The sequence below is a fragment of the Rattus norvegicus genome, chromosome 15 (assembly GCF_036323735.1).
Source record: "Rattus norvegicus strain BN/NHsdMcwi chromosome 15, GRCr8, whole genome shotgun sequence".
Classification (NCBI taxonomy): domain Eukaryota; kingdom Metazoa; phylum Chordata; class Mammalia; order Rodentia; family Muridae; genus Rattus; species Rattus norvegicus.
The window spans coordinates 24,768,612-24,912,790 of NC_086033.1; the positions used below are offsets into that span (position 1 = coordinate 24,768,612).

Below are 144,179 nucleotides of genomic sequence, written 5' to 3' on the forward strand. Positions count from 1 at the left end.
TGGAAGCTCTGGTTTGTTGGCATTGTTGTTCATATGGGGTGGTAGGCCCCTTCAGCTCCTTCAAGAACTTTTTCTAATTCCTCCAACTGGGGTCCCATTCTCAGTTCAGTGGTTTGCTGCTGGCATTCGCCTATGTATTTGACATGCTCTGGCTGTGTCTCTCAGGAGAGATCTATCTCTGCTTCCTGTCAGTCTGCACTTCTTAGCTTCATCCATCTTATCTAGTTTTGGTGGATATATATATATATATATATATATATATATATATATATATATATATATATATATATATATGCATGCCATATGTGGGGCAGGCTTTGAATAAACATACTCTTAAGAAATACACTAATTCCTTGGGAAGCCAGGCTGGCCAGGGAAGCACCTAGGCTGACGGCAGATCCTCACCTTCTCTTCTGTCTCCAATCCAATCTCCCAGTCTCACTCCCAGCTCTGTAGCAGACCACCAGCTGTGGTCTCCCTCTTCATCTCTGCTTCTCCTCCAACCTTCTCTGGACTCATCCTGCTGTTCCAGCCCTAATTCCAGCAGGCATCCCTTGGAAAACCACCAGCACAGCCTGCCAGAGAAGTTAAGTAGGCTGGGGAAGCAGGTAAGAGAGAGAGCTTCAGATCCTCAGTCTCCTCCTTTCCTCCACAGCCAATGCCCACTCTCATCCTCAGCTCCAGAACAGTCTACCTGCCATTGCCTCTCCTCATGGTCTACCTTGTTTCCACAGGAGCTAAGAAGATCCTGATGGCACACCTTGCTTTCCTTCTTCCTGTGGAAGGCCCCTTTCAGTGTCTCCCCCTTGTAGCCCACCCCTATTCCCAAGTGTCAGCTGCCAATACCTAGAAACATATTCACAGAACTCCCAGTGGTATCACCCACAGACTGATTCTCTACAAGGCAACACACAGCCATCCACAGCCTGCTAAGAACCAGAGAGGGCAACAAAAACCAAGGAATAACACAGCCACCCAAGAAGGACAAGAACAGACATCAGTACCTAGAACTATAATGATCCCAAACTCACATGCCTTGATGCCAGTGTAAAAACACGCTAACAGCTGGGACAATATGTCCTTACTAGACAGAGCCCAGCAGCTCTACTACACACAGTAGTCGGTCCTGATAAGTATAATGTGCTGAAGCACAAGGCAAAGACTTTAAGCAGCCCTAATGGATAAGATAGAGAGCCTTAAAGAGAAAATGAACAAAAATCCCTGAGAGAAATCTATAGGAACACAAATAATCAGTGAAAGAGGAGAGGAATAAAAGAGTCCACGTCAAGAGGAAATAGAATCAATAAAAAAAAAAAAAAAACCCAAAGTGAGCAAAATCTGGAAATCAAAACTGCAGAAACTCGAAGAGGAACCTCAGAGGCCTCAACAACAGAAAACAAGAGAAGGAAGAGAGAGCTTCAGATCCTCAGTCTCCTCAGGCACTGAAGACAAGGTAGAAGAAATGGATACTTCAGTGGAAACAAAATGTTAAATCTAAAAAAAAATTAGGCAAAGAACATCAAGGAAATCTGGGATACCGTGAAAGACCAAATTGAGGAATAGTAGGAACAGAGAAAGGAGAAAAAACGAACGAACAAATGACAACAACAAAAGTAGGTCGAAGGCACAGAAAATATTTTCAAAAAAAATAATGGAAAAAAATTATAACCCAAAGAAGGAGGTGTGTACAAGAAGCATAAAGAACACAAAATAGACTGGACCAGGAAAGAAATTCTCCTAGTACATAATAATCAAAACACCAAACATACAGAACAAAGAAGGAATATTAAAAGGCATCAAGGGGAAATACCACGTAATATAAAAAAGATCTACTAGAATAACACCTGGCTTCTCAATGGAGACTAAAAGGCAAAAGAGTCTGGAAAGATGTTCTACAGACGCTAGAAGACCATGAATACCAGCTCAGACTACTATACCCATCAATAAAACTGCACAATAAAACTAAATTTCAGCGGTTTCTATCTACAAATCCAGTCCTACAGAAGTTAATAGAAGGAAAACTTCAACCTTAAGAGGTTAACCACGGGGTTGGGGATTTAGCTCAGTGGTAGAGCGCTTGCCTAGGAAGCGCAAGGCCCTGGGTTCATCCCCAGCTCTGAAAAAAAGAACCAAAAAAAAAAAAAAAAAAAGGGATTGCAGACTGGTACAACCATTCTGGAAATCAGTCTGGAGGTTCCTCAGAAAATTGGACATTGAACTGCCTGAGGATCCAGCTATACCTCTCTTGGGCATATACCCAAAAGATGCCCCAACATATAAAAAAGACACGTGCTCCACTATGTTCATCGCAGCCTTATTTATAATGGCCAGAAGCTGGAAAGAACCCAGATGCCCTTCAACAGAGGAATGGATACAGAAAATGTGGTACATCTACACAATGGAATATTACTCAGCTATCAAAAACAATGACTTTATGAAATTCGTAGGCAAATGGTCGGAACTGGAAAATATCATCCTGAGTGAGGTAGCCCAATCACAGAAAAACATACATGGTATGCACTCATTGATAAGTGATTAGCCCAAATGCTTGAATTATCCTAGATGCCTAGAACAAATGAAACTCAAGACGGATGATCAAAATGTGAATGCTTCACTCCTTCTTTAAAAGGGGAACAAGAATACCCTTGGCAGGGAATAGAGGCAAAGATTAAAACAGACACAGAAGGAACACCCATTCAGAGCCTGCCCCACATGTGGCCCATGCATATACAGCCATCCAATTAGACAAGATGGATGAAGCAAAGAAGTGCAGGCCGACAGGAGCCGGATGTAGATCTCTCCCAAGAGACACAGCCAGAATACAGCAAATACAGAGGCGAATGCCAGCAGCAAACCACTGAATTGAGAATAGGACCCCCGCTGAAGGAATCAGAGAAAGAACTGGAAGAGCTTGAAGGTGCTTGAGACCCCATATGTACAACAATGCCAAGCAACCAGAGCTTCCAGGGACTAAGCCACTACCTAAAGACTATACATGGACTGACCCTGGACTCTGACCTCATAGGTAGCAATGAATATCCTAGTATGAGCACCAGTGGAAGGGGAAGCCTTGGGTCCTGCTAAGACTGAACCCCCAGTGAACTAGATTGTTGGGGGGAGGGCAGCAAGGGGGGGAGGATGGGGAGGGGAACACCCATAAAGAAGGGGAGGGGGGAGGGGGGAGGGGGATGTTTGCCCGGAAACCGGGAAAGGGAATAACACTCGAAATGTATATAAGAAATACTCAAGTTAATAAAAAAAAAAAAAAAAAAGAGGTTAACCACGCCAAAAAAAAAAAAAAAAAAATCCACAAGATAGAAACAATCCCAGATCAGCAAATCAAGAGAGGGGAAAAAGAAAACCACACAACAAAATATCAGGAATCATCAAACACTGCTCACTGATAACCATAACCATAAACAGTCTTAATTCCCCAATGAAAAGACCCAGACTAACAGAATGAATACCCAAAACAGAATCCATCTTTCTGCTACATTCAAGAAGCACACCTTAACATCAAAGATAATATTACCTCAGAGTAAAAGGATGAAAAGTATATTGCAAGCAAATAGAGCTAAGAGGCAAGCTGGTGTGGCTATATTAATATCTGACAAAATAGCCTTCAAAACATATTGCAAGAAATTGGGAAAGACACTACATACTCATCAAAGGAAACAAAATCAACCAAAAGGACATTATCATCTCTACACTGAACACAGCACTGTCTCAGTTTATAAAAGAATCACTGACGTGGGAGACTTCAATGCCCTACTCTCACCAATAGACAGGTCATCCAGACAAACAACTACACAGAAATGTAACTAAAGCAAGTGAACCTGACAAATATTTACAGAACATCTCACTCAAAATATCTTTTTTTTTCTCAGTAGCTCATGGAACCTTCTCCAAAATTGATCACATTCCCAACACAAAGCCAGTCTGAACAGATGCAAGAAAATTGGAACAACATCCTGCATGCTATCTGACCACCTCAGAATGACAGTGAAAACGACCGAAACCTTGCAAAGCCACAGAACTGAACATATCAAAACTGAACGGAAAGTGGGTTGAAACAGAAATTAAGGAAGAAATCAATGACTTTCTAGAATTGAATGAAAACAAAAAGGCAACATGCCCAAACTTATGGAACACAGTGAAGGCTGTTCTAAGAGGCAAATTCATAGTACCAAGTGACTACATAAAAAAATTGGAGAGAGCTCATATTAATGACTTAATTGCACATCTGAAAGCTCTAGAACAAAAAGAAGAAACCCTACCCCAAAAGAGTAGATGGCAAAAAACAATCAAATTTGGGGCTGAAATCAATAAATATTTTAAAAAGTCAATGAAAGAAAGAGGTAGTTCTTTGAAAAAAAAATCATTACAATTGACTCCCTTAGCCAAATTAACTAAAAGGCAGGGAGGAAAGATCCAACTAACCTTAGAGATGAACAGGTGCATAACAGCAGACACCAAGGAAATCCAATGAATCTTAAGAATATACTTTGAAATCCTGCACTCTACCAAATAAGAAAATCTGAAAGAAATGGATCATTTTTCTTGATATATAACATCTATCAAAATCAAATCAAGACCAGATAAGCAACTTAAGCAGACTTATAGCCCCTAGTGAAACAGAAGCAGTAACTAAAAGTCTATCAAAAAATATACTCCTCAAATTATTTCACAAAACATAAAGAACATTGCTCAATTTGTTTTATGATGCCACAGTTACCCTGATACCCAAATCACATAAAGACCCGAGAAAGAAAGAGAATTAAGGACAAACTTTCCTTATGAACATAGATGCAAACATTCTCAATAAAATATTGGCCAACCAATCTAAGAGCATATCAAAAAGACCATATAACATGATGAAATAAGCTTCTTTCCAGAGATCTAGGAATATTCAACATTTGTAAATCATTAAGTCAGTAGTCCATCATATAAATAAACTGAAAGATAAAAATCACATGATCATCTTATTAGATGCAGAAAAGCCTTCAAAAAGAAAAAAAATATCAAACACCCTTTCATGATAAAAGTCGTGGAGAGATTAGAGATACAAGGGACATACCTCAACATAATAAAGGTGATATACACTGAGCCCACAGCCAACATCACCTAATCAGAAATTCAACCCATTTCCTCTAAAATCAGGAATAAGACAATGTTGTGTACTCTTTGCATACCTATTCAATATGGAAATTGATGTCTTAGCAATAAGACAGCTGAAGGAGAGCAAGGGGACACAAATTGGAAAGGGAGAAGTCAAAGTAGTCAAAGTATATTTATTTGAAGATGATATAATAGTATATATAAGTGGACCCAAAACTTCTATGGCGATAAAAACTTGCAGCAAAGTAGCTGGATACAAAGTTAACTCATAAAACAGTAGCCTTCCTATATAAAAGTAACAGACCAAGAAAGAAGTCATGGTAATGACACTTCATAATAGCCTCAAGTAATATATCTTGGGCTAACTCTAACCAAGCAAGTGAATGACATGTATAAAAAAAATTTAAGATGTTGAAGAAAGAAACTGAAGAAGATATCAGAAGATGGAAAGATCTCTCATGCTCATGGATCAGTAGGAATAACACAGTAAAAATGGCCATCCTACCAAAAGCAATCTACAGATTCAACACAATCCCCCAACAAAATTCCAACACAATTCTTCACAAGATCTTTAAAGGACAACTCTCGGGGTTGGGGATTTAGCTCAGTGGTAGAGCGCTTGCCTAGCAAGTGCAAGGCCCTGGGTTCGGTCCCCAGCTCCGAAAAAAAGAAAAAAGAAGAAAAAGAAAAAAAAAAAAAGGACAACTCTCAGCTTCATATGGAAACACAAAAATACCAAGGATAACTAAAACAATGTTGAGGAGTAAAAGAAATGCTGGAGGTATCACCATTTCCAACTTCAAACTATACTAAAGAGCTATCGTCATACAAACAGCATGGTATGGCACAAAGACAGACATGTGATCAATGGAACTAATTGAAGACCCTGACATATATCCCCATACCTATAGATACTTGGCTTTTGATAAAGGGGCCAGGTATACACATTTGGGAAAAAAGACTGCATCTTCAAGTTGTGCTAGTCAAACTGGATGGCTGTCTATAGAAGAATCTAAATAGATTTGTACAGATCACCCTGCACAAAACACAACTCCAAATGAATCAAAGACCTTAACATGGAATCAGATACACTCAGCCTGATAGAAGAGAGAATGAAAGACAGCCTTGAACTCATTGGTCCAGGAAAAGAACACCACTGGCACAGGCACTAAGGTCAACAACTTGTAGTTGGACCTCATGAAACTGAAAAGCTTCTGTAAGGCAAAGGACACCATTATTCAGACAAAGCAGGCATCTACAGAATGGGAGAAGTTTTTCCCCCAAAACTACACATCTGACAGAGGACTAACATTGAAAATTTATAAAGAACCAAAAAAAAAAAAAAAAAAAAAAAAAACCCAACAACAACAAAATGAAAACTGGATACTAAGAGAACAAATAACCCAATTTAAAAAAAATGGGGTATAGATCTATGTAAAGATTCTCAGAGGAGGAAACTCAAATGGCTGAGAAAACACTTAAAAATGCTAAACATTTTAACATATCTCTCTTGGTTTTTTTTTTTTTTTTTGAGACAGGGTTTCTCTGTGTAACTATGGTGGCTGTCCTAAAATTCACTATGTGGAACAGGCTGGCCTTGAACTCAGAGATGCTCCTGCTTCTGCCTCTTGAGTGCTGGGATAAAGGTGTGGGCCACCACTGCCTGGCTTAACACCCTTAGTCATCAAAAGTCCTTTGAGATATTTATCACATAACTGTCAGAATGGCTAAATTCAATAACACAGGTGATAGCTCATGCTGGCAAGGATGTGGACCAAAAGGAACACTCACCCATTGATGGAGAGAGTGCAAACTGGTACAGCTAGTATGGAAATCAGTGTATCGGTTCCTCAGGAAGATGGGAATTGCTCTACCTCAAGATCCAGCTCTACCACTCTTAGACATATGCCCAAAGGACAGGATGCTTCATCCTACCACAGAGACACTTGCTCAACCATGTTCACTGATGCTTTAGTCATCGTAGCCAGAAATTGGAAGTAACCTAGGTGTCCCTCAATAGATGAATGGATAAAGAAAATGTGGTACATTTACAAATGGACTATTGCTCAGCTGCAAAAAGAAAAAAAGTCATGAACTTTGGAGGTAAAAATGAACGGAACTAGAAAAAAAACCTGCCCTTTAGTGACCCAGAAAGAAAACTATGGTATGTATTCATTTATATGTGGGTATTTACTAAATTTTTGATGACCAAGCTATGACCTATACAACCACAGGTGTTCTACTGGGGGTGGAAGCAGATTGATCTTCCTAGGGGAGAGAAATAGGGTAGTTATGAACTGATGAGGCAGGTGGGGACTGGAATGGGAGATCAAGAGGAAGGTGAAGAGAATACAGGGAGAGACAGCTGAAATGAATGGACCATTTTAGGGGTAGTTATTGTAATACAGTAATACAGTAGAAGCTTCCTAAAATACACTATATGTATGTTAGTGATCTAGATGAAATCAGCAAATAGCGAGGGAGACAGAGCCCCAACTGGCTATCTCTTGTCACCAAATGAACCTTCCAAGACTGGGTTTGGCCAAAGGGGTTCCACAGGAACCCCCAAACAACCCACGCTGTTGCTAAGGCTGCAGATTGCTCTCCGCAAACTGACAGCAACGCCCACATAACTCATTGAACACAGAGAAGTGGAGTTGGTGTCTGTGGAGTTTCACCCCTGTGGATTAGTGTTCTTGGTACTGGAAGATACTCTGCACACTACCAAAAGAGAAATATAAACAGCAAGCCAGACGCAAACCCTTTGTCTACAGTGATGTCCTGACTTAAGATATGCTAATGCAATGGTGGCACAAAACTGGGAGCAGCCAAGCAATAAGTGATTTGCCTTAAGGCCCATTCTAGGAGATGGAACCCACACCCAGTGCTTCTCGGGTGACCTAGCCCAGGGACCTAGGGTTAAAACCAAATACTACTGTTCTAATAATGGAATGTAGCCATAAGATGACTCCTAATGACAGTCTGCCATTCTCATAGGCCAGTGCCTTGTTCAGACACCATCTGAGAAGCTTCCTCCTGCAGTGGATGGGACCAGTGAGACCCACACGGAGCAGTAAATATTAAAAAAAAAAAAAAAGAAAGAAATCACCAACCCATGCTATTGCCTGCTCCGGCGGGCCACATGTTCTCTGTGGAGTATTTTCACCTTAATCAACAAAGTGTCTCAACCCGACTCGCTAAGTTTCCAATTTCCATACCCCGTTTGCTGCAGGCTACTCTCTGGGCCCTGCAGCCATCTCGCCGCTATGGCTAGCCCCACCAGCAGCCGCCGCGCTCTTATGACTCTCTGTTGTGAACTCTGTTCATGGTCCTAGCCATCTGCCCCCTGTGGTTATAGTCACAACTCCCAGTAACCCGTTAAAATCAAAATTCAATAAGCTTGTGATTTGTCAATCAGATTTATATCAGTAAATCCACACCCCACAAAATGTCCACACAATAAACTCTGAAGCAATTAATAATATAAACTGCCCACTTGGATAAGACAAATTGTCCTATAAAAATCCATCCTTACGAAATATTCATAACTACCGGTGGCCCTTGAAGGCCACACAGATCTGGGTCTCCATCTTGGTTCTTCCTCTTCCCTCCTCTCTCTCCCCTCTACAAAACTCTGTGCCCGCCTTACTTTTTCACTGCCCAATCACAGGCCTTGTCTTATCTTGTGGCTGCCTTCATCTGCATATAGACCACAATCCACAGCCACAGAAGAACAATATGCTGAGAGAGCTTGGGACACTCGTCTTAAATGGGATGTGTCCATCAAATACTGTTCCCTAAGAGCCATGAGGACACCGAGGAAGAGGGGCCAGAAAGAGTGTATGAGCCAGAGGGGATGGGTGGAAGATGTCAAGAAAACAAGGCCGAAACACAACAGGATTGGCTCACACATGAACTCACAGAGACTGAAGTGGTATATACAGTCCCTGTGTGGGTTTGCACCAATTGGAGTCCTGGAACGCCAAGAAGAGGACACATTCCCCCATCTCTAATTCAGAAGTTATCTCCAATTGACCAAATGAAAATTTAGTTTCCTTTCAGGGAATCTCACTGAGGAAACGAATTATTCTTGGTGGGCTATGTGCCCACAGAAAACTAATTTAATGTCTTTGGAGGTTCCTGGTCAGAACTTTCTATTTTTTTTTTTAAAAATTAACGTTTTTAAATTTATTTCTCATTTTTTACCCTATCTGTCCTTTGTGTATGTGCGTGCGTGCGTGCGTGCGTGCATGCGTACATGCGTGCGTGCGTGCGTACTCACACAGCTTTTGGTTTTGTGTTTTTATGAGGATTCTTGATTGTGCCGGAGTGTCCGAGTCTGTGTCTGTTTTTTTTGTCTTGGGCTCCTTTCCTTCTGTGTTTGTTTTGTCCCTTTCCAATAGTTTTCTTATTTTATTATTAGTCCTGAATTGCCTGTTTGTTTTGTTTCGTTGTTTTCGTTTTTCATGGGGGTGTTGCGGGGGTCAGAACATCTGGGCTGCAATGGATAAGCGACACCCTGGGAAAACCACCTTCACGATCCTGGTTATCTCTCTTGCCCTGTAAGTATGCTTGTTTGTTTTCTAATGAGGTGGGAAGGACTTGGAAGGAGCAGAGGGAGGGGAAACCGTAAGTAGTATATATTGTATGAAAAAAAAACCTATTTTCTATAAAGGAAAAGATAAAGTAAAATGTAAAAGGAAGAAATGCATTCATTTTACTGTGCTCAGCGCTCCTTTTCATTCTTGGACACTAATCTGCCTATTTAGAGGCAAAAATGGAAGTTTTACGTATGCATATGAAGCTGAAAAATTAACCTAAATCATGATATACCCATCCCCATCAGAGAGGTGTGCCCTCCACTTGCTTCATATTGCTATAGCTCGTATAGGATAAGTCTCTAGTGAGCAGTACGTTTGAGGACTTTTTTGTTACTTGTTATTAAATCTCTTCATTGGCAGCGGTTTCAAAAATTTTTCACCAGTTTTCCTATTTGAGTCTTTCTTAAAGATATGTTGATGTTTGTCATGTTTTGCATATATAACTTTTATTAACTATTGCATGTATTTTTTTTCCTATTCATCATCTGCACAGAAAATGAATAGATTTTGGTCTTCAGAGTGGTGACGGGAGAGGCTCACTCTTGGAGGCCAAGTAGTTGGAAGACTGGATTTAGATATGAAGGTTCTTGGAAAGTTCTTTTAGGATTTGAGGTAATGAAAAAGAACAATGAATTCAGAAATGGTTCCTTCCTTCCAGATAAAAGGCTCTGTATTAACTGCCTAAGGAGCTTATTCCCACATTCCAAAAGGCGAAATTCCAGAATTTTAACACAGGAAACTGGATGGTTCAAAGCACAAGCATCTTGGTTAAGATTCTGATAAATGTAGAGGCCACTTTAAAATACAGAGCCTCCTGGTCTATGATGGCCCCGTATTCTACTTTCCCTCAAAGTTTTAAAGTCTTAGGCACAGATTTCCTCTCTACAATTCCTCTTAGATATCAGTGCTTTGTAACTGGTACTGTCTTAAAATCTTTATCTTCAAATTGCTATTGCTGGTATAAAGGAAAAATTCATTTCTCATGTATTGATTTTATGCCCAGCAATCTTGTTAGATTCTTAGATTTTCTATGTACACAATCACATTCCCAAACAGTGCAATTTTGTTTCTTGTCTTATTACATTGGCAAAGATCTCCAGTATATTAAAGAGAAATGATAGCCTACTTCCTTGTCTCGTTATTGATTCCAGAAAGTAAGTTTTCTACATTTATCACTATTATAATTCTTACTACTTTTTGTAACTACTGTAAGAAATTTTTATTCCTAATTTGCTTAAAAAATTACACCCTCTCCCACCAACCCCTCGCCACCTCTGACAGGCAGGATTGCTGGCTCCAAGGTCAGGAGAAGGAAGAGATGACTCTGCCCCTCTTGAGCTGCAGGTCCTGAACCTTTCCTGGGCAACACAGCAGAGCTGGCTCTGGTGGTGTGGACACTGGTGAGCTGGCCCCAAGGACAGGAAAGCTGGTTTGCCGCTTGTTGGCTGCAGCACTTAAGTGAATTAGCTGGGGAAGTGATGGAAAGCTAGCCTGGTGGTTTGGGTGTGGGAGAGTTAGTGAACTGAGCAACTGAGCTATCTAGGCCCAGATACAGGGATTTGAGTTGGCCCAACCCAACGTCTACCCCATCTATGAACTACTGTAGTGTGAAGGGCCGGCCCTACAGATCCAAAGCCACTGTATCTCCATGATAAAGGGCAGCGACAGGATAGCTGAGAGGAGTCCCAGTGAGGATCCAGTATTGCTAGTGTAGCAGAAACCAGAAGCCTCAAACCAGACCAACGGCTCACTGCAATGAGCATTTCCAAGTAAGCATGTATGGGAAAAGGGGACGCACTACAGTTTCCATGATGAGATGCTTAGTATTTAGTTTTATTTTTTGACTGAGATTGGATTGCATGATGTGAAATTCACAAAGGACCAATAAAAAAGTTTAAAAAAGGGGGGGGGGAGTAACTAAAAAAAAAATACTGGATTTCACTAACCTTTTTTGGTTGTGATTTCTTTTGGGATGATGTCAACCCTACTTCAATAAACATAGTAGATTTTGAGTTTTTAAATAGTCTGATGTAGCTATCATGCAGTTTCCTTTTTAGCTGACTGGGGTTAAATTGCTAGTACTTTGGGATTTGTTTTTTTCCACATGCATGCCCTCATTCTGTATTTCTCTTCTGTTGTCAGCAGAAAAAGGTTATATTGGCTATATATTTTCTCTACCACTTGCAAAGTCTGTACAAAATTGGTATCATTACTCCTTTTAATACTTGTAGGAACTTCTCAAGGATGTCATTGGGAGTCTAAATTCTTTTTTTTTTTAAATTAATTTAATTATTATATATTAGTACACTGTAGCTGTCTTCAGACACACCAGAAGAGGGCATCAGATCTCATTACAGATGGCTATAAGCCACCATGTGGTGGCTGGGATTTGAACTCAGGACCTCTGGAAGAGCAGTCAGTGCTCTTAACCACTGAGCCATCTCTCCAGCCCAAGGGAGTGTATGTTCTTGTTGGATTTCTTTGTTTGTTTAGACAGTGTCTCACATTTAACCCAGGCTGGCTATTTTGAATCTGGTTACTTTTGGTATGTAATGGTTCTTACTTGCAAATTCCTTAATTTATTCTTAATTTTATTCTTATTTTAATAAAAAATTCATTTGTAGGTGTGCATGGGTGTGTGTGTGGGGGTACACATGCCACTGTACACATGTGGAGGTCAGTCCTCTCCTTACAGCACATGGGATCTGAGGACTGAGCCTTTCTACAAGCTGAGTCTACCTGCAGGTGTCCCCCATTTAGGAGAGACGCGTGTTTAACATTTAGTTAAGATATTTTCTTTCACAGTAACCTTCTTGACCCTTGGATCAGACAGAACCTCACTATTTCTCAAAAGCGTAAATTACTTTTGTAATTATTCCACTTAGAGCTACTGTAGTCACAAAGCACACTTTCAAATTTTTGAAAACATTGGGTCATAGTTTATTTAGCACATGTAGTTTTGTTAGTTTCCATGTGCACTTGAAACAAACATTTAGTTGTTACGTTTGACTTTAGTGCTTTACAATATCCTCCATGGGAAAAAAAAATCAAAATTTAGAATGTCTTCAAGTCACAAGTGAAAGCTATATATACTAAGTTACTTACTAAATGAAATTTCATGTTATTAAAAAGGTATTTATTATTATTAAATTATTGAAATTATATAAATTATTAAAATACTCACTATTCTGCTAATGAGCTTTTGAGCCAAGCTTTTACTGGAAATCTGAATGAAACCTATTTCATTTCATTGTGTTAATAAAATTCTCACAGCAGATTAGAGTGTATCTGCACTGTACGGAAGATAACTAGCGATCCAACTGAAATAACTCAGCATGTCAAATTTGCAACTCACAAAATGTGCTTTCACAACATTGACTGGAAACACTGAGGACACGGAGTTGTGTAATTACTTTGCTTATCCTGGTGCCCAGGACTCATCTCACTGGCCTGACTCAGATGCAACCACTGGGATCAGAGCTAAAGTACAGTGGGTCGGGTTTGTGCTACACATCTGGAGTGTCCGTCCCGAGTGGACTACCTGAGACCTCGGGGAAACTGGAAGAGCTGGGCTTAGAATTAGGCATCAGGATGTCAAACACACCAAGGGTATGAGAAGTGACTTCAACACCGTGATACAATCCCATCAGCCCCCACGACAGCCAGCAGTCAAATATGAAGAGACTACAGCACTTATTCTCCTTCTTAAGTACAGGAAATCTCAAACACATATACAGCTATCAAATGAAATGTCAAAATTCATTCCCTTATCAAGGCAACAAAAGCAATACATAAATTTGTTTTGAACTCTGTTGTTCTGAAAAGTGAAAATTAAAAAGTTTAAATTCTTCACAAAATCGGAACCAGGGTCTGGTGAAAGGTCTGATCTCAGCACATGCGAATGCTTCTCCTCAGCCCACGTTTCCCAATATCCATAAACGAGCCATAGTTTGCTGTTTATCAAGATATGGAAGCAGGGGCTGGAGAGATGGCTCAGTGGTTAAGAGCACCCGACTGCTCTTCCAGAGGTCCTGAGTTCAATTCCCAGCAACCACATGGTGGTTCACAACCATCTGTAAAGAGATCCGATGCCCTCTTCTGGTGTATCTGAAGACAGCTACAGTGTACTCATATATAATAAATAAAAAAAAAAAAAAAAAAAAGATATGGAAGCAGGCATCACTTCTGATGTCCTTTCTTACACATTCCCCACATCCAGGACGTCAACACACAGGTCCTACCAGTTCAGTCTTTCATTGGCTTCTGGACCCCAGACCCCCTTCACTCCTGCATCACAGCCCAAGTTGAGGCCTTTACCACCACATTAATGTAGAAGCCTGGCTTCTGCTCTTCTTTCCCTGTATATATTTTATATTGCAGTGCTTAAAACCAGGTCCTCTACTTCATCTTTAATGATTTCTTGTTCATGTAATAAATCAACTGACCCATTGCCAAAGACTTAATAAGCTAAGCCAAACCATTCCAGCTGCGCCTTAAAGCACACACCCACCCAGGCGCCATGAACTCTACGCTCAAGGTGTCCTTCCTTCCATTTGATAAACACAGCAGTGGCTCAGGTTCTACACATCTAAACAGTTGCTCTGCTTCTTCCCCTGCCTCAGTTTGTAAAATGCTGCTTGCATTTTAAAAGCCCAGGCTAACAAGGGCACCTCAGCAAACTCTCTCTATGTGTAACACAACCAAGTACTTAAAATGCTGGTCTCAGAGCTGGAGGACGAATCTGAACTGTTGTCTGTTAGAAATAGAACGTGGTCACCGTGCTTCAGCCTATCACTTAACGTGAAGTTGACTTCAGGTGATCTCAGTACATATGAGATCCAGCATCAACAGACTCCTGTCTCACAGGAAGTTCATCTGAGCATGTACTTTTTAAGGGCCTACAAAAACAACAATTTTATAGTCATTTTCCTTTGAAATTTATTAGCAAAATTCTAATTCAGTATTTAACAGCTAAATGTTCACTCACAGTAGCAGAGAGATAGAAACACGCTATGTGTTTCAGGTTTAAACCCCTTTGGTGTGTGTGACACTTTACAGGCATTTCAGCTTTACTGTTTCCTGCTACACGGAACCCTCTCTCCCTGTGTACTTGTTTGAGTGATAAAGCTATGAGTAATTTATTTAGAATTTGAAAATCTTTACATGGTTTGTTTTGAGACAGGGTTTCTCTGGCTGCCTTTGAACTCAGAAATCCACCCGTTCTCTGCCTCCCAGGTGCTGGGATTAAAGGTAGCCACCGACAATGCTCAATTTACATAATTTCTAAAATGACCATTCTCGGTCCTCCATTTTGGTCCTGAAGTCAAAACTGTAGCTAAGTAGGATGAGGATGCCCTCTGCATAGGAATGGGGAATCCAGTAAGGGGCATTAAAGCTCCCAGGGGCTGTGTATATATATATTTTCACATGAAATCCCAAGCACCACACACTAGGAGCAGCAGCATCTCCATTATAAGTACAACAGATGCACAAACCCTGGATACTGATTCTATAGCCACGCCAGCCTGAGATGCCTAATCACATCTCATCTTGGAAGTGAAGCATGTTTGGGCCTGGTTAGGAAGTACTTGGATGGGAGAGCTAGGGTGGAGGGGTACAAAATGAATTTGGAAAATTCTGTTGCATTGAGTTCAAGATGGTGCTTTTAAAATGAAGGGAATGGAGTGCCAAAGTGCACATGAGCAAACCTGAAAAGGCTCCCACGGACCCGGCCAGAGACAATCCTCACAAACCTTGAATAGAAAATTGGCGATGGATTGAAGTTATGATTAGGACTAAGATACACACAAAGCAACTTCCTACAATATAATTTTATCGAGGAAGATGGTAGTAGCCTTCTACAGTGGAGAGGCTTGACCCCTTAACAAGCAGCTAAACAAGCACTTCAGAAGTGGGTGAAGTAGAGCTATACATGTATGTATACATACATACATACACACATACATGCATGCATACACATACATACATGCATAGACATGCATATACACATACATACACGCACACACATACCTGCATGCACATACATGCATACACACATACATGCACACACATAAATGCATACACATACATACATGCAAACACACATACATGCATACACATACATACATGCACACACATACATGCATACATACATACATACACACACACACGAGCACTAAGAAGTATGATGGGATCTAGCCACGAACAAATAGGAATCCAAACTCAGACACACTGCTAGCCTGCAGTGCACACAGTATGGAGGGTTTGGAAAGCCAGGCTGTAATGTTCAAGCAAATGAACTGCAGACAGCTTGTGGCTGCGGGATTTTCGTCTGGATCCCAGAGTAAGACATTACTGAGACAAACCAGTAAACCTAAAGTGTCCTCTGAGGGTGAGAATCAGTTACAGGTCAAAGTTCACTCCTGCCTGGCCAGAAGTCACCTGGAAAAAGCAAAAGAACCGCAAGACAACAGCATCATGGGAGCAACTTACCCGTAAGGGGCGGGTGTTTTTGTCAGGTTGTTAACGCCCTCTTCACACTTGAGCTGGTTCAAGTCTCCCACGAAAGGGTAAATGCAGACAATGAGTCAATGTCCTTATTTTTAAAAAGGGTGACAAGAGAACTTGACGTAACATACAAAACTCTAAAACACAATTTTAGTTGTGAATTTGGTTCATGTTCTCCATCTCCTGTGTACAAACGTGTGTTGGGTTTTGTGTTAATCTCCTCATGGATGACTTTCTGATTCGTGTGCATATATGCATGGCAGCAGTGTTCACAGATGTTGTCAGTAACACTATATGAATTGTATTTTCCAAATAAAAATGTTATCACTATAAAAATACCATCACCCCCTTGTGGTAAAAATCTGAAAATACATTCTACTGGAGAATCCTAATAGGCACTTAGAAAAACAGTTATAAAGTATTTTCACACAGTTCCCTGTGTGAGCCTACGGTGTTCACACACAGTATATGCAGAGGCAGCCCCAGTCCTCTTGAGGTCAGTACTGTGTCTGGACTCCTAGTTGGATATCTCTCTCTGTTGTAAAAAGCCACGCATTTGACACAACTGCTACAACAAAAGGCCGGCCGGAGTTCAAAGAAACTGAGATCGCCCATGGAACCAAGATAGAAAACGAGAGGCGGGCACGAAGGACGGCCTCACTCAAGGGCAGCCACTGCGTAAGAGGACAGGGGCATCAAGCTTCACACTTCCTACAGTACGGAAGTCCACCATAGGAGGTCAGCTCTTTGGAACAGGTTCTACCCAACCTTTGCCTGGCTCGCTAATATAAAGATATGCATTTCCTCCTAGTAGGTAGCAGGCTCTGATTGGCCTGTTTTCCTGACCTTTTGATTATAAAGTAAGTCAAGTGCTTTCTGGAATGTAAACACAAATCTGGTCTCAGACTTTTACACTAAAAGTGGCTCAGTTGGATACTGCCTTTTAAGCACAGTAATATAAATATTAGTATCCTGACTGAAATGAGTTATTGACAGCTTTAACACAAGCTGCACAGTACAAATTAACAGAAGAATACATGTCAGCAGAATAATGTTGACCATATTCTAATCCACTCCATCTGCTCAAATATTAGTGCAAACAATTATTCATTTGTAATGCCTCATTGCTGTCCAGCACAAACCTAGGCCTTCCTAATAATGTAGCCATGCCTTCCTTCTGAGGTTGTTTGCTTTTTGGAGTACGATGCAATATGTCCCTATTTAAATTGGCTTTGTATGGTAAGGCAAATGACAGCCTTCTAAGCCACTGAGAAAACGAGCAACTGTGTTTAATTGCTTGTCCTTTTTGCCCTCAATGAATATTTAATCATAAGACTGAAAGTTCATTGATACTTACACCAAATAACATTATCAAACAGCAGCGGTAAAATACGTGGTGCCTAGTTTAAAACTATAAACTCAGTTAAGCCCAGCGGCACTAGCTCCACTCATTAATGAAAATCTTAATGATTATAAATTATCAATAAACTACTTTTTGCCCCACACTTACATTCTAAACATAGCCATTTCAAGACTATTGGTGTATTACACAGCTAAAAGAACCAGCAAGCCTGTGGCATTTAAAGCATTCTATTTTTCAATGTGAAAATACTGATTTCTTTGTACCTTCTAAGGGGGAGTTATTTTCTCTTCTTATAATAATATGAGCATATGCATGTGTATATATGTGCATGTGTATATATGCATGTGTATTATAAATACGCAATTATAATCTATTCAGTCTATGTAATGTTACTTGTACATAGGTTTTCAGGGCTGACCAGAATTTGAAAGAGAGCAAGAAGAGGCATATGAGAAGGTTCAGAGGGAAGGAAGGGAAGTGGAAATTATATAATATCAAAAAATTTAAAAATTATATGAAATACCTATTCTTTCTATTGTGAAAATTACTAAGCAAAAATTATCATGATTGTCTAATATATTCACTATGGGAAATCTGTGATGGGCAGGTTTCCATTAAACACAAACTTAATATTCAATTAAAATTTCATGACTACTTACATAACTTTAAACACCCACTGAGAAAGTATGATTGCCTACTGAACACATTTAAGGAAAAAAACAGATCTAACAGTAGCTAGCTTGAGCCAGATCTTATACTCCAACCTCATATCTACATTTCACAATGAGGACCAAACACTGGGAAAAAGGAAACTGGGTAAACTAGCAAGGTTATTGAAATAAAAAATATACTTAATATTGCACAGATAGGAAAAATACAACCTATATTGTAAAAAAAAGACATCATTCACTCCCATTATACTAGATTTAGGTCTGAGACCATGTCAACTACAGGCCTTGAAGGGCTCCTTACCTGTTCTGTGCCTGGGGTTTTTTCCCTTCCAAACGGAAACAGTAGCACTAAAATGATAGTTACTCCAGGATCAATGATCTATGCGGACTTGGCACAGTATGTGAGACTTAAGTTCAATACATGTAGCATTAACATTTTAAACTGCTGCTTTTACGTCATGCACAATTATTTGGCATGATATGCACTGGTCTTTTCCCCAAAATATGTAGTAAGTTGGAGGATGAGCCTTCTCAAGTAGAGTAGTAAAGAAACTGAAGGTCATTAAATCAACTTGATAAGTCAGAGTGCTTTGTATACCCAAGTCTCCACCAGCAGTTAAGAGAGTCCAAGCGGCTTCAGAAAAACATTTCACACTCCTTAAAAATCAGTAGGCAATGACAGAATATTTTTGTATGAGAAACCTGTTAATCAGGAGATATAAGATTTTTCTGGTCATGGACCAGGCATGTATGAGTGACCCTTACTCTTGCACCAACAATTCAAGCGTGCCTTAGCCTCCTCTGACTACTCTGAGGTGCAGTGGCATTTTCGATGCCGAGACCTCTTCATCTGGATGTGTACTAACATAGACACGGGCATCTCAAGGAATCAGGAAATCCTCCTCTACTTTGAATCAATGCATTGGCTGGTAATTATTTCACTGTGTATCAGTAAGATAATATTCAGGAAGTAAATTTTTATAAGGAGAGAAAAATGGAAAGATTAAAGAAAATAACACAAATTGCCTGCTTTAAATCTTAATTTAACCTCCTTTAACTTACATTAGCAGCACTTTTTAAAACAAGGAAGACCCTGGGCCCTCACAGCAATGGCACTCCTATACGAGGCCAGTAACTGTCTTGGAATAGTTACATGGTCATATTCTAAAAATCCACCCACTCCACTACTACCCAATAATTCTTGATAAGGGTTCATTATATACTCTATCATCTTCAGTGGTGGAGGGGCCAATCTTTCTGCTTAGCCTATGTATAAAGACATGTCATGTGCTCTTATCACTTTAACGTAAAGGCTAGGCTTCCTTCTGAGTCAATCAGCAGTCACTAAAGACATTCAAGTTTAAGCACACAATTTTCAGTGTTTTGGGGCACTTTTTAAACTAAATATTGATTCTTAAATATTACATGCAGTTCACACAGAACTGTGGAACATTGTATTCTTATTTAAGTTTTGGTGAAAGTTACTATTAAGCTCTATTATGTCCATTATGTCTAGCTAAAAATTCCCATGTATATATAAAAACATTTTATCTACTAACCACATTTTTGAGTTATATATTTTGAACTAAATTTTATGTCCATATATGCAAATACTTTAAATGTAAAATGCAAAGAATCAATACTGGTTTACACAATGCAACATTTTTATTTCTTTAGAGAAATACCTCATCTATTCTAGCTAGATTTCTAAATCTTGATTACACAGTCATGTTCTTTTCTGCTAAAAAAAGGGGACGACCTAAGCTATGAAAAATAAGGAATATTTTAAGAAAAAATTTTATAGAATTCATTATAGATATCCTTAAAATATAAAAATAGGGTGAAACAAAAAAAAAAAAAACCAACTGCAGGGAATTTGTTTATTGAGCATGAAAGTTAACACTTCTAAATAAGGTATTCACTTTGAATTTTCTTTGTCCTGTCAGTGGACATAATGGAAAATATTGCACAGAACTCAAGCATGGAAATAATAATTAACAAAATATCTAAGCAACAAGGATCTGCTTTACATTTAAAAATTAATCCAAACAAAATAACTGGAATAATAATAATCTCTGATTTGGAAGTCTTAAAATGTTATTTCATGTTTTATTTGATATTTTTCTTTTTCTTTTTTTACAAATTGACACTGTACAAAGAATTCAAATGGCCAGTAAAACTACTGCCTTAACCTGTTGGCTTTAGGTAACAGAGGTATAATTTGAGTCCGCATCAGTCCTTTCTAGGTGGCAACAGTACAAACAAGAGCTTCTCTGTATGAGGCTCTGTTCTGGCTCTCTTGTCTCAGGACAGCCATCTGGAAGGCCTCTAAAACTGCCACCAAGTGCTGTGAAGGTGACAAAAGTTGGCATGCTTATTGCCCCCACTTACCATTGTAACACTGGGCTAAACAGAACGTGGAAACTCAGTCAACAGTAAGCTGTGGAGTGGTTAGCTCTGGACCTAGGCAGTTTGATAATGATGGTAACTGTTCAGAGTCAGGTTCTCAGAGAAAAAACAGTTCTTCCAAATTAGACCAAAATCCTACCTTAAAAGAAAAAAGATGCTCTGAATGAACTGAAGATTACGGTTTACCTGGTTCCTAGAAGGCTATGAACTACACATAACTTAGAATAATGGACGACAGATAATCTAGTTTGTATTCTCACAGAGTAAGTTGACAGGTTTATGAGCAATGGCCTTTCTAAAGTTTTATTTGATATTTAAAATTTTGTGAGTGATTTATTATGTTGCCATATTATGCCAATTCGATTATAATCTCTAAGGAGTACTAACGCCAGCAATGCCTGGAGACTGGAGCTGAGAATGGAGGAGGGCAAACTCTACAGGTCTGAGCAGGCTTTTGGTGAAGGTTACCTCCATACTTGGAATATATACTATTACTCTTCTAAGATTCCCAGCTCCTGTTAAAATAGAAGACTCCTGCATGTTTAGCCATCCCACCTCAGTCAAGGCTGGTCTTGAGGGGCTAACTGCACTGCTGATATCATAGTGCTTTCTCTTATACACCGTTTACATCACACATCGACTTTTTACTCCTGTAAGAGTACTAAAATGACAAACATGGTCCTTTAAAGTCTTCCACCTTAAGTTAAATATAAAATAAGGTAGTTTCATTAATTTCTTGCTAAATAATTGGCTTAAAATCTATTTATCAAATAAAAAATAGTAAACTTTTAAGTTTCACCCAGAGAGCAGATACATCCTGATCTGTTCCTAATGTCTATTTAAAATGGTTCAACAGTTAGTGGAGCTCATGAGATTCTCCTTGGGCCATCACTGCTGCTGCACCTCAGGAAAAGCACATCACCACCTAGACAAACGGCGCTCAGCTGGGATCCTCTTGAGATGTAAAAAGTTCTTTAGGAAAACCTAATAGCTTAATTAATAATCACCAGTGCTGAAAATTTCACTGAGAAACTGATAAATACGAAATATAGTTTTACTGTACTTTGCCTATTTTTAATGCAAAACAGGAAGGTAAAATTTCCAAATAGAATACGTTAAAGACCAAGAACCAGAACACTGGTGAATTTCATTCATCTTCTGACACCAACATTTTTCAGGATTTTAACAGTCATGTAGGTTAATAGAATTTGAAATTTATAAATTAAAGTATGGAATTCAATATAACAGGGAAAAAATATAAAGCAAAACACAGCTAGAAGTGTCCAATTTTCAAATAAAATTCCTGGGTAAGTATGGCTGCTGTTTTCTTCCAGTCATTTTTTCCCTTCAAATATTGGCGGTGTCTGAAGGACTCTCCTGTGCTTTCTGTCACCCGAGGCCTTCTGAAGAGCAACCCATTGCCTCTGTAAACTAAGCTCAGCTGAAGTGCCGAGCCAGGCGGGCGGATCTATAGTCAGCTCGAAGCTGGACGAAGGAGTGGAGTATGTTCTTGTCCAGATTGGCCAGTTGTTCTCCTGAGCAGACTTGCTTTAAATTATCTGGAGCAACGACTAGGAGATTGCAAAGTGCATGCAGAGTATCAAAAAGATGTAATACCATTGGAATCTGAATTGAGAGAAGGGAAAAGAAAGCATTGAACCAGATTATTTTCCTAATACATTTAGTAAATTCTTGTCACATCTTGTTAATCAGAACTTAATAGTACGAGGGAGGTTCCATATGTTAGAAATTTTTGAAGTTTCTGAAGAGTTAAAACTCAAGTTTCCATAGTGTAAAATCTTTAAAAAGATTCATATTACTCAATTTTCTCAGTAATTTTTAACTTGGTACACTAGAACTAATTCTCATTAGTACAACACCTTTAAAAATAATTTAAACATTAGGGAAAACTGATTTCAGATAAACATACATAAAAAAAGAATATTATTTTCCTAATGTGTGACATAAACATCATTTACCCTGGATGTTAAACAGACCATCTCAATGGAATGTGCTGAAATATAACCTTATCTAAAATAAAGTCCCAAGGGGGAAACGTTCATCCTGAAGTGTAACTGACTAACATGCCTGTACTACATAGACTACATTAGACTACATTAGAGCCATCCTTAATGATGCCAGTGAAACCACATATTTCTTTTCTTTTTTTTTTTTGGTTCTATTTTTCGGAGCTGGGGACCGAACCCAGGGCCTTCCGCTTCCTAGTCAAGCGCTCTACCACTGAGCTAAATCCCCAACCCCCACATATTTCTTAATAAGTCAATACAGGCTTTTAATGGTCTGGCTTCTGCTTCTGATCTTACTTGCAAGCTTAATTCATATTTGTTTATATGTACCTTGAAGTCTTTGGCACATTTTCTATATTCAGCAACGTCGCAAATTGCAAGCATGCCGCCCATACAACTGTAGGAATATTGTTGAAGATGCTCATAAGTAAGCCGGTGGAAACGTACTCCGAGCTCCATCAGAACCGTGTCCACATTCTTCCCATCCATGGAATTCTTAATCTTCTCAACTTGTTTTCTTACATAAGCACAAACCTTTACACATGCCTGTAAAAGTTTTTTACAGTTATACATATATGTACATCATCTTCGGAAAGAAAAATACAGTTTTCAATTTCTAAGTATAAGAGAAAAAACTTAAAGCACAATTACGTTTAGGATATTTGATCACACTGTGAGCCCCAGTACTGTGAACTGGAAAAATGTTTCATACTGTGGTGTGTTTCAGCCTGGCACGCACCTTTAACCCAAGAGCCTTGTTTACTGGAACAAGTAGCTGTGGTGTGGCTCAGTCCTGAAAATCACCTTTAATCTAAGAATTTTTGTAAACAAGAGCTAAATGGATAAAGTTCAAGAGGGGTGAACAACTGGTTGATAGGGAGTGGACACAAGGAAGCAGCAAAGAGGGACACGGAGTTAAAGGCCGTTAGAAAGTAGAGAAGAAGAAGGAGCTTTTTCAGCCGAGGACGAAGGTCAGCCGGGCGCTTTCTCTGCCTCTCTGGGCTAGCAGGTCTTCGTTTGGTAAAACTGAACATTTGGTATTTTGTTTTTAAAACAACACAAGCAGGTGCACTAATGTGTGTATAAGTATTAAGGAAGAAGATAATATATTAGCACACTGAATAGTTCCACTCACATTAGTATACTGAATCAAAACATTGTTTTCATCTTCTGGCTTAAAATCTGTTTTCTTTTGTTCTGCAGCCAAGATGTGCTTCATCTGTCCAATCATACAATTTAACGTCCTGAAGGTTGAGAACATAATACACATGACTCATTTAACTTACTCACTTTACCTATGTATTAGACTGAATTAAGTCAAATTATTTAATTGCCTATCATCGCAAAACCACTTTGGAATTGACAAACTAGATTTTGGGGAAAAAAAGTCATTTTGTGATTTGATATCAACGAACTCTGGGTTTATCATCTTTCTCCTTTGAAAAGGTCTTCTAACTTAGCACTAATCATTTACTTCACAACCAAGGATCTTCTGAGGCAAAGCCATGCACGGGAATCCTTAGGAAGGCGGGATAATAAATGGCTCAAGAAGAACCGCTGTGGCAGCACGTACACTGCATCCCACAGTCAGCGGGCAGTCAGGAAGAAGTTCTCCAATTCCAGCTGACACACACAGGCACTGGTTATAAGGCACCAATAATATCTAACTTACGTGATGCTTCATAGTGAGCAACCACTCTGCTTGTGCAAATAAGAAGACCACTAACTTAGAGTTAAGGGGCTGCAAGGCAGAGTGGTCAAAAGTAAGATTAGAGACAGACCACAAAATTAAGCACAGCAACAATGAGGTCAAGTTACAAATGACAGTAGGCCAACAAAGGATGTGAGATGCACTGGGAGCTCTACTAATTCCCAATCAGTACAAAAACACCATGTTCTCAAAACAGAAACCTGGAGAGTAATTATCTTCAGTAAAAGATTTAACGTTCATTGAACAGAAGTTGCACTACAAAGCAGTACAATGACTACAATGCTTCTCCAATGGCTGGACCCACTCCACGGAAATGCAGTCCTAACCAGTGCAGACCTTTGTGCTTCCCGTGTGCTCAGCAACACCTGCCCTGGACTCCACCCCAGGCTGGCACCTCAGGGTTAAAGTAATCTGTAGCCTGTACTACATATGTATGAAGCAGATGAGTGGGGCTTAAAGTCTGAATTTGATTTGAAATGTATTTAAACATACTGATTTCCAGGAAAAAAAATCTCTTACAGATGTTAAAGTATCAACTTTACATCAAGAAAAGAAAAATAAACTTTCTTTTCAACAAACTCTGTTCATGCTGCTGTGTAAATGTGCCTCTACAGGTTTTATTGCAGGAGATAAAAGCAGTTAACTTGCCTATCGATGCCAGTGTCCAACTTCATCTCCATCTGCTCAATTATCTCCTTCTTCTTCTGGAGGCATTCAGACAACTTAGGAGAAGAGCTATCGTTTATTACAAAGGAAAAGAAACCTCCCATTAGTAGCCTATTAGACACGTTTCTAGTCTGTATACAGTGTATTCATATTTGTAAATAATCCTAACACCTATTTTCATTTGCTCATAAATTCAATAACTATAAAATAAATTACTTGCAATTATGTACATGAACATATCCAATTCGTTCAAACTAGAAAAATTAACCCATTAAATCCAGGACAACAGACTTGTTACTCTGATCTCTGAGGAAACAGCACTTCACATCGCCATGCAGCTTTGAGTTCAAGACCAGTCTCCTGTGTATCTAAATATCTGATGTAGTAGTAATAGGTCACGGTACCCCCAGACTCTTACAGATATAACAGATCCAACTAATAAAAATGTAAGTAAATCCAGTTATATTTAGCTTTTTAAAATAAAAAGACATAAAAGCTAATAATCATGGTTGCCTTCTGAATACTATTAAAATGTCCAAAAGGCTCGATATTAGAGAATAAACAACACTAAAACTCCTGTGACTCTCTGCTGTGGCATAACCGTTTTTTTTTAAAGTAAATTAATAAGAACACTTCCTAAGCTAGGCTTGGTGGCTCATGTCTGTAATACCCACCTGAGCTACACAGAGAAACAGTAAACTTCCTCGTTTGGGAATCACAAGAGATCTTTGAACTTGTTTCTGGTCTAGATATGACATAACACTGTTCAAAAAATTAAACATTTATCTCAACATTTCCTGCACAGATAACAGTGTAAGAGGACAATATTCGTGAAATATGTTCATATATATATAATTCTATTTAATTTTTAAATGCCTTAAAAGTCCATATAAATTGATATGAAGATATGATCCAAATCCTAATGCTTTATCAAAATATGTTCATTTATGTTTCCTGTACATGTTTACAAGCACATCATGGCTATTGGTGTACACGATTACAACATTTGTCCATTCCCTTTCTTCCCTGAAAACCCTATAGACCTCTCCTAGCCCCAGACCTTAAAATGAAGAAAGAAAGGGAGGAAGGAAAGAGAAGGAGGGAAGGAAGCTACTAACTTATTACTGGACTGTCTCAGACCTGCCAGCTCCTGAATAATGACATAGAGACTTTTTATTTTTTGAAGCTTAGGCCTTAGCTGACTACCTTGCATAACCTAATTAATTAACCCATTTATTCTAGTCCACGCTTGCCATGTGGCCCATTACCTTTCACTTGGTACCAGTACATCTCACTTTGTCTGTGTCTGGCTGGCCAAACTCCTGCCTCTCAATTTTTCCCCAGAGTTCCTACCTCTGTCTGAAATCGTGCCTTTCTTCTCCTGCCTCAGCTATAGGCCATCAGCTCTTTGTTAAACAAGTCAGAAGAATGCCTTAGGCAGGTGCAGAAGGACAGAGACAAACAAGCAAACATAAAACCTCCATGTGAGATTGGGTCTTACTGTCCAAGCTGACTTTGAAATCATTATATTGGCTAGACTGCCTCAAACCTGAGCTCCTCCTGCCTCAGCCTCCTGAGTGTACGTGATATGTATACATGTGCATGTGTGTGTGTATGTATGTATGTATATGTGTGTGTGTGTGTGTGTGTGTGTGTGTGTGTGTGTGTATGTATGTATGTATGGGCATGCCTAGTATCTGCTGTCTTCCAGAGGATGCAAACTGCTGAGTTGCTCTAAACTGGAAGGCCCTTTTCACATTAGGTTTCAGATTCTCATTCATGATAGTTAAAACTTCCAATATATTAAAATTAACAGCACAGTGGGAAGAGAAAACAAGAGTTCAAGGAAAAAGAATAGACTTTTATTTCAAACCTCCTGTTCTGCTTGATGCTTACATGAAGATGCATTCTTTAAAAAAATAAAAATAAAAACATAGTAGTAGTTGAATACCAATGAAAATATGACAATACAACTAACCTTATTAGTGGCATTAGGTGATCATTAAACTGTTTGTCAAAAAGATGAAAAATAGTATTGGCCTGTTGTACAACATCCAAAAAATAGAGATTTGCGTTCCTAGAATCTGATGATGGAATTCCTAAAATTGGAAGGATAGGTAAGTGAGAACAACCTTAAAAAAAAACTGAGCAAAAGAAAAAAAAGGATTTATATACCATATGAATAAAAATAACTGTCACATAATAAATCAGCAACAATTAATAGATTAAACAGTTTAACAAGATCCATCCAAAGTTACTTTTATACCCCAAAGTTATCTTCAAGATTTGTTTTGATAAAATGGAAAATGAATCAATTAACAAAGTGTCTGAGCTCTCCCACCTTCCCCTTCTGTCCTGAAAGTTCCTACCAATCCCATAAATACATTCCAACCATCCTCCTTAGAGCCAGGCTTTCCTCCCTGACAGTTAACATGGCTCTCCTTGTGGCCTTCTAGCAGTTTTACCCTCTGCCCTACAGACACCTGTCAATCACACACTGTGCTCATCATGGTCTCCACTCTTTCCTCAAAACTATCCAGAACCTCATCACCCAGAGATGTTTCCTCAGCATCTCCTAATACTCTATGGTTCTTAACAACGTTCTGACACCAAAAGATGGAGCTGAGACCCTCTCTGAGTCTGCTTCCTCCTTCCTTCCTTACAAGATCCTTCCTCTTTGGAGCTCTACATGCCAGTGTTTCTATCTAAAATTGAGAAGACTAGAAAACTACCCACAGCTAACGATAATATATAACCTTACTGCCTAGAGTTCTTACTACCTAGAGTAACTTTACAAATGGAAAACAAAGATGTTTTGTACAAAAGACACAATCATTGGTGAGAGAATTAAAGGTGCCAACACAAATACACAATAAAAAGGCTGAACCACACATAGAAAATACTAATCACCATAAAACATGGAAATTAAGACAGTATTAGTAGATATATTTAACTAATAAAATGTAAAAAAACCCCTATTTCCTAACATATATAAAAATCTGTATATACCTCCAGGCTGGAAGCAATTTAAGTTGTATGGAATAAGGTCCTTAGGAAAAAGGTATGTTAATGAGAATTATTTAAAATATATATGCATAGTGTGCTTTGACATGGGACTTTACCTAAAGACAATTCCGGTAAAGAGTAAGCACTACAATGCTACTCCAGCATGTCTCATCACCTGGTAGAATTTTATGTGGCCATTAGGAACAATGACCATGAACACTGACTGCACTGAACATGCTCTTGAATAGGAGGAATATTACCAGTCCAAATGAAATTTTCCTAAACATTTCAAATTCAGAATAAATAGGAAGGTTTTCATTCTAGATAAGCAATAAATTCTTCATGTCAGATTTAAATTTATGTTACTTCTTGTTATCTTGTTATTTCTAATGAATACCTTAATTTTATTTGTGTGTGTGTGTGCATGCGTGTTTGTCAGAGGACAACATTCAGCAGTCAGTTATCTCCTTCCACCATGGGATCTGGGTACTGAACTCAGGTTGTCAGACTTGGCAGCAGGTGCCTTTTACTGCTGAGCCATTTTGCTGGCCCTTAATCTTATTCATTATCTTATTCTGTAATCATATTTTAAAATATTTAAATTATCCCAATACAAATGACTACACTAAGTCATTTTCTAGCAGCACAGTTTAAGTACTTGATGTCACCAGTCTGCTCTAATTAAGTTAAAATTCCCTAACAGACATTGTTACTTATGAAGGAAACAGAGTTCCTAAGTTCGTGAAGGTGAGTCAAGGTGAGTCATCTATGGCTAGCTCTGGTTCATTATTAAAGGTTTCTAGGGTGGTGCTCTGCACAGTCAGGAGGCTTCTTGAGTTCTACATGCTTTCCACGTACTAGGGTACAATGCTGGAGGGTAGAAGGGACTAAACGACTGAGATTCCTGTCCTTTAGGATTTATATGCTGTTGTCTCGACTTAGAATATTCTTACTCCAAACATTCAGTTTACTCACCACTTTATTGAGTTCTCTGGTTCATGTGTCTTCTCAGAGGCCTTCTCTGACTACCCTTTCATAAAAAGCTTTTGGGGGGCTGGCGAGATGGCTCAGTGGGTAAAGGTGCTTGCTGCCAAGCCTGACCACCTGAGTTCGATCCCTGGAACAAACATGGTGGAAAGAGAGAACCAACTCCTGCAAGTTGTCCTCTGACCTCTACATGCGTGAACATACACAAAATAAATGATAAATAATGAAAAATAAAAAGAGATTCTGCCTGTAAGTCAGTCTTTACTCTGCCTCCCGGTTAGCATTCTCTATCCAGTTTCTAGTTTTGTTTTCCTTTACTATATTTCTATTATTTTTACAAGAACACGAACCCCATGACTAGGCATGTTAAAAAGTATGTGCTTAGTACTGAGAAGAGACAGACAGTAACAAATCAAATTAAATTCTGGGACAGTGGCTAACTGTACTGCAATGGGAGCACTACTGCACTAAGTGGTCAGCCCAAGTGTCTCTGAACAGGGGACATATTGGTTGAGGTCAGGTTGAGAAGACAAATATAAAGAGCTGAGGGAAAGTTTACGCAATGGACAAATCCAGGTACAAACAGCCTAACAGGAAAACAGTGAAGACCAGGGTTATTGAGACAATGCAGGCAAGCAGCACGGTGAGAACCCTGGAGATGGAGCACACTGTTCTAAGTCGTTTGCTTTTATCCCCTCCAAGAGTAATAATCCTGAGGAGTCGTCAGTAGGAAAATAACAATTAGAAGATGATAATGTTCAGAGTGGGATGGTGTCCGCAGAGATGAGACAAAGCAGGTAAATTATATCTGGATTATGCCTACAGTGTTTGCTAATGAACTGGCCGTCAGCAGTGAAAACAGGAAGGTTAAAGCAGTTTCTGGGTTTGGTATCTAACAACTGCCTTAAAGCCTTATGAGAAGAGCACTGTTGGAGGAAGACAGTTTCTTTGCTCTATTATTTTATGTTACTCAAAAGTCACTATATAGTCTAGGCCAGCCTCAAACTCATAGTGACCCCTGCCTTGGTGTCCTGCATGCTGGAATTACAGGCATGAACCACCATGCCTGGCTAAAGAATTTCATTTTTGAAATGTTAATTTTAAGATTACCCACTTAACAGGTTACAGGGTCAGGTTATCAACTAGGTTAAAAAGATGGAAAGTCGGGGAATATGTTGTTGTTATACCATAGATACAAAGTAGCAAACCCAAAAGAACAAGGCTGGGAACATTAATATAAATATATTCCTTTCCAGACTTATTTTTGAATACTTTTCCCTCTAAACTTACTCAATTCCTAAGCAGAATTATTCTTAGCTCTATTTATGCTCCTTGACATTTTATAGCACAGACAATTGTTATAAATCCTCCAATATATTGTGCTGAGTTACACAGTCTGTAGCCTTTCTTTACCGGATATCAGCAATAGAGAGAACTGTGCCGATGTTTAATTTTTAGCACCTCGCACACCCTATTATCAGAGAAGCTCAAAATACATTGTATTGAACTGAATTCACCACATAGAAGTCATAGATAGAACAGCAGTATGAATATTGTTCAACCAAACAGAAGTAAAAGAGTTTAACGAGAAGTGTAACAGAAGTATACTTACCAGCAAGCCCCGTTTCTAAAGCATAATCAATATGCTCAATACATAAAAATTCCACAAGAATGGTAAAAATTCTAAAGGCATTCCTTGGTAAATCAGAAGGATCAGAAAGCTTTAAAAATAAGCAAAAACAGTATTATTCTTCAAGCCTACATTTTAAAAAACCCAACTTTTAATAAAGTCATCTTTTTGTATAGAACACTATTTCAGGTAACTGAATGTCACTGTTCCTATCTCACTGTCCACACAATTATAATCCTCTTGACTGTAACTCTCCTGACTTAGGGCAGTGCCTTTTCAAATCTAGGTTGTAATCCTCAAGTAAAACCCAATTATAGGGTTAGGGATTTAGCTCAGTGGTAGAGCGCTTGCCTAGCAAGCACAAGGCCCTGGGTTCGGTCCCCAGCTCAAAAAAAAAAAAAAAAAAAAAAAAAAAAAAAAAAAAAAAGAAGCAAAGAAAAAAAAAACAATTATATTTTCAACACACATATGGGTGCACTCTGCTAACAATGTGGGGTATATTTTGAATTGCTGGGATCACAGTCAAAGAAATTTGAGAGTCTCTAACTTGGAGGGCTGTTCTAGAAAAACTCAAACCAAAAAAAGATACTTGTGGAATTAGGCTGTGAAATCAATTAATATACATAGTAATAAAAATGTAACAAGATCAAATTTTAACTCATCATATTCTCATGGAGTAAGTCTCTATAATGTTATTCAATCTGACCAAGTCATAGTACCCTCATTTATGAGATGACCTAAGATTAAGAGCATTTCTCCTTGGTCTTAAGGCTGGGATAGAATAGGAAAACTGCAAGCTTAATTTACACTAAGCTCACATGTTTACTTTGATGCTGCTACTACTAGACTATTTAAAGAACTATTAGCAATTATGTTGAGAAAAATGAACTCTTAAAAAGTAAATGACTCTCAACTTGTATTAACTGTTTCTCTATTATTTATGAATTGCTTTCCGCCTTTGCCAAAACTCTTTAGTATTACCCCAATTTCAGGATAATACTGTTTGGACTTCTTGGAGTATGAAATATTTACAAATATATAATGAGGTCAAGTTTAATAATAAAGTTTGTGTTTTATGAATATCTATGAAAGTAGCATAAAGATAACAATACAGTATTTTTTCACTAAGCTTTAAGGCCATAATTACAACTTTCCAATGTGCCACTATATTAGTGGCCAAGACTCTTTTATGCTAGAGCATGAAGATCCTGAAGTTGCAGACTAAGGACACTGAATCCTAACAAGCCTGATGTGTAAACTAACCAATGTGTAAAGAATCCATTGTACCATTTTAAAGCCCCAGTTGGTAAGGGCTTCTTAACCACTACTCCAATCTTTAATTCTCAGCAATCTCTACTCCTTTTCCTTTGTTTCTGATTTTAAACAGGTACCCTTACCTCCATCACAAATCATAAAAGCCAAGCCTAAGTTTTCACCTTTTTCCTGCTTATATCCCCAAATCCATACAAAACATAGAGAAGATAAACAGAAAACTGAAAAAAAAAAAAAAGTATAGACGACTTCCAAGAATTAAGAGCTGACATGCACAGAATACTCCAGCAAACAATGTGAATACACAGTCTATCAGGTATACGGGAAACCTTAATCATTATGGGCTGTATCTTGTAATATAAACCATCTCAATAAATTTAAAATGGATGACGCTATGATGCAAAGTTTTTTCACTGACTACCAATGGAATAAAACCCAAAATCATTAACAGAAAGGCATCTCGTATATCTCCAAATGTTTGGCAACCAAATAACACAATTTAATCATATAAGGGCCAAAAAAAAAAAAATCAAAGCAAAAATTAAAGAGTATTTTAAAATGAATTAAAATAAAACATATTTAAAAACTCAGTTTTCATCCAATGCAGTACTTAAGAGAGAAATGTAGTTAGATGCACACACCAGAGAGGGCACACACAGGAAAAGATCAGCACACTCACTCAGGTTTTACCTAAAAAGCAAACTAAAGCAAAAACAACCAGGAAAGGGGCAAATAACACCTAAGCAAGCTGAGGGAAGGAAACAATGAGGAACAAAATCAGAAAACCCAAGAGGCAAGGGGACTAATAAAACCAAAATGTTGGGGAAAATCAGTAAAATCAATACACCTTTGGGCTAGAGAGATGGCTCAGTGGTTAAGAGCACTGACTGCTCTTCCAGAGGTCCAGAGTTCAAATCCCAGCAACCACATGGTGGCTCACAACCATCTGTAATGGGATCTGATGCCCTCTTCTGGTGTGTCTGAAGACAGCTACAGTGTACTATCATACAATAATGGTGTACAAATAGATAATATCAGCTTCTTCAGCCACAAGTCTCAGGTACAGGTGAGCTTAGGATTAGTAATGGCAACCAAGGGTTTTTATCATCCTAAACAGACTTGAACAACATAATGTGTACAGATTTCATCTGCTAAAAGGAGGACAGGAAACTAAGCAGACAAATTTTCCTTGGAATTGAATGCCAGGCCTACCATGGTAAAACCTGAGACATAACCCGCAGGCCCTCTCTTGAGCCGGGCACCCACAGTTGGTGCCTTTACACTGTGCACACCAGGTGGAAATGACAGTTTGAGTGGGCCAGACACATGCACCGCCAGATCTACAGAGGTCAGAGGCTACTAACAGACCATATTACTGGCCATATTATTGTATACTTATACAATAGTATAAGCCTTTGTCTTATCCCTGTGCTGTATTCACTTTGATGGACTATGAACTCTGAGTAAGACCAAGTATTATGATTTCTACGACAGAAAGAGATAGTGATGAACACAAATTATTTGGAGGTATGGACCAGGCCTCCCAGAACAAGGCTGTGGAGTGCTGAAGAACCTTGCAGTGCTGAACACAGACAGTTAGTTAACTGTAGAAACAGCTTTGGAATCAGAAATGGTCCCATCCTGTCTCAGGAGAAAGATGCAGAAAATATGGCCTACCTTTCTAAGGAGTTCCTAATGTCTAGGTCTTTCCTGCTATCAGGCCAGTGTCAGCCTTAAAGAATGATTATGGATTTGTAACAGACTTGGACTTGAGGCGCTTTCTGCTGTTGAAATAATGACAGCTAGGAAACCAGAGATTTGGTTAAAAAAAAAAAAAATCTCTATTTAGGGTGCCATCTAGTGCTAAAACAGGGACTGTTGACCATGGTCTTTGTGACAATTAACAACAGATTATTCTGGATGAATGAGTATACATAGACAAGGATAGATTACTATGATGCTAATAAACACCCAATCTTTCAACATGGAGACACTGTTATAGGTCAACAAGCATGCAGGGTTTTCAGGGACCTGATAGTGAACAAAAGCAAGGCACCTGAACCACCCAAAGTGTGTGCTCTTTCAAGACAGAAAACTCAAAGTAGATGTTTTAAAGAAATTCTAGAAACCTGAAGAAAATATATGCAAATAATTCTGCAATTTGCCAAAGGATATTCAATAATTTTAAAAAACAAAAAGATTCTGAAGTTAAAAGAATAGTAAGTAGAATGAAAAAGTAATAGATACAAATAGCAGAGAGAATCAGGTGAAGAAAAGAAAACGGAGCCAGAATGCCGACAGTGCACTGACCTATAGGGAAGCAGTAAAAGAGTGAATATTTGGGCTACAGGGATTCAAGAAGGATAGGAAAGGAAGAAGAGTAGAGAGTTTATACTACAAAGAGACATACATAACCAAATTTCAAAGGTTAAAGAAAAGATTCTGAAAGCAACAAGAAAAAAAGGAACAAATATCAGGTAAATAAAGTGAGAGTGTAAGCCTGTCTTCAGAGGTGAAATGTGGCCTTTTCTGTTCCCTTCATTAGTAAGTATTTGAGTCTTTTTTTTTTTTAACTCTTTTCAGTCATTCAACTGCAGAGTGGCAGTAACTTGATACTCACACATTGAAGGAATAAAACAAAACAAAACAAAAACAACCCAACAACCAAAACCTGACAACCAGGAGTACTGTACTCAACAAAAACAGCTTTTAGAAATGAAGAGAGGTACGACATTTCCAGACAAACGCTGAGAATATTTGTCACGACTGCATCTTTCTTATAAACAAACAAAAAACAACCCCAAACAGATGCTTAAAGGGAGTTCTCCAAACTCCAACAATGAGATGCTAACAAGATGAGAAGAACTGATTCTACACATAAATTCCGAAAAGCTTTAATACTGTAAACATAGAACAAAAAATATATATATTTTTTTCATGAAATCTACAATGCCAGACTAATAACTACACTAAAAGTGAAGTGTGACATTAAAAAGTTGAAAATATGGAGAGAAATGGAGTGCAGTAGGAAGGTTTTTACTCTCTTTCTTGCTCCTATCTTTACAATCAACAGTTAAATTGCTATCTTGTTATAGTTGAAAGTCGTCCGTGCCGCCCCCCACCCGGAGCCAAGGACGGAACCCAGGGCCTTGCACTTGCTAGGCAAGCGTGAAAGGTTTTTAAGTACCATCCTAACTATAAAGCATAAACCTATTAAAAAATGTCAAAAATAATAAAGCATCAACATACACTAGTAGGTAAAAATCATTTAATCACAAAGAAAAACTCTAAAAAAGCAAATAAAACAAAAACAACAAACAAGCAAAAAAAAAAAAAACTGGCAATAGTAAACTCTTACCATGATTACACAAAATGTAAATAAACTAAATTCTCTGAGTGGCTGAGTGGAATTTAAAAAGGACTCAACTATATACTACGTATATAAACAAAACCCAACACATTTCACCTCTAAAGACAACTGTACATTATAGAAAGACGAAGAAAGGATATTACAGAGATGGACTCCGTATGAAAAGCAGGTATCATTTAAATCAGATGAAAGCTAAAAAGTGACAAGGATAAGTCATTATATAGTGATTGAACTAATTCAACAAAAGGAACTAACAACTGAAGATATCCAATATTAGAACAACTAAATATGCAAATATTAACAAGTTTAAAGGGAAAGATATGTTCCAATACAATAAAGTCCCTTACAGGGGCTTTAAAATTTCACTTTCAACAATGGATGGATTAACCACCAAAAGACAGGTTAGATAATAAAGAATCAGAATCAAGCTGACCGTAGACCAAAGGAACTTAAGCAGGCAGTTATTAAACATTCCAATCAAGGCCACTGCATGTATATTCTCAAAAACACATGGGACATTTTTCATTATACATGATAGGAGATACAAATTTGAATAAATTCTTAAAAGTTAAGTATATTCTAAATAAATTATAACAAGAAAAATCTTTGGAACTTATACAAATTCAAGGACATTAAACAACTAAATCATCAACAAGTCAATAAAGGAAATGAAATTTTTATCTTGACATGCATGATAATGGAAATAAACCACCAGTATCTTGTGGATGAAGCAATCCTGGCAAGAAGACAAACAACTGTGTTTTAGAGAGCAGACTCGAGTCTGAGCGATACTGCCACCACACAATTACTACACCTAGGCTCAGGGACGGTCATGGAAGAGGGCAAAAGAATCTAAGAGCGGGAAGAGCATGGACTTTTAAAAATGTACCACTTCACATTGAATTGTTGCTACTTTTGATTTCTAGATCTCATGTTTGCTATGCGCATGTCTCCGAGAAATGTCAGAAGCTACACTCATCAGGTCCACCAACAACACAAGAGCTGAGCAAGGATAACAACAGCTATGTTAACCGGGGTTGGGGAGAACTTGAGGCTTCAGCCCTATACAAGAGACTACAGGCAACTAAGGGACGCTGAGGATGAGAAAAAGCTTTCTCCAGGGAATGGCATGTCAATCACCAATAGAATGGTCAACCCGGAAAACATACATACAAGCAACATTATACAGACCGAGAAGGTTGTATTCATGAATTTAAGAATTTAACAATAATTAATTTAAAAAGAGGCCATAAATTTAAAAGAGAGTGAAGAAGGGTAAGTAAAGGGGATGGGAAATAATGCAATCTCAAACTAAATAGAAAAACGATTACAACAAAGACTAAGAGCTAGGTATGGTCATGAACAGTGCTAATCCCAACACTCAGGAGGCAGAGGGTCTGTGGGAACTCCAGGTCAGCTTGGTCAACATAGTGACATAATGGATTCCAGACCAACCAGGGCTACTGAGTAAGACTCTTTGAAGAAAAGGAAAAACAAATTTTCTATATCAGTAAATGAAAGATGAAAAAGTATACATTATAATGAAAGCTATAAAAATACAAAGGATTATAGATTATCATGAATAGAAGTACGTCAACAACTTTGACAGTGTGGAGAAATGGGCAAATTCCAGGACACACGCCTTAGCATAAAGGGGCAGACACCGAGGCTGATGAGATGAGTGACAAGCTGGTGTAGCTGGTGTGACTGGCTGTGAGGGGAGCAACCAACACGGTTCTGCTGGGATCTGACGTTTGCTCCGCGTGAGTAAGTTCAGACCTAGTGCTGTGGACTTGGTCAAATGCCCAAGACCCTAGTGGTGACCCTATTGCTTCTATCTAGCTAAATGGACAGGTTATTAAACTACGCCCTAAAGAGTTACATTTATATACAAAGATTAGTGTTGGCCCAGGCCTAGCCACAGGAAGTTTCTTTTTGATCTGATAAAAACGTTAATACAAATTAGAGAAAGACTGTCGATTTGGTGTGGGACTGTATGCAGGTACCTACTGTCTCTAATCATAGACACAAATTAACTCAGATTAGAGTAAAGCCTTAAATGTAAGCACTAAAATTATAAAACTACAAAATAAGGGTAGTGAAAATACTTCATAACATTGGAATGGATAGAAGCGTCTTGAATGAGACCCCCAAAGCAAAGGAAACAAAAGTAAAAACACACAAGATTACCTTCAACTATAAAGCTGCTACACAGTACAGGAAACAGCAAAGAATGAAAGAAAGCTTACAGAATAAGGAGAAAACAGGCAATTATACAATCTATTAATCATAGGTTCATATGGAGAACACATAAGGCACTAACACGGTGAAAACATGATCATTTTACTTCAGTTAGGAAGGCAAGACAAAAGGTAACATGCTGGTGAGGATATGGAGGAGAGAGAACATCCTACACTGTTGGTGGGAATGTAAACGGCTGTTATGAAAAGTGATGTAGAGGCTCCTCAAAAAGTTAAAAAGGGGGACGCAATAGTCCTGCTACTTAGTATACAAAAAAGGAAAAGAAATCTGCTTGTTTAGAGAGGGCTCTGCATTCCAATTTTATTGCAACAATATTCACTACATCCAAAGACAGAATCAATGTAAGTATCCGTTAAATAGTGGATAAAGATAAACGGTAGATTCACACATGCAGAACAAGCAGTCTCAGAACAACTACTAGTGCGTGACCCTGCGCGTATGCCTAATCTAAAGAAGGGACTCTCGTAGACAGTGGAATGTGGTGAGCAGCGGCTGAGGAGGGAGTGGGAAGAGGTGGGGAGAATGAGGGAAGACCGCTGAACAGAACTGTTGGTTAGGGAACAGAAATGATTTTGGTGTTTTACTGCACCAGTAGGATAACAACAGATTAACAATGTTCTATATACTTTTAAATACTACGAGTACTTTTAAATGTCAGAATAGATCTTAAATGTTTTTACCACAAAGAATAATGAATGTTTGAGAATACACATGCTCATTCTGATGAGAATATTACTCGATGTATAATTTTATCAAAACTTCATATGGTACCTATAAACATACACAATTTGTATAAACCATATTGATTAAGAATATTAAAAAATTAGTAGGTCCTAACCAGGAAGTACATTTTTTCCATAAATGAGATAAAACTTGAATTATACAACTATATCTTAAAAATTAATTTATTATTCTTACCCTATGACATCTTTCAAAGGCTTGTTTGGTTTCTTGTAAAAGATTAACTACCACTTCTTGAGATAGGAAAGTCTCCCCATGTGTGTCAATACTTGGCCCCAGTGGTAAGTTGGTACGTTGTCTAATCCTTTCTTTCAAATCTTGAATACTAGTACACCATAAAGACAAATAAAAAAAAGTTACTATACTTAGATTTATAACTGCAAATATTCTCAACCTTAGAATACATCAACAAAAAAGAAAAAAAAAGTCAAAAATGAACCAATAACCAAGAGACCCAAATTCTAATCACAAGTTTAGTTTTTAAATGACTTTCATCAAAAAAGGGTAAATTTGGAGTTCTTACTTTTGGTATATGCGCACAAGTGTGTCTGGGCACATGTGCCTGTTTGCTCCCAAGAAGCCAGATGATGATGTCAGGAATCTTGCTTGGTCACTCTTCACTCTAGTCCCCTGGGTCAGGGTCTCTCAATGCATCTGGAGCTAGGCTAGCAGCCAGTAAACCCTATGGATGCTTTTCCCTGCTCCCTGCTCCTAGTGCTCACATTGCAGGCGTGTGGGTGGGCGGGCAGGCGTGCATGCGTGCGTGCATGTGTGTCTATAGCCACACCTGGCTTTTTATACAGGTGCTAAGGATTTGGACTCAGGCTCTTATGATTGAATAGCACTCTTCCCACTGAACTATGTGTCCAGCCTCTAAAGTTATCTTCTTCAAAGTCTTTTGCAACTTAAGAATTTCAGCTCAAAAAGCTATTCTACATAACAAATAACTACAAGACTACTAAAAGTCTTGTATAAAAACTTAAGAATTTTAGTACTTTTAAAAACACAACCATTTAAACATTGCTCATGCCCTCACTCTATTAAACTAAATTTATTAAGTATACCTGAGCTTTTCTTAGTGACTAAGGATCACCTGGAACATTTATTATGTAGCTATCTCTTGGCTAAACTATTTTTGCTACTAGAACATATAACTCAGGCTACTATGAACTCCTTTTTTAAGTCTTATGACTATTCTTTAGGGTTTAGCTTTTTGAAATATTTTGATTTGGCATAAGAAAAACTCAAGAACTTTTTAAAATGTATTAGATACGTGTGTATGCATGCATGCAGGTGCATAAGGGTCAGAGGGCAACTTTCAGGAGACAATTCTCCTACCATGGATTCTGGGAATAGAACTTGGATTATCAAGCCTCACACAGGAAGTAGTTTTACCAGCGGAGCCATGTCACCAGTTTAAGATTTTCAATGGCATTAAATCTTTCCTTTATTTATTATTCTACCCTCTAATCATAACGAAGAAGGCCTGGGTGTGCAAGTGTGGACTCTACTGTCTGCGAGGCACCACAGAAGCTAGTCTTCCTCCTAGGACCTATCTGGTCTCATCAGGGGACAATCTGGACAACGAAATGTCACCAAGTTTACAGCAAACTCTTTTCTTCTCATAAGCAAATTATCCGAGACTTTAAAGTAAAAAATTTAATAGTTTTCTGTACAAATGACAAAACAAGCTCAATTCAGCGCTGCATAAATGTAAACTAGTTGCTCTTTTCCTCACAGTTTCCATACAAATGATACAAATCTTAGTTAATAATTCAGAACAATTTACGCTGGGGAGGAAGTGAAACTACAGAATCCTTTATATTACTAGTATTATCTGTACATTATTTAGATTGAGAAGTATTTGATTTACATTTTAATCATGGTTTTTAGGTCATTTCAGCATGTGATTTGTGAGAGGATTTGGTCAATAGCGCATGTAATATGAGGAGTTCATAGGAAATCTTAACGACAGCTAAAATGTACTAAGTTTGCCCAAACTTAATATGGTTAACATTTTTAACTTTAACTATATTTAATTTTTAGAGACCTACCCTCCTGTGCCAATGGATCTCTTTTGGTGGTTTTTTGAATCATAATAGCGCTGTAGGATCATAGCACTTCTGCTTTTCAAATATCCAATCTCCACTTCAATATAGTTCTCCAGATAGGAAACGAAAATGGATTTGATAAGCTTAGACAAGAAAGTCTGTTTATCAGTACCTAAGTTAAACTCCATCAATTTGCTGGAAAGACTGGTGGTTCTTTTCATGGAAAAGAGAGAGAAAAAGATGAATATATATTTTAGATACAGCAATAACATTAAAGATCGTATATATTTATAAAGGAACTTTAATGGTTTATATCAAAATCATTTCTTAAATAAATGTTGGGAGACTACTTAGGATATAGAGAACAGCTTAAAAAGCTATATATGAAACATATTACAAATAGAATATTACGAATAATATTATAGTCTACAAAATTGTCATTAAGTGGTAGAGATGATGTAGGAAAAGAGACTGTGAAGCAATCATCAGAAGAAACACAAGAATGGAGGGCAGCCTAATGCACGCTCTAAGCCTTCATCTACAAGGTACCAAGTGGTAGGACGGATTCTACTGTGCTCACCACTTCTGTCTTTGTCAGCTTTTACTTCACACTGCTGAAAACAGTGCTGATGCTGTTACTAAGATGAACTTCCTCCCAAGACAAAGTGGCTGCAGATCCATGTAACTGCCCTAATCCTTAAAGTAAACACCACCAGCAAAACCTTACAAAAACTAGCTCACAAATTAGAAACAAAACTGACTGAAGTGAGTTTAAGCAAGGTCTTTTTTGTCAGTTCAGTAAGAACTCTGCTTGTGTGCAACTCCAGTGGCATTAAAGGAAGCATTTAACGCTCAAAGAGGCACTGCTATCTGACAACTTGAATACTTCCCAAATTCTATTTTAATCAGAGAAGGAAATAGAAAAATCTGACATGTGTTGTTAGTGTTCAATAATTAAAAATGTACCTTCAGAAGGTATGGTCATCGTGCTGTGCAAACCCAGCAACCATGAGAAAGAGGCAGGGGAACCTCAAGTAGCCTGACCTACATTGTGCTTCAGGCTGGCTGGGTACAGTGAGACTCTGGGCTCCAAAGAGTAACGAGATGAAAACACTATACCTTGTGTACAGATCATACAGACTTTTAAGATACTGCTCAGCATCCGATTTCCTACATTCTTCTAACTGATCTTTCACAAAACTCTAAAGGAGAAAAGCGACATTTGGTTAAACAAATATTAAACTGTTTCTCAGCATCATTGTGATGAATGAATAAACCAAAGGTCAAAGCATAAGTAGCACAACCTCTCGTCTCTGAAGCCTAGAGTTAAGATTACACGAGACTGTGTGTCTGGAAAGAAGACAGAGGGGGACGAGATCTCAGGGAAGGTGGGAGGCTGAGAAGGTGGACTCATGTGGTGTGACAGCAGCAGGGCTTTTGTGGGGAGGAAGGGTACAGGCTGGTGCCTGGCAGAAGAACAAAGAAGTATAGGGCAGATACAATATGACGTTGCCATAACGCAACCCATTTCTTGATATGGTAACCTAAAAAGTGAATGAAAAAAAATCTTGTAGAGGGAGGGCTGCAGAGCTGGTTCAGCGGTGGGTCCCAAGGTCAAGTCCCAGTCTCCACATCAGATGCTCACAGGTGGCTCATTAGGGGATCTAATGCCTCTGGTTTCTGTGAGTGTCTGCACTCATCATGCATGAACACACACACAAAAACTGATTAAAAATAATAAAAATATCTCTTCTGCTCGCTCTCTCTCTCTCTCTCTCTCTCTCTCTCTCTCTCTCTTCCTCACCTGGCTTGACACGATAAAAAAAAATAATAAAATAAATTTTAAAAATCTTGTAGAAACACACACACACACACACACACACACACACACACACACAGAGAGAGAGAGAGAGAGAGAGAGAGAGAAAGAGAGAGAGAGAGAGAGAGAGAACTATTAAATTCATTAGTGTTAAAGTTACCTGTAGTTTGACTTCAAACACATTCTGAATAAGCTTAGCCAGTACTGCTTCTGGATTACTAAAGATATCTCCAACTTGCTTGTTCACTCGCTGACAGAGAATTGCTGCGTCTTCGAATATATCATTTCTCAAGTAAGCACCCTACACACAGGGTTATTTTACATTGTTAATGTTATTTTTAAATAGCTTCAAAATCCAAATTAGTATAAAATAAAATTTAATAGAGTATACTGAAAACTTACCTCCTGGCACTGCTTTATATAAACATCAATACAGTGGGAATAACCCTACAAAGAAGAAACAACGTTATCATCGTCTGGTTCTATTACAACAATCTCAACAAAAGTGCTATGTGTCATTAAACTATGTCTTATATCCACTGGATGATCAAAAACCATCAGACATAAGTTAAATTAACGGTAAAGAACAATCCAATAACTTAACATAGGTATCTTGTCCTATTTCCTATGATTAAGTTAATAGGAATTTTCAATAAGGTTTTTCTTTCCAGTTCAGATTCCGGGAAGACAGCTCCATAATCCACACGTTTGTCTTCCACACCCGAGAGCCCCCAGATTCCTAGTCAGAGTGCATCTAGTCTGCTTCTCATCTCCCACCAGATAGTTACAGCCAGGTTTTCTTTTCACTTACAAGTATTTTTGACTGAGAACGATGCATTAAAAACCAAGAAGCCTGGGTTAAAAAATGACATGTTTTTCTTTCTCTAACTATTTTCAATTCCTTAATATAACATTAAGATCACCATAAAATCTTTAAATATTAAATAACATTTAACAACATCAATAAAGTCGCTATTATATAGTTATACGACAATTAAGGGAAATTGAGGAACAGAGAATATGAAATCTTTAGAAACTTGAACCCGATCTTGAATTAAAAAATCTTCCCATTTACCTTAAAATGAAGCAGGACAGCTGCCACCTCCCTCATCCGGGAGACCTCACCTCTTCGTTGTGCACTGGTAAACTCCTGAATCAGCTGGCATTCTAAGTCGTGGTATTTACCTTAAAAAAAAAAAAAAGACAATCTAAAGATACAACTTATATAAATCTACAAAGATTACACAAATCTATAGTGATTATGGGTTTATCTTCTTTTGGAAGAATTATAAAAACGAGATTATAAACAGTAAGTCAAGCCCATACAATATACTAAGTAAGGTTCACAAATCTGTATTTCAAGACACACAAACTTATAAACTGACAAGAGGTGACAAACTCTTCATAGTATAACAGCCATATATAATTGTTACTTAAACCAAAAGGTGATTACATATTTAAATGAAAGAAAAGGGAGATGTCAATTCTGATGGCAAAATATAGGGAAAACATCTCTAATCTTGAATCTAAAGCTTTGGAAAGTGATGAGAACTAGAAAAGCTTTTACTAGAACGCAGGTATTCTACTGTAACAGTGGATTCACTATCAAATTTTATCCTACGATAGTAGTGGCCCTTGAGTTAATACCATACTCTCAAAGCTATTATAGTTCTTATTTATTAATATTTGAACCTTGCATAATTTAGAGTGATTAAAATATTCTTAGGGAATCCAATTATCTACACGTGTCCTTATTCTTAGACTTGAAAACACATAAGATTGGCTTTCTGTGAAATGGCTTGCCAAACACTTAAGACAGGTGAAGCCTAGTAAAACCAGTGATTCCCCCCCACCCCCAGAAGCATGGGTACAGCTTAAAGCACAACCCAAAGACTGACATAATCCCACCAGCACTCAGGAGGCAGAGGCAGACAGATCTCTGTGAGGTCCAGGCTAGCCTGTTTACATATGCATTCTAGGAGAGCAAGAGATATACCATGAAACCCTGTCTCAAGAAAACTAACCTGAAAATACAAATTATAAACACTTAAGTAGTTAAATATCTAAGAATTCAATGCTCCTGTCTCAACAATACAATAAAAAACCCTTTTCAGAGATAAGTAACTGACCATAATCTCTAAAAATACATAGTTAAGCTAAATACAGAAGATATAAAGCTATCTGTCCCTGATTATTTTAAAATATAGAAAAACTCCTCAAACACACAGAAGGCCCTAGAAGGAAACAGCAGAAGCTGGGTATCCTGAGGGGAAAGGCCATAACCTCTAGGAAGGGAAGAATTAATGGTAGCATCCCCACTTCCTCACTGGCTGCTAAAAAAAAAAAAAAAAAAAACCAAGTTTTTTCTTTTAAAAAAAAGTGCTAAATAAACAGACTGCACTTACTTGCAATTTTGGATTTTACTTCTGAAAACCTGAAAAACAGAAAGTCAATGATGAGGTTGTGACAAAGATAATGTAATGTGAGCCCATACAAAGGGGGTGGGGGAGAACTGGGTGCAGTGATGAATGGGGACTCCGTATTATCTTTCTAACTTTTCTCAAATATAGAGCTATCACAAGAGTAAAATGTCATTATAAAAGAAAAGATAAAGCTGTGGAGGAGAATACTGGAAGGGAAGTTTGCTAGGTACTGAATTTAGGCAGTTCAATGAAATTACTATTTCTTATTTAGGAAATTTACATAGAATAACAAATTCCTTTCTTAAAGGAATTGAATTCCACTTGAGGCACTGACAACCCAGCCAATCTCAAAGCTCGATTTTGTCCTTACTTGTTTTAAATTCACTTGGCTATTGTGAAGAACAATAGTAATATAAAGTTTTAAGTCATTTTAAAAATGATCATTTTTGATAATCCAGTAGTCACAAATGATTAAAATCAGAAACAAATTATTCTAAAATTAGGAAAATGAAAGAGACCATAAAAGAATTCAGTGGTGAGCTTAGGAGAATAACCATCAATTTTTATAAACTGAGAACCACAATATACACTAAAGACATTTCTAATACTAAGCATCAAAGGAACGTGATTTTGAAAGATCCCATGTAATTCATCATTTGAGGACAGAAGCTGCTAAAAGCAGGTGAGGAACAAAAAAAACCACCTTTATAGTGCTATATAAAAACATTATAACAAGAGTCAAGATAGACATCAGAAAGTCTACACTGATCTATGTGAATACATTAGATCTGATTAGGATACATATATACACATGAATACACACACACACGGAATAAAGACAATAAACAGAGTCATGAACAGAGAAACCAGAATGTATGGTAGGATAGAGAATACAGCCAATTACTAATCTTGACCTAGACACTTATCTATTTAAGTAATGGTCCAACTCTTGGGTGATTAAGAATATTATTACTGCTTATCTGTTATAGTACAGGGTTGAGAGTAAAATAAATATATGGGAGGTGGTTAACTGTATGCTAGGAAAATACAGTCGAGTTTCAGGTATTTACCCACAAATATCTGCATTGTGCTGTATCTGAAAACCTTTAAGTATCAACAGAAAACCATGCTCTCTGTTATGCAGAAAGCTGAGCTTCTTTCAGACGACCACCTGAAGGCACTGCTTCTCCTAAGACTTATTAAAAGAGTTCAGCATTCCACGACTAGATGATATCATGAGCATTTCTTTCTGAATGGACAGTTTTATTTTAGGGTAAAATCTAGTTAGTGATGGCCCCAGGACCTTGCATTTGAGAAAAGGGTGTTCTTAAATTCTCTTGGACAGATACTATGGGTAGTCTAAACTCCATACAGTTATATACAACAATCAGTACACATCTTAATTTTTTGACAAAACCATATAGATTTGACAAGCTTTTAAAAGATGATCAGAACCCCTTAATTTAACCCTGATCTAGTAATAGGAAAAACAAAAATGGAGTTGAACAGCCAAGTACAGCCAGGTTCTTAAAATTCCAAACAGGAAATCAAAATCTCACTGTTACTTTAAAAGATCAATTTTGTTTTCAAACACCAAAGAAACACAGTTGCATCAAGTTTTATCATTACATTGTATCTTATTATACAAATGAGGTGCTCAACAAATTCTTGTTGCCTCAATGAGCAGGAAAAATACAATTTTATCCTATAAATTCTATTTACAAGTAAGCTCTTGTGATATAAACTTGCCTATCGAAAGGTAACTCCTGGGCGATCAGATGCAGTTTCTGAATGACGTCTGCTGCTTCCTTGATCTATTAAAAATAAGTAAAAGGAACAATAAAAAATAACTTACATTTCAAAAATAGCATACCTGAAAAGATTAATACCTCCCTATAAACAGTAATAACACAAGGCCCAAATAATTTTCTTTAAGACTTTGTGGGTAATGTCATAACAACTCCAAACCTAGGCATGTAACTTTTGGTACTTAAAATATTGTGATTTATTTCATCCCAACAAAATCTGCAGTTCAATTTTACTCTGAACAAATTAAAAATCCTGTCTGTCCAAAGCAACGTATAAATTTCTACTAAGTTTGTGAGGCCAAACAGAATAGACCAACTTAAGAAGATTTAGACTGTGCTGCTGCATAGATTAAGCTGATGAATAAAATGATAACAAAATGGTTACCAACCACATACATTTATATAACACATGCACAGAAAAGCAAAGATGGCAGTTTAATTTAGCATCGAGTGAAATATAGCACAAAAATGTATTCATTTCCAACTTGAAAGGAGCCTCGTTAGCACAGTGGGTAGCTTGTCAGTCTCATTTCAACCTGAACAGAGGAACACAGGCAAGGTTTCTACAATTCGTTAAATGTAGGCATTTATGTTTATTTATGAGATAGTCCAGGGAAGTCATACAGGGGCTACTTCTTCCTTTAAATTGTAGTTTAGTACTTGTATTTTGGCACAGTTTAGTAACTGACACTGTGATGATTCATGCTCTTATACATTGAAAGAAGAGCTGCCTAACCGTGAAAGCAGGACTGGGAACATTAATTAGTATAGACGTCTCTAAGTGCGCATGCTGTCCCTGCCAAGGGAGAGTGGGAGGGCTTGTTCTTGATTACTCCACATGACAGCGCACAGTAGTATTCCTGCTTCAGAGCTCTCCCTGTCTGATTCAGCAGGTCACTTAATGCTACCCTGACACCTGAGTACAGTTGTCCTCCAGTCTCACGATCCTCCACGCCATGCAGTCTGACTAGCAAAGCCCTTCATTTTCCTCATCAGCATCCTCTTGAGAATACTGCTAATATCCAGCTCCGCCTTCATCGGGGTTTGTCTGCTCCTACTCCTTTCAGGAAACATGCTGTTTGGAAACTTTGCTTGATAGAGTAGTAGAAGGACCACACTTCTGTTTTTTAAAAGGTGTTTTTATTGACTCTTCCGAGCTAATAGTTAAGAACTGTTTAAAGTATACATAGCCCTCTAGATTTCAATATCACTTAAAATATGCATCAATAATACAAAAAGGTTCCAAAGCGACACCTCATCAACGGTTTGCACTGAGCAGTTTAAACAGTTTACAAGACTTATCCGGTCTTACACACAACAAAGGCCCTAAGATACTAGTGTAAGAGAAGGTGTGGCTCAGCCTGCAGAGTGTTGGCCCAGCATGCACAAGCCCTGAGTTCTAGCCCCAGCATCCTCTAAAAACCAGCGTGGTGATGCACACCTACGAGATAAAAGAAGATCAGAAATTCAAAGTCGTCTCTGGCTACGTACAGAGTTTGAGGACAGCCTGCACTACAATGAAAATCTGTCTTAAGAAAAGAAAGGAAAGGAAGGAAACATACATACATACATACATACATACATACATACATACATACATGTAAAAATAGAAATAAACATAAAACAGCTTTTTTAATGCAAAAATGATGATATACCCACAAGACTACAAACTTTGTTTAATGTATGAAGTAAGAATAAGGGAGACACACACATGGAGATGAGAAGAAAATAATAATATGATATGCTTGGCATTTCATCTAATTCTAATTCCTCCTACAATCAAATCTCCCTAGAACTATGTGGGTGATTTCCCTTTTCTTTACATTGGGAAAGAAATCCTGAAACTGGGATAGCCAGAAGTTTACTTGATAATTTTCAATCTAACATCACATATTTACTTAACATATGAACTAAAATTTTATTTACTTAATTTAATGTGTATGACCTTTGCCCGCATGTATGCCTGTGTAGTACATGTATGCTTGGTGCCATAGAGGTCAGAAAGGGGTGTTGGACTCCCTGGAACTGGAAAGACAAACTATGTGCTCTCACTACCCCACATATGCATTCCTAACGTATGGATAGCTGTTACAGTTCCAAGCCAAAAAGTGAGGATTCTTCATTATTAAATAGTAACCAAGAGATAAACCGAGGCAAGTGGGAAAGCAGAATAAGCACGCTAGATAAAAACAGCAGAGACGGAGGCACAGATGAGAGTGAAGCAAAGAAGAGAAAGTCACTTAAACACTGAGTCTCACATTACAGACCGCTTAGGAATCAAGAAAGATGTTAAGATGTCCAGGCTGTGTCCTTCCAACTAAGACCTAAAGAGATTATTAGACAACAGCACAACAGCTATGTGATTAGTTGAGGGTAATTTAAAATTTTTAAAGTTTAAAAAGTAAACATTCAAATAAGTATAAATCCAGTTTTTAAAAATCAGTCAATTTAAAAATAGATATTTCCTTCTAAGATTCTCAGTTACCATCCTGAGCTTGAAAAGGGACACAGCAATGAAATGGCACCTCACGATGTTCTGCTAAATCCTCAGTCAGCGGCTCACTCAGATGCCTTCTCCACTAAAATGACAACTAATTCCCCACTGGACACTGAGGAAAATGAGGCACTTTGGAGAACAGTCCTGAAGATGTCCCCATCATTTCTCTCCCCTTAAGGCTCAGGGAACCCTTCAGGAGAGGCAGAAAGATCACAGGGGTCAGAGGGATGGAGGCTACCGAGGAAACACGGCCTTCTAAACACAGCAGGAGTGACCCCCATGTGAACTCGCAGAAATGGTGATGAACACTCAAGGCCTACACAGGTCTGCGCCTACGGGACCCCTGTGTTGAGAGGAGAGTGGACACAAGCCCATATCCTAACCAGAAGATACCCACTTGGTAACTGCTTACCAATGAAACGATCCCCTTTCTCTAACAGATATCACTGGGTCTTCACACCATTCTAAGGCCAGGCCCCACCCTGTAGCAATGGCCAACACAAAACGAACTCAGTAGCATTTTGATGGTTCTGTCCATAACTTTGTAAGGGCCTTTTGTTTTTTAATCTTATAGGTCCTTTGTATATATGTTATGGTTTCAGTTTTCTGTTTTTATGGGATTTCTCTGTGTGTGAATCTGTGTTTTCTGAATCTGTGTTTCTTCAGCTTTTTCTTTGGTTCATTTCCCTCTGTTTGTTTTGTCTTATTGTGGTTTGCTTGTTTTTATACTATTAGATAAAATAAAAATAAATAATCATTAAATTAGTAAATAAAAATAAAATAATAAATAAAAGCAATAATAAAATAATCATAAAATAATACTGTATTTATGATAATTATTTTAGATGCCTGCTTGTATCATAATGAGCGAGAAAGAAAAGGAGTGGACTTGGGTAGCTCGGGGAATGGGAGGATCTGGAAGAAGTTGGAGGAAGAGAAACCATAATCAGAATATACTGTATTAAACCAGTATTTTCAAAACGAAACAGCAGGCTAACACATTTGTTAAGATACTTGTGTTTTGCTTAGAGCATAAGACCCAACAGACACAATGAGAAGTGATCTGAGGAGCTGACCTTACTGCAGCCAACAGAATTTCTATGTTAAATAGGCACTTTCATGCTATACTTATTAATATTTAGGGGAAAAAGCATTAAAATTGCAGACCTATCCTGACCCGCAATTTACAGTTTAAGTCCTATATATACCCTTGAATAAACACAAAGGAATACCACAGCATTAACAAATCCGTGGCATCCCTGTTCTTGATATTTATCAGGGCTATTCTACAGGTCTTGAAATTCAACTTTTTAAACACCATCTCTCCTTTAGAGGGATTATCTACAGACATGTAATCATTTTTTACATCTAAAAGTAATAAAACCTTTGGCTTTAGAGAGTCCTACTCATAAAAATATGTTGCTTAATTCAAAGCAAAGATCCTTAATACTTAGCTTTTAACATCTTAGAATCTGGTGTTCTACATAGTAAATTCAGAATAAATCTGTAAGACTGTATTCAACAGTGAGTAGGAAACAGCAGTACAAGGAGGAGACAGGATTCACAAGGATCTTCCTTTCTCATACGTTCTGATTTTTTCCTCCTAAAGAGAGGAAAGCCAGCCAGCCAAGTTGCTTGCTCTCAAGACTGCAGAACAACCAACGCCACACACCTTCAGGTGACGGTTGGGTGACTATGGTACGACAGGAATAATATAACCAGCTCAGAGGTTTCAATGAGCAAGATCTAAGCTGCTCTCATTTCTTTATAAGGGATCTTTATTCAAGTAAATAAAAACTAGGACTTGCGGATTCCTTTACAGTAAGACACTTCAGCTCATCACCATGTTAGGTCAGATTGACCACTTAATACATGACTATTACAGACTATATACATTTCATTAACAGTTAAAGGATAAAGAAACACTTAAAAATACAGTTACCTCAGCATTTATAAACTAATTGTAACTTCCTAAAAATGCAAGGCAACTGTGCACAGGTGTGTGCATCTCCTACATAGAAATAGATCTTTTTAAAAATACAAGGCAAAATAATTAAAATTTGACTATTTCTTTTGACAATGCTTACCTTTTCAGGATTTGTAAAAACATCAGATTTCAATTCTCCATCTAGAAACTCATTAAAGTATTTCATCAATTTCTGCGCCTCCACTGCACGCTGTCTAGGTGTGTTTACCCCTTCCAACTGGTCTCCAAGGTGACACACTTTGGTAGCTACATAGCTAATGTGTTCATCTAGTTCTTGGAAATGTTGGAAAGCAACCTAGGAATTTGTGCACAGAGAAAATACAACCGGAGAATTAAGACTGTAATATAATACCAATTTAAAGTAAACTACCATCAGGGGATTAGTGGGAGAGTCCACACCAACCTCACCATTACTAACAATAACAAAACTTATACATATAAGAGAACCACAAAACAATTCATACCCACTAGCATGACACAATCTAAAACTCTTAACCAAGTTTCTAACTTTTATACCAAAGGCGCCCAAAAGCCCTAAATGGTTGTGAAAGCAATTGAGCATCAAAGGACGAGTTCTGGAGGAGGGCAAGTATGCCTGTGGGGGGCGTGCATGTGCCTATGCAATGCAATGCAGAGGTCAGAGGTCAACATCAGGAGCCTTTCTCTATCTACTGCACTCCACCTTACTACGTTGTGAGACAGGTACTCTCTGAACTTGGGAGAGCTTGCTGCCATTTCAACAAGCAAGCTCAAAGGGATCCTGTCTGTTTTCTCCACCTTGTCACCTCACCCCCATTGCTGGGATTACAGACTCATGCAGACATGGGACCCAGCTTTTTAGAAACTCAGATTCTCATGCTTGAACAGTAAGCACTTTACCCAAGAGCCACTCCCCAGCTCATTGGACTTCTGAAGAACACTCTTGCTACCAAACTGGAAAGCTTTTTTAAAAAAATATATCAGAAGCTTAAAGGGTATTGATTTAAAAATTAACGTTAAAAAGCAATGCTAAGCTGGGTGAGTTGGTACATGCCTGTGTTTCAGCACAGGGGGCACTGAGACAGGGAAATAATTGCAAGTGAGTGGCTCATGCAAGCTATATATCAAGCCTCTGTCTTAATACTTCCTTCCAAAATGCCAGCGACACTAGTATTTGTGATAAAATTGTTCCAGGTTTTAAAAACAGGATAGACATAGCAATTATCTTACTAAAGCAAAATTATATCACTAAAGCTAAATATATCACTTAGCAATTATATACTAATATTAATATACTTACTTATTTAATTATCACAACCCATTAAATACAAAAAAACACAAAGCTTGGAGATGTTAAATTTCTTGAAATTATACAATTAGCTTAATGGTAAGGTTACAATTCTAACTTGCGCAGACTGGACCCAGTTTGTCACTTCAACTATTAATGTTATTTTTTATTGCTCAAAGCAAAGCTTTATTAGAAGTATATGGAAACTGTCACCATGGTTATTAAAAAACACACTTATACATAAATTATTGACTTCTTTAACCAAATATATAAGATAGCATTTTAGCAGAAACGAGCTAATTCCAAAGAATTTGAAGAACGGCCCCTAAAAATGAGCAAAGTACAAAACAATGTTCTTCAAACTACACTTAACAAGATAAACTCCAAATTAAACCAAGCCAGTGAAAGAGATTCAGACACTCAGGTGACTTCAGAGGAGCGAGGAGTCTGGCAAGCAGAGACCGGAGGGCAGACTGGTTTGGTGCTACTGGAAAGTGGACTGAGGAGAGCTGTACACCTGTTTTTCTCACAGTTAGAGTGGAACCCTCACTGAGGCATATCCTAATGACTTTTGTGAAACTACTCAAATCAAATTTCTCCAGGACAGTGGTTTTCAACTTGCAGTTCACAACCTCTTGGGGGGATCATGTATCAGATATCCTAAATATCAAATATTTACACTATGAGTCTTAACAATAGCAACATTACAGCAATGAAGTAGCAACGAAACAATTTAATGGTTGGAGGTGAGCACACCATGAGAAACAGTCTTAAAAGGTCCCAGCATTAGGAAGGTTAAGAACTACTGCTCTCGGGAATAACTTGTTCCAGGTTGGTCTTATTTATGATTAAATTATATTAAAATGACTCCTTAAATATCCATACTAGTAAGGTAGTTCTCAAAATGCAGGGCTAGGGACTAGTCAGTCTTGTGAAAGCTTACTCAATTAAGAGGTGGGAAGCAAGGGTCACTTCTAAGCATCTACCGCCCTAACCTGAACAGGGCAGCACTGGGTTAGAACCCATCTAGTAGCACACCAACGACAATGCTAGGCAGTCACAAACAAACATTAATATCTTATTCCACAGGAACAAAGTTAGACGTTAATACAATTTGACTTGGCTCTTCAAAGACCTAAGGTAAAAGGGTTGAAGAAACTGTGTGTAAGAGAATGAAGATGTTACAGTTCATAGCCGCTCATTTCTGAGCTAAGTGTACCTGGTTGCTTTTCTGCAGCTCTTGTACCTTCTTAGCAAACTCCTTTGCCTCCTTCTGACACTGCTGTTCTAACTTCTCTACTTTCCTTTGAATCCTTTCATCCATTATCTGTAGTTCTTGAATATGATTCACAAATTCTTCTAATAACCTAACAGAGGAAAGTAATAGTACAATCAATTTGCCTATTATTAGCCATAAGGAACAGACCAGTTTTATGAAGGTTTTAGTAAGGGTCCTCTGAGACAGGGACAAGTGTATTCACTTTCTTTACAGCATCTTGTTGCAATTTATTTAATGTCATAGCTTTCTTTCCACTTAGAACAGGTCACGTGACTTTAACAATACATAGCATTAGGAAAAACAGCCAGTTGTTATTGACTTTGCAACGGATTATCTCTAAGGTAAATAAAAACCTGAACAAATCCCCATTAAATATCCAAACAAGCTCTACTTTATTTAAAATTCAAGAAGACAAACGTACAACAAAAATTGTATACATTATAGACTTTATTGACTGTTTCCCTGATTTACAGCTATTAAATTTAAAAGAACATAGTCAACTTTTTCTTATTATTAATTTGCTTATTCAGGATCAGGGTTTTGCTATGTATTCTAGGCTAACCTCCAACTCACAACCCAGCCTCAGCCTCTAGAGTACTTAGATCGCAGGTGGTCAATACCATACCCACAAGTATAACCAGCCTTTTCTAATTTAATGCTAAGTGGAAAAATTAAATTCTTAATAAAGGATAAAATCCTTTTACCCAATCAGCTAAGGAAAAACACTATTTCAGACTTCTAATGCTGTTAAGAAACTTTATTTAAAAGATTTATTTATTTATTTATTATATATGAGTACACTGTCGCTGTCTTCAGACACACCAGAAGAGGGCATCAGATCCCATTACAGATGGTTGTGAGCCACCACGTGGTTGCTGGGAATTGAACTCAGGACCTCTGGAAGAGCAGCCAGTGCTCTTAACCACTGAGCCATTTCTCCAGCTCAAGAAATTTTTGAGGTGGGAAACAAACTATTAATTAAAATTATTTTATATGAATACTCAAAAGAATTCCAATACAGTCATCTCTACTCTAAACACAATTCGTAGTACTATATGGAGACTGTTTTGTTTTGTTTTGTTTTGTTTTGTTAAGTTTACCTTTTAGGATCAAAAGCTTCAGGTCCACCCCTAGAACCACCTCCCGGGGTTCTCCACACGAGACGTTCAATGTATTCATCGGCCACAAAAGGCTCCTGGTTTATAGAATAAACATATTTTAAAAGGGCTTTTGTTGTCGTTGTTTAAAAATCTTCAATAAATAAAGCCAATTGTTTAAAGAAAAGTAGGATGCTAAAATATTAGAACAGCATTACTGACTAGTAGGATGAGCCAAATAGAAAATGAGGAAAGGACATAAAAAGGTAATTTGTTAAAAAACAAAACCAACCAACCAACCAACAAACATCTCAAGCCAAAACCAAAGCACATGTACAGTTTTATTAACAAAGACAAGTTCTCTTTCTTCGGGATGGGGAGAAGAGGTGAGGATGAGGGGGATAGCATATCGCTATGCAGCCTTGACTGGTCTGAAACTTGTTATGACAACCAGGTTGACCTTAAACTCACAGAGATCCTCCTGCCTTTGCCTTGCCAGTGCTGGTGGAATTAAAGATATGACATGCAGCAAGTTATTATTTTTTAATCTAAGAAGCAGAGAAATATATTTTAATTACAGAGCTCAATGTAGCAAAAAGAAAGTAAACTGAAATTTGCACTTTCATTACGGTGGAAAATGTTAATAGATTAACCATTTAAGAAGACAGCTGGCAGCTGTTTTGGTAAAATCAACAGTGTTACACACACTCAGAGCTTTAACCTCATAATTTTATTCTCTGATCACTTGAAGATTGAGGCAACATAACAAATTCAAGGCCAGTCTTGGTTGCATAGCAAGCCCTGTCTCAAAATTTTAAACAGAAATTAAAAATAAAATAAATTTGCAAGGAAATGCATATATAAACAATTCTGGAGTAACTATGCATTATGTGTAATACTCAAAATTATTTATTTAAATATTTAATGAAATTGTACTTAACATAGTAGGTAAACTTAGATGAGAAGCTATGTTCTATTAAAAAAAATCACATAAAGCAACATTCAATGAAAAGAGAAAACCTGTATACACTGTAACAAGCATATTACATTTTCTCAGAAGAAGCATCATTATATTACAACTGTATAGGTTACTGAAGTAGACGGTCCAATCAAAACTAGTGACTATGCATGTTAGGCAATGTGCTCGCCTGCAATCCCAGCACCTTCAAACTTCTGAAGGACAAAGACTTGTGAAGGCAGTGAAAGATGAGGCCACGGAGTCCCCTAAGATTATTAGCAGGTTTCTTATCACACTAGAAGCCAATGCCAATCAGTTCAAAGTACTAAATAAAAATAAATAAATAAATAAATAAGGGGTTGGGGATTTAGCTCAGTGGTAGAGCGCTTGCCTAGCAAGTGCAAGGCCCTGGGTTCGGTCCCCAGCTCCGAAAAAAAAGAAAAAGAAAAAAAATAAATAAAAATTAAAAAAAAAGGCAAAGAATCCTATAGCCAGCAACATCAGCATTCAAAAGCAAGGGAGAAATTGAAATGTTTCTAGATCTAAGAAGGGCTGGAGAGATGGCTCAGTGGTTAGGAACACTGGTTGTTCTTCCAGAGGTCCTGAGTTCAATTCTGGACAACCACATGGTGGCTCACAGCCATCTGTAATGGGATCTGGTGCCTTCTGTATGTCTGAAGACGGCTACAGTGTACAATGTTCCTAAGTTTAAAACATAGGCAGGCAGGTGGACAGACAGACAGAGACAGACACACAGATAAGAATATGTTACCACTAGACCTGCCCAGAATGTAAGGTGAAATAAATGGGCACTAATAACCTAAAAGTGCATGAAATAAAAGTTCTAATAAAGGTAAATTAACAGGTAGGTAATCTAAACAATAATAACCCTGAATACAACTTGATATTTTGTATAAAATTTAAGAGATTAATATATTTCAAAGGTTATATATGTAAAGGTAATTTTGTAATATCAACAATAAACAAGATGAGTGTAGAACACTGTTAGTAATTTATTGAGTTTAAGCTAATATAAATTCAAACTAGAGTGTGATAAGAACTCAAACATAAGCCTCATAGTAAAAACAACATTCTATAGAATACACACAAAAATAAATGAACAGAGAATTTAAATGTTTCACAACAAATTATTAACTGAACTTGAACTAAGACAGGCCAGAAATGAAAGGCAAAGCTATCTGGTTATACAGAAAGCAAACAGCAGATTACAGAAGTCCTTTTTCATTAGCAGCAACTTTAAGTGTAAGTGTAATTTTCCAGAGATTGGCAGAGGACCAAAATATGACCTAACTACACACTGTTTGCAAAAGACCCAAAGTGAAGGGACGAGAACTGATATTCCACATAAACACAATACTAACCAAAAAAGAGGACTTGGAATTTAAAACAGGTTACAAGAGACAATTATAAAGGTTCTGATTACCAAGGAAATACAAAAATTATAAATAAGCATTTAGTACCTAATGAGAAAACACGTATTAGTATTTGAGCAACACTGACAGTGTAGTGATACAGTTTTATGAAAATATCTCAACTGAAAAGGGCTTAACATTTGGCAGCACTCAAACCAGAGTTAATAAAGAGCCTTGAGATCATTTAAGAATCAATTTGCCTTGGATTACGCATGCAATCAGATTTTACAATCTAAGCTAAACATAGTTTTAATCTTAAATTATGAAGTCTTCTACCCTGACCCAAAGTACTATATTTGTGCATGTGTGTTGTGGTAATCATCTGCTGAAAGCAGCCAAGAGGTTGGAAGCATCCAATGTCCACTGTAAATGTGAGAAGTAATCTGGAGATAGCTTGATAATGTCTGTTTGCAGTAGTGTTTGCTAGTCACCAGTCAGCTGGGGCAGTAAAGTAACTTTTGTAAAACTGTTCAAGATTTCTGTGAAAGTAGCTCTAGTTTGTTCATATGCCGTGTTTTTTGTGCTTTGCAATAAATACAGAACAAAGCCCCTTGTTAGGGACAGGCACAGATCTGGGGACAAAACAGACACAAGGCACAACTTACAAGTAACAGAGACAGAAAGATTATAAATAGGTAGGCCAGTAACCAGACTACAGACACAAACAGAAAAGCAGAGAATTGAAATTTGGGCTCACTCTTGATCAAATTAACCCAAGAAGAAGGTGCTGTTTTTATTCCTTAATAAAATATCAACACAACTTCTGAGGTAATCTTTAATGTGTTGTAATCTCTCAATAATGGTCAGATAAGAGATAAGATAACATGAACAAGGACTCAGATTTATTATAACAGACCTACAGTGAAGGGGTAAGAAAAGCACCAGTTCAGAGGTGGTACTCTCTCTGTCTCCTAAGTTGCAGGATATATTCCAAATTAAAACTTGCAATGCTGATCTCTCAAGAGGAAAAACTATTAGGATTAGGAATAAAAAGTAAAGTGCAAACTGCCTACTCTATCTGCTAATTTGTTCATGTCTGCAGAGAAAGAGATCGTGGTACCAAAGGAGGAATACTTTTGTCTAGGCCAAAAGGAAGTAGGAACTGTAATAAACAAGCGGGAAAGACGGCTCAGCAGTTAAGAGTGCTCACTGCTCTTCCAGAGGACTTGAGTTCAGTCAGTTACAGCTCTGTGACAGGGACCTCACAACTAACTGCCTTTAACTCCAGTTCCAAGCGATCTGATGCCCAATTCTGGTCTCCACCTTTGGCAGGGGCAATCACCTGTGGCCCTCAAAAGAAAGCAAAGGTTCTACTACACTGAGGCAGAGACTAGTATCTTATGTGTCACACAAACAACTCTGTTGGGAAGATCAATTCCCTCAATCAATAATGCCACAGCAATAGCCTAAGAAGACTATGTCAACTAGTCTACACAATAAAACTAGTAGCATTATCTAAAGGTAAGATGGGATTAGAATGATCACAGAGAAAAGATATAGGCTCAGATACAATTTGAAAACCATCTACCTACCACAAGGAGACCCGAAATTTACTCTATTAATATTCTTGTATTTTTCCTCCATGAGACTGAATTAGAATGCTGGAGGATCTGTTAATCAAATGAACAGGTATGGAATCTGGTAACACAAGAGTAGCCTATTGTGGACAGTCATGTGCCCCCAGCTCTCCCTGAGAAAGGAACTTACTTGCTTGAGCTGGTAGGAGTGCTTTTACCTGGTGGTGTTCTCAGAGATCCCCTCAGCGACTGAGAGGTATTTTACCGAATACCATGCCCTTCTTAATATAACATATTTCCAATGACTGGGACAGGTGTATAAAGGCATGGTCTGTCTGGTCTAAACCAATGTGGCAGGTCATTTTAATTTTGTAATCTCTCACACCAGCGTTACCAGCACTGCACACTGACACAGATGTTCACTTCTCTCTATGGTCCACCTTACATCCTCACCCCACCTCTTCACCTCAAGGGTACCTACAAATAAATGTGTTGCATGGTAAACTGCCGCAGTGTTTGCTTTTAAGAGGACGCAGGTGACAACACTGTCGAGAGATGAAAGTGGCAGAAAGCGGGGTGCTAAAAAATGGCTTCCTATAACTTTAAGGGAGGCATTTATACATTGCTGAAAGGATGGAAGTGAAGAGAAAGGAGGGAAAGGGAAACAGAATTTCATAAAGGTTTATGGTCTGAACCACTATGCAGTAGTACTTTTTACTGAGTTGGAAGAGGCCAGGGAAGCAGATGGGTAAGGGAGTAAGGAACAAGGGTTTTTTCTGCATGTATCACACTACAGATGCCCATTAGGTATCAGGGTGAAAATAGAGAGCATGTAGTTAAAAAATCAGGTTGGCATGTAGAGAAAGCCATGTCCTCCCAAAAGGCTTCTCACAAAACAAACAAGCGAGCAAACCATCTTTTAGAATTTCATGCGCACAATAAAGATTTATATTATACCCTTGGCTTGGCTATAGTAAATTTTTGTTTTTGATTCAGCAAAACTGCACCAAAAGTCAAAGTACTATGTGCTATCGCGTTATATCTAATTCTCCATAATTGGTCACCGTGCAAAATGGTTTCATGTTCTCTAAATACTAGTAACTGAAAGACAGAGCATGGCATTTGTACTCATTCCTATTGAAAAATCTCTTGAAAATTATCCCTTTTAACCAAGAAGACAAATCCACTGACACAAAGCCAACCATCTTTAATTTTCCTATACCACTACCCCCAAAATAGATCAATATATTGTGTGCGAACAACCCACAAACTCAGAGAAACTAGAATAATCCCCCCACAATTTAGGCGAAAGAATAGAAAGTTTCAGTCAAGTATTTCTGTATTCCTTTAAGCCAACAAAACTGTAAATTCAACTACTACCTGTTGTCTATTTCCCTTATATTTACAATGCTAATTTCTGGCTTCCTTTTACTCGGGAACTTCCCTAAGAAATCCCAATTGAGTTCACATTCTCTGTGAACTCCCATCAGCCTTTCAGCCTACACCAATTCAAGCCCCTCCAGCTGTCTATCCCGAGTTCGGTCAGTAGTTTATCTACAGGACTTCTTCCTATCAACACAACTTCTAGCTCTGACAGCTTCCCCAAGTGTTGGGAATCCCCTAGGAAGCAGTGTTGTGGGATGAGGTAAAATAGAGTATGTTTACATCATGGAAACTCTACCTTCATGAATAGGTTTGTTCAGTTATAAGGAGCTCGGGAAGGACTCGGAGTCCATTAACCAAGTATCACATGCTTTGCTCCAGCCTCTTCTGTCTTCCCCTCTTTTTTGCCTTCTACTGCAGATAAAGTAAAAGGCCTTCTCTAGATGCCAACAACTTGGTATTACAATTCCAAGCACTGAGAAAAATGAATTTCTTTTAAAATTAGGCAGTCTGTTGTTAAAGCAGTTGCAACGATAACAAACCAGAAAAACTAATAAAAAACTAAGCAAACAAAAGGGAGAAAGAATATATATAATGACTCAAAGCCTGGCAGACCCCTGAAGGGCTCCATTTCTTCTCCACGGGATCACCACCACGTCTTCACTTTATACCCTACAAACCTTAAAAGTTCAAATGCCAATGCAAAGCGATTTACTGTCATTTACTCTTTTTTGTTTTGTGTCCCTTTAATGAGACTGAATGCAGGGATCCAAACACATTAGGTAAGTGTTCTCCACAGAATTAAACTACCAGTTCCCTCCTACTCTGAAACCATCCTCATTAAGTCACCCAGGCTGGCCCTGGACTCACTCTGTAGTGAACTTGGAATCCCCCCACCCCACCCCACCCTGTGTCCTAAGTAGCTGGGATCATAGTCCTGCGACACCAGGCCCAGTCTTATTGTTTTATAACATCCTTCTACCTATTTTTTTACTCTTTTCTCCATATTGTAACTGAAAGCAAAGGCAAGCTCTGTCACATACTGTTCTTGCTTTCCAGCTCTGGTCCAATGAACAATGCTGAACAAATCAAAATACTGACTAGCTGGGGTATACAAATCCCCTTGAAAGGCTCCTGACAAACAACCCTGACGTCTATATATATGGTATAATGTACAATATATAATATATATAAGATATACTAGAAATCAGAGCCTAATCAACAATAACACTGTTAGTGAATGATTTTGCCCTTTTTATTCCCATTTGATTTTTAATGATATTCTTTATATATTTTCCATAAATTAATAAACTTTAATTATTGACTATTTGAAAAGCATTATAAAATCCTTCTAAGACTACAAAAATGGATCTCAAACTAATATGGAAAGGCAGAGAAATAAAGCACATTACTATATAAAATCAAGACAAACTTCAAAATGTTTTTTGGAAACTACCTATACAAGATTCAATCTTGAAAGAGGTGTCAATGTTTTAAATGACTGGTAGATAGAAATGTATCTTTTTTTAGGTTATATTAAGTAAAATCTTTTTCCCATGAGAGAATATGCTTTATTTCTGAAAAATATCTGATATTTCAGGTTCCAAAGAAAAAGTAAAGAATATAATGGTATCTTTTACACGGCTGAAGAGAATCACAGAATTCGTTTAAAATTTTAAAGCAAGAATGGTCTTTAAATATCATCCTAACTCAGCTTTTTCATCTCATCTTATTTTATTTCAATTCCAAAAAGTGAGAACATCAGAGAAGTTAGCTCCAAGTTTGTTTTACTACTGAGTTTTAAAACATCTTGGAGTTTTGGCTTTCTGAGTCCTGCGTATGCTTTGAGAAGTCTTTTTCTCTGTGTCTGTTGTCATGCCTGTGCTTCCTCTCACCCAATAAATGCCTGTCTTCAACTTTCAAATTCATGAAAAAGTACAGACCCACGAGGAAGAGTACTGCAGGGTGACAGATATTCTGGTAGACACCATGACTCTAACCTCCCAGTCACTTTCTGCAATTCTCTCTCTCTCACTGTGGTGAGCTACCACTCTCTAGGGTGACTTCTGAGTCTCCTCTGAAAAGCTGAGAGACCCTCAACCTTACTTACTTATTTATTTATTTATTTTATTTTATTTTTAACAATTCACCTTGTAGAACAAGCTGACTTCAAACTCACACTCTTCCTGTTCTGCAACCCCAATTCCAGAATCACAAGCATTTGCTACCCTGCCAGGTCCCTCCTTCCTATTAATTCACTTAAATTCAAAGTGGCTACCATTCTTTTAACTGTATTCTTCTAAGTAGTTCATCAATTTAAGGTAAATCGTCATTCTCCCTACCCCTAGGTAGAAACAAAGTAATCTTCAAAATAACCTTCTGAAGGGAAAACGAGTATTCTCTCATCCATTCTACAGAGAAAAATGCAGTGACAGAAAATAGGTGATTTCTCAGACCATGCAGCTACTGAGACATTGAGTTGAGAGATACTGTCCATTCCCAAGCCTAGGTTATTATCCATATAAAGCAATAATTTCAAAACTGCTAATAGTAGTTGCATAGTTTTGTTTATTTTTAGGTTTTTGGAAAAGGGTCTCACTCTAGCCAAGTGTATCCTGAACCTCTAATTCTCCTGCCCACCTCCCAAAGCTGGGATTGACTACAACTGTGTGTTCTAACACCTGGCTTTAATCTATACATCTTCCCCTCCTTCTTCCAACACTGGGGATTTAACTCAGTGCTTTCTATGAGTTAGTCAAGCACTCAGCTATAACCTCAGTCATTTTTGCTTTTCATTTTGAGACAAGAGTCTAAGTTGTCCCATATGGCCTTGAACTTGCAGCAATCCTGCAGTGGTCTCTAGAGTAACTGGGATTACAGATGGCCCACTAGATCCAGCCTAACATATACTTGAAAAAAAATATTCCTTCTTTCCTTAACATATACTTAAAATTATCATATCATTTTCTCCCTGAAAGAGTCCTATCAATTTTCTTTGCTGTGGTTAATATATCATTAACCACCTCCTTTCCCAACTTCACACACACATTAACTTCTCAGTAACCAAATTCTTTTCAATCCTTTCCAAAATACATTCCCAAATCCTCATTTTTCTGTCTCCATTAAATTAGTTTAAGAATTTTACCTTTTAGGTTAAAGAACCAATAACAGACAATGTGGACGGATTATGAAGTGACGAGAACAGGTATTAGTAACAATGACAGACTGTCGATAATCTTCATTGAAAGTCGTATGACTTCACACTAACATTAGTCATATGACTCACGTAAGCCTACTAGGAAAGTCATCAGTTCCTTTACACATGTTCTACAAAAGCTTTCTTAAAACCTCCTCAAATTCTCCTCTCATCTCAAAGACTTGCCCTGAGCCACTACTTCTACACACACACACACACACAACACACACACACACACACACACACACACACACACACACACACACACACACACACACATTCCCTTCCCCTTACAAGCTGGAGTTAATCTCCTGCTTGAAGTTTCTACTCTCGTCTATTAACACTTAACTTATGATACTATTAGTACGTGGAAATTAATTACTCCAGGACAGAAGGATTCTGACTTTCTTCTGCACCACGCTTACCAGTTAACTCAGCTGTCTACCCCATCTATAATTTTTTTAGTTCAGGATCTTTTAACCGATGAAAACTTTTCTGTGGCAAGTGATATTCAGTGCTGTTAATTTTAGCACTTTATCTTGAAGTTGTTAGGTACTCAAAAGTATTTATTGAATAGGTAACTGGCCCTAGTTTTTAACAAAGAACTCTCCTACAGCATGTAACCTGCCAAGAGAAATGCGAATAATCAGTAAGAATGACAGGAGAGGCAGTCACCAAAGGAGAAGGAAGTATCTTCAGTAGAACATAGAAAAAAGCAATGTAGGCAGCAACACAAGAATTTACCACCCAAGTCATGTTTTAATATGCTGAATATGTCATTAATCCAAACCACGGAGGAATCTCAGTTCAGATAGGCCATCCTGAGTTTATTACTTAAAACACCACAGACGGATTCCTTCAGAAAGACCTGTCAGCAAGGAATGAAACTAAGATGATATTCTGGGCAACTTGCAGGGTATACATTAATGCAGTAACTGAGTTACCTATTAACAAATCATTCTGTCAACCGAGGAAAGATTTACGGTTTGATTTTACTGTCAGAAGTTGTCTGTTACAAAAAGGATGAGTCACCAAACCAGTAATAAGATTTTATAAAAGGCAGAGTTAGCAATGAAATTTCATAGATTCAAAGCTCGACTTTGTTTCCACCTAATTCCTCTAATTCGGAAAATGAAAGTACAATTCTATTTAGAAGTACATGAAAACCAGGATGCAGAAAAACAAAATACCCTTGACTACATCCTGCCCTATCTTCCCCAGTTCTCCAGCTGTGACTTAGAATGGGAAGTAGGAGAGAAAGACACCGCCTGACAATCTGCGGCCCTATTTGTGGCAGTAGCTGCAGGAAACGGCAGCAGACACTGGGGGCCTTTTTCCTTCTCCCCTCTCTATAGTAAAAAAAAGTCAACTTTTCACTTGGAGAATGAAGGTTTATTCACAAGAAGAGCCTATTGCAGGGTTAGGCTCAAAGCCATCCAGGAAAAGACCAAGAAACTTAAATTATACATAACTGGTACCATTTCGTTGTAATGATTACTATGCTTTTAATTTTAATGAAATAACAACTACAAATGACGGGTGGGATCACCCCGGTTGAGACCTGAGTGTTCTATGAATCTTCTTATTACTGTGCCATCATTGGCTTTCTCTCCTACAGAACTGCTGCCACTGAGCTAAATGACTCCACTAAATGGCAAGACCTAGAGAACAAAAAACAAATTTCCTCATCACCTTCCCCTTTCTTCATTCCTGGGAAAGAAAGCACATTTTCAAATAAGTTACTGAACACATCTTTGGTCATACATTTAAAGAAGAAAATATAGTATGACCCAAGAGAAAGCTGTGGATGTTAAAAGAGAACTCATCAAAACAGAAAGATAGTATGTTTTTCTGTTAATAAGTAGCTTGTCGTGAAATGTATTATTTAAAGATCACAAAGCCTGTAAGATGTACAAATTGAAACAAGGAATCACGGAAGTATCTAATATCTTGACCAAGGATACACAGTGAATTTTCAGAGTATTAGGGCTGTTTCCTTGGCCTAGTATACATGAAGGGACCGCAGAATTTTATGATCAGTGAAGCTAATGTTCTATATCTCCAGACGTTTACATCTAAGGATTAGCAATAAATTTTTTAGGTGTAATTATAAGCCTTTACTCAAATCACTTTCATTACAACTTACAATTTAACCATTGTACAATTTCTCTGAACAAATGCAAGTGAAGGTTCAGTAACAAAAAAAAGTAACTGAAAAGTTAGATTTATTATGGAAACTACAGCATTTAAAATTCAAGTCCCAAAACATGCTAATGCTCAAACCAAATGGATGTACAATTTTCACCTACGGCGAAATCCTTAACTGGGAACTGCAGTGTTCTCTACAACTTACACTTCTGTAGCTATGAAGTAATCACGCCCCCAAAGGGGGAGATGGTGTATCCTTCATTTTTCTTCATATCTCTACTTCTATTTTTTTTCCACGTAAGGAGATACTGTTTCATTGTCTTATAATCCCATTCCATTATCTCAACCCTCACAGCTTCTTAAACTGACACGCCACAAAATCCAACTGTCATGTTTAAACATCGAAATACTCAAGAAATGCACCTGAACGCCCCCCACAGCCTCTCACACCCCAAGGATCCTCTAACAAGCAGTTGGATGGTTCCACAGCAATTAAATGCAGTCAGTAAGATGTGTCGCTTTCCTTCGGTGGTAAGGCTAAGTAGGCCTTTATTGTCCTGAATCCTCCCAGTCTTTTCGACTGTAAGGGAAGCGGGCAGGCACCCCAGTGCGGCTCCTAAGCCTGTCGAAACGTCGGCACGGAGAAGCCCCCCGGATTCTCAATTCAGCTGTCCCCCGCAGCACTGTCGTGAGGATCTGCACGGCAAGATCCGGCTCGCCGGACCCGGGCTCCCGAGTCAGCCCTGCCCACTGCCCGTCCTGTCGCCAGAACGTCTGGTCGCCCTGCCACCCGAATGGGCCCAGCGTCCCGCCGACACCCGCACCGCTCCCGCCCTTCCCCCGCCGCCGCTCGCGGAGCCCCGGGACCCACCTCGAAGAGCTCGGCCGTCGTGGCCATGCCGGCCGGCTGAGAGGCTCGCCCCGCGCTCGAGGCCGTCTCCGCTTCACATGCTGCGCCTCAGAGGCGCGGCTCACCAGTCCCAACTCGGCCTACCGCCTCCGGCCCCGGCTGCGCACCGCTGCGGGTTGCCCGGGTCCTCACACAGCGAAGACAGCGCAAGAGAGCGGCCATGAAGCGGAGCCGCAGACGCCTGTCAGCTGCCTCCCAGCGCCGCCCGCGCCGCTCCCATTGTCACCGCCTCGCACGCCGGAAGTGGAGCTGCGCGCGCCCGGCGGACTTCGCGGGGCGGGCGAAAGGAGCGAGCGGCCGGCTGGCCGCGGAGGCGCTCATTTGAAAGCGAATGACGCGCCTTGAGCCTCGCGGGCCGCCATCCCGGAAGTGGGAGATAAGAGTATTCCAGTCCCTTGAGATTCCGGGTGCAGGTTCTTAAGACCTTCTGAGGAGTGTTTTACCTTCCTGGAGGGACCAGGAGACTTGAGTCACCTCACCCGGAAGAGCGAGCATCTCCAGTGAGCTCTTGCGGCGCCGGGAGAACCCCGACGTTGCGTGGTAGAGTCCTTTCAGAAGGCGGGGTCTACTCTGGCTGGATGGCGACCTTAGTTTCTGTACTGCTCTGATACTTGAGTGGCTTAACCATGGCCCTGCGGGCAGTGTGGCTCATACGTCACGAACCAGGAACTCCACTTGGTGGCACCGTCAAATTCTCCAGGTAATTGAAGTCTGGATCCTCAGGTATGGTCGGTCCAAGGATGAAGCGTGCAGGAATTTTTGTGGTGCACTGAATCTCCGCTCTCCCAGGAGCAGAAAGCTGAGTGCCCTTGGGCAAGTTAAGCTTTCTACGCTCATCTCATATTGTTGAAAGGAATGAGTTGCTTGACACATGTTGCTACATGTTTTCTAATATTACTGTTATTGTATCTTTTCTTCTTGAGACAAGATTCATATACACCGGGCTATCTTAAAACTTGATATGTAGACCAGGCTGCCCTTGAATTTACAAGTACCTGTCTGACTCTGCCTCCAGAGTGGGATTAAAGGTGTGGACTACACCCGGCTATATTATTGTATCTGTAAAATGTATTCCATCTGTTTAAAGATTGGTAGAGAAATGATGAAAGGAAAAAAAAACTTACTGAGCACTAAGCATGTCGGGCTTTTCAACTTTGAATGGCAGAATTATTTCAGAATATTTTAATTCATTTCTACAAAAACTCCTTGTTGAACAAAAGACTTATTTTCGTCAAATCACTGCATCTGACTACTAAAAATCTTTAGAGTTTGCAGCTCCTAGTGAGTGAGCAAAATGGAAGTATGAAAAATTAAATTCCAATCACTTTTTTTTTTTAGGTCACATAAGTGATTTGGTCCCACTTTTAGAATTTGCCATATCTTACCAAAATAGTTCTATGGAGAGGACTCTGCAGTTCTTTACTAGATACTAACCCCTATAGGCTGCCTCGCCACTTTGCTTGTAGTTTTATTTGCTTTGCAGAAATGTTTTAATTTCATGTGATCCCATTTGTCAGTTCTTGGGGTTGTTTCCTGTTCTCTGCAGTATTCTAATGAGCCTCTGTGTTAGTGAGTAGCTGTGGGATCTGGGAAAGCACCAATATACAGTACTTCTTCCTGCATGAGAGAAAGAGGAACCGATTTTAAATCTCTATGAATGGAAACCAGTAGGCATGTGGGTGGTGAAACTGAGAAACTCTGTTATTAGGTTTTTGTTGTTGTTGTTTTGAGACAGAGCCTTACTGTATAGCAGTGGTTGACTTAGAATTCATTACATAGACCAGGCTAGCAACAAACTCATAGATATCTTCCTGCCTCTGCCTCTAAGTGCTGGGATTAAAGGTGTGCAACCACCGTGGCCCATGTTAGTTTTGCTTAAGTTTAAATAGCACATGTACCTAGTGTCTACCATATTGGACAGTGTAGGTCTAGATATGAATATATGGTTTTCTTTGTTTACATTCCTTGCTGCCTCTCCCATTCAGAAGAGTGCTATCTATGGTAGACATCCTCAAACAGGGCCTTAGGACATGATATACTGATTCGACAAAATACTGACAGATCGCTTCCCTGAATGCTAACACATTCATGAGAAGTCAGTGAGTTTCTGTACTTCCCTGACTCTTATTCTAATTTTACCAATGAAGGAGATCTAATTTCTATTTCTATACCTTTCTGTAACAATATTCATTAGATTTCTGGATTACCTTTTTTGAATTACCCTTACTTTCCAAAGATACCATTTTATCCACTCTGTATAATTCTGTTATATTTAAGTCAATTTGAAGTACATCTTTGAATATGGTGTTAAGTAGGAATTTCACTTTTTCTTTATACTATGTGAGTTTTCCTAACATCATTATGTAAACTATCTCTCCTTCATTGACTTACTATTGATGTTTCTATATTTCTTCATATAAACATTGGTCTGTCTCTGTTCTATTACTTTGTCCTTTTTGTGCCAGGGTTCTGACTTTATATGCATGTATTCGTATCTTAATAGTGTAATAGAAGTGAGACTTTGTTAATTGAAAACGTAAGTTCTCTGAAAAAGTCACGTAGGGCTAAAGAGATGCTCAGTAATTAAGAACATGTCTATTCCCAGCATCCATATGGGACAGCTCACCAGCCACCACTAACAGTAGACTTATTAGACCCAATATCCTTTTCTGGACTTCAAAGCCATCTGTACTCAAAAGCACATACCTACCCTCACCCCTGCACATATAGACACATAATTGAAAAATGACAAAAATACTTTAAAAGTCATATTAGTTTTAAGAATGCCTTCCCAGTTATACATATTACATACTTTAGAAGACACATTCAGATACGTTTAGATGAGTTTCACTACATGTCTGTGGAGGTAGCAAGTTGGGGGGTCACACAGTTCATCTGTGTGTCACCTTAATTCTATAGTGAATGAATTTCTAGTTTTACGAAGTTCTACATTTTCTGACCACTTGGAGCTGATATTAAGGCTAATAGATATGAATTAGCGCATGCTCTATAACATTTTAGAAAAAGAAATGTATGATAACACTAAATTTAAATAACAGCAATAGACCAAAGGAATCTATTCAAGTTGAGCTTGGAAAACCAATGTGTTTATGGGGTTATTTAAGGGAGCGTGGATGACTCACAAGAAGACACACACCAAAGTCACCAGAGTCAGTGTTCACCTGGTTCACCTGTTGTTATGGTAGTGGTTGATGTTTTGAGGAGGGAAGGCCTTGAGATGTTCTTGTCAGGGTCTCAGCTGGCTAATAACTTCTGTTTTAGTCACAGTTTCATTGCTATGAACAGACACCACGACCAAGGCAACTCTTATAAGGGACAACATTTAACTGGGGCTGGCTTACAGTTTTAGAAATTCAGTCCATTAAAATGGCAGGAAGCATGTATCATCCAAGCAGACACAGTGCTAGAGAAGGAGCTGAGAGTTCTGCATCTTGGTCACACTGCAGGCAGAACAGACTGTCTTCCAAGGCAGCTAGGAGGAGGGTCTTAAAGCCCACCTCCACAGTGACACACTTCCTCAATAAGGCAGCCCCTTCTGATAGTGCTACTCCCTGGGCCAATATTCAAACCACCACAGCCACTCTCCTCAACACAGAGCAATGTAACTATTGAAATGATCTAATATTTAAACCAATAAAGACACAAGAGGCAGGAGGCCTAAACTGAAGTAAAAACCTGCTAGCTCAGGGAGGTAACTTTATTAACTATATATAAAATATCTATTTACAAGCCTGGTTCTTACAACTAAACTGCTAGCTCTTCAGAGATCTCTTTGTATCTGTGTCATACTACCAAGCTAGTTGACCTTACTGCTGAGCTCCTCTAAACCCAAGAGGTCTCCTTAGCTCTCTTTCCTAGAATCCTGTTTTACCTTAGTCCTGCCAGCTGTTTCTCTGTAGTTCCTGCAAACCGAAAGAGAAAATCCCTGTCTTTTACCAGAGCTCCTTCCATAAAGGATCTTCAAAGCTGAGGGAGAGAGGGAGAGAGGGAGGGAGTGGGGGGGGGGAGAGAGAGAGAGAGAGAGAGAGAGAGAGAGAGCGCATGAGAGCACACACATGCGCGTGCGCGCATACACACACACACACACACACACACTCTCAAATTCGGTCGCTTATAAAAGAAGTCTCTAGCTCTCCCCCATCCCCCATCCCCTTGGCAGGCTGAGCTATGCCACCGTAATGGGTTGGGTGGGGGCATCCAAGCCAAGTCTCTAGGGGCCAAACCATTTCACCTTTAGAGCAGAGTAGCTCAAGGCTACCCTACTGACCTGCCTGGAGTCATAGAGCAAGGTACCCAAGACCTCACTCAAACAACTTGCCTTAAACTAGGCAGGAACTTTCCATTCTCTAGCATTCTTACCTATGGAGGGTTTAGAGGCATACCCCAACTACATCTCTTCAGGACACAGCTAACTGCATCTGACAAACACAGTATCTATTTAAGCTTTTATATTTTGCTAGCAATTGGTATGTACAGTGATCAAATATCCTGTAACAACAGCCACACTACTGCATATTCCCTGCCTGCATGCCAAAGAGTAGTGGCTATCATTTAAGATACAGAAGGCAAGCGGTCTCACTGCAGCAGTCTTGACTATACCATCAGCCTAAGTACAGCTCAGGCTGGTATTCTACCCCACAGCTATAGGGACACTTAAGACTTGAAACAAAACCTAGATTCGTGTGAAATGACGGATTAAGTCATCCAAAAAAAGTTAGTAAACACACTGAGATATTATTTAAGGCTCCAGATTAATTTATTTTCCTTATATTCAACCATGAGGGTTTTATGCTTAAGAATTTTATCTTCCAGGTAACTAGAAAAATAAGAGGTCACTAATGGTGCACTAGCTAATTTCTCCCCTATTCTATCAGAAAAATATATAAGCATCTAATCATTGTAGTACATTGTTTTTAATTATTATCAAACATTAACATCTTGGGGACTAGATTAGAGAAAAACTAATCTAGGTTTTGTTTCAAGACAGGAGTCAGGCCTTAAGGATCCCTATAGCTATGGAGTATAATACCAACCTAAACTGTACTTAAACTGATAGTATAATCAAGATTGTTGTATTACCATCATTTGCCTTCTTATATCTTAAATGACCTTGTAATGGAAATTATTTTTAAAATTGCTTAGTAGTTACTATTCATTTGGTAGGCTTTTGTTTGTTTTGATGCTGGGAACTGAGCCCTGCATGCTAAAGACATACTCTTCCACTAAGGCACAACCCTTGACCTGCCATTTGTTTTACAAATAGGAAAATGGGCTTAGGTGAGTGTGTGTGTGTATGACAGGGTTCTCCATAGGAACAGAACTAATAGAATGAATATATATTATAGTGAATATATTGTTCATTATATAATTATGCGCACACATATTTATTAAAGTGGCTCACAGGCTGTGGTCCCGCTAGTCCAGCAATGGCTATCCAGCAGTGGAAAGTCCAGGAGTCCAATAGTTGTTCAGCTGGATGTCTCAGCTGGTCTTCATATGCACTGGAGTCCCCAAGAAGTAGGTTCCTAATGACAGTGTAGGCATGGACTTGCCAATGGAAGTGAAGGGAAGCAGGCTAAGAGAGAAAGCAAGCTTCCTTCTTCTATGTCCTTTGTATAGACTGCAGCAGAAGGAGTGCCCAGATTAAAAGTGGATCTTCCCACCTCAGAAATCTGGATTAGAAGTGGGTCTTCCCACTTGAAGTAATTCAATAAAGGGAAAAAAATCCCTCACAGGTGTACCCAGCCACTTGGGTTCTAGTTAACACCAGACATAGTCAAGTTGACAACCGAGAATAGCCGTCACAGAGAGTTAGCTTATACATTCAAACATGAGTGGTTAGTGGGTAACTTTATTCTGGACCTTAAAGTAGAAAGGACAAGAATAAAGAAAAATGTATTTGTTGAGAGTAAAAAACTGTGTTTAGGAGCTGGTGGTTTAGGTCAGTGGTAGAGAGCTTGCTAAGACCTCGGGGTCAGTTCTCAGCCCTGGAGGGAAGTGAAGAAGGCATTAATGGATTCTTGTAAATGACTGGAAGTGCCTGAGCATGGTCTATTTTGTTGTGGGGAAGATAAATTAGTAAATTTACATTCCCCCAGAGAATGTAAACCATAAAGGATTAATTTAATTTTCCTCTTTTTTATTTATCTCAAAATATCTTCCAGGACTAGAGAGATAGTGCATGATCACTAAAATGATCTTTTATATTTTTTCAAGAGTTGGTAAGAACATTCAGGACATCTGTTATTTCACTGTATAAACTTAGTATCATCTTAATAAATGAATCTAAAAGTTTGGAGGGTTAAATATAACCACCTCTTTATGACTTATCTACTAAGATGTTATTTAAGTTATTTAAAGCTTATTACAGATTCCTAAAAGGAAAAAGGATTTAATATTGGCTCAAAGTTCGAGGGTGTAGTCTCTTAGGATGAAGAAGTCATGGTCCAGGAGCCTGGGGCAGCCGATTGCATTGCTTCTGCAGTCAGGAATCAGAGAGCAGTGAGTGTTGCTGCCCTACTCTCTTTCCATTTTATTCCATCCATGTTCAGGGTGGGGCTTCCAACCTCAACCTAATCCAGAAAGCCCCACAGATATGCCTGGAGATCTGTTTCCCTATGGACTCAGTCCCATCAGGTTGACAATGAGGAGTAACCATGACATCAACCAAGAAGGAATCTGAGTGTCTGAAAAACAAAGATTTTGAATTAGAATCATGTGCCCCACCTATTAAAAACACTAAATAAATTGAGCCAGTAATTTTTAGCGTACGTAGTACATTTTACCATTTGAGATAATGTACTAAACATGAAGTGTTGGCTCCAGTCAGAAGGGAACAGGTTTAATGGTTCAGGGGTATTTTCCGTGGTAGTGTGTATTATTTATTTGTTGCTTATGTTGTTTGCCTTGTGTTTTAAAGTCTTTTAATTCTTGGGCTGGAGAGATGGCTCAGTGGTTAAGAGCACTGACTGCTCTTCCAGAGGTCCTGAGTTCAATTCCCAGCAACCACATGGTGGCTCACAACCATCTGCAATGGGATCTGATGCCCTCTTCTGGTGTGTCTGAAGACAGCTACAGTGTACTCACATACATACATATAATAAATAAATAAAATCTTTCAAAAAAAATCTCTTAATTCTACCATTTTAATTTTACTTGAAAGAATCATTTGTAATGTTTTTGTTCCCCTAATGCAGACGCTATCCTACTGTTGAAAAGCGAGCGAAGGTCTTCAATGGAATGAATTATGTTCCTGTACCTGAAGACGGTCCCTTTCTTAAAGCATTGCTCTTTCAACTTAGATTATTGGATGATGATAAGGACTTCGTGGAAAGCCGTGATAGCTGTTCAAACATCAATAAAACATCCATCTATGGGCTCTCAGTAGGAGGTGAAGATCTCTGGCCAGTCATTGCTTTCCTGAGGAATGACATGATCTATGCAAGTGTTCCATTAGTTGAACAAGCTCTGTCCCCTCGCCCACCTTTAATTAGTATTAGTGGGGTGTCACAAGGCTTGGAACTGCTTTTGGGAGTACATGATTTTCTTTACTCCAGTCAGAAAAACGACACTGACCTCCACAGCAGACTGAGTCAGTTGCCTGACTTGCTTCTGCAGGCTTGTCCTTTGGGGACTCTATTGGACGCTAACTTGCAGAACTCACTGAATAGCCTTAACTTCGTATCTGTGACTCAGCCACAAAAACAGCCAGCCTGGAAAGTTGGAACATACAAAGGAAAAGCACAGATTTCTATTTCTATCACTGAGAACGTAAAATCCATGCAATATGGTAAACAGGATATAGCAGACACATGGCAGGTCGTTGGGACAGTCGCTTGCAAGGTGAGTTTCCTCCAGCATTTGTCATGCCGTTAACACTGAAGGCAGTGAGGTTTGTAACTTGGGCTTTACATGTTTAAATGATGTGCTTGTTATCCTTAGCAGCAGCTGTGACACTTTATGTTATCTTTCTGTATTTCCTACAAACTGCTTACTTAATGACTGTTATGTAATGAATCATCCCATTGCTCTGAAATAGACATTATCTTCATGGTTCTGTGCATCAGAATCTTAGGAGCCGCTTAGCTGGAACCTTCAGAGCACAGTCTCAGGAGCCCATAGTCAGGACGTTGATTCGAGCTATTGTTCTCTGAAGATCCGACTGGATCTTCAGTATCTGCAGCATGACTCACTCACACGGGTGGCAAGTCAGTGCTGGCCGATGGGAGGAGGTCTCGCTTCCACTCCTAGTGACGTCTCTGCTGGCTGCTTAAGTGTCTTGATGACTCGGTGACTGACTTCTTTCAGATCAGAGTGTGTGTGTTTGTGTGTGTTTGTGTGTTTGTGTGTGTGTGTGTGAGAGAGAGAGAGAGAGAGAGAGAGAGAGAGAGTGTGTGTGTGTGTGTGTGTGTGTGAGAGAGAGAGAGAGAGAGAGAGAGAGAGAGAGAGAGAGATAGGAATCAGGTCCACTATTAAACGAATTGCTTCAGAGAACTTGTGAATATAGCTTCCATTTTTCTAGGAGATGAAGTTGACAAGTCCTGTGACTTTACATCAGATACCAAGAAGAGCTCTTGTTTTTATTTAAATAACTCAGTAGTAGAGTCATCTGTCTTAAAGTTAGAAAGCGTAAGAAAACAGTTGGAATCGTCTCTACAAACAATGGTTAAAGTCAGGTTGAATGGTGATCAAAACTCAGTCCTCCAGTTAAACACTGCGTGTATGTGTTAGTAGTAGTCTCAAATATCTTTTCTACTTCTTTATGTATTTTGGTAACTTTAATGTTTAGTCACTTTAAGTCCTATGAATAAAGTAAATTTTAAGAACAGAATTAGACAGGGAAATTGTCTTTTTTGAATTAAAGTAACCTAAAAGTTTTTTCTATGCTAAAAATTTCTGTCATGCTCAAAACTGCTTTCAAGTTATCCATCCTGTTAGGAAGAACCACTTTAAGAAGTCTGACAGTCATAAACTATCCCACTCCTCTCCTGAGCACAGTGGAATAGAAAGTAGACAAGGTCACAATTTTTCTTCCGGGATGTGTTGTGATTGACATGGTGTTTACATCTCTATTTACTGAGAAGTTGACCCTAGGGTTTTGTTTTGTTTTGTTTGTGGGAAGTGTGGGTTATTCTTTCCTTTCATGGTTTAAATTACCATAATGGAAATCTTCCTTAAATAAAGGAGGAGGGGCTGATGGCTCAGCAAGTAAAGGCACCACCACCAGGCCTGTCCACGCGTGCTATAGCACACATGCTTATACACATACATACTGTCCACGTGTGCTGTAGCACACATGCTTATACACATACATACTGTCCACGTGTGCTGTAGCACACATGCTTATACACATACATATTCACACACACTAAAATAAATCTATGTACTTTTCTAAAAACTGTTTTAAAATGGGGAGGGAGAATGCAGTATACTTCAACATAACACTAAATGTTTCTCTGATGTGCTTTGCCTCTAAATGTTTTGTGGCCTTCCAAAGTCACATAATTTTACAAATCTTTTATCATTTTTAAAAAAATTTTTATTGGATATTTTTAATTTACATTTCAAATGTTATTCCCTTTCCCAATTTCCTATCCATAAGCCCCCATCCCATCTCCCATTCCCCTTCTTCTATGAGGGTTCCCCCTCCTCAACCACCCTCCTTTCCCGCCCTGACATTCCCTTACACTGGGAGGTCCAGCATTGGTAGGACCAAGGACTTCTCCTCCCATTGGTGCCCAACAGGGTCAAACTCTGCTACATATACAGCTGGACCCATGGGTCTTTTATCATTTTAAAATAAGATAACTTTTTCTGTGCCTGCTGCTTTTATAGTTCCTAGTTCTGAGGTCCAGATATGCATATGCCAGACTATTTTTAAAAAGAGTACAGATTCTGTCTAGATTGGCAATCCTCATCCTGTACATATGATTTTTAAGTGACTAGATAGTGGGAAATGTATAACAAGTTTGTATAATGGTACCATTTTTTAATCTCATTGTGAATGATACACTGCTAGAGAAAATTTAAATGAACGTAATGATGTTTTAAATTTTAATACCCTTTACTATTAGATATTTCTGTATTATCTCCATAAATAACAAATGCAAACTTAAATTCTTAGTAATCTAAAAACATAGCACATATTTTTAAATTCTAGTAAAAATAGTTGTCATTTTAACTTTCAAATTTGAAGTTTGATATTTTTGTAATTGTCACAGGAAGGAAAAAGGCCTTGCTAAGCTACTTGTACCCCAGCACAGTTCGGTACTGTTGAAGTGCTTAAATGTGAGACAGAAACACTAATGAATTCATACTTGTTAAATTGCACATCAGACTTTACAAAGTCAGATGGTTTGGTGGTTAAGAGCACTTAGTGTTGCAGAGGACCAGAATTTGATTCCCAGCACCCACATCATAGCTCACAACCGTCTGTAATTTTAGTTCCGAAGAATCTAACACCTCTTCTGACCTCTGTGGGTACTCGCAGGCAAACATACATACCATGAAATTAAACGGACACTTAAAACATCACAAAGTAAAAGATTTTATATTGTTATTGGGAAAAATAAATTAGAAAAGGGTGTACTGCAAGCCCTTTTAGGATACCCTATGAATAGCAGTGGATTGATGAAGAGGCACGGAAGCTGCAAGAGGGAAATAACAGAAGCATAAGCAGGTCCATGTAAACGCTGGTGGCGCATGGTACATGTGGAGGACTGGGTAGCATCCAGACCTAAGCATTTGCCTGCTGAGTTCTGTCAATGCCTTGTGTCTAATCAAAACAATTGCCACTTTTATGCATCGGTTGGCTAATTGGATCCAGTACCTTACGAAGTCAGTCAGGCCTGGAGAGGGCTCAGTGAATTAGAGTGCTTGCTGCGCTTGCAGAAAACCCAAGTTGGATTCTTATACTCATGCCAGGAAGCTCACAACTAACTGCTTGTGACTCCAGCCCCAGGAGATCCGTTGTCTTCTGATCCTGGCTTCCAGAGACTCTACTCACTGCACATAGCTACATACAGAACACATGTGCATGATTCAAAGTAAAATAGAAAGTAAGTGTCAAGTTAGAATTAAGGTACAAAGGAGGCCCCAACCATACCTCTCCCCCTGCACCCCCATTTATACACACGCAAGTAAGATTTGCTGGTGTGGTTTATGAGGTAAGGATGGTAAACCTCAAGGACCAGAGGCTGGGGGATAAGACTTTTCCTCTGGTTTCAGAAACGAGTCACCCAATCCTTCATTCTGGAGCCTGGAATAGGTAGAGAAGTCAGTTCATGGAGAAGTCTGAGAACTGCCATTTCAGCCTGTTAACGTCAACCTAGGAATTTAAGGAGAGGTCTGTGACAGTGCTCCATCTGGTCCTAGTAGCCATAGCATAGGAGCTCACGGGAAGACCTTGGGAGCTGTCTCACCTGCCTTCTCTGACCTCCCAAGGATAGTGAAGTCCCTCATGCAAACAAGTCACACAGAGAAGGGTCTACATGCAAAAGAATACTATCAGTAGCACGGCACAATATTAGGCTTACACATCACAACGTGAGCTAAGTGTGACGAGTGCAAGGCTTTCTTTTACACCTTCATTTGTTCGGTGAGTCTGGGTGCGTGGTGCCACAGTGCACATGCACAGATCAGGACGACTTGGAGAAGTCGGTTCTTTCTCTCCTATCAGGTTGGTCTGGGAATCAAGCTCTGTCTGCCCAGCTTGGCTACAAGTGCTTTTACCCACAAAACTATCACACCAGACTAAGCAAAATACTATATGGGGGAAAAAACATACCTGTAAGGGGCTGGCAGGTGTTAAGGTGTATATGGAGGTGTAGGATTTCTATGTATTTGTAACATTAAATCAAGGGGGTAGAAGACCAGATTTAGATGGGACCCAAACAATGAAAGGCTTGAAAGGAACCCCTCAATTGTCTGAATCCAGATTGAACATAACAAAAGTTGAATTACGAGTCAGCAGTGTGCCTGGCATTGATGAAGATCGGATGGACTAGAAGAAAGCAGATCTAGACACAGCTACTGAGCTGCAAAGTTGTGAGGACCTGTGTGAACACGGTTGCAAAAGAGCCGAGAGAAACCAGTGAGGGCTAGCTTTTACAGGACCTAAAAGGTAAGCCAAGGGGCCTGTGAAGGCTCTCTGAACCACTGCCTTGGTTAATGGTATTAAATTGTCAATCAGAAGACAGTGCTAAGACAATACTGCCTAGGGAGACATTAAATTAGGAGAAGCGACTTGAATTCAGAAAAGCCTCAGGGAAGCTGCGTCATTCTAAGATCTTGGTGATACTTGTTTCTTGTGTTGCAGTGTGATTTGGAGGGAGTCATGCCAAATGTCACCATCAGCTTGAATCTGCCCACCAATGGGTCTCCACTTCAAGACATTATTGTTCATCCTTGTGTGACTTCTCTGGATTCTGCCATCCTGACCTCCAGTAGCATTGACACAGTAGATGACTCTGCTTTCAGTGGGCCATATAAATTTCCATTCACTCCACCCTTAGAGTCCTTCAACTTATGCCACTACACTTCTCAGGTAAGCGTTTTTTGAAAAACTTGAGACAATGTTGCTAGGTTTTTAAATGCTCACAGGAAGTTTTCCTGAGTAATTTACAAGACAGAGTGGTAAAGAAGATCAAAGTTCAGTTCTTTGAATGGGCTCATATCTGATGCCTGTAACAGCATTAATTTTCAATGTCAGTGAAGTTTTTCTTTTTAATCTTTAACTAGGAATGTTAGGTTACAGGTTTTAAATATAAACATGAAATAATTCTAATCGCAGGAATCCTTAGCTAAATAAGTATGTAATGTTAGTAGTAGCTATTAATACTGCTTATGAGTGTGGTATGTCAGACACTGTCCTAGGCTCTTTGTGTGCCTTTTTCTAGTAATTTCAACAAATCTTAAAGTAGATGTTATCTCTGTTTTACATGAGGAAAATCTTAGAGAAGTCGAATGATCTGCACAGAATCCTCTGACTGATAAGTGGAAAAGCTTGAGTTTGAAGCCAGATCTTCCAGGTCCCCAAAGCCTAACGTGTTTCCTACTATATTCTGTCATTTGCCTCTTGTCCTAATTATCAACCAGCATGTTAGAAAGTCTTATTCAAGGTACATTGACCAGAAGTCATTTATTTTGAGAGGCCAACAGGAATTCTCATTAAAATTCAAGAGAAGAAATATATCTAGGCTACCTGAGAATTAGAATCTAAGTTAAATCCTTATCTTCTGAGTCCTCACTGTCTTATCTCTGCTTCTGTCTTCTCTGTCTTTTCAGTTTCTCTGCTTGTACATGCTCTTACAGCTCTGGGGCCTACATATAAGGGAGAACCTCCCTGTGTATTGTTCAAAAGTACCAATAAGTGGCATAAGCTTTTTATCCCAGCCCTCAGAGGCAGAGGCAGGTGAATCTCTGAGTTCAAGGCCAGCCTGATCTACAAATCAAGTTCCAGGACAGCTAAAACTACACAGAGAAACTCTGTCTCCAAAAACCAAAGCCAAGTAGCAACAACCAAACGATTAACTCACCCCAGCATGCAGACAGTTTCCTCTTCAGTCGTTACTGACCAGTTAAGCCGTTCCTGAGGAGGGGCTTGGAGAGGAGAAGCAGCACAGTCACGGGATAGGAAAGGAGCAGCCAGAAGTGCGGGCAGTGCGTGTGGAGTCCGGCCTGTGCTGCAGTTCTGAGAACATGAAGGGACAACCCAGGTTCCTTTCTCGTGTCTGTTCGTGAGGCAGAAGACTCTGCCTTCAGGATGAGTGTAGATCCCCACTGTTGGGAAAGCAGTGTAGAGCCGCCCTCTCCCTATCTCAGCCATACCCGTGTATATGACTGTCTGTTTTCAGGTTCCCATCCTCTCCCCATCTCAGCCATACCCGTGTATATGACTGTCTGTTTTCAGGTTCCTGTCCCACCAATACTGGGTTCTTACCACATGAAAGAAGATGGAGCACAACTGAAAATAACAGTTAATTTAAAACTACACGAAAGTGTGCGGAATAATTTTGAAATCTGTGAAGCTCACATACCTTTTTACAACAGGTAGTGATAAATAATATGGCACTCTAATTGCTGTCCTTTCGCTTTTTCTGGTCTACATATAAGTCAATCTTAACCAACAACAACCTGGCCAATTAGCAGTTGTAACAGATCCATTCTGTTAAGGTGGAGTCTGCAGAATGGCTGTTTAAAAGTCTACTTAATAGTAAAATCACAACTTTAATTTACACCCATGCATGTGATATGGCTGCTATCCATATGACTTTATAACTGTCTCTAGGAACACTAATGTAGGATATAGGTACCGTAAATGCTTATGTGGTTTCTGCTGTTCTCTAAGATCTGTATTTATTATTCATTCTCTTCTGCAGTTGGAATACAGACCTGCTTTTATGATGTAAATATAGTAACAAGATTTGACTCATCTCTTTAAAACTTTTGTCTGGGATTTTCTTCTAGTCTATTTTGTTTTGTTTTGTCTTAAAGAGGTCCAATTACCCATTTGGAATACAAAGTTAGTTTTGGTCAACTTGAGGTGTTTCGAGAAAAAAGCTTATTGGTCTGGATTATTGGTAAGCAAGGTTTTACTTACTGATCTTTTTTTCTCTTTTCCTGTAGAACTTTTTGTTTTAGAATAACCGATTGGTACATTTGTGGTTTTAGGCCAGAAGTTCCCCAAATCAATGGAGATTAGCCTTTCAGGAACTCTAACTTTCAGAGTTCAGGGCCATAACAGGCAGCCGTTTGACCACATTTGTATTGGAAGCACAGCATATGTAAAGGTAAGCACGTGAAACACTGTCAGAACCACCTCCTTCATTCCTAAACTGCACATGTAGTTGAGTTTTACTGTTTTCCAGCAATTTAAAACTTTTCTGTGCTTTTCCTGTAGCTAAGTCTTTCTTAAGAAATGTGTGTTGGAGTCGTGTTTGTTCTGCGATGTTTGTTTTTGTTTTGTTCTTCTATTTTTGCTCTGTTAAGACAAGATGTCTGTCATGGCCTCAAGTGTGGGTCCCTCCTTTGAGCTCCTGCTCAGCCTCTCCTGAACACTGGGATTACAGTCGTGAGTCAGCACAGTTGACCAGGAACAGTCATTTAGTCGTGAGTCAGCACTCTTGACTGACTCACTATGTTTCACTAAATACTTATATTTTAAGAGAAGTAGTTAAGAATGACTTAACATTACAGTTTAAACTACCCAACTCTTAGTTGTCAAATTAGATTTGTATTCAAAAACAAGATAGAGCCCTTGGTCTCTAGGGCACGTCCAAGTGTGGATTAGTGACTCTCAGTACTAACTGCTTCTGGTATCTCAGAGAGAACAGGTCCTTCTGCCAAAGCAGACCGAGGACAGGAGAGAGGCACATGAACGCTGACAAATGTCTTCATCTGAAAATCGGGTTAAGGGATAGCAAGATGGCCCAGCGGGTCAAAGCATTAATCTAAGTTCAGTCCCTGGAACTTAGGGTGGAAAGCACCAGCTCTCAAACATTGTCCTCTGACTTCTAGGTCCACACGTGGGGTACACGTGCCTGTATTTACACAATCACAGCAAAACACACACAGTACACATGCTTACATAAACACAATACATATTTCCAAAGTGTCTGAAGAGAGTAAAGAGAAGTCAACAGGGTTTCAGAAGCCTGCGCTGGAAATGTAAGTCTACACAGAAAGGGCAGGTAATTCAGGCTGGACCAGAGAGAGCGTGCATCATTTATTCCGTTGGTAGATGTTCTAGTTCTTCAGAATGGTTCCTTATGAGTGTTAGTCTGCAGGGGATGAGAGGAAAGTGCATGATGGCAGAGGCTGTGTGAGTCTTACTATTTTTTGTTTTATTCTCAACATCTAGTCCAGTGCATAAATATTTGCTAAATGTATGTATCAATGTATGTATTATGTATGTTTGGTAATACCAGCATATCAATGTAAGTGTCTAACAGGCAGCTAAAACCATAGATTCATCTGAGAGAGCAGCCACATATAAGGACTTAGGAGTAGCTATGGAAAAGGAAGGGTTGAGGTGAGGAAATGGATACAATCGGAATAAATAAAGGAAAATAAGGGAAAATTCAGAGGAGTCAATAAGAAAAGTTGCTGGAGTAACCAGGAAAGTTACAGGAAAACAGAACACTGTGCTCTCAGCGATGAGAGATCCACAAAGGCAGTGGTGGTGGGTTCTCCAGTACACTGCTGAGAACTCGTTTTTCCTGTCTGAGCTGTGACTTCGTCTACTATTTTGTTTTAAAGATTATTAAAATTCCTGAATTTCTTCCCAAAAACACCATGTGAGATGTTACTACACTCACTGTATGCACACCATGGGTAGTTTTTTTTAGAAATTTCTCTCATTTTATTAACCAGTTCCAATCTGATTAAAGTCATATAGTAAATATGGAAATGAGCCTTGTCTACCTAAACTCTGTAAGAGATTCTGGCAGTCTAAAAATTATTATACACACACCAAAAATTGGAGAAATTTGCAGAGAAGAGAGAAGGAAACAGTACAAGGCTTGGGATGTTCCTCAGAGGTGGAAGGCTTGCCTGGAATGTACAGACTCTGGGCTTAGTGTAAGGATAGCAAGGTCTTGCAAGATGAGGTGTTTACCCACACAGAACTGAACTGCAGCAGAAGGGGACTGGAAAGGTATACTGTGTCAGCTTACACCTCAGTGGAATACCTGGTGCATACAGTGGTGACCTCACACCCCAGTGGACCCCAAAAGCTGTAGGTTTCACTTAAGAAAGGTTTTCTAGATGAGGGCAGGGATAACGTGGTAACAGTTCTGTAAAAGTTAGACTTTGGTTATCAAAACAATAAGTAAAGCCAGCCTGATGCCTCTTGTCATGACTGCATTTTTGTGCTTTAGTAAAGAGCATATACAGCCTCCATGTAAGGAGTGTGGCTGGCGCTTGTGACCTGGTAGAGGTTAACAGCACTTGCTGAGGCTGCTCTTCCAGAGGACCCAGGTTCCATATCCAGCACCCACACGGTGACTCACAGGCTTCTGTAACTCCAGTTTCAGGGGATCCAGCTCCCTCTTCTGGCCTCTGAGGGCATCACACACAGCCATGCATGCAGGCAAAACACCTATACTCATAGAAATTGATTAATTAATTTTAAAAGTGTAATCTGAATGTATCACTGATAGCCTGCTGGGGAGAAAAGACTGATACATCAGACAGCACAGCAGAAAGAGCAGTTCTTCGTACAGACACCAGCTCTGCTGCTACACACTGAGTGCTAAGTACTTTACTGTGTGCACCCCGGTTCACAGTAGTGGAGTACTGGGTATGTGTTAAGCACTTAGAAAGAACAGAGCTAGTGCAGGGGTGGGGGGGACACACACATTTATTATGTGTTCTCACAATTGTGGTTTAATATTTGTGTGTAAACGTTATGAGCTATCACGTAAAGCTTTAAAAATGGTGAAAGGGAAAACGTGGGCATGCTATCATTCAGCTGAATGTCTCTCTCATTTCCCCAGCTTAATTTTAGGATTGCAGATTATACACTCACCGGATGTTACGCAGATCAGCATTCGGTTCAAGTGTTTGCTTCAGGAAAACCAAAAATAAGTGCATGTAAGTCAAATCGATTCAAACTAAAGAATGCCGACATGTTGTCACTGCCTAAGGTAGGATAAAAATGTAATGAAACGTGGAGATCAGAGAATAATCCCATTTTATACAAGTTTCTGTGCCTTGGTCCACTCCCACGTAACCCTTTGTAAACTTTGCGGTTAACTACCTATGTTTAAACTACCTGTCTTCTGCTTGACTACAGTCTGGGTGAGCAGCGTCCAATGGTGTATATAGTATATATGGATTTGACTTGCACTGGTTATATTAAACTCTTGTCTGGCTTCAGTGTCTTTTCTGTGTAACTTTGGAGAAGCTAATGAACTTCTTCAAGTTTTAGTCTCTTCATTTATAAAGGAAAAGTAAGAGGGAACTGTTTACTGCTCTAAAAGATGTGAGGCCTGGGGCTGGGGATTTAGCTCAGTGGTAGAGCGCTTACCTAGGAAGCGCAAGGCCTAGGAGAATGGAGTCTAAAATGAGGCTGACTAAAGTTTCATGCAATGGCTGACTTAACTCAAAGCATCAGACAGTTTATACTCTGGGGGTTAAGAGGAGTCAGACAAATGAAGTATACAATCACAAGGACAAGTTATATGTAGTAGACAAGCCACACATGACAAAAACATGTTTTTCCGTTGAGTCATCTAAACAATAACAATATCCAGTTATAATGAGCGGTCGAAAGTAAATTCACTGCTATTTCGCTACTCCTGGGAGGAACACGAAAACACGCTCTAACAATTCCATCTTTTTGAGGAAACTGAGGTCACAAGACTTTGGTGGTGTTCTCTTGTGGTTTTCTTCAAAACAGTCAGGATTCCCTCTTAAGACTCCACTTTTACACCATGTTCCAGCGGGACCAGCCAGATGGCTCAGTGGATAAAGTCACTTGTTTTCAAGCCTGGTGGCCCGAGTTCTGTCCCTGGGACCCACACAGTGAAGGAGAGCCTTCCCTCTAAGTCTGAGTCCCTCTGAGTCCTGTGGCACTCATATGCACACGCAGACTCTTCTTTATGCAATAAAAAGTTAGAAGTAGAAATGGCAATGTTATGTACCTAATGATCTTTATAAATAATTAATATTTATTGGACATTTAGCTTATTATATAGGTTTAAAATAGTGAATGTTTATTATTTTAGATTTTAAGTCACTTTTAGTAACTATCCTAGTGAGCGTCCTCTCCATTTTACCCGTGGGCAGAGCAGAGGAGGGGACTTCCTGCCCTCACTGACTTGACTGTAAGACACACTCGTATGCACCAACTGCTTTATGTAACAATATGTGTATATACATTTTAGACAAATATATCAGGAAGTGGAAAGTAAAGCTTAAATGGCACAGAAAAGTAGATAAAATGAAGTAGCCGGGGAAAGGTGGGGACATGTCCCTCTGACATCTAGAAGAATGTCACACACCTGTATGGGAACAATCCCACTGATGCAGGCTCTCATACTTAGGTGCACTTGTTGTTGTTTGGTTTGCAGGGCTTGAGTTGCCACTCAGGGCCTCAGGCTGCTAGGCAGCTGCTAGGCAGCTGAGCTGCGCCCACGCTCTCAGACCTAGATCTCTAAAACTAAGAGTTAAGGTCCTTGAAGACTGGAAGGGTGGGACAAGATCGTAATTATAATGGATGCCTCAAAAGAAATAGAGAGCTCTGAACTACAGAATTGTGAGCACTGTCTGCGAATGGCAACAATTCTGTGTATGGAATCAGAATAAGCCAGTCTTCTTTACTGTGTTATTCCTGGGGTTTTCCTCCAGTGGATTTTTGCTGTTTTTTTGTTTTTTTTTTTTTTTTTTGGTTCTTTTTTTCGGAGCTGGGGACCGAACCCAGGGCCTTGCGCTTCCTAAGCAATCGCTCTACCACTGAGCTAAATCCCCAGCCCGGATTTTTGCTGTTTTTAGATGAACTGATGAAGGTGTGTCCGTAGTGCATATGTTCTGAAATTGATGAAGACGTGCTCAGAGTGTGTATGTCCTTTTATGAAAGTGTAATATTAAACAATCATTACTGTATCCAAATACAAACAGATGAATATTTTTGATTATCTGTGACAAATGTAATCTTTAGATAATGACTAAAATATATTTAAGCACTTTATTAGTATTTACCAGACAACATAATTTTAGAAAGCATAGTTAAGAATAGGAAGTTTCTCTGATATACCCTTTCTAAACATTAGTAATCTATCTTATTTATTTATTTATTGAGACAAAGTCTCAACTGTGTAGCCCAGGATGGCTTCAGATGCCGAAGTCCTGGGGGTCAGAGGTGCATGCTGTGCTAGCATGCCCAGCTTCTGCTTGCCCTTTATATAAATATACCGAATGCAGAGTTCATTTCAGATGAACCGCTGCTGGTCCTTTCATCCACCCAGACCTCTGTCATGCCTCACACTGAATAGCTGGCTTGGTTCTGCAAATAGTTTAGTGAAAATGTCCATTTTAATAGTAGCATTTTTCACCTGTGGCGTGCCCGGCACAGTTTCTCTGTGTTTTATGTGTTTAACTCACCAAGCCTCACAGCGCCTTATTGTTGGCATCTGTTTTATGGCTGGAGACACTGATGGAGCAGAGATGAGATGAGGGCCATCGAGGTAGTAAGTGGCATTCCTGAGATTCAAACACAGGCGGTTGGCCACCAGAGCCTGTCCTTCTGCTACGCTGCCTCCCAGTATTATCAAATTATCCAGTATTGTGTTCATCTAAAGAGCACGAAGAAAGGTTGAAAAGGCTGAGCTATATAGTCAATGATATATATATAAATGTGTGTGTTTCCAAGTAAGCATGATTTCATCAGTTTTATAGCTTATGAAACGTTGGTTCAAGGAGGTAACCATTGGTCCAGAGTTGCAAAGCTGTTAAAAAGCAATGCTGAAGTTAGAGCCAAACTATAAGAAACCAGGAAGCAGCCTCTTCAGAGTCTTGTGAAGAAGATGGTTGTTATTTGTCTCTAACTCTTTGATTTGAATAATGAATTCCTTGACTAGAATTTGGGACTTGGTAGAAGTCATAAAGGGAAAACCAGGACTGGAGAGATGGCTCAGTGGTTAAGAGCACCAACTGCTCTTCCAGAGGTCCTGAGTTCAAATCCCAGCAACCACGGTGGCTCACAACCATCTGTAATAGGATCCGATGCCCTCTTCTGGTGTGTCTGAAGACAGCGACAGTGTACTCATATACAAATAAATAAATAAATGTTTAAAAAAAAATAAAGTAAATAAAGGGAAAACCAAGAAGAAATAATGAAATATTTTTACCATTAAAGAAATGGTTCCAGGTTGGGGATTTAGCTCAGTGGTAGAGCACTTGCCTAGCAAGCGCAAAGCCCTGGGTTCAGTCCTCAGCTCTGGAAAAAAAAAAGAAAAAGTTAGAAAAGAAATGGTTCATTAGAAATACAATTAGAGATGTAGGGAGAATAAACATTTGGTATAAATGAGAGATTTCATGTAAGTTTCAGTGTGGTTTACCCAGATAGTTATGTGCTCATCTCATAGGGGCAAAATTGTAATGAAGCCTTGACAGAGTAATAAGTGTTAATATTCCAAAGTTATTACCATGTCATGGCTGCCCCCCACAAATTAAAAAACTAATGGCTTTGTTCTCTTATTGAATTTTGGCTAAGCTTAAACATTTTCATCACTAATTTCTTTTCTTTCTCCTTTTGTAGATCGGAAACTAATTTCTTCTGATTATTACATCTGGAATTCTAAAGCATCTGCTCCAGTAACATATGCATCATTGTTACCATGACTTTTTTCATATTCAAAGGGATTTATATGATGGTAACATTCTGTAGTAGAATCATAGTATTTTAATTTTTTACATGCGTTCACACCACCCATGACTGAAAAATTAGAGTGATTTCTTTATGAAAACATTCACATTTTATGTTTTCAGTCTGGTGCAGTGTGAAAGAATATTTTCAAGGCTAACGTCTCCCTGGTTTTTGTTACCCTCTAATTTCAGGCCACCACGACTCAGAATGTATAAAAGCAGTGGTTGGCTTTGGCCTAAGACTAGTCCTGAGTCTGCCACGCACTCCTTCCTTTTCCATGGCAAGACAGTGCTTCAGTCAGAGCCCCTTCCTTGAGGAAGAGCTCGGCCTTTCCTGGTGCAGGTTCAGGCAGCCATCCTATGGGCTGTAGTCGATTTACAAGGAAAATGTGTGCTTACCCAAACCTCAGTACAGACAGTGCTGAATACCCATGGTCTGGTTAAGTAATCATAAACGGCTTCTTTCAAAGCATTTGGGAAAACGTTCAAATAGTAACCTGCTCTTCATCTCATCCCCTACCGGCCAATAGGCCTCCATAGTTCTGTTTTACGTTCTAGAGCTACTGTCTTTCTGAAATAGGCTCTCATGAAGCCTGGGCTGGCCTGGGCCTCACTGTGTAGCTCAGGATGATCCCTCTCAAGTGCTGGGGTTACAGTGGTAAACCACCATGTCCAGTGCCCTTCTAGGGATCGAACTCAGGGCCTCATGCTTGCCAGACCAGGACCCAAGAGCTGAGCCATGACTCCACTGCTCTAGGGCTGCCGTAACCAAGGCAGTAGGGTGACAGAACAGCTGTCCAGGATGCCAGTAGACCTAAGGCTGCCGCAATGAGCCTCGTGATCTGTGATTACGTAGTGTCCCTGGACACTTTTAGATAATTGTTAAGTATTACAGTGTTTGTTTGTTTGTTTGTTTGCTTAATTAAACTGTTAATGAATGAACTTAGGTAAACACCCAGAAGCCTTCCTGTGGGTATCATTTAGACTTATTTAATATAGCACTTTTTTCTTTAAGTCTGTCCCCATCATTTCTTTTTATCATTTTCTTGATTCCTTAAAAACTGTCTTCCCATGCTCCTTATCCTCTCCCATTTCCGCAATTCCACAACATATCTTTGTTCAAAGCAGCATGCTGTCCTCAAATTTGGCTTTAAGTGACTATTTTAAAAAGTCTGAAGATCCCAGGAACTTAACTGATGCCAAATTTAGAAGCCTGACAAAAATATGAATTACAGAATAATATTTAATTAAACTTACTCGGGGTTCTGTTTCTTTTTTGTCTTTTTTTTTTTTTTTTTTTTTTTTGCGTCTTCTCAATGCTTAGAAGAAGCTGCTAATTCTTAGACTAAAACTACAGTCATTGAAGGGAAAGTAGATATAAATTTAGGACTTGAAATCAATTTTTAGAGTCAGTCCTATTCATTAAAAACCCTTATTGCGGGGCTGGGGATTTAGCTCAGTGGTAGAGCGCTTACCTAGGAAGCGCAAGGCCCTGGGTTCGGTCCCCAGCTCCGAAAAAAAGAACAAAAAAAAAAAACTTATTGCCCTCAAAACATTATCCCAGAATAAAGTTCTATTTTCACAGTGCTCCTGAGGAAAGGGAGAGAGGAGAGGAGCCGCCTGGTCAGGACTCGAGCTCCTTATCCCAACTCACCCAGAGGGAGGAGCGATGACAGCTGCTTTCGTGAGAAACACTGCTCTATAATGTTTTTTTTTATCACTCTTCAACTCAAAGCTTAATGTTTCAGTTGAATTTATTAATGGACCTGTTTGGACATTTTGATTGGACAAATACTTAACAAATTGTACTGTGGTAGACAAGACACATTTATCTAGTGAGCAGGGAAAGATTCAGTGTGTAATCCTTCAGGCAAACTCTTCATAGACAAATTAGAAAAACCAGTGACCTCTAATTTGACATTTCTAGAAACCTGAGGAAAATCTAGGGGTTACTAGAAAAGATGGGGGTGATGGGGAACCAGTACCATCTGTTGCCATTCCGTTCCAACACGACACTGGGGAACTCAAAGCCAGCCCACGTTTTCATCCCATTGAGATCAGCTGGACACACTGATGCTTCTGATTTTGTCTAGAAACCTGTCACTTCAGGATAATTTCTGAAGACAAAGCTTGTTCCCGGTTTGGTAGGTGACCTGTTTAATGTTTTCCCTGTGTCTGGGAACTCCTTAGTGTAATTAGCGACCTTTGAACTCCGCAACTAATCCCAAGCTATTTTGTATTCCTTACTCATCTTTAAGGCTGGACCTTTCTTTTCTTCAGAGTCCACTGCCACAATTAAAGAAGAAACAGCTGCATTTCAAAGGGACTCCGATTCCAGAAGCTTAATCGTGATTGACATGTTCTTATTCTAAGCTATAAGACACTCTAAGAGTCCTTTCTTTGGTTAAAACTTCAATCATTTTCTAAAAAATTATCTCACTATGGATTTTATTCATTTTCTTTGATAGCTATTCTTTGCATTTTTTTAACTTGAAAGGTGCTTTGCATGTGCAGTGAATCTGAGTGTCGACTTCCAGTGAGAGATTTGGACATTGTCAGACCTGCTCAAGACGCAATAGTGCTAAATTCAGGCTTAGTGACAAAATATGATTATGAAATCTGATATCTGTGTTGTAATTATTCTGACTCAACCCAAAGGGTTAAAAAATTGTTTCAACTATCTGAGAATGAACTCTAGAAAAGATGGGTCATGATTTGAGTAAAGCCTGTTCTGCACTCTTTTACTAAGCAGTGTTTTTGAAGCACACACTATAGCAGCGAGACAGTGGGATGTTTTATACAGTTACATAATGGATCCCATCAACTTGGAGGCAAACAGGCTCCTTGGGCGTCCTTGGAGCACTTAATTTTATTTAAATATTAGCCCATCTCAGAATCATTTTCTTTCATGCCATTTCAGTATTTCTACTGTTTAAATATCCTGGTCTTAGATTTCTTGTCCTATGTTTAACAGCAGACATTTTGTACATAGTAGCCATTGCTAATTCTGTTGTTGTTGTTGTTGTTGTTGTTGTTGTTGTTGTTGTTGTTGTTACCATATTTAAAAACCTTGACAGTCATTCATAGATTCTCACATCCCCCTGGGAGGTAGATAGGTGGGGCTCCCACCCAAAACCTCTGCACGGACTGCCCTCCTGCCAGAAGTTGTCTAAGACAAAGGTCAAAACAAGGGTGTTAATAAACAGCCCTCAGGTTTAAGGGACTTTTTAGGATTACATCTTAAATTCCAACAAATCAGATTTAGGAGTTGCTGAAAGTGAAATTGACCCATCCCTCATCCAAACTTTGCTATACTTTCCTGTTGTGACATGGCTGAGGTAGTGAGCTGTATTGTCAGATTAGAATCCATTGTACCCGGCTGCTGAAAGGAAGAGGAGGCAAAAAGCTAAACACGGGATGAATTCTGAACCTTTTAACCTGGCTGAAGTATGTTGGTTGCTGTTATGCAAATACCTTCAATCCTCTGCTAAGTTCCGTGGAAATAATTTTCTTGAATGACAGGTTGATTCAGCAAGGATTCGGTCGCTGATTAATCCCCCTTTGATCTAGGGTATTTTCCTTAACCACCAGTTACCTCGTTCTGACAAAGTGCAACTGAGATTAGGGAGATCACTAGAACACTCCCAGCCTGCGCGTCTATTCTCTATAACCTTTTAAAGCAAGGGCCAAGAATGCAATTTAGTCTCAGTTTTTGAAGATGTAAAGTCTTGTCTGCTAAGTTAGAAAGTCAATTGAATACCAAATGAAGTTTATTTCTTACATAAAAGAACAAACATCTCTTCTTTGCTCTCCCTAACAATGATATTAAGAATCATGGGCTTTGAAGAGAGGAAAAACAAAGGCTACCTTCCAAATACAACTCTGTGCTCTGGGCATGTTTACTGCCCCCCAGACACCCAAGGTTCCGAGCAGTGGCTACAGTATGCTGAGAAAACACTTGTGTTTCATGAGACTGCAGTGTCTTCTCATGTCCCCAGCCATCCCCAGAAGAACTAGGCAACACACTGTGTGGCACAGAATTCCTGTTAGGGAAACATGCAACATGCAATCTTGTTAGCTTTTTTCTTCTTGAAGAAGAAAAGTAGCATCTCCTAGTCTTATTAAATAACAACCGCATTCATTTTCCACACTCGATCATCATCCTGCTAAGTGTCTCTGCCTTCTGCTTTACCTTCTCTCCCATGTTTGATTTTGAAATAGTCGGTACAGTTTAAGGAAAAAAATAGGTATGTCTCATACTGTTTTTCAAAGAATTCACTTTTTAAAACTATTATCAATATTAGTATTTATTTTGCAAGATGTCAGAGTGATTCAAGGATGCTTCATGTCTATAAAATATAAAGATATATAATATACACACAATTATTTGTAACAATTTGTTTTTAATTATCAAGTTTTTATTAATGATTCACTTTATAAATAAGATGAAACAAAATGTTATATAATTTCTTCATTATTCTAGTAGCAATCTACAATAAAACTTAATGTTTAAACAATTTCTTATGCTTTTTTACTCAAACCTTTTACAATTTTGTAATTAATTTATAAATCAAAATAACTCGAAGAAATGCATATACAAATTTGTGACATACTAGCCTCCTGTAGTCCCTATTTAATCATCAATTTTCAGATACTTTGGGGGTTAGAAAAAATATAGAAGATACTGTTAAAGGGCAAGATTCCACAGTTATGCTGCTAAGAAACACATGTTTAGTAGCTAACTGCTCCGTGTAATAAAAAGGCAGTGAGTATTCACTTTTTTAAAATGTGTCATCATGGAGTATGCAATATAGGCATCTGTGTGTTCCTGAAGTGTATTCCATGCCTGCTCAACTGAGTTTTCCTGTGAGCCATTCCAGCATTGTTTCAGGGGAAGAAAAATATTGTGACATCTCTTCAGATATGTTTGCAAACATTGTTAGTTCATAGTAATGAAGAGATTCATTAAAATGAAAATCACTAAGAGCCCCTTGAGATTTGTCTTAGAAAATGGTTAAAAATCCTCCCGAGCTGCTGGGTTTCCACCAGCCTTTCTTTTTCTTCACCTCCTGCCTTACAGATGTAACACATTGTCCATAGGGACCCTGGAGAAGGACCCTGGCATAGCTCACTCCCTGCTCCCCATCCCGGAAGCTCCTCTGCGGTCTGGGTTGACTCTTCTCAGAGCCTGAGACTGTGTAACTGACATCAGTGTGTTTCTTAGTGTCCAGCTTTAACATGCCGAATGCCCAGGAATGGAAAGATGGCTTTCCTATGAGGAAGTAAAATTTTGAAAACTGTATGTGTATCCTTTAAATGTTCTTTTTTAGATGATAATTTTTCTAAAAGAAAATTGTACTTAATAACTACTGGTAATGATGATAATTTTAAAAATTAAAAATTGTTAATCCTTAACATGTTTACCTTTTCTTCAAGAGACTTGAGTGCCCTCTGCAGGTTATAAGTAAATAACCAATGACTATTATTTCAAACTTCGGTTTTTCCCTATACAAAAAGCATCACCTGCTTACTTCAAATCTCGGGAAAGAAGTGAGCCCATTTATATTGTTAGCTATTACCTTTCAGTGATTAAAGTGGGAATCTCCTTTCTCTACTAGTTTCATTGTTGAGTTTAATACAATGAATGTCACACCAGAGGAATTGGCAGAATTTTATCGAGCACTCATTAAAAGTTGGACCTACAGTAGCACACATTTCCTCACTGCAAGAAAATATGGGGAGTATTTAAATATATCTAAAACTATTCAAATACTTTAAGAATAGCTTTATTTTCCCACTAATCTCTTTAAAAGCATACATTTAAAATATGAAGCCTTGATTTTTTCAATTTGTATCAAGATTACATGAATTCTAAGGATTTACAACTGTTAAATAATAAAGTTTAAACAATGAACAAATTCAAAGTCACACAAGTGATCTAGTTAGGGGTGATGTGATTATAAGGGTCAATTTTTAAAAGAATCCAGTAGACCTGGCTTTGGTATTGTTTATTCTGTAGGTTTTCCAACTAAAAAAAGCATTTTTAATTGAAGACAACACTTCCCCTCTGAGGGGTGAAATATACGCCTTGTGGAGGACATGAGCCCTCACTTTAGTGTACGCTTCCTTCTTTGCTAACAGGTTTGTCTCTACCATCTAGTCCACCTGTGTGTGACAACGTAGAGTTGAGGTGCTACTGGCCCTTCCGGTTCAACTAACTTAGCGAAGCTGCTGATGAAGCTGAAGATGAGACCAAGAGGAGCGACTCAATAAAATTCATAGAAACAGATTGGGGGTGGAGGGGTGAGGAGTGTAAGGATTCTGATCATCCACCTTGAAAAGCACAGTACAGCAGGCACATGAGTATTGAAAATTCTTCCAGTGCGCTGCTGTTGCTACTCTGCCAGTCCCAGCTCAGTCAGAGGCAAGGGAAACACACACTGCTTGCGGTTAACAAAGGAAACATCATTAAAGTGAATGTTTACATTGTGTTTATTGAAGTGTTCAAAGTATATGTGTTGCCTCTCCAAGCGGCCTGCTGCACTTCAGAGGATTAAAACTACATGGCTGGAAGTAAAAACTAGTTACATTGTACAGACAGATGGCTTTTAAACAGAATAGGATCTTGCTTGGGTTTTTTTTTTTTTGAGGGGGGTTGTTTTTGTTTTGGGGGGGCCTCAAAAGTGTATCCCATTCAGGGTGAGGGACCTTCATCTACTCACACATTCTGTATACTTCCAAGTCCTTTATGTGACTTTTCCTCTCACAAACTAGATGCATAAGTAATGAGTTTATTTCTTCTTAGTACATCAAAAATAGCAAAGCAATTGTGAAATCACTGACATGCTGTCCAGTTGAGTAAGTGTGTACTGGACAGCTACCTCCGGATTAGTGTGGGCCTCTTGGGAACCACATTCATCTTGTTCTCCTCATACAAGTGAAGTTAAGAAGAGACGCTGTATAGCAAACATGCCAGCCTGACCTTTGAAAGTCTAATAAATAGTATTTATGCAAACAAAATGGAAAAGTTGACAAAAATACGGAAAGTTCAGCTTTAGTCTTTTTTGTTGTATTTTGAGACAGGGCTTCTCCGTGTAGCATCGGCTGTTCTGGAACTTGCTCTGGAGATCAGGCTGGCTTCAAAGTCAGAGATGTACCTGCCTCTGCCTCCCAAGTCCTGGGATGAAAGGCATGCGCCACCACTGCTGCCCGGCATGGCATTACTGATTTTTCTGACAAAAGCAATATAAATTACTTTTTGGTTGCAAAAATAGTATCATGCTTCATTAGGGTTAACGGGATTGGGGTCTGAGATAGCTCAGTCAGTAAAAATTGCTTGCTGCACAAGCTTGAGGACCTGAACTGAATCTCCAGCACCCACAGGACAAGCAAAGAAGTGAAGGTTTGTGCTTGTAATCCCAGGTCTAGAGAGGCAGAAACAGGCGGGTCCTGGAGCACATTAGCCAGCCTGAGTAGCAAGTCCCAGGTCCTGGGGAAGAGTCAGGAAACAAGGTAGATGGCTCCTGAAGAACAGCACACGTGAATACATACATGTGCACACACAAAATTAAAGCACTATACTTTCCTGCACCCCTCAGGTGGTGTTGATTGCAAGTTCATGACAAAATCCCTTGTAAACTGACTAAATGCTGATGAACTATTTTCTTAGATTCATCAGAGCAAATTGCCAATCTCTTATTTCATTCACTATTTTTGTAACACATGGAGCAACCTATATGTATTATTTCTGGGTTCAGAATCTACAAAAATCATTTTTGTATAATTTTTATTAATCTAAAAGCAGGCTCCAGTCTCTCTAACATGTTTTTTTTTGCTATGACAATATCCAGAGGCGACTAGAAATGCTTGGAACCTTTTTAACTAATATACTACCAAAAGGGCTCCCCACCTCTATCGTGTGTGTGTGTGTGTGTGTGTGTGTGTGTGTGTGTGTGTGTACACATCAGTATCGTTTGATGTGTCCTGAAAGTTGAACCCAAGGGCTAAGCATGTTGTAAACGTGCTCCACCACTGAGCTTTATTCTCAGCCCCGAGGAATTTAACTCATGTGACTGTCACTGGCCTCAAGCTGTAATGCATCTTCCCCCCGAATTAGCACATGCTACACATTGTGTTTAACACTGAAGACCTAAACATGAGCTGGTTATGTCAGAATGAAAAGCTTCTGAGCGGCCCAGAGTCTAAACTGGAGTCTTTAAACTAATTAATACCAACTCTAATTTTAAACTTCTAATGTGGTTTTCCTATCACATGACGCTCTAGAACTAGACAAGGAAGTAATACAGATTTGAGATGTGCTCTATAACTTCTACAACGTGTTGATATTTTTTTAACGTGAAAAAGTACTTCTCACCATTTTCAAACAGAAACTGTCTAAAAAAGATGGTGGCTGAATCGCCAGGTGGATAAGAAGCATCCCAAGGGCAACATGGATCTCCGTAGGTCTGCCTGACAAGCCTGGAAACTGCATGACAGAAGGACAAAGATTGGATTGTAAAGCGCACATTCGTGCAGGAAAATGCCTTTTGCCTCCACGTGGTTTAGGTTTGGATGTGCAGGAAAGAGAAGTAATTAGATTTAATCCAGGATGTTTAATGTGCCAGACTAAACACACATATGCACATACTTCGGCACCAAAAATGTGTTTTCCCATTGTCCCTGATTTATGGATTGTCAATGAAGAAAATAATGCATGGATAGTATTAAAGAGAAGACATCAAAGGGACTTTTATATAATCTTATTGATACTGTGATGTATCAAATGTATAATTTCTAATCACTGCTTCACATCTAGAAAGATTTTTGCCTTGTAACATTTTTAGCCCTGTATTCATTAGAGGTGTGTGTGTGTGTGTGTGTGTGTGTGTGTGTGCGCGCGTGCGCACGCGCGCGCACCCTTAAATTGATTTACTTCATTATGCCAACTCTTTCCTATCTCCCACCCAAATTTCTAGCAGTGAGATTTATCTTCCCATCTTCTTATTACCAACTTCTCTAGGAACAGATAAGCTTAGGAATGGTGTAATAAATAGCAAAATCTTAAGTGTATAATAAAGATAATTGTTCCTCCCACCTAAAAGAAGTCAATAATTGTTAGGTGGTCTGATCGCCTCCTGTGCATGAAAAGTTCCTGTGAAGTCTGTGGCTAGATCGCATTCTGCACAGGTAGGTCGCACCTTTGCTGCCCTTTCTGCCGCTCAGAGAAGCTAGTGACCACCGTGGTACCACTCGTCAGACTCACTGCCAAGCATGAAGTCTGTAAGACTTACCTTTAGTGAAGGCTGCAGCCCCCCAACACTGCTGGCTTTGCTTCAGTGAACCTCAGGAATTCCCCTCTGGAGCTCAACTCTACAAGGAGCAGCTTTGTGGGCTTCTTCCCAGAGGCAAACCTGATTTGAGTTGATACAATACGGTCAGGGAGTCACTCCTTTCCTAAAGCCACAGCTTTCATTCATCCCTGTATAGTGATGAAATTGAGTTGCTGATTTGCGTGATTAGTCTCTCCCCTGCACCGCCCCTCCCTGTGTGTAAGTGTGTGTGTGTGTGTGTGTGTGTGTGTGTGTGTGTGTGTGTGTTGCTAAAGATGGAATACAGAGCCTTGCTCACATGCTAAGCCACTATTCTACTACTATTCCCAGCCCCCAGTGATATTTTAAACATTTCTTTTAACCATAAGATCGGGGTGGTAAAGAAAGACTAGTCCTTGAAGTCACAAAGGCTTGATTTCAAATCCTAATGCTGCTCTTTACGAGCTGGGTGGTCCTGGAGAAGTTATTTAACCTTTGTGGTCTTTGGTTTCTTGTTTCTTGGGGTTACTGGTAAGCACTGAATGACACCAAGTGCGAACTGCATAAGTATTCAGTCCCATTCCTTTCTGAAGATGTGTAACAGCCTTTCCACGGGCCTGTCTCTGTTTTTAAATGCCCACGTTTTTGAATGTGCAGCTGAATGTTATATCGCAGGAATACCTAGTCAGTTGCTTCTAGTCGGGGCCTTACAGTCAAGAGAACAGCTGGAAAAACCATGGGTGTGGAAGTTTTGTAAAGTTTCATCATGGATCATAAAACGACTTTCACTCAAAATTCACATGTAAGAAAAATATTTTATTAAAAGCAAGGTTGAGTAGAAGTAAAACTTGCCCACAGGAAACACTGAAGAAAATCAGACATAAGCCATGTGTGCTCGTGGAGCCGTGGCGCTCAGCAGATTTCTGGACCTCCTTACAGTGTTTATACTAAGGTGTCATTCATAATAAATTCTTATGAGTGGAAGCCAGTGGGATAAGATGAATCTCTGATTAAATATGAATTGGCTATCTGATAAAGATGACTATACTATGAATATCATATTCATTATGCCTCATAAGGGAACAGTGGAAGTTATTTTCTTATGGTTAAGAGGGGGAACAGGGCCTCATGAGTTTAAGGGAGCTTCTGTCTTGATGAGCATAGACTTATCAAATCTTTTTGATGAACAATAGGTTCTCTATCTAGTACTAAAACACAAAATTCCAGATTCATACAATGAGGGAAGCTGCATAACCTCATCACGTATGTGAATTCCATACCTGAAGCAAATGGGGATGGGAGAAATGACTCCCATGTTCTCGCCATACGCACCATTTAGTGTATAAGCAAATAACTTCCATTGTTTCCTCATCAGGATGGGCCATATGAGCAGGATGGATGGGGGCAGAGACGTAGTGTGGGGTAGTAGCATGGAGACCCTAGATCCCAGTTTAGAACGCTCCCACCCCAATATAGAATATTCCCATAAGTTTTTTTTTTTTTGGTTCTTTTTTTTTTTTTTTTTTCGGAGCTGGGGACCGAACCCAGGGCCTTGCGCTTCCTAGGTAAGCGCTCTACCACTGAGCTAAATCCCCAGCCCCTTATTTCCCATAAGTTTTATCACTGGACTTTATGCTAAGCTTTTCCCACTGCTCTGGCTGTCCAGTTTTGCATCAACTTGACACAAGCTAGAGACATTAGAGAGGAAGGACCTTCAGGTGAGGAAACCTCTATGAGATCCAGCTGTAAGACATTTTCTAAATTAGCGATTTATGGGGAAGAGTCCAGCCCACGGTGGGTGGTGCCATCCCTAGGCTGGTGGTCCTGGATTCTATAAGAAAGCAGGCTGAGCAAGCCAGGGTGAGTAAGCCAGTAGACAGCACTCTTCCATGGCCTCTGCGTCAGCCTGCATATGCCAGAGGAGGGCATCAGATCCCATAAATGGATGGTTGTGAACTGCCAAGTGGTTGCTGGGATTGAACTCAGGACCTCTGAAGAGTGGCCAGCTAGAAAAAAATCAACTTTAAAACAACTGCTGTAATGTTGCAAAGCACCAGAAATCCTACATTTCACTAGTGAGCCTACCTTCTAAAACAGGAAACTCCACTGGGCTAAAGGATAATGGTACTTGAAGCAGCGTACCCTGGGTAAGACCTCAATGTCTGCAGCTCCACAGAGCTTTCTGTTTCCTTCAGAAGTCAGTAAGCAGAGCTGGAAGTTTAGAGCTCATGAACGGCCTGGGAGAAGGTCTCCAGGAAACAGTGAGAGTGTTTTTGATCCCGTGAGGTACTGACACATGGACCAGCCAGTCCTGATCCTGAGTTAGTTGTCACCTTGCAGAGTATGAGGTACAAAATAGGTATGCGTTAGGTCGTGGCACTGACCTGCTTCTTAAAAAACAAGCAAACTGCATTTGTATTTGTTGCGTTTGTGTGTGTTTACATGTGTGTATACATGTTTATATGTGTGTATGCGTTTACATGACTTGCATAGGCTTGTATGTACTTGCATGTTTGTGTGTGTTTGTGTTCATGTATGTGTGTGTGTGTGTGTTTATGTGTGTGCACATGCAACAGTGCTCACACAGAGGTCACAAACATTACCAGCAAGAGTTGGTCCTTTCCATTCACCATGTGGTCCTGGGAATTGAACCCAGGTACTCAGCTTGTCAGAAAGTGTCATCATCATCCACTGAGCCATCTCACCAGCCCCACTAGGCTATTCATAAGAACCACTTTCCACACAGGTAAATAGGATATGCATCTTTCAACAGTCCCTCAGCCCAGCCATGAGAGACAACAGTAATGAATGAAGAAAAGTACCAGGATTCTGGTTGTGTGGGTAGAGAAGCTGTCAGAAGTTTCTTGAGTTTATATAACAGAATGTTGGCTGTGTGCATATCCGTTATTTACCCATATTTATAAAAATATTTATTGATTCTTTGTACAGCAGTTCACACACACACACACACACACACACACACACACCATGTTCAAATAGCATAATATCCTTTACTGCTCTTTAAAGATTTATTTTTATTATTTTATCTGTACAAGTGTTTACCTGCATGCATGTATGTGCACCATGCGTGTGCCTGGTACCCTTGGAAGCCAGAAGAGGGTGTCAAAGTCACATGGTTGTGAACTGCAATGTCAGCTCTGGGAACTGAATCCAGGTTGTCAGCAAGAGCATTTACTGCTTTTGAAATTAAGAGGACACCAAGTAAATGACATATTCGATGCCACTCAAAGTTTTAAGCCCTGGCCTCCAGAAGGGCGTCTTGCTAATAATTCAACGAGTGTTTGATGTATGCTGTGTGTTAGGGTAATTCTGTACCTAGAGAGCTAAGAGAGCTGGGTACCATAGACAGGTCAGCAATTCCTACGGCTAATCCTGTGGCTTGAGTTCTTAATCCTCAAATAACACTCGAAAGTTTATTCTTTCAGGAGTGCTGTTGTACAAAAGAGAAAACTTGGGGCTGGGGAAGGTTAGGTGCTACAGCTGGCCTCTATACCTCTTTGGGGGCCACCTTTCTTCCGCACCTGACACAATGCCTAACACACAAACCCAGCTCACTGGTATCTGCGAAGCGAAGCCTCACCTCTACTTTCTCCCCGGGCAATCCTCCTAATACACACAACACTGAACCAAGCTGCTTCCGTTGGTCTCGGCCATCTTTTCCCTAGTGAGGAAGTGAGGCCATGGCTTCCTCTTAGTCACCTCGAGTCCCTCCATTTCCACAACCAAGCAAACAAAAAAAACTATCCACTCGAATTTCAAAGCCGATTTACATTAGCAAGACCACTGTAAATGTGAGTCTTTGAAATGTCTCCCTCGGGGTCAGGGGCTGTGGGTTGTAGAGGTTAATTGTCAGAAAGTTTAATTGTTACTGTGCAAACTCCAGCTTCCGTGTGCTGGGCACACCGTAGGTGCTAATAGCGAGGAAACCTGCGTGCACCTCTGCTCCTCTCTTTATTAAGGTAATGGAACACTTCCCTCTCATTTTCTCCCCAGGGTGGCTGTAGGAGTACGACCTTATAATTGTTGCTCTTACTGTAATTGGAGGTGGTGGGAGTACCTATAATCTTATTGTCTTTTCTGTGCAGTTGTAGTTTATTTATGACCTATTGATAATTCCCAGCCAGCAGCAGAAAACTCAGTGAGGTCTGCATTAGCGTTCCCTCCCCAGGAGAGCGACTACTCAACAAAGACTATTATTAGCCAAAAAGAACACCTACCAGGGATGGCCCACCATACCGAATATAAAATTCCTTCCTACAGAGATTGACCCTTCTAGGTATCATGGGATCATGGGTTGGTTTTTTTTTTTTTTTTTTGTTTTTTTGTTTTTTTTTTTTCTCACTAGAACTTCTAAAGCCTTAATCTGCCTCCTTGTTTAGAGGCGAAAACTCGGCTTCATCAACCGTTCTGAGAGGCTCTGTATGGCTACAATGCACCTTCCTCTGCGTGATGGGAGTCGTATTTAGCCTCTAAACACGTCGGAGTGTTGTAAACAGGGACAAAGCATCCATCGGCCTTCACTCCCTGGCCTGGGCTATTGCACTGTGTTGGTACAGTTTGGAGGCACCAAGCCCTTCTCCCAAAAAAGGAGGCCCTCAGACCCACACACAGTGCAGGGTGACGCGCTGAAGCGCAAAGACGCGCATTTCAGCGTTTCTTGATGAAAGTATCCATGTACCGCCATTGACAAGACGCAGCAGTTTTTCGGGGCATTGAATATTTTCTAAAAACTTTCCGCCATCCATACGCCTTCCATCTGATCCACGTTAGGTGAAGACAGCTCATACCTTGAAGATTTTTCTGGTGAAAATAATTCCCATCTGTGTACCGCCTTTTAATTTTGGACAAGATCGTTTCTTCTGAGCTACGGACACAAGCTCACAGGTATAAAGGCTCTCCTTGGCCCCCATGGGACTGGGACCATAGTGTTTCTGTCTCAACCTGGATACTGAAGATGTGTATTGTATGTGTATTGGTTTTGCTGTGGGGTCTTCCTGGAATAATTAGTATTCCCACACGGAGGAGAGCAGAAGCGAGGTGGTGTCACTGGTGGGCCGAAGCCAGAACAGCTCTGGAGAGGCTTCGCTGCTGGGTCCAGTTCATAATCTCATTTTATACTCTAAAACCACAAGGTGGGTTGGGGGACGCAGGAAAACAAACAAATATGGCGGTCAGCAGCAGGTTGTCAGGGACAACGACCATCGCTTCAGCCATTTCTCCAGGACACTCCGTTTGAGGTAGCAAGCGACCTCATGCTCGGCAAACAACAGGCAGTGCTTTAAGTAAATCACTAAATAAATCCATAAACCGGTATCTAATAATTGGACTGTTCTACCTCATTCTACTTTATTTTTGTGACGCTATGATCTAATGCCTACCAGGAGTGATTTAAAAGAAGGTAGGTTCATCTCACAGTTTCTGTGAGTCCATTAGGTGGAAAAGGCATGGGATGCTGGCTTAGTCTGTGGTGGCAGGAGCTTGTGGCATAGTTCACTTGCCAACCGGGAAGCAAAGAAGCAAGTTGGCTCCTGAGGTGGGTATAACCTTCAAGGGAATGCCCCTTGTAATCTACGTTGGCAGCCAGACCTCACCCCACCTCAAACAGGATTGTAAAGCAGAACAAGACAGGGACTTAACATTTTAAACTTGAGTCCGTGGGGACAGTATACATAGTCGAACATTTGAATTTTCAAAACTAATAAATGATACGTTAACACTTATTAAGTGACTAAGAATTAAGAAAGCACAATGCGAAGAATCTTCCTGAATATTTCATTTCATACTTCTGTGATGGGCAGAGTAATTGCCTCCCCCAAATGTCCCTGTTCTTAAACTCATAACCTGTTATCTTAGACGGCAAGGGCCTTACAGCTGTTATTAAATTAGGGATCTTTACATGGAGAGTCAACGCTAGTGTCTGCTGAGGACCTATTTCCTAGTGCATTGATCTGAACTGGATTTTTACTGTAACCTCATGTATAGTTTGGATCTGAAATATCTTCCAACAGCTGCTTATGTGTTGAATTCAGGACTGGCTTCAGTGCGGCAGTGTTTATAGGTGAAACTTTGGGGAAGCCATTAGAGCCCGAGGGCTCTGATCTCATCAATGGGTTCATCCTCAGATGGACTCAGAATGGCAGAATGGAGTTAGTAGAGAGTGTAGGAAATGGGGCCTAGTTAGAAGAAGTAAGAAGGGGCTGGAGAGATGGCTCAGAGGTTATGAGCACTGACTGCTCTTCCAGAGGTCCTGAGTTCAATTCCCAGCAACCACCCGGTGGCTCACAACCATCTGTAATGAGATCTGATGCACTCTTCTGGTGTCTGAAGACAGCTACAGTGTACTTCTATATAATAAATATAATAAATAAATCTTTAAAAAAAAAAAGACCTCAGGCTACTCAGGCTATGTCTTGTCCACAGAGTGCCCTTGCTTGAGGCTGCTGTGAAGAGAGAAACCTTTCTGTCTATGTGCACCGAGATGTTCTCCTTTACCATGGTCCAAAAACAATGCTGCCAAGGGACCATGAACCACCAAGATAAACTTTCTCCTCTCATAGTTGATTTTCTCTCATTTTGGCACAACAGCAAAAACAAAACAACCTATCTCACATAACTAGAAGGAGAAAGAACTCTATGGGCCCTTGTCTGAGGAACAATTAATCCCATTCATGGGGGTATGCCTTCACGGCCTCTGTACTTCCTCAAGTCCCCACCTCTCGAAATTTCTACACATGAGTCTTGAGAGGAACATCAACCTTCTGTCTGTGGCAAATGCTAAGGTAACTTTCAGCCATTTTGCAAAGCAAAGCCACCATCTTGGTGGTGGGGAAGGGGATATTTAAAGGTGAATATATAGCTTGGTTTACCCTTCTGTCTCTGCCGTGCAAAAGGCTGGCTTTCTTTGAGTGTATCTGAGTTGTCTTTTGAAATATATGGATTCTCTGCAGGCTCCAAAAGGGCTCCAAAATGCAGTGTTGGTTGTCCTTCTGAAGACCCATCCAATCTCTTCAACCACCAAACAGATAACTTGTTAATAAACTTAGTTAAGCTTTTCATTGTCTGAAAACGTGTTCAATTAGGTCTAGATGTGTAGTATGGTGGTTTCACATGTGCTCGGCCTGTAAGAGGCTCTGACTTACATCCAAGCATCAGAAAAACAAACCAAAGCAGAAACAACACAAGGTCGTTGATAGTTCGGCATGCCTGAAGTCAGAGCTTTCTGCCTTATGCTTTCTACTGACACCAATTTTCCTTTGTCTCCTCATTGAAATCTAGACTCTCACGCTATTTATACCAAGAGGGAATAAACAGTGGGTTCAGAGAAGGGGGTTAATGGGTTTCTAGGTCTATATAATACAACTTTTAGAGTAAAAAACATAAGATGTCATACTCTACTTTCAATTTTCAGGCCCAAATAAATAGACAGAAATCTTAGTGGGTGATCACTCACATGTCTCTGGCATCTAGAAGTTCACTGTTTTTTCTGCAGGTCTAGATTAGTGTTCCCAGCACTTGAGAGGCAGAGGCAGGCAGATATCTGTGAGTTCAAGGCCAACTTGGTCTACAAACCAAATTCCAGGACAGGGCTACACAGAGAAACCCCGTCTCAGGAAAATAAAAATAAAAATAAAATTTGAGCTACTTAGATGCCAGGGATGTGGATGGTTCATTCAAAGTTGATAACTGTGGTTCTATGGTAGATGTGAATGTTTGCACAACACACACACACACACACACAGTCACTCACACACACACTCCCTCACTCACTCACACACACACACACTCAGACACACATACACTCACACATACACACACACACTCACACACTCACACACACTCTCACACACTCACACTCACACACACACACACACACACACACACACTCACATACACGCATCCCCATCAATCATTGTCCATTTAACACATTTTTAAAGAAACCTTAGTACATGAAGTACTTATAAGAGGATTTTTGTATTCTAACTGGCAAAATTATTACAATAATTACTCGGCTTTACTTTGTAGGACATAGGCAGCTGGCTGGTGGTTCAGTTATGTGACCCAAGAGAATGTCTCAGTCCTGTTATCCGATTACCTTCCCAGAAAGAGCAGATAAGTAGTTAGACATGCAAATTTCTCCTAAGCACCTTATCCGAACACCAAAGGAGCAGGAAATGTTTCATTTTGTTTTGAGGTTGTTGTAATCATGGCGATGGTTGTTGTTGTGGTTGTTGTTGTTGTTTTGTTTCGTTTTGTTGGGGAGGCGGAGGATTTGAGTACAGCTTGGATGGGATGCTTTCCCAGCATCCCCCGCTCCTTTGCTTTGATACTTAGAACCACAATAAATGAGTAAGTAAAGAATAACTCTTCTTCTATAACTATTCTTCAACTCGAGGACAGCGGGAAGGAAATTAACATAAGGAAATGGCCGCTGGTCCCTCTCACCAGTAGACAGGGGAGGGGCGTGAGCGTGATGAGTAAGTGGCACGGTCCTCAGAATCCTGTCCCGGAGGCCTCTGGGGTTGATGGCCCCGGTATTTATGAAACTATATATGAAGATGGAGATGAAACCAAGAGGAACATTAGAAAAACTGCTAATGGTGAAATTGGAACTCCATGAACTCCAATCTCTCTTAGCTGGTGGAAACCAAGCCCAATCCCCATAAAAAGAGGGAAGGAAGGGGTTTGGACTGGATGGTTAAGCCTGAGGTGACTCCAGGAACTGTTAGTGGAATGGACACTCTTGAAGGGAAGACATGTGAAACATGCTCGCCTTCCTGTCAGCACTTAGCATCTTCCTTCTGGTGTTTGGCTCCTGGCAGCCGACAGTGAGGTCTACAACGCTACAAAGTTGCTTCTTTGACAACCTAAAGCAGCCTAGAGGGAACACCTAGGAATATCCGGCTCCTGTAAGAAGCCAGGGCCACTCTGTAGTGAGACCCGCAGACAGCAAGCCAGCTCCTCATGCAAAGCACAGAATCTTCCAAGCTTTTAAGCAAACGACTTTAAAACAGGCAAGACACCAAGAAATCTTAAGTGTCTGAGAAAAACTTCCAACTCAGTCCCTAAAAAGCTTTAAAAAACAAACAAACAAACAAACAAACAAACAAACAAACAAAAAACCCAACCCTTACAACAAGTTTTAGCTTGAAAGACATAAAGAACATGGAAGGACATGAGAACAGAGAAATGCTATTATTTCTCATAAAACCTGCGTTAGACCCAAAGTTCCTGAAAAAGGGGGAGCCTAATTAACATGGGCACTCAGATAAATGTAAAATATATTTATATTATAGTAAGGAACCATACAAAAGCTACCTAAAATGCTGAACACGTACTGCAAGAAACAGAGTCAATAATATTAAACACCTTAGTATTAGGGGCCCCACCAACATATGCAAAATAATAGTTTTAGTCTATTATTAAGAACAGCAAGTCATACATACATACATACATACATACATACATACATACATGTGTGTGTGTGTGTGTGTGTGTATTAAGAGTATAAAAGAAAAGTCTAAGAAGTACAGTAGAAGAAAACTTGACAAGCCCATCTGAAATCAAAGCACTAGGGAGCCCCCATTAGTCGGTGCCTTTCTAGCCCCAGCTCTTGAGAAAGTAAAGGCCAAAGGACTGAAAACTCAAGGCTGGCATAGACCCCATAGCCAGATAATGTCAGAAAGAAAGAAGGAAGGCCTGGGGACAGAAATCACAAACTATTATGGATGAAAGACAGACGATCCAACGTCGGACTACAGCATGATAGAGGAATGGAGGGGTGGTTACCAGCATTCGAGAGGCCGTACAGCATCACCTGAGGAGGTGAAGGCAGGACAGTCATGACTTTCTAGCCAACCATGGCTACATAGTGAGTTCCAAGTGAGCCTGAGATACATAAAACACACTTTAAAGAGTTCATTAAGATTTTCCAAACTAAATGAGAGTTCTCACATTCCAAAGGCCCTGGCTGTGTCCCCCACAACAAATAAAATATACCAGACTCATGAACATGTCATCTCGGAACTCAGAAAACAATGGAAAGATCTATAAGTTTTCAAGGAGGTAAAATAGGCTAGATATAAACACCCACGTCTCAAAACTACCTCACATTTCTTGGGGTGAGGGGAGACACAGGAAGCCAGAAAAAGGTGAGAGAAGATGACAGGAATTTCAGAGCCCTAATTTCAGTTGAAATACCATTTGAGTTATATGTGTTGAGACTCAAGGTCCCCCAAATTTGCTTGTACGTGTCAAATTTTATGAAACCAGTACAGAGAGTCCTTCACCCCTGAAAAGCATAAAGGGAAGCTGGTTATGAAAACTCAGAGTCGATTGGACAATATTGCACACACTCAGAAGGCAAGAGAAATCCCAGCACAGTGTGTAAAGATGACGTCACACTAGGTCATGTCAAAACCACAGTTCCGACATCTTGGAAAAGGATGCAGAAAGGATGTGAGAAGGCAAGAATTGGAGGATGGGGCTAGGGGAGGGATGAAATCCTGTGTTGGGACATGACATGGCTGTTGCACACATGAACTCACAGCCACTGTGGTGACCCACACGGGATGAAGGCAGTCAACATTCTGTCGTGGTCAGGCGAGGGGCTCATGAGTCCTCATCCTAGCTGAGGAGCCATTGTCCGTTGGTGGTCGCTGGAGGAGGGTATCGGTCTTTTTCGTTGGGGGAGCGACTGCTGGTAGGTAAGTAATGGCCCCACACGATACACACATGCACTGTTGGACTCAGTGGGTTATGCGGAAAAAGAAGAGGCCATGAATGTGGGAGATGTGCTGGGAGTGCCTGGGGGTAGGAAGTGAACATGATCGAGATATGTTGTTCACATGTATGAAATCGTCAAATTAGGGGTTGGTGAGATGGCTCAGGAGCCTTGACGCCAAGCCTGATGACCAGGGTTTTACACACACACACACACACATACACACACACACATGTACACACACACATACATGTACACACACGTACACATACACACATATACACACAAACACATGTACACATATACACACATGTACAGACATGTACACACACATACACACATACATATACACACATGTACATACACATGTATACACATATGTAAACTATCATATATTTCGAATATATATATGTATATATATTCCAATCTGTAGTGGTTTGATTTGAGTGAGAATGTCCCCCATTTGAATATTGGTCCCAGTTAGTGGTGCTGTTTACGGAGGATTTGGAAGTGTAACCTTGCTGGACGACACTGGGTTTGGGCTTTGAGGCTTCGAAGCCAGGTGTCAGACCTCTCTACTTTCTGCTTGTGGTTCCACATGTAAGCTCTAAGCCTCCAGCTCCCGCCGCCATGCCTCTGCTCTTCCACAGTGGACTCTTATCACTGTGGTGCCATCAGCCCAAATAAATTCTGTCTTCTGTAAATGGCCTTGGCCATGGTGTTTTATCAGAGCAACAGGAAAGTAATGAGGACCAGCGTATGGTCGCCAGCTTACACACGTCCTTCATGTGGAGATCAGCTTCCAGCACAAACGTGAGCTTCTTCAAACCCAGCTAACGCACCAACACCAAAGTCCATAAAGGTGACGAGCCTCACGTGCGGCATTACTGTTTTCACAACGATGCATGCACCCCTGACCTCGGCTTTCTGAAATCCATCAGAACTGCGAGACAGACCTGGTCTTAAATATCCTTGCTGCAATGTAAACTATTTTTAGAATAATTGGAGAATGAAAGAATGATGTGAAAAAACATTTAGTGTTCTTTCTATATATGTAACATATATAATGTATATTACACACACACACACACACACACACACACACACATACACTCCTCTTAGAAGTAGTAAGTAACCATACATAAGCTACCTAAAATGCTAAACACGTATTCCAAGAGACAGAGTCAGCGATATTAAACAACTCAGTATCAGGGGCCCCACCAACATATATAAAATAATTAAAAGTTTTAGTCTATTAATAAGAACACCAAGTCTTTCAGTGTGTGAATAGGCATTGTTCCTTTTACTATTAATAAATATGTTTGTACCTTTAGTATTAGCCAGTAGTAGAACTCAAAAAGAAGTTAAGACCCGCGGATCCCGGCCCGCAGCAGCTCTCTGCTCCCAGACCCGGTGAGAGAGAGACCCAACCGCCTGGTCAGGTGGGCACTCCTGAGGCTGCAGAGCGGAAGAGACCACCAACTCTGCTCACCCCTGCCCACATCCCTGGCCCAAGAGGAAACTGTATAAGGCCTCTGGGCTCCCGTGGGGGAGGGCCCAGGAGCGGCAGGACCCCTGCCACAGACACCGCCGGACCCTGAAGGAAACAGACCGGATAAACAGTTCTCTGTACCCAAATCCCGTGGGAGGGAGAGCTAAACCTTCAGGGAGGCAGACACGCCTGGGAAACCAGAAGAGACTGCTCCCTGCACACACATCTCGGACGCCAGAGGAAAAAGCCAAAGACCATCTGGAACCCTGGTGCACTGAAGCTCCCGGAAGGGGCGGCACAGGTCTTCCTGGTTGCTGCCGCTGCAGAGAGCCCGTGGGCAGCACCCCACGAGCGAACTTGAGCCTCGGGACCACAGGAGAAATTGCTGATGGGGCTGTGAGATAACCAGAACTTCAAGACTCAGCTAGGATTTTGCACATCCTTTGTTGGGGCATTCTTCCAATCTGCTTGCCACAATGGATACTGTTTAAGAGGAACTTATCCTAGAGAAACTGATATAGAAGACTATCAAGTCTAAGCAGAGACCCCCATGCTTGCTTTTCCCTCTGCAAGGGGTTTGTGGTTCTGCATAGATGTACAAACTCCTATGCAAAAAAAGACCTCTTTCAAGAAGGCTCCACCTATGGTGATCAAAGAAATAAAGGCAATTTATGTTTCCATTTTCAAGTCTTCTAAGTAACACATATGAAGTGTCGCAGGCTGGAAGGAAGCCATGACCTCTCTCACCTCTTAAGTGTCTTCGGTGCCTCAAGAAACTCTTAGGGTTACTACATTACTCCTAGAATTTCTTCAGAAAGTGAATGTTATGTACACACAGATGTTCTCACTTCTAGTACAAGCCTGGGTCTCTTTTCACACAGCTTGCCAATATGCTGGATCTTTTCCACCAAAATAACCCACACTGAATAAAGCAAAATTGTAGATCCAGAGGCAGGACACTTCTGTCAGCACCCTGCACAGAAAAGTGTCCTTACCTAGTTCTGGAGTTGCGCTGTAATACACAAAGGAACTGGATATTGGGTCTTCAGCAACCCACTCATGTGTTGCGGATGGATGGAACCTGGGGCTCCATACCACTAAAATGAACTCTTGCAAGTAGGTCCATGTAAGTGCTCTTTGGCAGTGGTGGTAGGGGGAGAGGGGAGTGGCGTGGGACCCATTTGAAACTGATTTTCTCTGTTATGGATACTTGGCATTCTGTTCATTTCTCAATTTCCTGTTCTGTTAAAAAAGACTTGGTCAAATCTAGAACTCTGTTTCAAGGCACACTGATTAATGCTTACAAACTTGCCATATGAGTAGCAAGAAAGCTTGGGTTTTGGGTTAAAGGTGAGACTGAATGTTAATCCCAACTTTTTATTTTCAAGGGTTCTTCAGACATGAGAGGACATGTCTGAAGTACATAGTACCAGGGACCAGTAAACACCATATTATTCTCTTAGCCCAGGCTTGCCAGTTGGTGATGCTGTTTCAGGCAGTTGAAGATGATCTGGAAGGTGGAGCTTAATTGGGTCAGTGAGTCCCTGGGGAGGATTAGGGAGCCAGTTCTGAGATTTATAGCCTGATTCTGAACCTTACCCTAGCACTGCTTTCGGGTCTAAGGAGAGGTATACAAAAAGCCCCACCCTCCTGCCACCTCAGCCTCAGGCCACTATTCCACCATGGCTTCCTAATTATCCTAGACTGTATCCTGAAACTGTGAGCCAATTTCCTCTTGCCTTAAGTTGCTTCTCATTAGGTATTTCATTATTGTCACAGGAAAAGTAACTAATGCATTGTCCTTTCTAGTCCTCCTATGTTTCAAAGCAATAACTGAGGGACATACCTAGCAAAGTGGTTTTCCTATGGGTAACAAGGTTGGTGAAAGACTGCATTTCACCTCTAGCATGTACAAATACATAATCAAAGTTATTGCAAATTACTAACAAATGTAAAAATGTAAGACTCATATATTTCTTCCTAATTTGGCATTCATTCCTGTTATTATTTTTGCCTTTCTTGGAGGTGGGGGCAGTAATCAAATTATGACAGAAATGTCCAAAATAAAGTATGCTTAGCTTTGGTGAAAAAAAAAAAAAAAAAGAAGTTAAACTCATATGATATTTATGCTACATAAATATGAATTCAAAGTTAACTTTATCTTCCCTCCCAAAAAAATAAAACTACATTTAATCTACACCTATAAATATGGGACTCGACTCAACTCATGTGGTCTTAGATTTACGATGGGATGTAAAATTTTAGTGAGGGGGGAAAAATAAAACATTCTCGTGTTTAAATTAAGTTTGTAGTTCACACAATTTACTCAGTTGGGCTTCCAAATTCTACTTTTAACACAAGAAAGTCTTGATCACAAACTTTTGCTTGGAAAGTTTTTGCTCTCCAATCTAACATTACTTAGAAACGAACTAAAGAGAAATCGAGTGTATCAGAGCTCCACTTGATCCCCTAGGCGTCGGCACCACATCTATTAAGATTAAACCCTTCTCCTTGCTTCTTTCCTCTCCGGCGGACAACTCAGCTGCCTTGACTAGACCAGGCAATGTTTTTCTTTGCTAGTTCATTTGGAAAAGTTGCTCAGCTAACTGAGAAACATTTGATGAATTTTTACTTGTATTAACATAAAGGTGATTGCTTTGTGGCAACAGTGTGCGCAGTTGAGAAAAGTTATTCCATTAATGCATTATGTTTTCATGTAAATACTTTAAATACTAATACTTTTGCCAAAATGTATTAGCAAGGAATATAATATTATGGTTCATGGCTCATGTGGTAGCTGAAAAGAATTAATTGTATAAGTAATCAGGGAAAACAAAGTAAATGTTCCTCTTGGCCTTGTACATTAAATATGGAATTAAAATTATTCAGGCTCAAAAATGCAAATAGAATGCATCTCTCCCAGCTAAAAAAGAAAATAAATACATTTTCAAGGCAGAATTTGTATATTCAATTTCTCCAAAAGTCCCAGACTAATTCCAGAACCAACCTCATCAAAATTCACTTCATATATTTTTTCAAAATTATCAAATATGTCCTTGTTTTAAAAACAACGAAATCATTATTCATGCTTCCTAGTCAGAACACATTTTGGGGAAAGTTATGTTAATTGGTGCAGGGGGGAAAAATCATATAGCACTTCACTGTATTAAATGTGAGATTAAATTCACAGTCAACTTAAGAATAACGACTATCCATTTAAACAGATTAAATCTTGCGAAAGGGCAAAGCTTAGAAAGAACGCAATAAAAATAATAAAATTAAAAAACAAAACAATAAAAAAAAAACTCGACAATAGACTTTGTGTTAGACAACAGCGCCCCCTACTGGAATTTCGAGGCTGCCTGGCCAGGCGTCCTGAGCACCGTTTAGGGCATTCAGATCTGTGTCATAAAAGCCAGGCTCGTCGCCTGTTAATTCTAATATTCTTTACCATAAGTGTGCAAGACATTGATTCAGCTTTGACATTTTATTTACTTCTTGAGGCTGGACTTGCTAGGTATCTGAGGATGGTCTTGACCGTCTGATCCTCCTGCATCCACACTCAAAGTGCTAGGATGACAGGAGTGTGCTACCATGCCTGGGGTATTGAGAATTGGGGTGGGGGCTGGGAATTGAACCCACTTCGTTGTTCACATTAGGTAATCCTCTACTAACTGAGCTATCCCCAGTAGTCTTCATTCAGATATATGTGGAGTATCTCTTTAGTCACACTTGAAAATCCACATGAAAGACAAATTGTATCTTAGATACAATAATTTAAAAAAATCAAATATCTAATATATTGGTTGATATCCACTACTAAAAGAAGCCCGATCAAGGTAACTTGCTAAGTGTGTGTAAATATCTCCGAGTAGAAAGCACACTAATGAGCGAAATACGCTGAAAGAAAAGTTTGCGGGTATTTTTACAGATGGACAAAAGCCGACGAGATATGGAAAGATGAAATGGAAGGGAAGCATGAAAACCAAGTTCAGTTGGAAAAAGCCGAAAGGAGAACTTAGCACTTAGCATTGTGTTCTCCACTCCTACCTCTGTATCTACCGTACCACCTCCAGTATCCAACCCTGCGGTACTGTGTAGTTCACATGAAGGGGTTTTGTTAAAACCCACAAGGAAGGAATGTGACCCAAGCAAGTGAATCCCTCCTCAGAGGCTGTGCACTCTCCCAAAAGCACAAGAAAAGGAGAGGCCAGGGCAAGTCAAAATCTGTTCCGCTGCTTGAAATGCACAGTAAAGCCATTTTATAAGGGAGTGAAACATTCAGTTGGAGGCGTCTTCAGACGCATTAGTTGCTTCTCGTGGAAACTGATCAAAAACTTTACACAGTTATGGGCCAACTCATTACCAGGCAAGAGCCCCAGATCACATCCCAGCTGCCCCAGATCAAATCTAACCTGTGTTAGCCTGTGAGCCATTTAACCTCTGGGTCTGAATTTCTTCATCTTTCAAGAGAAAGACATTTGACAGGAATCTTTGATGGTAAACACATTTTTAAAAAAGATTTATTTATTTATTTATTTATTTATTTATTTTGGAGCTGAGGACCGAACCCAGCTCGTGGTAGGCAAGCGCTCTACCACTGAGCTAAATCCCCAACCCCTAAAGATTTATTTATTTAATGTATATGAGTACACACCATTGCTCTCGTCGAACCCACCAGAAGAGGGCATGGCATTCCATTACAGATGGTTGTGAACCACCATGTGGTTGCTAGGAATTGAACTCAGGTCCTCTGCAAGAGCAGTCAGTGCTCTTAACCTCTGAGCTCTCTCTCTAGCCTGGTAAACACATTTTATGAGAACTTAATGTTTACACATGACAGCATCTAAGAGAGTGCTCAGATAATGATCATTCCGCAAGGTGGGAGCAGGCTCACAGCAGCGAGAGGCCAGCCAGTGAGCTATCCTCTCTGGTCGTCTTCACCCTTTCATTTCTCCTTCAATAGGTGTTGACTGGGGTCTACTGGATGTCCGGCTCAAAGCGGGGAATGGATGCAAATTGGAATCCAGTTCAAATCTCTCCCATCTAAGAATTTGCAATTGTGAAATTAGACCGGTGGCTATTCACAAGACAGGGCTTCGGGTGTTCTGTACAGAAGATCTGAGGCAGGGGTGGGAGGGTGGCAGCCATCACCAAGAACCCTTGGAGGAAAAGGATCCTGGCAAATCATATACTGTTCAGCATGACTGCTAGAGGCATGAGTGTTCTCAGGGAGCCAGGAGTGTGCCCTGAAGCGACTGTAGAGAGAGAAAGAGCAGGTGCAAACTGTGGGTGTTTGAACAGTTGAAGGAAAAAAAATCTCCTATCCAGAGGGTTGGGAGAGAGGTGGGGAATGGATAGAAGAGCCTGGACACTGACGAGATCAAGGAAGATCTGGTGATCTAGATCTGCACAAAGGTCACAGCAATGACGAGAGGAGAACTATGAAATGCACAGTAAAAATGAGAGGTCAGTGACTGGTTGTGCTGGGAGGTTGGACACATGGCGATCTATAGGACCTCTGGAATATCAGGCATAGGAGGCCAGTGCTTCTGACAAGCCAGGGCGGCTGGAGAGAGGTGAGGGGTTCCACCAGTGATTAGTGAGGGATTGATGAGGAATTTGTATAGAGGTATTTATAGGCATTCTGACTTGCAGACAGTAGACCTCAAAACTCGTACTCCAAATTTCGCTGCTTTGGATTTGTGCTGGTTCGTTTTATGTCAACTTAACACACATCTGAAAGGAGGGAACCTCAACTGAGAAAACGCCTCCGTAAGATCTCGCTGTAGGTCACCGTACAGGGTGTAACGGCGAATTAGTTAAACCTCTTGATGCTCCCGGTGGGTTGCGTGGTGTGCACTGCCCTGGCCCAAGAGCTCACAGGCCCAAGAGAATGATTCGAGAATGAATCAAACACACGCACACGCACGCGCACGCACACACAAGCACATGCACACCTACGCATGCACATGCCAGTTAATTTTGATATGCCTTAACTAGCTTACTGGTTGGGCACTTCTAAACCTCCCTAAGGCTAGCACACATTCCCCTCTGGTATTTGTGAGTTAACGTCTTTTTTTTTTTTTTTTTTTTTTTTTTGGTTCTTTTTTTCGGAGCTGGGGACCGAACCCAGGGCCTTGCGCTTCCTAGGTAAGCGCTCTCTACCACTGAGCTAAATCCCCAGCCCCGAGTTAACATCTTTTAAAATCTATATTTTATCTCTGCTACCCCAGACACAATTGGGGGAGTGGCTCCTAGGTCCACCACTTTCCAGGATTCTTACATGGTGGCCTTTAAATCTGTTCTCTTTTCTTCCCTGTCTTGGAGATTCTGCCTGTTCTTCCTCCTGTGTCTCCTACCCACAGCCTCCGTCTCCCTGCCCAGCCATTGGCTGTACGGCAATTCTTTATTACCAATCAAAGCCAGCTGGGGGCAGGGATCCTCAGCGTCTGGAAGCACAGCTTTTGGGAGTTAACTAAGACAAAGCATTAGAACCAATTCCCAACCGTAGGGTATTTTCTTTTTCTTTTTTTTTTTAAGATTTACTTTATTTATTATATATATAAGTACACTGTAGCTGTCTTCAGACACACTAGAAGAGGGCATCGAATCTCCTTACAGATGGTTGTGAGCCACCATGTGGTTGCTGGGAATTGAACTCATGACCTCTGGAAGAGCAGTCGGGTGCTCTTAACCGCTGAGCCATCTCTCCAGCCCCCACGTAGGGTATTTTCTTAATTGGTGATTAATGAAGGCAGACTCAGCCCTTTTTGGGTGGGGACATCCCGAGGCTGGGGGTGGCTCTTTAAGAAAGCGGTCTGAACAAGCCATGAAGAGCAAGCCAGTAAACAGCACCCTTCCATGGCTTCTGCATCAGCTCCTGCGTCTAGGTTCCTGTCCTGTTGAGTTCCTGGCCTGAACAATGATATGGAAATATAAGCCAAACAACCCACTTCCTCTTCAAGTTACGTTGGTTATGGTGTTTTAACCGAAGCAATAGTAACCCTAACTAGAACAGGATTTTAAACCGAGCGATATTGGAGAGCAGTAAATTCGGGGAGGGCTGCCTCCCAAATTCCTTTACCTACTTAGGTGCAACCCTTCCTCTCGTCCTTTTACTAAAATTTTGCTAAGCAAGGAAGATTAAGTCCATGTGGCAGAGCAAGAGACCCACGGTCCAGGGATCTTTGCCCCAGGCCATTGTGATGTTTGATTCCTCGCTTTTCCCTCTAAAAGGCGTTTCTTCCATTCTGAAACTACCTACACCCCCCATTCTCCTCTCCACCATGAAGAGGGTGTCCATGCCTCAACTGCTCAGCCTTTGAGTTTCCGGTTTTGTTTGACTCTGTGCCCACAGACACCCAAATTAACTTATATACCTTTCCTCTCCACGTCTCTCTGTTGCAGCAGGCTCCGTTGAAGAAGCCTTCAAAAGGAAAGCTGGAATTTCTCCATAAAAGTTCTCAGGAACCCTGGCCTTGGGACCATGTCTTCACAGTTCAGGCCTGAGAAGACTCCCCTCTTCAGCCCACCTCCCCAGCTAAGCACTGGAAGCTCTTGTAGAGGAATTCTGGTGGCCTTGCATATACAATGGCGAATGCACCCCTTTGGTCCAGTGGATGCAGTCTCCTCTACAACCATTTATTTTGAAAGATTATTCCCCAAAGTTGCAAGAATGCTATGCAAAACAGTAAATCTCCCCCATCCACCTTTTACCTACCACCCAGCATCTTGTGAATGAGAACTCATTCTATTCCCAGCTAAACCCTGAAAATGTGTAAGTCCCCATTGTTCCAAAAAAAAAAGTATAATCAAAGCCTCCCCCATTTCCCAGTCGTCTTCACTGCTACCCTCATGTTCAGAATCCTATGAGATTCCGTGTGTGGAGCCTTTTCCTGTTCTCAGAGAATGGCTGTGGTGTAATCCACCCATTCGGCTGTGTTTAGGGTATGGGAGCTGGTGCCTCCAAATTCTGACTAAACAGGTAGATCATGTTCCATAAACTTTATGTTATATATATTTTCCTTTGAAAGATATAAAAAAGCAGTATGTTTCCTTTTAAGTCCCCGGGAGAAGGCTAAGCCCTCCTGCCATTCACCTGAATCCCACATCTGTAGTAGTTGAACAATAACCACAATGGACAGGTCAATAAATGATAATTAATGTCACTCACAATACCTAGGATGGTGATGGACCTTTGTGTTAGATAGATACAGTGTGTCAAGAACAGCTCCAGATACTTAATGCTGTGTAACAAAATAGCCAAAGCTTTCTCTCCCGGGTAATCTTACTGGGAACAGAATTAACTGAACTCCATGCCAACATCTAGAATCTAATAAAAAACCTCAGCAAAAGCAAGACTGAAGAGTTGCCTCAAAAAGTTGACAAACAGGATGGGGCAGCTTTTTCTTTGGCTGCTCTGTGTGTGTGTGTGTGTGTGTGTGTGTGTGTGTGTGTGTGTGTGTGTGTGTGTGTGGTGTGGTGTGTGTGTGTGTGGTGTGTGTGTGTGTGTGTGGTGTGTGTGTGTGTGTGTGTGTGTGTGTGTGTGTGTGTTGCTTCTGCTGCTGTTTTGTTTTGTTTGTGGGCCATGCACTTCATAATCGTGAAGTTTTCAGTCACTACCAGTTCGTGGGAAGACATTTCAAAACTGCTCTATACATCTTTGGAGCCTTCTTTAGCAGACGCTCCCACATCAGGAAGTACAGAGGTGGTAATGAGGATTCAATTGATGGTCTAAACAGACCGTCCCTTCGGCTATAGATTCCTCTTGTCATCTGACTTGCACATATTTGGACCTTCGTTTATAGTAAATTCAGACAATTCTAGCAGCCCAGGTTACCACAGCAGCACGACACAAGCATTCAGCTCCTCCCCTGTGACACACACACACACACACACACACACACACACACACACATACACACACACACAACCTTCCCTGCTTCTTCCACTCACACTGTTCCCTGCAGCTGTGTGAGTTTCTTTAGTTTTCTTTTTCCTTTCTCGCATGCTTCATTTCCACTCTCGAAAAAGATGTAAGCCACACAAGGTGTTCAAGAAACTAAACAAAACATTCTAAATCCTAAAGCCTGGCTTGTTTCTCTGTCACACTCTTCTTCATTAACCCCAGGGAGGGACAGCTATGCTTGTGCTGGAAAATGCATAACTTTAATGATCCCGCATGCGAATGATTTTAGTTTGAGTGAAGTAGGAGAGGCTGAATAAGTGGCAGCAGTAAATAGATTTGGGGTGAGCATTCTAACTCCTTCTCCCTTGCCTCTCTCATCCAGACCCAGGAAATCCACTTTGCTTCTAGCACCTGGAGAGAAATGTCACCGCATGGAGAATGTCACAGATAAACATTCACGCCTGATGGAGTCGGGGACCTGGACAGCTGTTTTCTGTACAAAGGGAGTACAGTTGGGAAACACCTGTGAGTTCCTGCCTTTGCTGTGTCTCCCTTCTTCCTAAGAATTCTGACCTCATTCAGTATCTGCCCTGTTCCTGGAAGTCATATTCTTTAGAAGAGGCTAGCCGGACTCTGTAACATAAACATAAGCTGTTTCCATGGTGCCCTTCCTTTATTATAGTTGGCGTGTGTGTGCAATGATGTGTAAGAAGAATCTGCTAGCAGCTTCCAGGTAAATGAGAGGCATATCAATATGCAATACCTTCGTAGCTGCCCATTAGGGTGAAGTCACAGGGGTATAGGGGTAGGGATAACACAGAATGCATTTCTTGGCTCACATACATGTTCTGGCCCCTGCGATACAAGCAGATGCAGTGTGTAAAGCTCTGCCAGGGGTAGCTGACTAGTATTCTCTGCCTGCTTTTCCTTTTCTCCTTTTGCTACCTGGACTGTGGATGTGGTAGCTAGGGGTGGAGCAATCATGGTGGTCCATGGATGGCTTTCAGAATGGATACCATGTATCACACATCAGAAAAGAAAGCACACTCCAGCCATGCAACATTAAATAAGAGTACAAAGAAAGAGATAGCTGTTTTCAGCCACCAGCTGTTGTGGTGTCTGGAAGTTATATCTGGAAGGATGGCAGCCATTGTGCTAACATGAAGAGAAAGAGCCTGAGCCCAAAGCACAGCCCAGAGGTAGCAGGCGATGATATAAAGTCAACCAGCCCTGCCGTGACTTTCCCGGGGACATTTTTATTATGTGAGAAAATATCCTTCATTATTGTTTGAGGCACAGCCTTGGCGATTTCCGTTTCTTGCAGCTGAATGCAGCTCTGACTGGGTTTAATGGTTTCCAGAGGTTGGAAACTACAAGCTCCTTCAGAAAGGGCTCAGCTAATCAGAGATTTGGAAGCAGCCAAGGAAGGTGCACTACAAAACATTTAGTAAATAGAAAACAGGGGGAAACTATAATCCCGCTAGTCCACAGTAATCGTGGTGATAATTTGGGTTTTACAGTCTTTTTAAGGACGTACTATATGTAACTACATATATTTTTTGCATACAGGTAATCACACTGTATGTTAAATCTCGGGTTGGCTGCTACTTTGTACAAATGCAATCTCTGTACACAATGTAATACCCAGCTACCTGGGAATTCAAGATGGGAAAACTAAATTAGGCAGTTTGGAGAAGAAATACAGACCGTGAAGTGAAAGCGCAAAGGCAGTTCCTGGGATGGCGGACTGTGATTCTGGGTTCTTTGAACTCATCTCCTTCCTGTGGGCTGGGTAGCTCAATGGTGGGGGTCATTTTTCTGGCCTTGGTCGTTTTGATTTTTGTATTTTTGCTTCTTGGTCTTCCAGATTTTACTGAAGGGTGAACCAAGCTAGAGGACTTGTCAGTAGATGTAGAGAACAGAACCCTTTAGGCCAGGGGCCAAGAATGAAAAAAACAGTAAAGCAGGAGCGTGTGAGAGAACCTTTTAGAACTCACTGTAGAGCTCAGACTGACCTCAAACTCATAGCCATCCTCTAGCCTCAAACCTCCTGCTTGCTGGGATTACTGGTGAAGGTAATCACGACTGGCTTCTGTTCTCTCCTCCCCTCAGCTTCTGTCTCCTCCCCTCTTTTTCCCCATTCGTTCTGAAAGCCAGTCGTGCATGGGTCAGCACTGTGGGAGGAGCATGGAGTCTCTTTATGATGATTTCTCCCTTCTTAGCTCTGCTCTTAGCATTGGGAATGGAACCCGGAGCCTCTCTAATGCTTCTTTAGCGTCCAAGGTTGAACTTTTTTAAAGCCAGAGGAATCAGGTCTTTGGAAGCAGTAGAGTATTTACGGAATCTTAGACATGGATTTTCAAGGATAAATCTAATCTTGTCAGTGAATGAATATAAACTAGCAGGTTATCTCAAAGTAACATATGAAGAACAGGAGGCAAAGGGGGAAGGCGGTGAAGGAGAGAAAATAAGTGGATTGAAGACTTTGAGAATGGATGTGACATTGTAAATGTGGCCAAAGAAGACCAGACAAAACTGTGTTCTGTGCCTATAAAGTCTGAAATGAGAAAACCAACATGAACCCGAGGATTTGGAGACCCAAATAAATAATACTTAAGAGTTTCAATATAAAAATAAAAATAATTTGATATAGGAAGGACCTGGAAAACCTAAGCAGTTCTAAAGAAGAAGAAGAAGAGGAAGAGGAAGAGGAAGAGGAAGAAGGAGAAGGAGAAGGAGAAGGAGAAGGAGAAGGAGAAGAAGAAGAAGAAGAAGAAGAAGAAGAAGAAGAAGAAGAAGAAGAAGAAGAAGAAGAAACAAAAGAAAGAAAAGATATTAACTAATGCCAAAATGCCACCCCACCTCCTACCCCCAGGTTAACAAGCTATAGTACAATGGCTTCAAGAACATTTTTTAAATGTTATTATTCTTAGATATATTATGTATTTACATTTCAAATGTTATCTCCTATTCCCTCTCTCCCATACCCCTTCTCCCTGCTTCTATGACCTTAACACCCTGGCATTCCCTACACTGGGGAAATGACCCTTCACAGGACCAAGGACTTCTCCTCCTATTGATGTTGGACAATGCTATCCTCTGCTACATATGCAGCTGGAGCCATGGGTCCCTCCATGTGTACTCTTTGCTCTTTGGTTGGTGGTTTAGTCCCTGGAAGCTCTGGTGGGATCTGGTTGGTTGATATTGTTGTTCTTCCTATGGGGTTGAAAACACCTTCAGCTCCTTCAGTTCTTTCTCTAACTCCTCCATTGGGTCCCCTTGTTCAGTCAGTGGTTAACTGCAAGCATCCTCATCTGTATCAGTAGGGCACTGGCAGAGCCTCTCAGAAGACACCCATATCTGGCTCATGTCAGCAAGCACTCCTTGGCGTCAACAATAGTGACTGGGTTTGGTGACTGCATATGGGATGAATCCCTAGGTGGGGCAGTCTCTGGATGACCTTTTCTTCAGTCCCTGCTTCACTCTTTGTCCCTGTATTTCCTCTCGTGAGTATTTTGGTTCAGTGGTAGAATTCTTGCCTGCCATGTGGGATGCCCTGGTTTGATTCCTGGCCCATGCAGAGTCAAGCACATTTTAAAGCCAATGTTCATGAGGTAAATATAAAGATTCCTAAAAAGAATGTAGGGACCAATGTTTTCAGTAGAGAAACAGAGTTGTTAAAAAAAAAAAAACCAAAACCAAACAAACAAACAAACAAATCAGCCAAGTACAGTGGTTCATTCTGTAATCCTAGCACTCTAGAAGGAGAGGAATTCCGGGTCATCCTAGGCTACATGGCAAGTTTGAAGCCAACGTGGGCTACATGAGACTCAAAATAAAATAAAGAATACCAGTAATGCCTGTAATACCAGCGCTAAGGGGACTGAGACGGGAGGGTTGGGTTCAAGGTTTAGCTTGGATTACCTAGCAAAACCCTGTCTCAAACTGGGGGGAAAATATTGAAGTGAATCAGTAGCAAGGTTGAGATGGCAGAGAAAAGAGTTGATAAACTTGAAGAAACATTGATACGGAGCTCCAGGAGCCTGCTGAACTCGGTGCCAGTTATTGGAGTCCTGAGGTGGGGGAGGGGGTGGTGGTGAAGAAATTTTATTTTACAATGTGTGAGGAATTCGCACATTGTAAGATGTGCACATATAGTCAAGAAACCCCATGTATGGCAAACAGAAGAAATCCAAAGACATCTTGGCCAGGGAAATGAAAGTAGTGAAACCAGGGTGGAAATGGCGGGAGGATACTAGGCAAGCGCAGACCCGCAGTAGCGGCTACTGGCTCAACAGGAGCGGCCAAGATGGGGGCCCTGGCAGGCACTTCCGGTGCTGGGAAAGGTCTCCTTCAGTTTGTCAGGCAAGTGCTCTACACGCTCGGCCCCTCATGGGAAGATTCATGGTTTTACTTCAATCTTGGGTAGCACAAGGCATAGTTGTTTTCTGTCCTGTGGCTTCTGGCCTTGACCGGCTGGTGTTCCTCCGCTTTGCTAGTTCGATGTCCCCAGACACTTTAGAAAGATCAAAGATGTGAAATCATGAGAAGAAGCCAAGCTTTAGACATAGGACATGGATAATCAAACTTGGTGTTTAAATTCTGTCTCCTGCTGGCTTGCTCATGCTCCCCTCCGCTCCCCCACCCCTCTCTCACGTGCTCTCGCTCTCTCGCTCTTTATCTCTTTCCCAGTCTCTCAGTGTCTCTGTCTGTCTGTTCCTTCCTCCCTTATTTCCTACTCTGTCTTATTTTTGGTGCGGAAAAATGCCCTCGTAACTAAATAAACATGACAATACCTGATAAGGCCTGGGTTGATTCCACACTGCATAAACAGGGCATGCATGGTGGCACGCGGCCATAATCTCAGCGCTGCGGAAGCGAAGGTAGGAGGATCAGACACTCAAGGCCACCCTCAATGCGAATTAAATTCCAGCACTGCATATGATGCTAGTTCTCCACTTTATTATTCTGACTTACCTTATCATTTATATAACTGCAAACCTTAGCCACCTCTCCTATTTTTGGTTGCGAGCCTAGCCTTTTACAGCTGAGCCATTTCTCCATCGTAGGAGCCGCCTCTTTGAGCCTCTTAAACTATATTTCTTAGAATAAGATTTTCTACATAGCATCAAAGAATTATTGGCAGTTCACTTATTTGAAATCACTTACATTTTTTTTCTATGTTGATAGCAAAGAATGTAGCAAAGAATGCATTTTCAGGACACCCCATATCCTCTGGTCTGACCTCACAGCAGGCAAAAAGCAACAAAAGCCAAACCAAGAAAAAAACAAACAAACAAACAAACAAACAAAAAACCCCCAAAACCTTCTAATTCCTGGTTTTCTTCTACCAGAAAAATACTATTAGTTGTTGGATCCAAGAAGTAAACCTGGCAGACCTAGCAAACCCTGGATTATCTCCCCTTACCTGTCAGTCATTCCCTGGAAGAGATGCTAGTCCATGACTAAAAGCTATCTAGGATAGCCTCGCTCTTGTGACAAATGGGCAAAATCTGAAGAGCAGAGTCAGGGACAACATTTGCTAAGGGGGAGGACTTTGAGGTCCTCAAACTGTGGATAACAGACGTCTGCATTTGGAGGTCCTGATAATCACTGCCCACAAACAGCTCTTCTCAGGGGTCAGCCTTTGGGCACGTTGCTAACCAACCTTGGTCGTCAGAGTGACACAGCTGGGAAGAGATACCTCAACTGTTGCGTTGCTGTTATTAGGTTGGTCTATGGGCACGTCCGTGGGGGCATGTTCTGGATTGCTAATTGATGGAGGAGGGTCCAGTTCACTGTGTGCGGTACGGTCTCTAGGCAGGTGGCCCCGGACTGTATAAAAACGTAGCTCAATGAATGCCAGCAAGCCAGCCAGTAAGCCAGCAAGCAGCACTCCTCCATGGCCTCTGTATCCGCTTCCGTCTCCAGGTTCCTGCCTGGAGTTCCTGCCTGGAGTTCCTGCGCTGCCCTCTGTGTACAGCCATACCCTACCCCGTCCTCTCTGGTGATATTTCTCTGAACAATTCTTAAGCTGGGCCTCTCTAATACAGGAATGCATATGCAGATATGTGAACTATTTATATATTTCACACACAGCAAAATGAAGATTAACAAAGGGTTGGTTTGTTTATTTTTAGATTACCTTCCGTCAAATTTATGTTTTGCAAAGTCTGTGATTAGCATAAACATTTCCCCCAGCTTTCTTTGACAGACAGGCTAGAAAACATTCCCAAGTAAGTAAAAATAAAGAGTTTCAGGCAAGAATAAAAGTAGACAAGAGTAGACATTCTTAAAAAACAAAGACCAAAAAAAAAAAAAAAAACCCTTTAGTAATGTATTCATACTAATAAACTGTAACAGAGTGTTTGAAATGAAATGTTTGTTGTGCTCAAGAGAAAACCCTGGTAAGCACATAGAGCTTAGATGTATTACCAGTGAGGACAGGTAATGGTGCGACCCTGGGCAGACTGGCTGTTTGTTGGGCAAAGGCGTGGGAAGCCCAAGGGAGGATACACAGTTTTTACCTCAGAAAAACATCCATCTCCCTTATTATACCGCAGCGCCTTTCTGCCACACATCATAACAGCAGGACAGTCCGCTGTCAGGAAGCAATGCCTGCTTGTCTCCCGGATGGGAGGACAGAGTGCGGAGTGGACGATTTTAGAGTCTTGTTCTTTCATGTGAGAAGTGCTCGTAAGGCGGCAGGAGCTGGGGACGGCTTGCCATGAAAACGTTGAGAAACATCAAACGCTAGCCTTTCTGCAGAAAGGTAGGCTCTGGCTTCGGTGCTGATTCTTTTGGCTCTAGCTGAGTCTAATAGTACAAAAGGATAGACAAAAGCCTGCACGCGACTGGCAGTCACCATGGGAGACGCAAAACGATGGCGGTTCACTGCGGATGCTCTTGCCGTTGGAAAAGCTGCATTGGAAAAGCTGCACCTGCAGCCAGTTGAAGCTTGGCCTCAGTGACTCCTGTAAACTTCTGGAAAACTCTCCAGGGCAGGAAGATGGAACTCTGCTCAGCGAATGCCCGTTTCTGTGCACGATTGATGCTTATTGTCAGGGAGACTTTTATTCTTCAGTTGTGCCCGATTTAATCTTGAGTCTTTTAACATTGAACACAAATCGAGGCACAGGAACTATACAAAATATCTCTCCTTCACAAGCCAGCCCCACCGCAGTTTGAATTTTCCAGAGGTTTATGAACTAGCCACATGCCTGTCAGTGTTGTTACCTGACAACCTTTGGACAACCCAGACCAGCCATTCCCTTCAATTATTTACTCTCTTTCTACGATAACACGCAATCTCACAGCCAGTTACTCTCTTGTCTTTTTTTTTTTTTTAGTTATCATGATAAGGGATAATGACACATTAACAAGTCTTAAGAGCTAACCTGGGTTCATTTTAAACAAATGTTTCTCAACATGTAGAAAACATGCTAATGCCTGGCTAGAGTAGTGGTGCGGGCCTTCGATCCCAGCACTTAGGGAGGAGGAGACAGGTGCATTTGTGAGTTCGAGGTCAGCCACAGCTATATAGTAAGACTGTTTCAGAAAAATAAACAAAACAAACAAAAAAAGATTATTTTTAAAACTTGAGACTCAACCAACTAGTACCTTTTTAATTTATGGAAACTAAAAAATAAAATTCAGATTGGCCACATGTTTTCTGTAAAATTCTGCTGTGCAGTCAGGGCTTGTGAGGTTTCAGAAATGTGGAATAAAGTGATTTATCCACCGTTAGTCGTGTTTTCATGAGGGATTTAGCCACGCTAACTCTGTTGTCAATCTCTTTCTAAGATAACATAAAATCTCACTACTCTCTTGATTGCTTCTTCTAGTTGTCCCGATCCAAGGTAATAACAGGATATGGCGTCAGGGAGTCAGGAATGGCATGAGAAAGTCTGCATAGCTGTCTTTTCTGAGAGGCAGAGATGTGGGCATTCCTCTCAACATTTGTTCCTCACTGTCACAGGCAGGGCACGGCTGCTGGCTGGTGGTCGCAGCCCCAGTGTGATCCTGGGTGCTGGGAGCATACTGGAAAATTAAAAACAACCCAACACAACGCAACACAAAACAAAACCCTCGGAGAAAACCGTCCTCTTGTGTTAGAGTTCTCATTTCAATGACAGGGTGGGAAGATCCCAGTTATGCCTTGCATCTGTCTGTGTCCACACAAATACACAGCTATCTTATGTTCACAAAAACACACTATTCAGAAGTCACCCTTCAAGTGTCCTTGAAGGCAGAAAGGCAAACAAATGCGCCATTGTTCACTTGGATGTCAGAGGGCACCTCCCGGTGTTTCCTGTAATCTGCTAATACCCCGTGGAACCAGGACAAAAGAACTCCCCCAAGAATCGTTTTCTCCCTTGTGCAAGATGGAAATGGTACTGGATAAGATTCAAATATCACCTGGGACTGCAAGTACATAAAGACATCAAAAGAGTCTGTGACATTGTGGCAACTGCTCCTGTAACTGTTGCTGCCCCTTAAAATCCATCCGTACAGCCAGTTTCCACAACATAAGAAAGACAGCAAGCAGGATGTGGTGATCCACATATGTCCTAGCAACTTGTTTAGAGTCCGTTTTTAATTTTTAAAGCTGGTTGAGAAGGAAAAAAAAAACACTATTTGTTTAGTTCATGGTCAATCACGTGTCCTCTCAGTGTGGACCTTTTCAGCCATCACAAAGCACACACACAAGAGCTCCCAGTGACCATGCAGAAACTAGCATCTCTGGAAGCTCGCCTGTCGCAAATAATTTCTGTGGGATTTCAGAACCGGGTAAGGCTCACAGAAAGAACTCGAAGCATTGATAACTCAAATGCTGTATATAATGTATATATAATGTATGTATATAAATGCTGCGTGAGTGGATGCACACACCCTGAAGGAGAGCTGAAATATGGGAGCCCCATGCTTCTGTATCCTGTGTATAAAGGATAGATGGTTTATAAACTTACAAAGCCAACTGTTCTGAAGCAACTGAGACCCCTGTTTCAGTAACAGTATCAAGAAATAGTTAAGACCTTAACTCGGGCAGAAGAGAGAAATGGAAGAATAACAATAAACCAAAAGAACTCAAAAATGAAAAATATAATCTTGATAAGTGGTTTTCATGCGCTCATCCAGAACACAGAGGGGGAAGGTAATAGAAATGGCTCATTTTAGTAGCAGTATAGAAGATAATGTTTTCAGCCTATTTCTTTACTAGCAGAAAACAGTTATTGATAAGCCTGAATAGGCAGCACCTTAAGAAGGGAGAGAGGCACAGCAAAAACACAAAAAGGGGAGGAAGAGGAAGAAGTAGAGATGGCCTCTACCACAAAACCAACACAATTGACTTTAAGTGCTCTCCCTTATTAAATCTGTTATGTTTTAAATGAAAAATACGCATTAAAGCTGGGTCATAGCTCAATAACTGAACACTTGTCTAGCCCATCTAACGTCCTGGGTTCAACCCCCAGCATTGAAAGAGAAAGGAAAGGGAGGAAGGAAGAGGGAGATTAAAATAGCCTTAGTTCAATATGTCTTGCAGCAAAACACTACGATCAGATTATAACACATGATTGGAGTCAAAGGCGTTAATTAACTTAGGGTGTGTGTGTGTGTGTGTGTGTGTGTGTGTGTGTGTGTGTGTGTGTGTGTGTGTGTGTGTGTGTGTGTGTGTGTGTGTGTGCGTCCACGCGTGCGTGCGTGCGTATGTGTGTCCACGCGTGCGTGCGTGGGTGCACGCGTGCGCATGCGCCATGATGTATACGGAGAGGTCAGAGGACAACTTCCGGGAACTGATTCTTGCCTACAGCCATGTCGAGGCGGGATCTTTCACTGTTTCTGCTCCGCTCCATACTGCAGGAAATTTTCTCCTGTCTCCATCTCTCACCTTATGATAGCTGGAGTGCTGGAATGTTCTGCACTGGGGAAATAGAAAAGAAAAAGATCTACAGGTTCTTCTATGAACCTATGGCGCCGGTCTGTGTTAGCGGCCGCATGGTGTGATGAGAGCCCTTGACTCTCGGACTCCCTTGAACTCCCCTGCGTTTTCCCTCTTTTTGTCACATTTGATAATCTGCCCTGGATTTTACTTTATTGCTACTTAGAAGTTGTACGTGACTATGCGTACTTTGCACATATGAGGACATAGGTTAAAGTGAATGGCAAAAAGCTTACCTCTTGACAGACTCTGCCTTCCCGAATGTTTCTTTTGTCTCAGATTCCTAGGAACCTTGAAGCTTCCCCCCCAAAGAAGTTCTCTAATAGTCATAACATCCTGTGGGGATGTTGGTGCTTGTTATAGTTACAGAAGGTACAAGTGGAAATTGCCCTGACAATTTATCCAAATGTTCTATCAAATTCATGATTGAGAGGCAATTGGATGTGAATCACTAGGGCGCCGTCTTGACAACGTTTGCTGGGGCTTTTTTGAATATAAGCATAGTGATTTTAAGGCCTTCACGATTGAGATATAGTTCCAATTTCTAACCATTTTCTTGGCAAATACCTGTTTCATAGCTCAATAAAAGCACGCATAAAAGTGTTGGAATTGCAATTAGACAAGATGGATGAAGCAAAGAAGTGCAGACCGACAGGAGCCGGATGTAGATCGCTCCTGAGAGACACAGCCAGAATACAGCAAATACAGAGGCGAATGCCAGCAGCAAACCACTGAACTGAGAATAGGTCCCCCGTTGAAGGAATCAGAGAAAGAACTGGAAGAGCTTGAAGGTGCTCGAGACCCCAAAAGTACAACAATGTCAAGCAACCAGAGCTTCCAGGGACTAAGCCACTACCTAAAGACTATACATGGACTGACCCTGGACTCTGTCCCCATAGGTAGCAATGAATATCCTAGTAAGAGCACCAGTGGAAGGGGAAGCCCTGGGTCCTGCTAAGACTGAACCCCCAGTGAACTAGACTATGCGGGGAGGGTGGCAATGGGGGGAGGTTTGGGAGGGGAACACCCACAAGGAAGGGGAGGGGGGAGGGTGATGTCTGTCCGGAAACCGGGAAAGGGAATAACACTTGAAATGTATATAAGAAATACTCAAGATAATAAAAAAAAAAATAAATAAAATAAGATATCACAGGGAAAAAAAAGTGTTGGAATTGGATAATTTGGTAGCATGTTTCTAGTTTTTTATGAATTAGAAAGATAAGATATGTGGTGAAAATAGGAAATATATATTCACATTCAAGATACTTATTATGCAATTAACAAGTTGGAGGGATAAGAGACTCTCAAGGAGAGGGGGCAATATAATGATATTAAAATAGAATTAAAAGAAAATAATGTCTGTGTCCTCAGGTAACCCAAAGCAGGGATGGCTATTTAACTTGTTAGCTGAGTTTTTAAATTGTAATTCTCTAAATCTCTGTCAACATTAATTAGTTCCTTTGCTCCAGCTAGGGGAACATTGATATTTTATAGTAAATAATTACCCCTTATTCATTTGTTCATGATATGGTAGACATGATTTGATATAATTTGACATAATAGGAGAAAAGAAATGAGTAATAAATTACACTGGATAGCTTCCCTTGAATTATACAAATATAACCAGGATCGTGGTTGTGACTTTTTTTTTAAAATAAAGCAGATAAAAAGGTTTTAAGAATACGAATAATTGAAATTAAATTTCTAATGGAAACTGAAGAGGCAATGTACAATGAAGAAGATGCAAAGGGAAATGATCTTCTTTCAAATATTCTTGGGTTGGGGATTTAGCTCAGTTAGAGCGCTTGCCTAGCAAGCGCAAGGCCTTGGGTTCGGTCCCCAGCTCCGAAAAAAAAGAAAAAAAAAAAAACAATCAAATATTCTCTTTAGAGCAATGTATTAAGGGCGGGAGAGACGGTAGGAAGGTAGAGAGTATGTGCTGCTAGTGTAGATGGCCTGGGTTTGGTTCCCAGCACCCACATAGGGTGGTTCACAACTGTCAGCAACTCCAGGAGATCTGACACGTACACATAAAATAAAATACATCTATTTAAAATGTCATTGCATTCACTTATTTATTGTGGGGGTTGAGCATTGTGTGTGTGTGTGTGTGTGTGTGTGTGTGTATCTGTGTCACAGTGCACAAGTAGTGTTCAGAGGACGCCCCTTTCAGGACTCTGTTCTTTCCCTCCACAGTGGGATCTAGTTACCACATTCTGGTTGTTGGGTTTCCATGTTCTCGATGACTTCTCTGTGCCCAGTAGAGTGAAGAGAAGTTTCCCTTAGGGTTCAAAGCATCCGTATTATCAGTGTTCAACAAGGTTAAATGTGTGCTTTTGAAAGGTCGTAATGTGAAGTAAGTGATCAAAGGGTGTTTTTTTTTATTATTTTATGTGCATATGTGTTTTGCCTACATGCATGTATGTGTATCACATGCTGGACTGGTGTTAACAGAGGCAGAAGAGGGTGCCAGGTCCCCTGCACTAGAGTTTAAATGGTTGTAAGACCCTGTGTAGGTGTGAGAACAGAGCGTGGGTCCTCTGCGAGCGCAGTAAGCACTCCTACGCACCCAACCATCTCTCCAGCCTCCTGTCCTGAGGTTGTTGGTTTTTTTTAATTAAAATATTTATTTTTCTTTAACTACAAAAAAGGTAATATTTTTAAATCCTGCACTTTCAGCTGTTCCCAAAAAAAATGTATAGACACTGCCCAGTTAGCACCTCTCGTGTAAAGGTATTACAAACTGTTATGGTCCTCATAGACTATTTTGACGCCACCTAAAATGGAATTTCAAATTTACATTTAGTCATTTCTTTCCTCACGCCCAGAGTCGAGTCCTGCTCATAATGAGGTGGATGTCGCACTCTGTTTGTCATGGTGGATTATGCATCAGCATACGTAATTTTAGACACGAGCGGCAAATCTCCCTGATTTATATAGTATTCTCTTAATGCTCCCTGAAGATTAGCTCATATTATTGGGTGGTACTGTGATGTTCCTGTGCGTGCTTGCCTGGCATGCTTGAAGCCCTACATACAATCCACCACACCACATAAAACCAGATGTGGAACACATACCTTTCGTCTCAGCTCTTGGGAGATGGCGTCAGAAAATAAGAAGTTCAAGGTTGTCTTTGGTTCTACAGTGAGTTTCCAGGTTAGCATAGGCTATTTAAGACCCTATCTTAAAATTAATAGAACAACAAAAAATAGTGCTGTTAGTCAGGTCAGTTTAAAGTCCCGATAAAATATTAAAAATGGAATCCTCTTACTATATGTATAAAAAACTGAAGTCCAGTGCATTTTCCCTTTTCTGAGCTGGGGAAAAAAAAAACTTGAATTCCTTCCCTATAATAATCCGACAGGAGCCAGGTGGGGGTGGTACACACTTGTAATCCTAGCACTCAGGAGGCAGAGGCAGGCAGATCTCTAAGTTCTAGGGCAGCCTGGTCTACAGGCGGAGTTCCAGGACAGCCAGGGCTACACAGAGAAACCCTTGTTGCTAAAAACAAAAGACAAAACGAACAACAACAATCTGACAGTTGGTATCCTTTATCTGTAAATGTTATTATATGGATCTGGGTCTTGACAAATTTAAGGGGGAAAGTCAAAGATTAAATTTAAAAAAAAAAAAAGAACCTGGCAAAGAGTCTGGACAGAAGCATCCTCAAAGATGTCAAGTGTTGACGAGGATGCCTACAGCATGGGACCTTCATACACTTTTGGCCAAGGAAGGCGGCGGCTTAGACGTTCCAAGGAAGTTCAGTGTGGAATTACTGAAAGACCTGGCAGTTCTACTGGTAGGTGTGCACACAAAAGAGCTGAAAACAGGCGCTCATTTGGACAGGTTCAGATGTTCACAGAACCAAGTTCACAAAAGCCGAGAGGTGAGAACAGATGTCCAACAGAGGACAGAACTGAGAGAAAGAAAAAAAATGGCTTCTGCATCTTGTAAATACGACTTCACCACTCTTGGGTCCTTATCTTAGCCTCACCCAGGACACGTCTTACTCAGTACCTGTGGCTCCTCCTAGCACTCCTTACCCTGCCCCCTGACCTCAACCTCTCATTCCCAGGTCTTGGGCTTCCACTTCCCTTCCCCCAGACTCAGGAGTTTTGGATAAGCTGGTCTCTTGGTCTCTTGGTCTCTTGGTCTCTTGGTCTCTTGGTCTCTTGGTCTCTTGGTCTCTTGGTCTCTTGGTCTCTTGGTCTCTTGGTCTCTTGGTCTCTTGGTCTCTTGGTCTCTTGGTCTCTTGGTCTCTTGGTCTCTTGGACCAGGCTGCGTCTCTTGGTTGGTGGCTCCTCTCTTGTTTTCCCCCCTTTCTTTCTCCTCCCATGGTCTGTGAATCTGTGGGTCATGTTCAGCTTACTTTCTCCCTTGTATCTACAATAAAAGTCTTCTCCATCTTGAGTAGTAGTTATGAGCTCCCCCTTTTATTTCATGTTTTCATTCAATCTTAAAAAGAAAACAAGTCACCATACCTGGGACAACATTGACAGTACTATGTCTAATAAAAAAGTCAGCCACCAAAGGCCACATATCTTACAACCATACTTATGAACTGTGTTCTGTACGGATACAGAAAGCTTATCAATGGCTTTGATTGGCATGGAGGAGGGCAGGGTGATGGTTAATGGAATCATGATTTCTTTTGGGGGTGGTGAAAACACAGTGTTGAGGACTCAACTCTGGTCCTTGTGTGCCGGGCAAGCTCTCTGTCATGGAGGCACACCACCAGCCCAAGAAAACGATTTACAGGGGTGATGGTTGTGCAAGCCTAAATATTCTAAAATCTGTCGGATTATGTTTTATAAACCCCATAGTGAGACAGACAGGCTGATTCCATGATAGGCTTCAAATTGACAGTACAGGAGACTAGGCCTAAATCTCTGTTTCCAAGAACTGGGCAAGTCCAGGAAAAGTCCAGGCCTCAGAAGCTGCCCTGCCACCTGGCTTGAGGCAAGGACAATGGGTCAGCAGCAGTTTCCAGACTTCCCCAGCAACAGTTTCCAGACTTCTCCGGCAATAGTTCTGGAATGTTCCTTGAGATAGGGCCAACTGCCCCTTCCCAGAATTCCCCTTATGCTTTAAATCAGGCCTGCGAGCTCACTTGGGGGGATCTCCATCTTGGAATGGGAGACCCCCCCCCAGCATGCTGGCCATCTACAGAATAAAACACTCTTTGCTTTTACATACTATTTGAATCCGGGGTATCATTCTTTGGTGAATCGTAGACACTGACAATAGTATGTGAATTATACATCTCATTTTAGAAGAATCAAAGGAGAGAACTAAATAGTCATATAGTAAGAACCTTAAAGAGGTGGCCAGATACCCAGAGACCCACCTGTCACCATTCACGTGGGTGGAAGAAGACATCCAAGTGTCTTGTCTGCCTTGTGGTTCCCCTGCAACAGGAGCCACTACAACATGTAAGTGGATGGTGGACAGCTGTGAGAGAAGAAGGAGCGGAAATTGTTTAGGATTATGGAGAGAGGTGCAACTGTAGGTTCAAGGAAGGAGGGGAATTGTCTGCCCCATAACCTGTGGCCATGGTGAAATCCCAATCCATGGTGCCCCAAGAGCTGTGTCTGGGTCCGTGGCCACACAACATCAGGGGTTGATGTCCCTGTTTCCTATTACCACTATCGTGGACCACGTGGACACCCCTGGTTTGGGCAGCCACCTGAGACCATGTAGATGCCCAAGGGCTGTGCAGAGAGGGCAGCACACTGGAAAGCTGGCTCCATCTCCCACAAGCCGCAGCGCTCAGGAGAGCGGGCGCTCACCAGTAGAGCTGGCACCAGTGAGCCAGCCCCGGGGCCGTGAGAGCCGGAGAACTGGCCGAGCTCCTTGCCAGCTGCAGCACTTGGGAGAGCGAGCCCACCCCTCAACTGGGCAGCACAAAAGCAATAGCGTTGGATCTGGTAGTGTGGGTGCAGGTGAGCTGGGTCAGTTCAGGTGAGATTTTAGAAATCTACAGGCAGGTCTCGTCCTTGCACCTGTGTCTTCTTAGGAAGGCAGCATGGGGGAGCACACCTGTAATCCCAGATACTCAGGAAGAATCATCTTAGCCAGAGATCACTCGATCAAATCAGTTGAGCAACGAAGTACAACCAATCAGGAATGGAGAAGGGAAAGTGAGGTGTGTGTGGTGGTGGGAGAGGAAGACAGCAGAGGAGAGACAAGAAAGGGGACATTTTTTTTTTGGATATTTTTTATTTACATTTCAAATGTTATTTCCATTTCCGGTTTCCCGACCATAAGCCCCGTATCCCATCCCACTCCCCTTCTAATATAAGTGTGTTTTCCCTCCCAAACATCCCCCTTCCTGCCCCCTGACATTCCCCTGAACTGGGGAGTCCAGCCTTGGCAGGACCAAGGGCTTCTCCTTCCATTGCTGCCCAACGAGGCCATCCTCTGCTGCATATGCAGTTGGAGCCATGGGTCTGTCCATGTGTACTCTTTGGTAGTGGTTTAGTCCCTGGGAGCTCTGGTTGGTTAATAGTGTTGTTCTTATGGGGTTACAAGCCCCTTCAACTCCTTCAATCCTTTCTCTAATTCCTCCAATGGAGACCCCATTCTCAGTTCAATGGTTTGCTGCTAGCACTCACCTCTGTATTTGTCATGCTCTGGCTGAGCCTCTCAGGAGAGGCTTTATCAGGCTCCTGACAGCATGCACTTCTTGGCTTCATCAATATTGTCTAGTATTGGTTGCAGTATCTATGCATATATATATATATATATATGCTGCATACCCAGGTGGGGCAGGCTCTGAATGGCCGTTCCTTCAATCTTTGCTCCAAATTTTGTCTCCATATCCCCTCCTATGAATATTTTGCTCCCCCCTTTTAAGAAGGACTGAAGCATCCACACTTTGGTCATCCTTCTTCTTGAGATTCATGTGGTCTATAGATTGCATCTTGGGTAATTTGAGCTTTTTGGCTAATATCCACTTATCAATGAATGCATACCATGTGTGTTTTTCTGTGATTGGGTTGCCTCACTCAGGATGATATTTTCCAGTTCCATCCATTTGCCTATGAATTTCATAAAGTCATTGTTTTTGATAGCTGAGTAGTATTCCATTATGTAGATGTACCACATTTTCTGTATCCATTCCTCTGTTGAAGGGCATCTGGGCTCCTTCTAGCTTCTGGCTATTATAAATAAGGCTGCTATGAACATAGTGGAGCATGTGTCTTTGTTATATGTTGGGGCATCTTTTGGGTATATGCCCAAGAGAGGTATAGCTGGGTCAGATAGTGCAATGTCCAATTTTCTGAGGAACCTCCAGACTGATTTCCAGAATGGTTGTACCAGTCTGCAATCCCACCAACAATGGAGGAGTGTTCCTCTTTCTCCACATCCTCGCCAGCATCTGCTGTAACCTGATTTTTGATCTTAGCCATTCTGTCTGGTGTAAGGCAGAATCTCAGGGTTGCTTTGATTTGCATTTCCCTTATAACTAAAGATGTTGAACATTTCTTTAGGTGTTTCTCAGCCATTGGGCATTCCTCAGCTGTGAATTCTTTGTTTAGCTCTGAACCCCATTTTTAATAGGGTTATTTGTCTCCCTGCGGTCTAACTTCGTGAGTTCTTTGTATATATTGGATATGAACCCTCTATCAGATGTAGGGTTGGTAAAGATCATTTCCCAATCTGTTGGTTGCCATTTTGTCCTAGGGACAGTGTCCTTTGCCTTACAGAAAGCTTTGAAGTTTTATGAGATCCCATTTGTCGATTCTTGATCTTAGAGCATAAGCCGTTGATTGGTGCTCTGTTCAGGAAATTTTCCCATATATGGCTTTTTAAATGAGATACGGGAACGATTCTCTGTGTCTCTGAAGTCAAAGGGAGCCACTATTGCCTGTAATTTCTCTGTTAAAAAATGAAGGGCAAGAAGAAGATCAATGCTTGAGGTTTCATTGTATCCACTCTCCTCTTCACAAAGCCAGGATCCCGGTGAGACTCAATAGCTATATGCTAAGCAAAACCACAATACTAAAAGAACCCAGAGGGCTGCACAGGACCAGAGTTTGGTTCTCAGCACCCACAATGGGTGGCTAACAACAACCTGAACTCCAGTTCTAGGGCATCCAATGTCTTCTGGCCTTGAAAACACCCGCAGACATGGACAGGTGCTTCAGTGAGTATAGCCTGACTTTCTAGGCCCACTACTTCTGAATAATAACATGGAGACCTTTTATTAATTATGAAAACTTTAGGCCTTAGCTTGCTTGTTTCCAACTGGTTCTTATAACTTAAATTAACCCATTTATATTAATCTATGTTCTGCCCCATGGTTTGTTACCTCTCCTCAGTTTCATACGTCTGACTTCTCCTTGTCTGGCGGGCAAATCTCTCTCTCCCAGAGTTCCTGTCTCTCTGCCGGAAAGTCCCTCTTCATTAATCTTATCAGAAAGTGTTGGAGGGAGTTTTTTACAAAACACTAAGACAAAAGTGTGGTACATCTATACAATGGAACATTACTCAGCTATCAAAAACAATGACTTTATGAAATTCATAGGCAAATGGATAGAACTGGAAAATATCATTCTGAGTGAGGTAACCCAATCACAGAAAAGCACACATGGTGTGAATTCATTGATAAGTGGCTATTAGCCCAAATGCTCGAATTACCCTAGATGCACAGAACACATGAAACTCAAGAAGGATGACCAAAATGAGAATGCTTCACTCCTTCTTTGAAAGGGGAACAAGAATACCCTTGGCAGGGAATAGGGAGGCAAAGTTTTGAACAGAGGCTGAAGGAACACCCATTCAGAGCCTGCCCCACATGTGGCCCATACATATACAGCCACCAAACTAGATAAGATGGATGAAGCAAAGAAGTGCAGGCTGACAGGAACTGGATGTAGATCTCTCCTGAGAGACACAGCCAGAATACAGCAAATACATAGGCGAATGCCAGCAGCAAACCACTGAACTGAGAACGGGACCCCAGTTGAAGGAATCAGAGAAAGGACTGGAAGAGCTTGAAGGGGATTGAGACCCCATATGAACAACAATGTCAAGCAACCAGAGCTTCCAGGGACTAAGCCACTACCCAAAGACTATACATGGACTGACCCTGGACTCTGACCTCATAGGTAGCAATGAATATCCTAGTAAGATCACCAGTGGAAGGGGAAGCCCTTGGTCCTGCCAAGACTGAACCCCCAGTGAACGTGATTGTTGGGGGGAGGGCGGTAATAGGGGGAGGATGGGGAGCGGAACACCCATAGAGAAGGAGAGGGGGAGTGGTTAGGGGGATGTTGGCCCAGAAACCGGGAAAAGGAATAACAATCATAATGTAAATAAATACCCAATTTAATAAAGATTAAAAAAAACTAAAACACTAAGACAGCTGATGCTTAACAATACCAAAGTGTAGCCTGCACTCAGCTCTCTGTAAGTTCAAAAATCAGCATTTGAATAAAGACAATTTTTACATAGTGCACAAAAGATCACTCCAACACGTAAGTGTATACACACAGACACACACACACACAGACACACACACACACAGACACACAGACACACACACACACACACACAGAGTGGCATATAGCAAAGCAGGAGGGAATGGGTGGGGCAGAGAGATAGGCACTCTGGGAGAGAGATTTGCTAGCCAGAAGTGGAAGAAGTCAGAAGCATGAAACTGAGGAGAGGTAACAAATAAATAAACAAATAATAAATCATTCTAAGAAACACCAAGAATCATTGATCAGTGGCATAATCTTTGGTCCCTTCATTTCCCTCGTGATCTAAGCCTCTCAAAGATTCTAAACAAAGTAGTGATACAAATTACTATTCCCAAAACACAGCAGTGACTGTGGGGGGTTCGCCTACCCGGGGGTAAAGCTGTAACACTGTTGCTTGATTCGGGGATGAGCTCATCACTGTGCTCATGGTCTAACTGATAGTGGCACTGCGACCCAGATCTGTCTTGGGAATCCCTCTCACTATGGTGTGACAGGCAGCCACTCATTCCCACTGAATTTGCCTCAAGAGAAGAAGCAGGTTCAACGTGGCCTGTTCAAAGGTGAAGGGTACAGGAGATGTAGGGGGGAAGGAATTACTAAGGAGAAATAAATAGGGGCCTGTGAGATGGTGACTGTGTCTGTGGCCAAAACCAAATACTGAGTTCGAAGCTTGGGGCCCCACGCACAGGCCTGCTCACATGCACATTCCAAATAAGTAACTATGTTATAATTTTAAAAAAGTAAAGAATGTATCGAATTAATAACATAGACATACAAACCAAGATCCTGGGGCTTGCTGGGGAATGTGCAGGCTGAGAACTGGGAAGGTGGCTCAGTTCCTGAAGCATTTGCTTTGCAAGCATGAAGACCTGAGTTCAGACCCTCAGCACCGTCAGTCATATCAGAGGCATCGCCATGAGGCTATGTACCGGTAATCCAGCCCTGGGAAGGCTGATACAGGAGGATTCTTGAGGTTGTTTGCCAGATAGTCCTGATGAATTGGTCATCTGCAGGTTCACTGTGAGACGCTATTGCAGAGAATAAGTTGGGGAGTGATGGAGAAGATGGTGGATGTCAACCTCTGCCTCCACACATATGCAAGCACGACATTGTCCTGAAGGACAATGGCTTCTCACCCTGCCTCCCTCTGTAATAAAATGCACTGGAAAAAATTTTTTTAAAAAGGACAGTTTTTCTTATTTTAACAATTCAAATACTAGTAAAACCTAAAGTGTGAAAAGTAGGACCTAGCACACATCACACCCACACTAGAGAAGTAACTTGACGATTAGGTAACTATTTCATCCTGGCTCTCTTCGTGCACTTTATCGTAGTCTTCTTGACAACTGCATCATATTCTGCTGTCTGGATGTCTCAGAGTTTACTTAACCAATCTCCTATCCATAGGGCTTAGAGTTGAAGACAGTACTGTCTTCATGAGTACTCTGTCATGAGCAGTGCTGCAGTGACCAGTCCAACACACATGTTTTTGTACACACAGTCTGGTAGAAGAAATCCCTAGAGACAAAAAGGTAGTACGGGACATGTGTACATCTAAAGTTTCAATAAAAATCGAACTGACCTCTACAGAAGACAAGCAGACTTATGCTCCCACTAATAGTTACTAGACTGCGTGCTCATAGGTTGGGTTCTCCTCCTCCTCCTCCTCCTCCTCCTCCTCCTCCTCCTCCTCCTCCTCCTCCTTCTTCCTCTTCTTCTTCCTCTTCTTCTTCCTCTTCTTCTTCCTCTTCCTCTTCCTCTTCCTCTTCCTCTTCCTCTTCTTCTTCTTCTTCTTCTTCTTCTTCTTCTTCTTCTTCTTCTTCTTCTTCTTCTTCTCCTTCTCCTTCTCCTTCTCCTTCTCCTTCTCCTTCTCCTTCTCCTTCTCCTCCTTCTCCTTCTCCTTCTCTTCCTCTTCCTCTTTTGAACACAAAAACAGTGAGAAAAAAATTTGTACCATTGGGCATTGGGTACATCTATTCTTAGACCACAGGACTTAATAGACAGAAGAAAAAGTATGTTCAAGTGGGCAGATGTTCCTACTACATTTAGGGTAGTAGGCAAGACATTAACAGCTAGTACCAATGCTAAAACCCATCAGCATCTTTGAACATTACTACAGGCACGAGGTTGACAATCATTATGGCGCTAGTATTCATTATAATGTCTCGAAGTGCATATTATCGATATCCCATTTATTGATCCAATATGTGTGATTTTTTTCCCTGCTGAAACTCCCTAAGCACAGTTGCAAATGCAGGCGCTTTAAAGAGCAGTTGATGGAGCTGGGAAGAGCCTTCGAGCTCACTTGATCTCAAGTTCACCCGCTTCATGTGACTTGTTTCTCCTTCAGAAGGGGTGGTGAGGGTTTAGACTGACCATACCTTACTGCTCCTGCATTGGATAGTGTGAGGGTTATACGTTAGCGCACAGGTAAGACTCACTGTGAATTTATTTGGTAAAGGGGAATTTTAAAACCGCACGGTGAATATTTACATCTTGAAACAGGGCTGTGAACCAGCCTCGGAGGCTGGGGTTCTGCTGAAAGGGTAGGCTGGTTTCATGTCTTTGCTCAGGTGGGCAGGGCATGACTTATTTTTCAAAGTATTTCCTAACACAGGAGAGCGTTTCCAGCTGTCCCCCAAGGAAACAGAAGGAAGAGTTGCTTGGCACCCACGGATAAACCATCATTGTCTACACTGATGAGTAACTGTTGGAGCATGGATGGGTTGCATTATACTGCAAGAGCAAGGGATAAGAATGCCCTGGTGTGCAGTAAAAATCCAAGTTACAGTTGGCAGGGAAGGGATCCATCTAGGAGGAGATGTGTGCAATCCTAGAAGACACATACTGGGCACAGCATAGGCAATACCTTTTGAGGTTGGTAGAATAAAAAAAAATGGCATTGCTGAGACAAAGGCAGAAAAGGGAGAAATAGATGTGGATGCTCAAAGGGGGATTAGCTTTGTTCCACTCCAATGCAAAGCTATATTGTATTTGTATTGAAATACAGATTCCAAACAATGCTTTATCTGCACCCCAGTCTGCCTGCAGTAAAGATGTCCTTCCTGAAGCTCGCACAAGAAATCTCAGATAGTTAGCCATTAGGAGGAAGAGGATAATGAATCAGCCTCGATGCATGAGGAAAAGCCAGGGGAAGTTGGTGAGGCTTGTGAATGAAAACTTTAAGGAGAGAAAGGCAGCTTCTTCTGGCATAACCTTTGATATTTAATGCATTTATAAGTCATAAATGCCTGCTACTCTTCCTCTATGTGAACACTTATAATTTATTCAACCCATTTCCTGGGGGGAAATGCTGAGTGCCCAGTCAAACTTTTATCCGAGAAACAAATTCTAGAGAAAAGGAATATTTTGGAGATGAATTTATGATGTCCATCTACTTCCTGTTTCATAGCCTTTATTTGCTACCTGGACAACTGGGAAACTAATCTGGAATGCTGTCAGGATGCTTGAGTTCTTGCAAGTGACCTAACACAGAGTCACTGCTGCACCGATAACATTCTTTGAAGTTACTTTGCTCCCTCTTGCTTGATCCACAAGTACCGTTTTCCTTTCCTAGGAAGCTTACTCGTGATTGTTATAATTCTTATCACCGGCCATTTTTGTTCTGTTATGTCCATATTCCTATGAACCTCATGGCTTCCTTTCCTGCTTACATTATGGCATTTGTAAGACAAGGGGAACCATTTGTCTGAAACTTTATAAGCAAAATAAAGATATATATTAAAAAAAAGCAGATGGAGTTTTTAATGAGTATTTTTTTTAACTTTAACAGGCACAGGATGAGGAAGTTTAGTTTCAAATACTTAAGAACGATTTGATGCATGTGTGATATTTTCTGAAATATTTCCTAACTCTTACATATAAAGTCATAGTAATAAGTGTGATGGGGAAAGAGAGGGGAGGTAATGAGGAAAAAATAAATGAAGGGGGAAAGAAGAAAATTTAGCAAGGGAAAATGAAAACAAAAGAAAAAACAAAAATCAAGGGGGAAAAAAAAACAGGAAAGGAGGTGTCTTAGGGTTTCCATGGCTGTGAGGAGACACCATGACTGAAGCAAGTCTTACAAAGGACATTTAATTGGGGCTAGCTTACAGTTTCAGAGGTTCAGTCCATGATCATCACGGTGGGAAACATGGCATCATGCAGGCAGATTTGGTGCTGGAGGAACTGAGAGTTCTACATCTTGATCTGAAGGCAGCAAGGAAAAGGCTGTCTTCTGCAGGCAGGCATGAGGAGGGTCACTTCTGTCCTGAACAGAGCTTGAGCATAGGATCTCAAAGCCCACCCACACGATGAAGCACTTCCTCCAACAAGGCCACACCTCCTAACAGTGCCACTTCCCATGGGCCAAGCACATTCAAAGCACCACAGGAGAAAAACAAGAGAGGTGAAGGGACTGTTTTCTGTAAGGCTTAGTAGAGTTACTGACACATCTGTGTATGTATGTGTTCATGGTGTGCATGTGTGTGCACATGCTCAGTGCCCAAGGATGATAGAAGAGGGTGGAGCTAGAGTTACAGACAGTGAGACATCTTAGGAGCTGAACATTGGTTTCCTACAAGAGAGCCATCGTACTCTTAATCTGAGCCATCTCCACAACCCCAACATCCATTAAAAAAAATCTCTTATAAGTATGGATTTTTGCTTTCATATTAGTCTGTGTATGTTCATGTTAGTCATGTATGCCTGTGCCCTTGGAAGCCGGAAGAGGTCATCGGAGCCCCTGGAACTAAAATTACATACGGCTGTGAGCTGCCCTGTGGGTGCTGAGAATCTAAATCCAGGACCTCTGGAAGAGCAGCCACTGCTCTTAACCGCTGAGCCATCTCTAGCCCCATATCCATTTCTTTAGGTGGATTTTTTTTCCCCCGAGTACAAACACTATATAGAGTCCGAAATGCATCTTCTTTTTAATTTATCTCACAGAAAACACTTTTAAAGATGACATTTACCTCTCAATGTTTTTGGATGGAGGACTAAAAGCAGAGTTGTTTATGGTATTGTTTATAAAGCAACATTTGGGTCGATTATTCCATTCTAACGTTTGCTGTTAAGAGGTTGATTTTTTTTTAAAATTTTGTTACTTTATAAACATTTATTTTTTAATTTCATGTTTACACTTTGAACTCAGTTTTGCTACCAGCACCACCTTGCAATTAGCGTTCTGTCTGCTGCCCCTGGTGGCCTCTGTGGGGCTCAAGCCAAACCTTGAGCATAACATGGCTGCCCCGGTGTGTAGCAACATGCTGTGTGCTTTAAAGCAACTGTAGTTATGAAAGGTGGAGCGAAGGATGGATAGCCTTATCTGAACGAAGGGATCTGTGTAATTCTAAATGTGTTCCATGCCCTGAAGGAAATAGTCCCAGCATGGAAGATGGCTGAGTCTTCAACATGGCTGATAGCCCACACGCGAACCTAGCTTCTCTTCTCAGAGCAGGTCACGGGACATTTTGAAACGTGCGCCGCCCATGTTCCCGAACACAATGGTACTTTTCATCTATTTCTGGTGACTTTTATTTTCTTTTGTTGCTGGATCCCCTACATAATTGTAAGCATCTCACAGGCAAGCACAATGGTGAGCGGTGGGTGGACACTTCCTCCGCAGATGCAGACAATGTCTGCCTGGCTGGCACTGTTTAATTCGGCCATTAACCCACTTTTATACGCCCTTTTGAGAGGGGGGAAAAACGATGCGGAAAAGCTCTTAAGAACTTAAATGAGAAGACACTTTTCAATTTCATTTCCTGACTCGGGATGTTCCTGCGAAACAACGCTGTGGAATAGAATCAGAAAGGCCTTCCAAAGAGTCATAAACAACCCCTGGGCCTCATTTGGAGCAAATGATAGACATCATCTCCCTTGGCAATGGACTACCCTGCGACTCTCAAAGCAACCCAGTGATGGAGAAATGGAAAAGTGCGTGTACTGCAAGAACTGTTTTCCGATAGGAGGGGAGACTCCGTGGACCTTGGGAATATGCAAATCACAAGCAAGCTGCTCCTTTGTGCTCTCAGCCTGTCAGAACTCTCAGAACTCCTGAGACACCCTACTTTGGAAGGTGAAGGTTTGCTTTCTGGCCTCTCAACTGTAATGACAATGGAGTCTTCTCTGGTCTTCCACCTGTTTCTCAACATTTGGTCCATCCTCCAAACAGCTTCAGGCTAACCCTCTGAGGTTCAGGGATTGACCTGTGCCATCTGACTAAAGGGCTCAGCATTTGCTCTTCTCTAGAGAAGGGACAGTCACAAGGCTTGCCAGTAGCCCTTTACCGACGGAACTGCGCAGCGCTGTGGACAAAGTACTTAATGCTTATTGGACATGCGCCGTGTATCCTACTGAAAGCTGCTGTTATTCTTAGCTCCTGCCCATTCTCTTCTACTGAAATCTGGGGCGTGCCTTCTATCAGCTCTCACAACTGCTCCTCCCACATCAATGCTCTTCTACTGAAATCTGGGGACTGCCCTCCCTCCCACCAATGCTCCCAACTGTCCCCCCCCCCACATATCAATTCCTTCCTACTGAAAGCTTACCCGCCGTTAGAGCTGAATTACATCCTTTCCAAACTTTTGTTCAAGCCATTGCTGCAGCAGCTGTCGATAGGGGATTAGGGTCTTTGCGGATGACCCCGTGGGAGTGGGATTGCTGTGGTTCAGGGGTTTGCCTTCCACCTCTATGTGCATGTGGTGCTGAGAGCTGGTTGGCTTTTGACAAGGAAGTTGTGGAACCTAGTGTCAGAGCCTGCAGTCACTGGGAGAGTCCAACCAGAAAGGACCCCAG

General features: G+C 40.6%; 2 protein-coding genes across 8 annotated transcripts; one reads left to right on the plus strand and one right to left on the minus strand.

Moving 5' to 3' along the window:
- Nucleotides 1–20,126: 20,126 nt before the first annotated feature.
- On the minus strand, nucleotides 20,127–66,330 carry Exoc5 (exocyst complex component 5). Of its 3 annotated transcripts, NM_022204.3 has the most exons (18): nucleotides 66,076–66,330; nucleotides 54,573–54,667; nucleotides 53,413–53,560; nucleotides 51,027–51,221; nucleotides 46,384–46,448; nucleotides 44,617–44,645; nucleotides 43,287–43,396; nucleotides 42,614–42,658; nucleotides 42,372–42,512; nucleotides 41,512–41,594; nucleotides 40,396–40,605; nucleotides 38,519–38,666; nucleotides 30,679–30,787; nucleotides 27,052–27,172; nucleotides 25,056–25,142; nucleotides 23,832–23,940; nucleotides 23,027–23,242; nucleotides 21,785–22,295 (listed from the first exon to the last, which is right to left on the minus strand). In NM_022204.3, the coding sequence occupies exons 1-18, from the start codon at nucleotides 66,100–66,102 to the stop codon at nucleotides 22,107–22,109; spliced, it is 2,127 nt and encodes a 708-aa protein (NP_071540.1). In that variant the 5' UTR covers nucleotides 66,103–66,330; the 3' UTR covers nucleotides 21,785–22,106. The 3 variants fall into 3 exon arrangements, with proteins under 3 accessions (XP_038949563.1, NP_071540.1, XP_063130680.1); XM_039093635.2 differs by lacking the exons at nucleotides 51,027–51,221; nucleotides 53,413–53,560; nucleotides 54,573–54,667 and having other exon boundaries at nucleotides 20,127–22,295; nucleotides 66,076–66,214; XM_063274610.1 differs by lacking the exons at nucleotides 21,785–22,295; nucleotides 23,027–23,242; nucleotides 23,832–23,940; nucleotides 25,056–25,142; nucleotides 27,052–27,172 and adding an exon at nucleotides 29,055–29,196 and having other exon boundaries at nucleotides 66,076–66,214.
- Nucleotides 66,331–66,510: 180 nt separating this feature from the next.
- Nucleotides 66,511–96,243, plus strand: Ap5m1 (adaptor related protein complex 5 subunit mu 1). Of its 5 annotated transcripts, none has more exons than NM_001030036.1 (8): nucleotides 66,511–66,814; nucleotides 73,332–73,977; nucleotides 78,452–78,679; nucleotides 80,045–80,184; nucleotides 80,629–80,714; nucleotides 80,806–80,924; nucleotides 83,631–83,727; nucleotides 87,395–88,773. In NM_001030036.1, the coding sequence occupies exons 1-8, from the start codon at nucleotides 66,741–66,743 to the stop codon at nucleotides 87,475–87,477; spliced, it is 1,473 nt and encodes a 490-aa protein (NP_001025207.1). In that variant the 5' UTR covers nucleotides 66,511–66,740; the 3' UTR covers nucleotides 87,478–88,773. The 5 variants fall into 5 exon arrangements, 3 of the variants coding, with proteins under 3 accessions (NP_001025207.1, XP_038949214.1, XP_038949215.1); XM_039093286.2 differs by lacking the exon at nucleotides 87,395–88,773 and adding an exon at nucleotides 93,643–96,243 and having other exon boundaries at nucleotides 66,672–66,814; XR_005493717.2 differs by lacking the exons at nucleotides 80,629–80,714; nucleotides 87,395–88,773 and having other exon boundaries at nucleotides 66,672–66,814; nucleotides 80,761–80,924; nucleotides 83,631–83,718.
- Nucleotides 96,244–144,179: the final 47,936 nt, after the last annotated feature.

What these genes read in the sequence shown, in the direction of transcription:
- Exoc5 (NM_022204.3), bottom strand. Translation starts at nt 66,102, where the DNA reads ATGGCCACGACGGCCGAGCTCTTCGAG. An exon ending in ATATAAAGCAGTGCCAGGAG is followed by an intron (nt 42,513 to 42,613) that starts GTAAGTTTTCAG and finishes CCCTGTGTGTAG; the next exon opens with GGTGCTTACTTGAGAAATGA. An exon ending in CACCTAATGCCACTAATAAG is followed by an intron (nt 25,143 to 27,051) that starts GTTAGTTGTATT and finishes AATAAACGATAG; the next exon opens with CTCTTCTCCTAAGTTGTCTG.
- Ap5m1 (NM_001030036.1), top strand. Translation starts at nt 66,741, where the DNA reads ATGGCCCTGCGGGCAGTGTGGCTCATACGTCACGAACCAGGAACTCCA. An exon ending in CACATACCTTTTTACAACAG is followed by an intron (nt 80,185 to 80,628) that starts GTAGTGATAAAT and finishes TTTGTCTTAAAG; the next exon opens with AGGTCCAATTACCCATTTGG. An exon ending in CTTATTGGTCTGGATTATTG is followed by an intron (nt 80,715 to 80,805) that starts GTAAGCAAGGTT and finishes TTGTGGTTTTAG; the next exon opens with GCCAGAAGTTCCCCAAATCA.